Source organism: Schistocerca cancellata, chromosome 1 (assembly GCF_023864275.1).
Source record: "Schistocerca cancellata isolate TAMUIC-IGC-003103 chromosome 1, iqSchCanc2.1, whole genome shotgun sequence".
NCBI classification, from domain to species: domain Eukaryota; kingdom Metazoa; phylum Arthropoda; class Insecta; order Orthoptera; family Acrididae; genus Schistocerca; species Schistocerca cancellata.
This window is the reverse complement of record NC_064626.1, coordinates 312858347-313002525: the sequence shown is the minus strand read 5'-3', so window position 1 is coordinate 313002525 and position 144179 is coordinate 312858347. Positions and strand designations below refer to the sequence as shown.

General features: G+C 43.0%; 1 protein-coding gene and 1 non-coding gene across 2 annotated transcripts; one reads left to right on the top strand and one right to left on the bottom strand.

Moving 5' to 3' along the window:
- Positions 1–36290: 36290 nt before the first annotated feature.
- LOC126172867 (lysosomal-associated transmembrane protein 4B-like) lies at positions 36291–122546 on the top strand. The gene is made up of 7 exons (XM_049920912.1): positions 36291–36412; positions 59367–59454; positions 67563–67602; positions 81892–81930; positions 114698–114783; positions 116871–117024; positions 121503–122546. Exons 2-7 carry the CDS (start codon positions 59377–59379, stop codon positions 121586–121588), a joined length of 483 nt encoding a protein of 160 aa, XP_049776869.1. The 5' UTR covers positions 36291–36412; positions 59367–59376; the 3' UTR covers positions 121589–122546.
- Trnat-ugu (transfer RNA threonine (anticodon UGU)) lies at positions 117179–117253 on the bottom strand. The gene has a single exon. It is a non-coding gene; the product is annotated as a tRNA-Thr (tRNA).
- Positions 122547–144179: the final 21633 nt, after the last annotated feature.

The following is a 144179-nucleotide window of genomic DNA, read 5'->3' as shown; positions in this document are numbered from 1 at the left end:
CGTTGCTATGTACGTTTATATTTGTAGAAACATTTAGAAACGAAAAAAATTGTTTATATCATCATATAGAAGCATCTGTGTGTGAGCTTGAACTAAATAATGGTACGTTTATAATTGTAACTTTGTATAGGTCCAAACTGGGAAATTTTCAGCTATTTTTCAAAAACATGGTTTCTTTGTGTTATCAGAGGGAAGCAAATTGACTGTGGGGATTGCAATATAGATTTTCTGAAAGAGTCTAATACAGAGCTTGACCTTGAAATATTACTTGGCTCTTTCAGTTTCACACCAGTCTCCTACTCAGATGGTGCAGGGATATAGCACACTGATAGGTAATGTTTTTACAGGCCAATATAAATTTAATCAAATAAGAACTTTCAAATAATGGAAAATCCAGGATGGAAGGTGATTATGAGAAGGAAAGTTGCTACTCACCATGTAGCAGAGGTGCTGAGTCGCGGATAGGCACAACATAAAGACTCTCAGAATTAAAGCTTTCGGCCATTAACGATGTCAACGACACACACACACACACACACACACACACACACACACACACACACGTAAACGCAACTCACGTGTGTAAGTTTAAATCCAGTCTTACGTTCTTCATTGTTTTGTTGTCTAAGAAGTACGTGAGATTAAATCATTTTATGACATCGTGAAATACAACGGAATTATAATGATTTCGTATCTTATTAAAAATATGAATTTCTTACGACTGACACGAATTAGCACTTTCCACAGACGTGCTATCTTTAAGATGTTAGTGACAAATTTCGTTCTCTAATTCATCAAGACATGAACCAGTTAATGGAACGACGTCAGAATATGAGCCCAACAGCCAAAAAATCGGGAAACTAACAAAAGAAACATGATATCACTTTCCGGATAAAGTTTTGGGAATTGTATAAAGTGAGCCGCTTCCGTACATTGATGACTCGTGGGACAGGAAAAAAGATCCCTCCTCATACGGTAGGCGGTTTATCGATGAAATTGGAAAACCGATGTGTTCATTAAAAGTCATTCCGCCGAAGAATACGCCGTTATGTAAACCCTGCGACGTATACTGTTACTGACAGATGAATAATTACATACAGCGATTACAGAACTTCCGTACTCTCATAGCGCAGATAAATAAGGAAGTAAGTAGTAGCGATGCAGTAGATTACAGATCTTGGTTCATAATAATTTACAGCCTCCAGCGTTACAGAAAACTCTTCGATATTTGTGGTTTACCGCGAAATTATCTCCAGATCGTAGGTGTGATGTGGTATATGTGCCTTGGCACATCACTTGTGGCGCCCCCAATTTTTATCCTTTGAATGTTTTGTGAATAGACTAGTTCTTCTGAAGGATGAAAGCCAAAGCAAAAATTGTTATACGGGTACTAGAATTATATTTCTCAATTCCAGTTACTCTTAAGATTTGTCATGACACACAGTATTCCTAATAAGACTTGAAATGTTTATTTCTTTTGTCAATAATTCCATTGTACTTTACGGTATCACAAATACTGATGTGACGTAGTTCCGCGGCAACAAAAGGAAAACAACACTTAAGATTGGATTTGGACAGTGAGCGCGTAATTTCGATATTGTGCTCTTAGCCGCTGCGCGAGTGTACTGACGTAGCTTCAAAAGTTTGACCATCACTTTCTCAAAAATTGAGTGTTGGTACCTACGCTGAAATAGGTATCCCTTTATTTTCGCCCTTCTTTCACCATACCAACCTTCGACAGCATCAGAGAGCGATTCTGCGCCATCTCCGCTATCTATTTCTTCAGCCATAGTCTAGTTTCTCGCTATAGCATCCCAATTTATACAATTTTCATAAACCTCATGAGCCATAACATTCTCGTCCTTCGCTATTTCGTCAGTCGAAAACATTGACTCTCATCTTTATTAGTAATTCAGTCATCAGATCTGCCGGTCGTAGTTCCTGATTACCCGTTTCTTCGGATTCCGGCGTAGCATCACTATCACGTTCACGATCCGTGGTTCATTCTCTGGCAGTCTTCACCGTAACCTGCATTTATTCAAAAACGTAACATCACGATATTTAATGTAGCTCTTTATTGCCCAATTCTTACTGCTATAACAGTACTAGATACGATTTAATCAGTTAAGAAGAAAGAACAATCTAGCTGCTCTTCTTCCTTTTGTGTTAGCGCCTGATTTCACTTGCAAGTGACTAAGTTCTTAATCGCTCCACGATAATTACTATGTTGCGAACGTGACGGCTGCTGACTGCACTTTGATCTTTTCTAAGTTGTCAAAAGCTGGCACAAGAAGAGTACCTAAATTACATGAAATATTTATCTTTTCTTTTTGTTGCTCCAGGAACGATCATTTCTCCACCTCTCTGTGTATCCATGGTAACTTGCTCCCTTTCGGACTACAGAAGCCTCTTACGCGAATTAGACCCAGATTTACACATCTTGCAAAGCTCACGCTCATTAACCAAACGGCGACCATTCTTATACAATGTTGGCCATGTGAGATGACGTCGAATTTTAGTCAAGGTCTACCCACTAAGGAATAGTGAAAATACTGGAAGTTGCAGAGAACGAGTTCAACGGGTAAACAAATTTTAGGTCCATCAGTTCTACCGACTTTGTATCAATATACCCTTTCGTAATACATAACGAGGAATCAGTTCGCCTCCTACATATCGCTTCCTAACTGGGCCGAAATGGTGATCTTGATCCTGCTTAAGCCTGAGACTTGTTGAGCTGGGGTACCTCAGTCGAAACATCACATATAGACAGACTTTCCAGCAAATCATTGACCACCAATTCCCGATTCCCCTCATCAAAAAGCGACTAAGCGCATCGGCCACCTTACTGTCGGTGCCGCTAATATGACGAAATTTAAACTGGAACAGCTCACTTGACTATCCTGCCGTTATCCTGTGGGGTCCCAAGACCCAGTTCAGTGCCTGATTGTCACTTTCATACTCAAGCTCTCTGTGCTCGAAATAAAATCTGAATTTATCGGCATCGAAGAAGACAGCCAAGGCCTCACACAAACAGGATACTTAAGCTCAGGACCAGCCAACCTCCTGAAGGCAAAAGCTAAAGGGCGCCTCTAATCAGAATGTTCCTGGAGAAGAACAGCTGCAATGCCAGCATTGGACGCATCGGTTTGAACTCTTCTGGAAATCCGGAATGGCAAGTAAAGGAGGAAAAGGAAAATCAACGAGAGCAGTCTTTAAGGGTTCAAAAGCGGCTAGCCGACTGTGCTGTGGCCCCAGCCAGACAAAACTTCCCTTAAAGGTCCCGAGTTCGAGTCTCGGTCGGGCACACAGTTTTAATCTGCCAGGAAGTTTCATATCAGCGCACACTCTGCTGCAGAGTGAAAATCTCATTCTGGAAACATCCCCCAGGCTATGGCTAAGCCATGTCTCCACAGTATCCTTTCCTTCAGGAGTGCTAGTTCTGCAAAGTTCGCAGGAGAGCTTCTGTAAAGTTTGGAAGGTAGGACACGAGGTACTGGCAGAAGTAAAGCTGTGAGTACCGGGCGTGAGTCGTACTTCGGTAGCTCAGATGGTAGAGCACGTGCCCGCAGAAGGCAAAGGTCCCGAGTTCGAGTCTCGGTCGGGCACACAGTTTTAATCTGCCAGGAAGTTTCAAAACTTCCCTTTTCTCTCGGAGGTTGAGGGGAGCAGCAAGGTCAGCGAAGTGAGGAACGAATTTTCTAAAATAAGGGGGTCGTGCCAACAAACCCGGCAGTGCGTTGTGTGAAGCAGTCGCCCTTCGTTTCTGCCGGTGGCGCCGCTGTGGCAATCGCAGCTTTGGTGTCTCCATCTGGTGAGAAAGGGGAAAGGTTGCCTGTTCACGTGCATTTAAGGGGCGCTATCAGCTCGGAAGGTGGTCAGTCGGAGTGAGGCTGGGTCAGTCTCGCGTCTCCAGTTGCTGGTCTGTCTCTCGTTTTCATTTGTGCGGCAGTTAGTGTCTTTCGTCCGGAGTGCTAGTATGGCTGTCGTTTGGATCAAACTTTAAAGCCAGAAACTTACTTGCCACCCGCCAGTAGCAGGACTCAGCTAGTGGTCGCCCGCTCGGGGCTGTGTTCAAGAATCTCAGTCTGCGCGTTAGGCCGCCAGTCTGCTCGAGTTGCTTGGGCAACGGTTATTGGCGGTGGGATCGGTCGGTTGGTCGGTCGCACACTGACACACAAGATGACTGGTCCGTCTTGAGCGTCGGCGCATGTGAGGTGCCCACGTGAGTCCAGTGGGCCGCGCCGTATAGCGAGGGGTAGTGGCTTCGCGGTTGACACGAGGGCAACACAAGTCAACCCACGACATCGGGCTGGCCGGGGCGAGCTGCGACGCCGTGAGACGGGAAATCGGCGCGCCTTCCTGCGTCCGTTGAAGCGGCTGGCAGCGTACGGTTCGGGAGAGCGTTGGGGGTGCTGCGCCAGGTCGTCGCCAGAAATCGCAGTTTATTAGAAGTTAAGTGATTGGAGATATGTTGTTTCATTTACCTGTTAAATTCTACTTGTTTTCTTGGTGAGGTCACCAGCCGCTTTGTTTTGGGGTCATCCCACCATTCTTCCCCTTTTGCCCACCCGCGGGAAGGTAGTTATTTATGAATTGGGTGGTCCGTTTTCCCTTGTGGAGTTGGGGCGGGTTAGAACAATCTGCGGTTCGGGTTGTTCGGTAATCCCTCTGTCAATCTGCCGTACGTTAATAGCTGCCTCAGTCATGTTTGTCGGATTCGGTGTTAACGAATTTATTGCTTAAGGTGTTTTTATCTTGCCTATCATCTTGCGAGGTGGTATATGTGTAATGTAGAGCATGTTGGTACATTTTATGTAAAACTGCATTTCATCGATTCTATATAAATGGTTATTTTAGTAAATAAAGTTTCCACCCTTCCACCGTAAGAGTTCTTTTAAAAACAAGTTGCACTTTCGGTGGCAAATAATTTTTAATGTGAGTGTGTTGTACCATTTCCATCCCTCTTACGGGGTGCATAGTTTATGTGCTTGTGTGAGTTGTTAAAAATTTTAATTTAAAGTAATCTGGTGTGTTGCAGATTTGCACCAATGTAGTCTTTCGGAGGTTGTTGTCAGCGGTCGTGACTACGGCCGTGTTAAAAGGGAGTGGCAAGGTTCTCAGCCCGAAAGCAAATACTGTCAAAAAAAAAAATGTCATTTCTGCCTCTGAATAAATTGTAACTTGATATTTACAGGATGCTTTCTGATTATAATTTTAAATCTGTTTTTTTAATGGCTTTTAGGAATAAAATTTCTATTTATTGATTTTTTTTAAATTTGTTTCATCAGTTACCATTGGCAACTACTTCCACGCTCACATAGTGTGATTAAATATGTTAATGTTCTTGATGAATCGCGAGTAAGTAAGGTAAATTCTTAAGAAAAGATTTTGAAAGTAAATCCACGGTTCAGTCCTTGTTTATTCCAAAGGACACAAATGTTTTCAAGCCAGAAGTGCGCTCTTGATCTATTAAAATAGCGTCCCTGGGAACAAGATGGAGATCAGGCAAGGGCACTGACACCATAACTACCTTTTCATTGAGAGCTCTATAATCAACAACGGGTCCGTCTTCACCTCCTGTCGTTTGTGCACTAAAAATATAAGTGGAGCGTTGGGGGAAGTGGATGGTCTGACAGCCTTGTTGCGCAATGTATCATCGATCTTCTTCCTCAGTATCTTCATTTTCGAAGACCAAAGACGGTAAGGGGCAGGACGCAACGGAATGATGTCTGAGACGAAACTTATTGGATTTTATCAGTCACCTCCAGACGCTCCGTAAGCACATCAAGAAATTAATCCAAGACACTTCTTAATTGGGTAGCTCGCTTATGATCAAAATGACTTATCTGAAAATGTGATATTTCTGTACTTGAGGAATAGACGTTACTCTGAAATTTGCATGCAAGAACAGAGTGCTGGGTAACAAGACGGACAGAATTTAAAATGAAAGTTATTGCTGGCAAAATTTAAAACTAAATCGGTCAGTTGAATAAATTTACATTCCGATAGTAAGGTGACTGACATTCCTTACAACAAATAATCGAAACTGCCAAGAAAAATCACAACTTGACGAACTCCCCTGCAACTCTCGAACCATAGCCATCGCTTGGCCATTTGCCACATTGCATCTCTGGGGTGCATTTACACCAATTTTGGAAAAAGATACCACTCGTAATCAAGCAATGAGACCGAACTACCCGAACCCAACAGTGCGCAAACGGGTTCGCTATTAAAACGCACAGAGACATAAGGGAGGTGGGAACTACCGACACCAAAAGTACGAGCACAGCGGGCAGGATGTTTACCAAGAGAAACTCCGGCCCATACCCGACGGCGTTAACTGTTAGACCTGGGCCTCTGCCTAACGAGACACGCACCAGCGATTTTGGGCACCAAAATGAAAATAACTTCTTTCAGTTGGTAACTCACGAGACAAACGACAACCACCACTTCGAGCAACCACGGAGGGACTGAGAACCCTTATTTTGCTTGCAATGGTCGTCAGCAAACATGAAGCCCTCACTAGGGGCCAGTACCTGATTTAACTGCGAAAAGGTTGCTGGCTGGCCAGTGTGGCCGTGCGAATTTAGGCGCTTCAGTCTGGAACCGCGTGACCGCTACGGTCGCAGGTTCGAATCCTACCTCGGGCATGGATGTGTGTGATGTCCTTAGGTTAGTTAGGTTTAAGTAGTTCTAAGTTCTAGGGGACTGACGACCTCAGAGGTTAAGTGCCATAGTGCTCAGAGCCATTTGAACTAAAGGTTGCTGGTTTCTTATCGAATAGGAAACGCAACCTATCCTCCAGCCTCATGCCTTCCAAAATATTAGAGACGCTATCCTGTTCTCTAACATTCAGATCTAAGGCGGCAGCAGCATGCGAACACACACACACACCCTATTGAATCGCCGTCTTATTAGGACCATGACCTTGCCAATAATAAAGGCGCTGAAGTCTTTGCGAATACTCGTCGGTAGCTCTGTTATTCAAGCCCTAAGTAGACACAAGGAGTCCCGATTTACAAGGACAGGAAGTTATTCAACAAAGCTCTAGAAAAAGGATACAGCAAGGAAAGAATAACAGTGTACGAAACTTGTAATGGGTCAGCATGACGCTCGAAACCCAGAAGTAACCACAGCGTGTTGCGTTCCTGACTGATTTCATCGATCATCAACTAAGAAATACCACCAAGTAAACACATAACGGGATTCGGCAACTTAGAAAAGGAATCAGACAACGAACACACAAAGCCTGAGCTTGGCTACACCTCACCCCTCTTACTTGACTAACACTTTGATTACCGTCTTTCATATTAACACTTTCACTGTGTAAAAGGTAATAACTGGCACTTTATCCTAGCAATTAAGTGATCAACACTTTTCTCTTGTTGGACGGATAGCTCACGGCAGTTTAAGTCCAAAAGACGATACTTCAATGAAATAAATGTGCTTGAACTCTAAGAATTTGCTTCTGAGTCTGTTGACTGCCACGCACGGAAGAACTGAACACTGCCATACAACTCATCTACGGTTACAGAAGCAGCTGCAATGGCCAGATCTACCTCGTCAGCAGTATTAAGCATAACGTGGAGAGGGCTGTCCAACACCATGCATAGCCTGGCTGCCAAATCCGGAACGACGCCTTCAGCAGGCATGTTTGTATCTCTCAACTCAAATTGGAGATCTGTCCTGAGGTAGGCTAATCCTAAACACAATCATGAATCCGTCGCTATATGGGTCGTAAACAATTTGAACTATTTTTTAGGACAATTTGCCTCCAAAATTTTTTGAACACTAACAGAAAAAGCTATGGCTTCTACAAGAGGGAAGACAATCACTTTCCCCCACCCCCTCCCCCTTCACTAGAGAAGAAAGGAAAAGTGCGCTCTGCTACCATTGAATGTAAAAACATAGGATGGACAGAGGATAGGAGACATAGAAGGGTGAACCCAGGCTGAGCACGTTTTCTTAAGATATTATAAATATATTTCAAAATGTTCCAGTAATCAGAATGATAATTAAAAGCATGAGCTTCTCTTGCATCTAATGTATAATAAAGAACAGCAAGTTTCCCTTACATAAGCAGACAACAGAATCATCAATTTTAACAACAAACTTCACTTACACAAGCAAATTCAAAACTGAGAAACAATAACTGGAATAACTACTGCTTATCACAGCAAGCAGGCTGAAGCCACCCTTATCCCGCATGGGCCACTCTTAATACTCATTAGACAAGATAACGTCACACAAAATTTTAAATGGCCATAAAGCTCGTAAATAAAGCCCACTCAAGTCTGACAGTGCCAACGGCCTTGCTGCTGTGGTCACACCGGTTCCCGCCAGATCACCGAAGTTAAGCGCTGTCTGAGTGGGCTAGCACTTGGAAGGGTAACCATCCAGTCTGCCGAGCGCTGTTGGTAAGCGGGGTGCACTCAGCTCTTGTGAGGCAAACTGAGGAGCTACTTGATTGGGAAGTAGCGGCTCCGATCTCGGAAACTGACATACGGCCGGGAGAGCGGTGTGCTGACCACTTGCCCGTCCATACCCGCATCCAGTGACGCCTGTGGGTTGAGGATGACGCGGCGGCCGTCGGTACCGTTGGGCCTTCATGTCGTTTTCTGGAGAAGTTCAAGTTTAACAGTGGAATTAACTAGAGGTTCCTAAATTAAACTGCACAACAACCAAGAACAAGAATTAATCCTCCGAGAAAGAATAAATTTTAAACTTCAAGTCTAGTAAACTTCCAATGAGTTACAAGAAGTGTGCACGCAACTCAGGTCAAGCTAACTATCAGGAGCAGTGAATTATAATGGAACTTAAAGGTTCAAAAAGTTGTTGTTGTTGTTGTGGTCTTCAGTCCTGAGACTGGTTTGATGCAGCTCTCCATGCTACTCTATCCTGTGCAAGCTTCTTCATCTCCCAGTATCTACTGCAACCTACATCCTTCTGAATCTGCTTAGTGTATTCATCTCTTGGTCTCCCTCTACGATTTTTACCCTCCACACTGCCCTCCAATGCTAAATTTGTGATCCCTTGATGCCTCAAAACATGTCCTACCAACCGATCCCTTCTTCTAGTCAAGTTGTGCCACAAACTTCTCTTCTCCCCAATCCTATTCAATACCTCCTCATTAGTTACGTGATCTACCCACCTTATCTTCAGCATTCTTCTGTAGCACCACATTTCGAAAGCTTCTATTCTATTCTTGTCCAAACTAGTTATCGTCCATGTTTCACTTCCATACATGGCTACACTCCATACAAATACTTTCAGAAACGACTTCCTGACACTTAAATCTATACTCGATGTTACCAAATTCCTCTTCTTGAGAAACGCTTTCCTTGCCATTGCCAGTCTACATTTTATATCCTCTCTACTTCGACCATCATCGGTTATTTTACTCCTTTACTACTTTAAGTGTCTCATTTCCCAATCTAAATCCCTCAGCATCGCCCGACTTAATTTGACTACATTCCATTATCCTCGTTTTGCTTTTGTTGATGTTCATCTTATATCCTCCTTTCAAGACACTGTCCATTCCGTTCAACTGCTCTTCCAAGTCCTTTGCTGTCTCTGACAGAATCACAATGTCATCGGCGAACCTCAAAGTTTTTACTTCTTCTCCATGAATTTTAATACCTACTCCGAATTTTTCTTTTGTTTCCTTTACTGCTTGCTCAATATACAGATTGAATAACATCGGGGAGAGGATACAACCCTGTCTTACTCCTTTCCCAACCACTGCTTCCCTTTCATGCCCCTCGACTCTTATAACTGCCACCTGGTTTCTGTACAAACTGTTTATCCTCGTTTTGCTTTTGTTGATGTTCATCTTATATCCTCCTTTCAAGACACTGTCCATTCCGTTCAACTGCTCTTCCAAGTCCTTTGCTGTCTCTGACAGAATCACAATGTCATCGGCGAACCTCAAAGTTTTTACTTCTTCTCCATGAATTTTAATACCTACTCCGAATTTTTCTTTTGTTTCCTTTACTGCTTGCTCAATATACAGATTGAATAACATCGGGGAGAGGATACAACCCTGTCTTACTCCTTTCCCAACCACTGCTTCCCTTTCATGCCCCTCGACTCTTATAACTGCCACCTGGTTTCTGTACAAACTGTAAATAGCCTTTCGCTCCCTGTATTTTACCCCTGCCACCTTCAGAATTTGAAAGAGAGTATTCCAGTTAACATTGTCAAAAGCTTTCTCTAAGTCTACAAATGCTAGAAACGTAGGTTTGCCTTTTCTTAATCTTTCTTCTAAGATAAGTCGTAAGGTCAGTATTGCCTCACGTGTTCCAACATTTCTATGGAATCCAAACTGATCTTCCCCGAGGTCGGCTTCTACCAGTTTTTCCATTCGTCTGTAAAGAATTCGCGTTAGTATTTTGCAGCTGTGACTTATTAAACTTTTAGTTCGGTAATTTTCACGTCTGTTAACACCTGCTTTCTTTGGGATTGGAATTATTATATTCTTCTTGAAGTCTGTGGGTATTTCGCCTGTCTCATACATCGTGCTCACCAGATGGTAGAGTTTTGTCATGACTGGCTCTCCCGAGGCCATCAGTAGTTCAAATGGAATGTTGTCTACTCCCGGGGCCTTGTTTCGACTCAGGTCTTTCAGTGCTCTGTCAAACTTTTCACGCAGTATCTTATCTCCCATTTCGTCTTCATCTACATCCTCTTCCAGTTCCATAATATTGTCCTCAAGTACATCGCCCTTGTATAGACCCTCTATATACTCCTTCCACCTTTCTGCCTTCCCTTCTTTGCTTAGAACGGGGTTGCCATCTGAGCTCTTGATATTCATACAAGTGGTTCTCTTCTCTCCAAAGGTGTCTATAATTTTCCTGTAGGCAGTATCTATCTTACCCCTAGTGAGACAAGCCTCTACATCCTTACATTTGTCCTCTAGCCATCCCTGCTTAGCCATTTTGCACTTCCTGTCGATATCATTTTTGAGACGTTTGTATTCCTTTTTGCCTGCTTCATTTACTGCATTTTTATATTTTCTCCTTTCATCAATTAAATTCAATATTTCTTCTGTTATCCAAGGATTTCTATTAGCCCTCGTATTTTTACCTACTTGATCCTCTGCTGCCTTCACTACTTCATCCCTCAGAGCTACCCATTCTTCTTCTACTGTATTTCTTTCCCCCATTCCTGTCAATTGTTCCCTTATGCTCTCCCTGAAACTCTGTACAACCTCTGGTTCTTTCAGTTTATCCAGGTCCCATCTCCTTAAATTCCCACCTTTTTGCAGTTTCTTCAGTTTCAATCTGCAGTCCATAACCAATAGATTGTGGTCAGAATCCACATCTGCCCCAGGAAATGTCTTACAATTTAAAACCTGGTTCCTAAATCTCTGTCTTACCATTATATAATCTATCTGATACCTTTTAGTATCTCCAGGATTCTTCCAGGTATACAATCTTCAAAAAGTTATGTAGAGTAAAATTTCGTAACCTCAAGTACAGAAAATAAATTCTTAGCTTCGATACGCTGGATCACGAGGGAGGAAAACTCCGAAAAGGCAGTTACTTACAACCACGCCTCAAAAAAACATCTGGAAAACTTAACTTGTTTAACAGCTGCATCGGGAATCAAAAGTCCACTCTGGGTACATGTCAAAGGTCGAAATACAGGAGTACGACACGCGGGCAGGCGGCGCGTCATTTGCGTCAGGGCTCGGAAGCCAAGGCTGTCAACAAATAGCACACACGTTACGACACAAGTCAAGAGCTCCGGCAATAATGTGTTCAGGTATTTCAAGACTTAATGAAACCCTTAAGGTAACGTGACGGTCGCGAAGCAGTTACTTAACTCTAAGTTAAGGCTTAAAACTTGTAAGCAGAAAACTGCTGATATAAAATGATAAGACACTTGTAACAACCAACAGCAGGTTTACCTACAGACGTTGAATGCTCTTTCGAATCTACAGAATAATAGATATATGTTTGCCTGCCAGGCACGGAGTGTAGGCTTAACATTCGCAGATATGGTTAAGATTACAAACGCTCAAGATTTAAATTCATCTACAATAAATTTAAAATAACATTAGCTTAAAACACCAAAATCTGATAAAACATTGCTCAAAACTTACAACAGATAAGGAACGACTTTCAGCTAAGGAAAAATAAATGGAAACACCAGTGCATATTAAGTACTGCTGGCAGAATCGTGGCAGAACTGTTCGCAGAAAAATTTACCCGTTGGGCCAGTTGCCCATCTAAGTAAACATTCACACAACTCGATTCTAACTTTGAGGTGCTAGCAGTACACTTCTTGTACCCACATAAACGGAAATGACTAAGCAAATTAGCAAAGTTACACTCTCGGTTTCAAATAGGTTACAGTAATTGCAAGAAAACCTCACCTTTCAAAGTCCATTGGCGATGTTCACTGAGGGAATAAACGCAATACGCCCCATAACTTCTTTAATACTCCATACACCAGGATTCGAAACACAATTCCGGTTGCCAACATCTAAACTGCACACAGAGAGAACATTCCAGAAGAGAAATTGCCGAAGCACTCTCTCTCCAAAACACAGAAATAAGCGACGATGGATGCTATCATGCATACGGCTCCGAATACAGTAAGAGATCCCAACTTCCTGCCACCTCGAACCAACACAACTCGCCAACCGCGGCACGGGCCCATTCTTTTCGTCACTGGCAAACAACGACAAAACGGAGCGGAATCAGTGCGGCACTAGCGCCTCCTACCGGGACGCCAGACAATCAAAGGATCCAAAGATAAGCAACGCCGCCAAGGCCCAGCATCTCCCCCCCCCCCTTTTCCTTCCACACCTCAGAACCTTGTGCTGACGTTTACCTTCCACCCTGGTAAAACCCATTTCGATGGTTGCCGAGTGTGGTTGTGCTCCACTAGGGTGGGTCAGTGTTAACATCATTCACAATTGTCTTGTAGTGCTAGTGTTAAATGTTTTTGTTTGTATGTTAAGTGCTTCGATTGGGTCTAGCCACTATGTTGCAAAGGTGCAGACACTGGAATTGGTCTCATGCAAGTGCGTAGATGCCTCAGGCTGAATTATTAAAAAAAAGAGCAGTTAACTTGTGAGCTGCAAGTAAGAGCACAGCCGCCTGATGGCACGGTGGCAGAGCTCACCGGGTGGTTAGGATATGGTTTGGACAGACCGTTGCAGTTAGCTTTGGAGCGTCGGTGGCGCCAGTCTCCATCGATTCTCATCACGATCGTCTAAGTCGATTTTCGATGCCTGCTTGGCTTCGTATCTTTGGCGGATGGCTGTTTAACTGCGGTGCGTGCGCTCTCTGGGTCTTCAGTTCGGGTATCAGTTGTGTCAGCGACAGTCATGTGTGGCGTTGTGCCTGTATGCTGCGTGGCGAGTGGCCGAGTCCGTTCGACGAAGGAGCGTGGGCCGCTACTGCGGCGTGTTTATCAGTTGTAATGCAGATCCGCTGCCGACGGTGATTGGGGTTTCTTAGATATGTGAAGGACTGATTTCCTTCGTGTCTCTTGCATGTGATTCAAAGTCAATGAAATGGAATCACCCAAGTGTTCATTTGTGGGTTCTGTTCATGATAATTGAATACCCCTGTGCACTGAAAACTATCTTAGGTGTTTCAGTTACCTTTGATCTTGCTGCCTGATACGTTGACAGCATGTAAGGGAGTGCTAGTGACGCACAACCAACAGACATGAAACTGTGTTTAATGGATGCCAAGTAGTGCGTAAGATTGTGCCTGGCGTTCAGAAGTGGGCCGAAACATTTTCCCTAATTATTTTTCTATTTTATTATTTTATTTTTTGTTTTAGAGGTTGTCTAATCAATTCTTAAGAGCCACTGTCACGTATGTTTAAGTCTGCTTAAGGTTCATTTGTGCCACGTAGAATTAAAGGTTTATTGATAACTGGTTGGGTTAATATCCTTGTGTTTCTGATGCGTCAGAATGTTGTCTGCCGATGATGTGTTTATGTTTCAGATAACTGATAATTGGCGGTGGTCGACGCGAGCAAGTTCCGATCGGAGTATCACGGTGGAAGAGAGAAAATTAAGGACCTGCATCGATGTCTATGGTTATGTTGTCAACGTGTGGCAATTCCGTCTTGCCGGTGGAGCGTTGTGGTTTTCTGTAAGCTTACTTGTAGATCAAAGTTGAGTATATTTTTATTTCACCTACTGGTCTGTGCATTTCCTGTATCTGTGAGAACCTTTCGGTTTGCTAACGTCCATCACAAATTTATCGTAAACTTGAGGCTGTCCCGTGTTAAGGCGATTTCATATGTTATATCCTGTTAATTTGTCAGAAATTTTAAGACCGATTTTGGAAAGATCTGAGTTTATTTTACTTAAGTGGATTAATGTTCTTAAATGGGTCCTTACATGAAGACCAGTTTCTATGTTAGCTGAAGCATGTTTGAGATTTGATTAATTGTGGTTTTATGAATATTGTTTCAATTACTGAAAGTTGACTAAGGAAATTTTTAAAGATGTACATTTGTTGGACTTAATGCCCCACCTTATTTGTGGAAGTAGTTTTAGAGTTTTGGTGTGAATTATATGAAAAACAGTTTCAATGTAAGTTATGAAACTTGTGAGGTTTAGTTATGGCAGTTATATTTTATTAATAATGGTTTTATGAATATTGTTTTATTTAATGAAAGTTGGTTAAGCAAATTTTGAAACTTTCTATAATCGTTGCTACTGTTAGTTTGGTAAGAGTAATATGTTTGTAACATAAAAGTGTGGCAACTGCAAACTGGCTATGTGTTTAATTTCGATGTGTCGAAAAATTCCCACATATCACTGACGAAGTAAATCCTGCCTGTCTTATTGTTTTGTGCTGCGTAATACGACTGAAATTTCACGAAATAGTCACCTGTTTTGAACTCAGATGAACAGGATCAAAACGCAGATTAATCATTTGATAAATAATTTCCCAGGATTTGAAACAGTTAGGAGGATGGTTTTCTTTTACAAAAACTCGTGAATCAGGCCATGGAGTTACAATTAGATCTTCATGCTGTGGCAGGAGGAAGACATTGAGGTTGAACAATGTGAGCCCAGTCCACTATTAGGTTCTGTTAGTCCTTCCTTTAGACACGGTGGAGGGGACCTTGTATCTGAACCTTTTGCTAAATTTCCTACTCCCGTTATGTGCCTGTTACAGGGTTTGAAGATGCTACATGTTGAAGATTTAACGCGAACAGTACAGGTTCTGTGACTGCTATTTCTGTTGAAAAACAGTGGAAGTGCTGTGGTTGGTACTTCGGTAAGAAAAACAGGTTGAAGCTTTGGGAATGACCCACCTTGTGATTTTGCGATCACATATCCTCTGCCCAGGGAGCGGTTAGCATCTGATATTGTGGAAATCTTGCGTAGACAAGGAAACCTGCAAGATTTAAGAAAAGGCATCATTAGGAATAAAGTTTATCCTCAAACTAAAAAAGAGTTGGTTAATACATATTTTCTTCGTGTTCATGGCCAAAATGAAACTCTCCACGAACATATTGATGCAACACTGACTGCTATTAGTGCCTTAGAGATAGGTGTGAGAACATCTTGGAAGGCATTAAACCAGACGATAAGTGTGGAATGTGAGGGAAGACGCGACTACTTCAGTCACACGTAAGACCATAGAGTTTTTCTACAGCTCGGGACTAGACACTACCATCAGAAGGCTTTACCCCATGGCACCGGCGCCTCCACGACTATATGGTCACCCGGAGATCCATACGGCGAACGTGCCACTACGTCCGATACTGAACACCATAAACTCACCAACATACGGGATAGCCAAACATCTAGCACAACTACTAAAACCACTTGTGGATCACTGCACATACCACATCAGGAACTCGACAGAATTTGTCAAGGTATTCGAAGAGCTGTGCTAGATGAGAAGGACTTACAAGTCAGCTTTGATGTTATGTCCCTTTTGACCCAAGTGCCGCTGGACGATTCCTTAGCGCTTCTCGAGGGCCACTTCAATGAAGACACAATCAGACTCTTTCGTCATGTGCTACTTGTCTATTTCAAATGCGGTGGGAAATTCTGTGAACAACTAGACAGGGTTGCCATGGGCTTCCCCTAAGACCCAGGTATTGCCAGCCTTTACATGGGGCACTTTGAAGATGTAGCCCTGGATACCACACGCCTAAAACAAAAGGGGTTCTACGCTGACGACACTTTTGTGAAGTGACCACATGGCAAGGAAAACCTGCAGGAGTATCCACATCATCTCAATGACATACATGAAAACATCAATTTCACCATGGAAGTAGAAGAAAACTGATGCCTACCCTTCCTAGATGTTCTAATAAGAGAAATCCAGACGGTACGTTGGGACACTCAGTCTACAGGGAAAAAAGACGCACACGGACCTTTATCTTAGTGCTCAGAGTTGCCACCATCCAGCACAATGCAACTCGGTACTAATCACGTTGGTATATAGAGCCAGGTCCATCTCCGACGGGGGAAGTTTGCCACGGAAGTTGCAGCATCTGTGGGAAACTTTCCGAAAAAACGGTTACAACGAGACGCAGATAAGACACACGTGACGGACAGACACGACGCGGGAGGAGTAGCCAGAAGAAGACGAAGCAATTCGTGTGACATTCCTGCCCTACGCTGGCCTGCAAGCAGCCAAAACCGCAAGAATAATGAAAGTGCACGATATAAAAGCCATCTCCCACAAAAAGCGAAAAGTAAAGGAATACTTGGCTCTACCATAGACCCTTAAGGATTACAGACGCCCAGCATTTTCAGTATCGAGTGCGAATGTGGAAGGCAGTACATCGGACAAATACCACGCTCTATATCACAGTGCTATATGGAGCACATCTAAAACGTGCGCTTAGGACAAGTAAGCAAGTCCGCGGTAGCAGAGCATAGCGTTAACGAGGATCAAACCTTCAGCTTTGAAGTAACGAAGAAGATCTGCAGTGCCAAGCGATTCTGGGACTGCATTTTCAAGGAGGAAGTGGAAATACATCTCCGCAAAAAATCTGATCAATCGGGATAGCGAATTTCAGCTTAGCACAGTGTGGGCTTCCGCAGTTGAGAAGATACTTCAGGAACGCTCCGTTCTGAAGGTGGTGGCGTCCGCGGTCAAATGGACAGCAACCAGGACTCGACGCCCGCACCAGAGCCGCGCCATGATCCCCCACCACCGGCCATGCCGCTCGGCACCCGTTTCCGGCTGCGCGTCATTGGCCCGTCTGCAGAAGAGGACAGCGGTCAAGTAACTATATAGATATGTGCAGCACAGCATATCGATTGGAACCCAACTCCCCTGGCGCAGAACCGCCAAGTACCTTGGACTCCCGTCTTACGTGGAAACCCCACATAGACGAGGTCCACAGGAAGGTCTGCGCCAGAATGTCCATCCTATACCCTATCCTGAACACAACCAGCTCCCTTCCTTGCCCAGTAGCAGTAAATGTATACCAGGCCCTGATCCGGCCGGTAATGGAGTATGCGTGCCCTGTCTGGGGATACGCGGCAAAGCAGCACCTGGATGAACTCCAGAGGCTGCAGAACCGCGCCCTCAGAAGGGCACTGCATCTACCTCTTGGATTCCCCACAGACGACCTGCACGCCTCAGCCGAAATCCCACTCCTGAGAGAGCGTTTCCAGGATCTGGCAAGGGCCTTCTATGAAGGTTCCTCCAGATCCGGAAACGCACTCATCCACTCCCTAGGTCGGTATGACATGTCCCGCGATAAGCACAAGCGCCCTATGACGATATTCGACGATTGTCGAAGAGAAAATCCCAATACCCAATCCCTAATCCAGTTCCTTCCCATATAACACCAATCACCTAGCCTACGTCAGGCAAGTACCAGACACATTCACAACAATTCATCACATATCACAGACACCAAAAATATATAGAAAAATCACACACACATGTACACAGGGGAGTAAAAGCCGAAAGGCTACAAACTCCCCCTCACACTTCCCCGAAGAGGGGAAAGTAATAGATGAGAGCAGCAGCAGCATATCGATACTCGCTGAGTGGCACTAAAGAGTGGAGCATCTATTCCGCTTACTCGCTTACGTTCAGCCATAGGCCCCCACTTGTATGGGCGACAAAACAGGAGTCTCTGCCAGCTTTGCTTTTATTAAAGTATTGGCGGGTACTCACATTGAGGTCTCGCAGCATAGCAAACCGGCACTTGGAAAGTTTTGCATTGCGTCATCCGACAGCAGAATTGTCGTGTCTTCTCGTCGAGTTGGGATGTCGAGCTTGGATGGTGCATTGGGTCGCAGCGGTCTCATTCAGCCGACGACACGAGGCGCGTTCTCTTGTTGCCGTGGGCTGCGCCGCCTGCCTTTTCGAGCATCTCGGCTGCCGCAGAGCCAGCCTCTGCCCCCCCCCCCTCCCCAAGAATAGGGAAAAATTTCTGCCACCATCGTGCTATTAGGGCCAGCAAATCAACTGAGAAACCCAACGGTGCCATACAACTTAAGGCTGTAACTGACAGTCCCTTGGCAGCAACCCCCCTTTCCGCCTGGGACATTGCGACGTCTACACAAAATGCAAATAAACACAAAACATAGATAAATAAATACATTTTCAGTATTTGCGATCCGCTCCCTCCCTCCACTCTCCTGAGTCCGCTCCTGCTTGCCAGTGCTCAAAACCGACTCGCCCAATACATCCTCGACCTAAATGATGGAAAGCAGAAGTCCCATCAACCAACTAAAATCCTCCCCAAGCCCGCAACTGCTACCCAACTCCCCACCCGATCCCAATTCCTCAAATCCCCCCCCCCTCCCCCACTGAAGTGCACTTCCACGAAGCAGCGGCGTGCAAAGAAGGACGGAAAGGACAGATATAAGAAGAACAGGAATCCCACCCCTCAAACCAAGTTGGCCCTGAGGAGCTGAGGGTTTCTGAGCCACCGACAGCACCTGTCGTCGCCCTGGAAGGGAACCAGGAAACCGTTGCCCTGCAAGGGAACCATGAAACAGGGAGGATTTGGAGGGCATTGTGCTGGTGAGGAAAACCTTTCGCCAGCCGAGAGTTCCACCTGCTCGGGGAGTGGAACCCACCCCAAACAGCTTTGAGGCTGTGGCCGATGCGTCAGACGAACAAAATGAAACAACAGCACAGAATCACACATCACACCACCACCCACCAATCGTCGCAGAGTTTCCCTGCAACTACAAGGAACTCCACGACATGATCAAAACACAACTCAACGGGGACAATTTCAAAGCAGAACCAACAGGAGGGACAAAATAAAGATCACACTACACAACACAGAAGACTACAACACCGTAGAAAAGGCCTCACAGACAAAAGTATACCACACTACACATTCCCCACCACCAAGACAAGAAACAAAAACATCGTCATTAGGGACGTCCCCAGATGGCTCTCCGCTGAGGCAGTCAAGACAGACCTGACTACCCAGGGATTTGTTATGAAAACTGTCGAGTAGATGGGCAACAATGTGGCAAGGAGTAAGTGGCCATTATTTCAAGTCACTCTACCGGACATACCACACAACAGGAGCGAAATCAAAGCAGTCCTCAACACAACCAGCTCCCTTCCCTGCTCTGTAGGAGTAAATGTCTATTAGCCCCTTATATGGCCAGTAAATGATTATGCGTGTCCTGTCTGGGGATATGTGGCGAAGTAGCATCTGGACAAACACCAGAGGCAGCAGAACCGCGTCCTTAGGAGGGCACTGCATCTACCCATGCGATTCCCCACCGACGATCTGCACGTCGCTGCCGAAATCCCCCTCCTCAAAGATTCGAAAATCTGGCAAGGGCCTTCTATGAGAGTTCCTCCAGATCTGAAAATAACCTTATCCACTCCTTAGATTGATATGACATGTCCCGTAATAAGCACAAACGCCCTATGACGATCTTCGACGACTAAGTCGAAGAGAAAAATCCCAAACTCTCCAAGTCCTAATACCAATCCTTAATCTTTAAAATGCCCAACATCTCGCCAACTTCAGGCAAGTACAAGACACCAGCAGAACACCACCAAATTCACAGACAGCCAAAAAAATCAAAGATAATCACACACACACAACACACATTGTAGAGTAAAAGCCAACAGGCTATAAACTCCTCCTTACACTTCCCCCAGAAGGAGAAAGTAAAAGGTGTGTATGTGTGCGTGTGTGTGTGTGTGTGTGTGTGTGTGTGTGTGAGAGAGAGAGAGAGAGAGAGAGAGAGAGAGAGAGTATCGACACCTCGCTTGAGGATGATATGTACGGGACTCATAGAAACGACGCCACCACTCTTCTCATCACCTGAGAAGAGGTCATCACAGGTCACGTCTAATGCCCTGTGACAAGCCAACCACCTTTTCCGAATTGGACAGACATTGGACTGGACATCGATTATGTGCATTTTGCTAAAGAACGACAGGAAGGCGTAATCGGTATTGAGGCCGCCGGCATACCCGCCTCCTGAAGAAATAGGAGTGTTAAAATGAAAAGCTGTTTCCGTTGCGGAGGTCCAGATCATTTGGTGAAGCGATGCTAGTGGCACGTAAGTCAAGACCCAACACCTGACGCCAGAGGGAAGTAGGTGTTTCGAGGATTAACCTGCCTATTATAGTTTTTAAGCCCATCAGGGCATCCGTTTAGTCGTTTTTGCCTTTTTCTTGTGCCGAACTCAACCATGAGCAGGTGTGCACCATGATCGATTCCGGGAGCAGTCTTTCATTGATGGTTATAACTGGTACCTTCAGAATCGCAGTATTTGCAAAACTTGCCGCCTTGCAACCAGTCCAGCAGGGATATCATACTGCCAATGGGCAACTTTTGCCTCTTGTTGGTGTTTGCAAGGCGAGCATTTCTATACAGGTTTTTTTTTTTTTTTTTTTGGCCTTTCAGCTTTGTGGTCACTAGGCAATAACGCACGACACCTAATTCTGAATTATTTGAAGAGAGAGTTTTCATTTGTGTTTTTTCAACAGCACCAATTTCAGTTGTGTCAATGCATGTCGCTAACGGAGGTTAACGCGGTCATGAGCCGAGATTTTTTAAATTTCAAGTAGACCATCTTGAGGATGCTCTGGCTTAGGTCTTGCAACGGATTCTTGGTAAATTCCCCTATGCCTCGCCCGACCTTTTTGGTACCGAAGATTATCGGATATGAAATGGAAAGGTTGTCCTTGAGTCAGTCCCTACACCTGACTTGCAACACTGGTATACATGGCTTTGTGGTACTCGCTTCTCTTTTGTGTTGGACCTTAATGACGTCTGCTATCACATCCATTGACCCAGGAATCCAAACAGATTAAGAAATTTTGCATGGACTGGAATTTAACCGCGTTTTTTCGGCCTCTAAACTGGTCCAGTGGTCCTATGTATACTGCTGGATAATGTCTTTGGAGATTTAGAGTTGAAATCTGTCTATCATGGTCGTCTACAACGCCACTTTCGAACAACACTTACATCATCTTGGGGAGGTTTGCCACTTTGGCGATGCCAGGCTTACCGTTAAAACGTCAAAGATTAATTGAGCTAAAGAGCAACCTTCCTTCCGTGGACATCTCGCCTTGGCTGGGGGAATCCTTATAGATCTAGACAATAGCAGGGTTCTACAGAACTTTCCTCCACATAAGGTCATGTAGGGAGTAGCCTGATTCATATGAATGGTGAATTTTTTTTTTAGGAAATTCGTTCTCAAATTTTACCAGTTTGCGGCTCCTTTGGATCAGCCACGTAGGAAGGGTCAGGCATTTGAATGTGGAGAATCGCAGCAATCGGCATTTGAGTAGCTTTGGCAAACTCTACGGTCCTTGGGTTACGTGACTTCGATCAACCTTTAGTTACCCAGGTCAATGCCTCAAATTCCGTAATTGCTGCTATTCTTCTTCAGGAAGACCAAGGAATTGCGCCGAACCACTCCTTATGCTTCGACATCTCTTTCAGCCGCAGAGCAGAAATACTCTGTATATGAGCGCGAGGCCCTGGCGGTAATGTCTGCGCATGAAAAATTTAAATTTTATCTCGAGCACCGTGAGTTTTGTCTCGAAACACACAATGAGGCCTCGAACTGCGTGTTGGGTAGGACCAGGAAAACTGACCGAATTGCCTGATGGGCAGTACACATTTAAGCACACCATTTTGCGGTGAGGTATATCATGGAATCGGAAAACATAGTAGCAGACGCACTGAGTCGAATGTTTGAACAAGAAGGTACCAGTTATGACAAGGAACAGAGAGTTTATGAACCAGGTCTGGTCGCCGGAATTTAACAGACGTCGCCGATTTGTTTGGAGACTTGAAGCAGAGGGAAAACCAGGACTGTATTCTGAGTGAGATTAAGCAGGACATTTTCAGTGGGAGGGCTCCTCCCAGATCTATCTTACAAGGACGCGTATTGTGTTATCAGGGAATGAGCGATAGTGAAGCCAAAATTTGTGTTCCTGGAGACTTAGTGATGGATATTTATCATTACTTTCACAACAGGTGGAATCGAGTACACCCTAAGTGAAGTTAGAGAATTTCTCGGTTCGCCTACATTTTTTTTCTTTTTTTTTTTTTTTTGTCATCAGTCTTCAGACTGGTTTGACGCGACGCGCCACGAAATCCTCTCCTGTGCCAGCCTCTTCATATCAGATTACCACTTGAGGCCCACGTTCTCAGTTATATGCTGGCTGTGTTCCAGTCTCTGTCTTCCTCTACAGTTTTTGCATTCTGCAGCTCCCTCTAGTTCCGTGCAAGTCATTCCCTGACGTCTAAGCAGATGTTCTATCATTCTGTACCTTCTCTTGTAATAGTTTCCCACATATTCCTTTACTCTCCAATTATGCGCAGAACATCCTCACTCCTTAATTTATCGGCCCACCTAATTTTCAACATTCGTATGTAGCACACATCTCAAATGCTTCGATTCTCTTCTATCCAGGTTTTCCTACAGTCCATGTTTCACTAACATCCAATGCTGTGCTCCAAATGTACACTACTGGCCATTAAAATTGCTACTCCACGAAGATGACGTGCTACAGATGCGAAATTTAAGCGACAGGAAGATGATATGCAAATGATTAGCTTTTCAGAGCATTCACACAAGGTTGGCGCCGGTGGTGACATGAGGAACGTTTCCGACCGATTTGTCATACACAAACAGCAGTTGAACGGCATTGCCTGGTGGAACGTTGTTGTGATGCCTCGTGTAAGGAGGAGAAATGCGTACCATCACGTTTCAGACTTTGATAAAGGTCAGATTGTAGCCTATCGCGATTGCGGTTTATCGTATCGCGACATTGCTGCTTGCGTTGGTCGAGATCCAATGACTGTTAGCAGAATATGGAATCGGTGGGTTCAGGAGGGTAATACGGAAAGCCGTGCTGGATCCCAACGGCCTCGTATCACTAGCAGTCGAGATGACAGGCATCTTATCCGCATGGCTGTAACGGATCGTGCAGCCATGTCTCGAGCGCTGAGTCAACAGATGGGTACGTTTGCAAGACAACAACCATCTGCACGAACAGTTCGACGACGTTTGCAGCAGCATGGACTATCAGCTTGGAGACCATGGCTGCAGTTACCCTTGGCGCTGCATCACATATAGGAGCGCCTGCGATGGTGTACTCAACGACGAACCTGGGTGCACGAATGGCAAGACGTCATTTTTTTTTTTTTTCGGATGAATCCAGGTTGTGTTTACAGCATCATGATAATCGCATCCGTGTTTGACGACATCGCAGTGAACGCACATTCGTCATCGCCATACTGGTGTATCACCCTGCGTGATGGTATGGGGTGCCATTGGTTGCACGTCTCGGTCACCTCTTGTTCGCATTGACGGTTCTTTGAACAGTGGACGTTACATTTCAGATGTGTTACGACCCGTGGCTCTACCCTTCATTCGACCCCTGCGAAACCCTACATTTCAGCAGGATATCGCACGACCCCATGTTGCAGGTACTTTATGGACTTTTCTGTTCGCCTGCTGCTCTGGTCAGCGCATTCTCCATATCTCTCACCAATTGAAAACGTCTGGTCAATGGTGGCCGAGCAACTGGCTCGTCACAATACGCCAGTCACTACTCTTGAAGAACTGTGGTATGGTGTTGAAGTTGCATGGGCAGCTGTACCTGTACACGCCATCCAAGCTCTGTTTGACTCAATACCCAGGCGTATCAAGGCCGTTATTACGGCCAGAGGTGGTTTTTCTGGATACTGATTTCTCAGGATCTATGCACCCAAATTGCGTGAAAATGTAATAACGTGTCAGTTCTAGTATAACATATTTGTCGAATGAATACACGTTTATCATCTGCATTTCTTCTTGGTATAGCAAATTTAATGGCCAGTAGTGTACATTATCAGAAATTTCTTTCTCAAATTAAGACCTGTTTGACACTAGTAGACTTCTCTTGGCCAGAACTGCCCTTTTTGGCTGTGTTAGCCTGCTTTTGATGTTCTCCTTTCTCCGTCGGTCATGGGTTATTTTGCTGCCTAGGTAGCAGAACTCCGTAACTTCATCTAATTCGTGACCATCAATCCGGATGTTAAGTTTCTGTCCTCATTTCTGCTACTACTCAATATTTTCGTCTTGTTCGAATTACTCTCAACTCATATTCCGTACTCATTACATTGTTCCTTTTACGCAGAAATCACGTAATACTTCTTCATTTTCACTCAGGATAGCAATGTCATCACCAAATCGTGTCACTGATATCCTTTCACATTGAATTTAAATTCAACACCTGAACCTTTCTTTTAGGTCCATAATTGCTTCTTCGATGTACAGATTGAACACTTGGGGCGAAGGACTACATCCCTGTCTCACACCTTTTTTATTCCGAGCACATCTTGTCGTAGGCTCTTGTACATATTTCATATTACCCATCTCTCCCTATAGTTCACCCTTATTTTTCAGGAATTTCAGCATCTTGCACCATTTTACATTGTCAAATACTTTTGCCAGGTTAAGACATGCTATGAATGTGTCTTGATTTTTCTTCCATTATTAAGCGCAACGTCACACTTGCCTCTCTCCTGCTTCCACCTTTTCTAAAGCCAAACTGATCGTCGTCTAACACGTCTTCAATTTGCTTTTCCATTCTTCCGTATATTATCCTTGTCAGCAACTTGGATGCATGAGCTGTTAAGCTGATTGTGCAATAATTCTTGCACTTGTCAGCCCTTGCAGTCTCCGGAATCGTGTGGATGATATTTTTCCGAAAGTTATGTTATGTTGCGCACTCACACATTCTACATGCTAATGTGAATAGTCATTTTGTTGCGACTTCCCCCAATGATTTTAGAAATTCCGATGGAATGTTATCTGCCATTTCTGCGTTACTTGATCTTAAGTCCTTTTTTAAATTCCGATTCTAATACTGGATACCTGATCTCTTCTAAATCGACTCCTGTTACTTATACTGTCAATCTTCCCCCTCATAGCGGCCTTCAGTGTACTCTTTTCACATATCCGCTCTCTCCTCTGCATTCAATAGTGGAATTCCCGTTGCTGTATTAATGTTACCGCCCTTCCTTTTAATTTTAGAGAAGGTTGTTTTGACTTTCCTATTACCAAATAAGTCCTTACGATAATCACTTATTTTTCAATTTCTTCCCTTTTCTCTTGCAGCCATTTCCTCTTAGCTTCCCTGCATTTTCTGTTTATTTCGCTCCTCAACTACTTACATTTCTGTATTTCCGAATTTCTCTCAACATTTTTGCACTTCCTTCTTTCATCGATCAACTGAAGTATTTCTCCTGCCACCTATGGTTTCTTCGCAGTTACCTTCTTTTCTACCTACGTTTATCTTTCCCTGCGTCTGTGATTGCCCTGTTTAGAGATGTCCATTGGTCTTCAACTGTACCGCCTACTGAGCTATTCCTTTATTCTGTATTTATAGCCTTAGAGAACTTCACGCGTGTCTCGTCCTCCATTAGTATTTCTTTATCCTACTTCTTTACGTATTATCACTTCCTGACTAATCTCTTGAATTTCAGTCCACTCTTCATCACTTCTCCGTCATGATGTGTCCAGTGTCTTAGTTCTGAATCTCTGTCTGACCATGATGCAACCTGATTTAAGACTTCCCGTTTCACCTGGCCGTTTCCAAGTATACCTCATCCTCTTGTGAATCTTGAGCAAAGTATTCGCTATTACTAGCTGAGATTTATTACAGAGCTCAGTCTTACTCGCTCTCTTTCTTTGCCGCAAGTCTAGTTCTCCTGTAACCTTTTCTTCTATAATCTTTTCTTCTACTGCCTCCCCCACAACTGTTTTCCAGTCCCCCGTGACTATTAACTTTCGTCTCCCTTTACATACTGTATTATCCTTTCAATATCCCCATATACTTCCTCTATCTCTTCATCTTCAGCTTGCAGCGTGGGCCTGAATATCTGAACTATCGTTGCCGGTATTGGTCTGCTGTTGATTCAGATAAGAACAACCCTATCACTGAACTGTCACAGTAACACATTCTCTGCCCTACCTTCCTATAGATACGAATTCTACTCCAGTTATACTATTTTCTGCTGCTGTTGATATTGCCCTATATTCATCGTACCGGAAATCCTTGTCTTTTTTCCATTAAACTTCATTGACCACTACTACATCTAGATTGAGTCTTTGAAATTGCTTTTTTCTGACTGTCTAGCTTCCTTATAACGTTCAAACTTCAGACATTCCACGCCACAGCTCATAGAACATTATCCTTTCGTTGTTTATTGAGTCTTTTTCTTATGGTCACATCCCCCTAGGCACTCTCTCCCAGAGATCCTAATTGGTGTCTACTCTGGAATCTTTTGCCAATATATAAATCATTATGACACTTTTTAAATTAGAGGCCACGTGTCCTTTGAATACAGGTTATGTGTCTTTAATGCAGTGGTTCCCCTTGGCTTCTGCATCCTCATGCTGATGAGCATTGCTGATTCATACGCCTTTAGGAGCATTTTGCATCCAGGGATAAGAGAGTGCCCTGAACCCCTGTAGGATGTTTTGGCTGCTAATCAAAGACGCTACCCCATTATTTGGTTCGTTATTGTTCGTTGCATTTGTTTGGGGATGGCGTCCTATGACACCCATTGAAGTTTATCGCTGATCCATTCACTCAGTTGTTTTATTAGAGTGAGCAGCTAACCCTTTGACTGGATACGCTAAGCTACCATACTGGGGCACCCCTGGACCAAGGGTCTACCATATACAAGGGTAGACATTTGTTGGGGGGGGGGGGGGGGAGGGACCGGTGTGTCATGGATATAAAGTGGCTAAGCCCAATTTCAATGCTCGCAGTGGGTTTTTTGCAATCACCTAGGGTCGATTTCCCAATAGGCATTTTACTGACTATGTCTGCCCCTTGACATCCACTCGTGTTGGGTACTGCTACACCTTGGTTGCCATTGATGGATTCCCCCAGTTCATCTGATTGACACTGTGAGATAACGGACGAGTTGTGGCGCCCTGAAAATATTCTAAGTTTAGAGTTGGTGTCCAGCACTGGGGCCGCTCGGCAAGCCACGGCTCGTGCCGCACAACAGCCGGACCACGTGGTCCTTTGCCCACGTGGCTGAGAATTCCATGGTGACGCTGTGTCGATGAAGGAGACATGCAGGGAGTGCCAAAGATGGTTGACTTTGTGAAACCTTGATGGCAGACACTTCACAGTTCGTATAGAAACTAATAGTAGCCAGATGAATCATGATACCTTAAAAACAAACATGTACATACCACTATTTGCATGACGATTCTGATGGTGTAATCAGATTTTCAATGTCTTTATTAGTTTAAAGTTCAGTATCTGACAATAAATTATACAAGTAACACCCAGCAACGAATTTCCAAAATCTAAACAGTTCATCGGATTTTGTAGATCGACATGTCTTTAGAAAGCTATTGGCGTAAACCTAAATTGGTATAAATTACAAACGTGCAACTTGAATAGTACATGAGTTATTGGAGGTCAAAGTGGCCCATTATTATCGATCGCGTCAGGCCATAAGTACTCCACAGTTACATGAAAAAACGGTAGCAGCATGCTTATAAATATGTTTATTCCTCTATGTCTCTGTTTATATCCGATATATTCATGAAGAAATTGGTCAATTACTTACTGTGTTTTAGAAAGCACAGAAACATTAGGCTACTGGCTTACTGCTGTGCTATTCCTTTGATATATGTTTATTTAATTTGTTTATGTATTTAATAATGTGTGTTAGAGCGTGTTTATGGTCAAGCAGTAGGAATATTTATTTAATTTCAAGTTCTTTAAATGTAAATCCAGTATTTCGAATGTGTTTCAAAATGTTTGTGAGTGTGCGTTGGCTTGGAGACATGACAGGAGTGCTATCGCCAATCATAGCGTTCGTTATAAGGGTGGCGACTACCAAAGTGAATGGAGGGGGAATTGTGAACAGGACGGGTACGGGAGAGGACGTGGGAGAGTACTGGACAGTAAGGCGCGACGGACGCAGAATGGTTGGAAAGACTTGGAGAGTGGAGCAGTTTGCGTGTGGTCTTGGGAGATAGAAATATTTCGTAGTGCCGATTTGTGCACTAGTGAGACTTCCGTGGCTTCTGCAGTGAAGACGTAGTATGCGTTTAGAAGTGAATATCTCGCGAGCTATGTTGTTGTTCATAACTAATTACGTGAAGTAGGGATCAATTGTTTCCCTGTTATTCGACTTATATTTTATTTAATTGATGGACCATCGACACCAATAAGTGTTTTACAGTAATAAAGAGCATTCTTAAAGATACTTCTGCTATCGTACCCCTCATTTAAAGCCGTTAATATAGTACCTGCAGATTGTATTTAATTGCAATCTTTCATTTGTAAATTACTATGTTGCATTAAAAATTCGCAATTGCCGAGTAATTGGAACCTTCGACCATTCGATTCATGTGTCTATTCGTATTGTATACTTTAGATTCAGCAGTATTTGGCTTGTAATGCAGCAACTACGTATCCCAGCCCCTGGACAACGAAACCAGCCAAAACTTATAATATTTCCACTTTGATTCTGAGGGTACGTAGTTGAGGGCCACACATCGCACCTCATCATTCATTTATCATTTTTAAAGCCCGTAAGTGGGGGCTCGTCAGGGATTTGGGTCCTGCGAAGTGGTAATGCCTTTGCTCTCTGTTATTCAGCGTACTTTGCGAAGTGTAAAAACCTTTGCAAAACCAACAGAGATATGTGTAGAGTGAACCTCTCACAAAAGACAGCGTGAGATCTTTTTTTTGCGCTAGTAGGTTTCTGGAAACAGTGAAATTACGCAGTAATTTTCACAACTAACACATGCTATTGGTAGAGGTCCTAATCTATCACGTTAAAAGCAATTTGGGTGGGGTCTCAGAGTTTAATTAAGTAGAGTGCAGGGAGCACTAGCGGTTAGCGCGTTTAACGGACAGCGGCATTAGAGACGGTTGGAACACGCGGTAACCGGCAGCAGCTACAACTACATCAGGCAACTTCTCCAGTGGCGAACGCCGATCAGCGGCTGTACGATGGCAGGGTCTTCGAGTACTCCTGGGCAGTCTTCGCTGTCGACTTCCACTACAACCGACGGCATCACCATGGCAGAAGGAACCATCTCAGATCAGATAAGTGCCTGCGAAAATAGTGAGATAGTGTTTGACTCTGAAGTTCAAGCTCCAATTATAGATCTCGCGAATATAAAACAGTCACCTAGTATGTATAATTCTAAAACGGAAGTGATCCAGTTAATCCGAAATCAGAGCGCGAAAGCGTAACTAGTAGGAATTCAGGCAATGGAAATGAATGTGGAGGGGAGATATGATGTATCAGCTAATGCAAATGATCCAGGGATTGGGAAATAATATGAATGCAGTGGTAAATAATATCAGTACAGTTCGAACACATATGGGTACAATGCGAACTGAAATAGGTTCCGCTGTAAAAGAGGAAGTTGAAACAATTATGGGTAACCTTGAAAAAGCAATTGATGATAAATTAAAATGTGTCTGAGTGGATATGGGGAAAATTACACAAGAAGTTGTAATAGTGAAATCTAAAATCGAATCAGTGGAAAAAGATCTTTGGGAAAAATGGATAAGATGCAGGAGGAACTTGGGAGGGGGGGGGGGGGCAGGTAAGCGACTGTATAAAAGCGCAAGATGCTCATAAAAGCGAAATACATTTAGCAGGTAGTGACATTGCCAATCGCGTAGGTGAGGGAGAGAGAGAAAGGGGCAAAATTAAAGATAAAATGGAGTCCAGTATCACTAGTGAAAATTAATTTAAAAAACAAATTGTAAAGAATTATATATATATATATATATAACGCGCGAGGCTGTCCCTCGACCCATTCCAGAACGGATAACAGAAGAAGTAATTAACAAAAGACTAGACACCCTTTCTGTGTCTCACCAGCGATCACACACGACCGTGCACAAGATAACTTGCATTGCCTTTCATGCTTTATTAAACAGGGTTCTCTGATTAAAAAAGTAGATTTACATGCTATGGCTAAAAATGTGCCTTTAAAAATATAACAGATAAAAAGTGATTTAAATTCGTTAGCCTTCCAACTGGCCTCGCCGGTTATAAATATCCCTTGGGCAAATACCGAATCTGTGAAATGTTATACAGATGACGGAAGATATCACCCAGTAAATTTCTTGGCTGCGTGCAGGGACGCTTTTGTTCACGGCATGTGGGACGAAGCGGAAATAAAATACGTTAAACGGCATTTGGAAGGAGACACACGGTCTTGGGCAAATGTTAAATGCAGTTCGTGCGAATTGTACGAAGAGTTCGAGAAGTATTTATTGAATAAATTTTGGAGCGAGGCAAAACAGACGCGGATCCAAAATGAATTCTTAAACGGGCCGAGTTACAGGTACGGTAATAGGACGATGAGAGATTTTTGCAAGCGCGAACTTGGCAAGCTCATGCATGTGAAACATCCGTTGGGGGTTTTAACGGAAATCACCACGCTAGGGGGCGGTTACCAGAAAATTTACACTGGGATCTTGTCCATGGTCCATGTGATTCCGTGGTCGAATTTCTAGAATTTGTAGAAAAATTACAGAGGGCTTTGAAGTTCAAACCTCAGAGAAAACCGGGTGGTACTTATCAAAATGGGTATCCAAATAATCATCACCAGGATAATAATCGTGAGAGAAATCAAAGGAATTCTCGGGGAGATAGTAGCTGGAATGAGCAGAATGGTCGGAGATCGAACAGGAGTGATAACTTCCGTGAACGGGATCCAAGTTTCCTTTAATGTTTGGTCACCGTCTTAAATCAACTTTAGCCATCTTTTAGTCTGTTAATGACATCCTTCCTAAAAAGGTGACACCTGGCCTGATTCGGGAGAACTGGAGGAGATCAGGCGCGTCTTTGAAACCACAGATACCGAGAGTTTAAAGCTAAGCTGGGGATGAAGTCTTCGTCCATGTGCTGGGCAGGCTCGGCAAGGCTCTTCTTATAAATTAGTTCCTCGTTTTGTTGGGCCTTACAAGTCGAAACCGGTAAGGTGACCATAGTACATGTTTCCCAAGTGAAGCCTATGGCTAAGTCTCTCCTTCCCGGCGCTCAGTGCGAGGGGGTACTTCCCTTCAGCAAGGATATCTTTGAGAGAATTTCGAGAGGTCGAGTAGAGAAACTAGCCACGAGAGGTCGGCGTTGCAGTGCCAGTGTGAAGATGTGTGTGGACGGCGGTTGCGAGAGGAGATTTTGGAGGTGCTGGGGGTCAGGGTGGGGTTGTGAAGACCGGCCAGCAGTCAGACAGCTGCTGCTGTCTTGGTCGGCTACAACTGCCTTTCACTGAGGTGATACGTGGAGCTCTGAAGTGGTGACCTCAAGTTTATTGATACCACAGTGTACGTTGTCTGATGGGACCGATTCCGGCGATTGAAAATGGTGAGCCTTGCTGCGCTTCAGACAAATCTGAAGGTAACGAATGTTTGTAAAGTGGCGCGTTGGATTGCAAGATGCAACGATTCTCATGAATCGGGCTTAATGCTTGGAACTGTGTACGCTGGCTAAAAGTGTCACAGTGTAGTAGCCTCAAGTAGACATTTGCATGCGACTTTGTGGTACAGTTCGTTCAGCTCAATTACGTGGGCTAGTCTGTTAGTATTCACAACTGTAAACGCTCCTTTGCCCAGTCATGGTTGCTATAATTACATACATTTATTCTTATTAGCCTGATTGGCTGTAACTTGGTACATTCAGGTTTCATTCTTGTCAGATGACGGAGTTTAGCGTCATGTCAGTGCTGATACGCCAAATGTCCCTTTAAACAATATCATCCTTCGGTGTGGCCAACTATTACTCCATAGTAATGTTTAAACTTAGTCTGTTTTAATGCACTACTCCCTGAGTCCTGTAAATGGTTGCCTTTCCCTCCATGTTGATGGGCCTATCAGTTGATGGAGGAAGGGAACAGCCCAATGCAGTAATCGTATTTGTATATTACTGTGACAAATGACAATGGGTTGGTGCCTTGGCCTTGGATTTTTATGGACTAAGTTATGTACATAAGAGATGCGTTGAAGTTATTCTGTTTAAAAGTTTCTGTTAAATTGTCCCGATTAATTTGCTTACCACTTGGTAACTGGCTGCATTTAAGTGTGTGGCTAGCAGTATTTCCTTACATTCTGTGCGAGTGCACGAAATTCATTTAATCAAGTCTTAATCTCTGTGAATTATTACTAGGCAGTTATTGAATGTTGGTTTTTACGCTTTCATCCAGTCGTGTATCTTGAGAAATGATTGTTTCTGAAATGAAGTGACAACGGTCTTGTTTGTGTTGGTATTCTTGATGTTATAAATTTAATCTGTCATTTTCTACACGTCAGTATTTGTTAGTCTTTATTTTTTGTACGAATTCAGGTCGTTGTTAGTAGTTCAAAATGCTGATTGCCTTAGTAACTGCTAGATATGTAAAGCAAACGTCTTACTTAAATACAATTATTCTGAACATTTTCTTCGGATTTTTTAAAGCTATTCATGATATAGGATGTTTAAGAAAATTTTATCTTCTTTAAGGGTATCATTACTTTTACCTTGTTCTATAATAAGAGATTGTTATTTTACATATATTCGAGATTGTTGAAACTGAGCGAGATCTGAAATTTTTTTTTTCCTTCTTAAGATTTCAGCAGCATAATTACATGCAATTAGTTAAGGTTGCTATCTCAAATTAAGCTTGCAAACTATTAAATAAATTTCTCATTAAAAGATTTTAACTGTGAAAGGTGTTACTGTTACGTTACCCTTGGGTTTCCCTTCCACACCAGACCTCTTGTGCCTGCCTTTACCTCCCCTTCTGGTAAAACCCATTGCAGTTTCTATAAAGTGTATTCAGTAAACTTTATTTCCGACAAAGCGTCAAATGGCTCTGAGCACTATGGCGCTTAACATCTGACGTCATCAGTCCCCTAGAACTTAGAACTACTTAAACCTAACTAACCTAAGGATATCACACACATCCATGCCCGAGGCAAGATTCGAACCTGCGACCGTAGTGGTTGCGCGGTTCCAGACTGAAGTGCCTAGAACCGCTCGGCCACATCTGTCGGCAGTAAATTCTATCATCACCACAACGTAATACCCCCAGCTGTCCTTCACTAATAGAGTTAACCATAACCGAAAGGCTATATTGATTACCCAGACTAAATGGGACCGCTCTTTGTCCTGGCTGTTCTTAGCTTTCAACACAGCTAATCACGAAGTTCATAGGATAACTAAAAATTATTTTCTTATTCCTTCAGTTCACGACTCCAATCTCTGGTATCAATGATTTGTTAGCACAAAAGGTTACATCTGAGGCTATTCAGGACAACTGAAGGAGGGCCAAGTTAAACATAGAGCATGGCCATCGGAGAAAAGCATTGCAGTACAATCGATGTTGGTATCCCATAAATTGGGGATTCTGTGTTCTTTACTAATTTTGGGGGTCGTTCCCAGTCTGATAAAAAGTTGTTTAAGAAATTATGGCTCCATTTTGTAGGAATCTGCAGATGTTCACATTGTCACTCTCCTGGTCGAGATTCTTTCTACTGGGCAGAGTTACCAAGTACATTTGAAGCAGGTCATGGTGGTGGACCTAATTAAAAATAGTCGCTATTGTACTGTATGCCTCGGCCATGGACGTACTTGAGCTGAGCCATGCTGCGAGAATCAGTAGGTCCTGATATGCTCTTTGCTTCCACAGACGCCGTTTCAGCGAACGTACACTGCCAGGAAGTAGGTGGGCTCTAGAGGGGCTAGAAGAGCTCTAATAGTTGGCAAACACACAGTGGAGCGAAGCAGTTGCTGACAGCACCCACTTGGATGAAGGGAAGAGTCTACCACCACCCAGGGCCATTCTACCGAACAGAGTCCAAGATTCGCTATTGAATAGGGGTGGGCATGCTACCCAGGTGCAACGTGTGGGCAGGGCCAGGACAAACAGCATGGGGCCAAGCAGATAGAATTAGCTGTCGGTCTTGAGCAACCAATGCAGGAAGCTTTTCTAGTCAAAGCACAGGTGTCCTCAGCCTGGTCTGTAGCATGGCTGGAAGACTAGCATTTGGAAGACATTACGCCAACTGCTTTCCATCTGGCCAGACATCTACAGGAGGCTGTGCGAAGAATTTCTTAAATTATGATTGTACTGTTACAGTGCAACCCTTTAATTGGGTTAGATGAGTGCATTATTAACAGTTATTGACGTTGTCTTTTATATATTGTTGACACAGGCAATCATATGGTATAATCGCAAGTGGCCTTTGGCAAGACTGAAAATTTGAATGTGCAAGAGAAACACATAGCACCATGATACTGTTCAATCTCCTGTTCTGGGTGTTTACTAGAGTATTTGTTACTATTCCTTTACTTAGTAATGAAATTTTGGGAGTCATTTAACTTGTGCCATTATTTGAAAATTTTTTGATGATCAAGATTACATTGTACGAGATTAATAATATGCTCCTCTGCTAATGCTCAGCTTGTTAGTGAGCATAATTCCTTATATTAAAAGTTTATCCTATATTTGTAATTGTTGCTGATTTTCTAGTCAGTCATTCTCAAATTTTGGAGGTGTTAATAAAATGAATGCACTATAGTACGGTATCTTAAAGGGAGAGTTTGTAAATCTTATTATTTTAAAGAAAGTTCGTTTTTCTTAAACTGTTCGCAGGGCGGGTCGATCCGTGTTTTTTTACATGTTTTGTGATCTACTTTTAAAATACTGGTATATTTGTGTCTGTACTGGGGGCACATTCAGACAAGTGGACAGTGTCAGCACTGGGTAGAATTGTGGTGAAATTTGGTGCGTATATGACATCACTGACCAACCGAACAGCTCACATGAGCTTCTCAAGTATGTCCTGTTTTTCATATGTGTCTGAAGCGCCGACGAGCCAGAGGTGGAACCGTAGAGAGCCACACTTTTGTAACATTACAAGGGAAGATTTAAGCATATTTTAGCCAAACATCAGTTTTATGCTGTACAATGGAAGATTATTACAGAATTCCGAAAAAGATGTCCTTTAATTTTATTGCGCAGAGTATTTATATCATTTGCATGTGCCAACGAGAATATGTCTGTTAACGACCTGTTATGTTATGTTAACCGGGGACCTAGAAACGACGGAGAGGCTTCGGCCCCGCCGCAGGCGCAGTGGTCCACAACCCCACGACCACTACCGCAGTCCACTTTTCCCCTCCGCCGCCCCACACCGAACCCAGGGTTATTGTGTGGTTCGGCCCCCTGGTGGAACCCCCAGGGAACGTCTCACACCACACGAGTGTAACCCCTATGTTTGTGTGGTAGAGTAATGGAGGCGTACGCGTACGTAGATAACTTGTTTGCGCAGCAATCGCCGACATAGTGTAGCTGAGGCAGAATAAGGGGAACCAGCCCGCATTTGCCGAGGCAGACGGAAAACCGCCTAAAAACCATCCACAGACTGGCCGGCTCACCAGACCTCGACACAAATCCGCCGGGCGGATTCGTGCCGGGGTCCGTCGCTCCTTCCCGCCCGGAAAGCCGTGCGTTAGACCGCACGGCTAACCGGGCGGGCTAACAACCTGTTAGTAGTTTGCAGTCTCCTCCTGTTCTCGTCATTAATCAATATATCCGAATTGGCAGTCGAAATCTGTGCAGTAAGAGGAGAAGAACCAGACGCCATCACGGTCCAGAGAGCAATAGACTATTAGGTGGGATCCTAATCTAGTGGAAGGGAGGACGGTGACCGGCAGAACTCTCTTACTTCTTTCATTTCAACCCCTCTGAAGCGAAGGACAATCGAGGTGCAAAGCGACGCACGCAGCGGTTCGCGCCGTGTTCACGGTGCCCCGGCTGATCTGCTTCTGCGCCCATGTGAACGCCGGGTGCCTCCCCAGTCGGTTGACCCGTCTGAGTTGGGAGCTGCTGGCAGCGGCCCGCAGTCCAGCACGAGCCGCCGAGCCGAGCCGACCACGCAGCGTCTCGCAGCTCCGCGCCACTTGTTGACAAGTGAGTAAGCGGCCGCTTTTCCGGTGCTGCTGTTACGCTACCACGCAGCGGTCGCCTCATCAAGGCCGTGTCCAGCGTTGGTGGGGCTCAAGCGAGTGGTAGCGGGGTTAGCTAGGTTCTCCGAAGATGGCAACAGGACGAAGGCATCGTCTCGTACAGGAGCATACCTCACTACGTGGCAAGGGGAAAACATTTCCTTTAGAAATGTCTCTGACAGTGTCTTATGACCTGCAGTCCTAATAATATTCCGTTCTAATCGAAAAGAAGAGAACCAGTTTCGGTATCGGTTCGGGAACCATCACTACATTTTTATGACCCATGTACGTGCACTAAAATGGCCTATGATGCAGGTAGAGTTTAACATTCGTACGCCGCTCCGTCTGTCTTGGTTTCGAATGTGCTGTACTCCACTATACAGGCTGGTTCTAATTAAACTTTCGCTACAGCAGCCAGTGTAAACGCGAAACTACGTACTATGACGATACTCAACTGTATTGGTATTATGTTCAGACGGTGCACTAGAATTTGCGTTGTTAGCAGTGTTAGTGTCCTGATTTGCCGTCAGGCGCCGCTTCTGGTATGACGATGTTAGAGAGCCTGTATAGGGTGAGAGTGGCCATAGGTGAAGTTGCCCGTGATTGGTTGATTAGTTTTGGCAGAAAAATGGCGTGAAACGTCTCTCGCGCTTCCTATGTTCGACGTGCATTTATGTTGAATTCAAGTTCAAAGGACTTTTGGAAACGATAAAGGTATTTGAATTATTGAGAGACTTGTTATGCGTTGTGCATGCATGTACGATTTAATGGTATATCGTTTTTAGAACGTAATTAGCGTTCGATCTTAAATACGAGTTCAAATAATGAAGCGTTTTGTGATGAAGTCGGTAGGCCTACATGTTTGAAGTAAACACGTTACTAATTGTACAGTATTGTTTTTGACATATGTAGTTCGTTCTGCAGACGTTCGTAAACGATGCCAGGTTGTGCTGCATTTGGTTGTTCCAATAGAGGCGAAGGTGGATTTCGCATGTTAGCATTTCCACGCAATGAAGAAAGACGAAAGCAGTGGGCAGTCGCAGTCAACAGGGCTGACATAAATCAAACAGTAGCCTTGTGGAAACCAACCAAGTACTCTTATCTATGCGAAGTAGGTCGTTTTTGCTTTTTACTACATATATAACAACTTGCAATATACATAGTTAAATTTGAAAACAGACCTGTAAATTGGCTGTGTGAAAATTAATATAACACATTATTCTTAAAAACAAAGGCAATTAACGAATGATTGCACCATATTGTCTTGTGCTTTTGATTCGGGGAGTGTTTAGTCCACTACTGGCCATTCAAAAGTCCCGCTCGCAGTTTGGCAGAAAAATGGCCGCCGTATCGTCCGGTTGGCCACTCTCTCCCTATACAGGCTCTCTAGAGACGATGTAAGACTGTGAAACACAAGCGTCAGTGTACATTGCATTTGCAAGCAGCCAGCATGGGACTGTACAGGATGAGCTTTGAAAGCTGTTTCCTTTTCCAAAACAACAGTTGTAGTATATACGATTTCAGCCTTTCTCGAAGTATTCCACTGATGAATTCTTCTCGGGTTATCAGCCGAGTGGTGGCGTCGTCTTGTCGCAACGTTTCAACGAATTTCGTACCCATCATCTTCGCCAGAAGTTGTAGTGGTGCCGCTCTTGGCGAGTATCGATGCATTAAACCAGTGCGGAGAGATTCTCTTCCTGCCCTGGGGTTGGACAACATAATTCGGAAGTTCGAAATAAATGGAGATTTGGAAATTGCTTCTGGGAGAGGCTGACGGTCAGTTGCCCCAAAAATTATTGAAGAAGATAATGTTGCGATGTCTGAGAATGCTGGACGCAATGTGCGATCTTCTCGCAGTGTACGAACTGTGTAAAGTCAGCTGAATATTCCACGGTTCGACTTTCGAAAAGTGCTGCGAACAGTAATATTGTGAAATGGTATCTCTAGTACTATTCCAGGCTGTCGTGGATGCAGATAGTCGTCACATCGAGCAACGTCTCTAATTTCTAAGGTAAACATGGTACGCTATTAACAAATGTTACCCTCTCATGTGAATATTAAAACGTCTTTCTTTGAATGGTTTATTGATCACTTCTCTTCCCCATGTGTCTACAAATGATTCCATAAAGTTCCGTTGTCCTACAGTTACTCGTTTCTCGTGGGGGCCCTCTCAAGTACCAAAATTTTAGTAATAACCTCCGTATAGATGCGTGTGATTTCTCAAGTACATCTGACGATGAAACGTGTATACCGAAATCGAAAGAGTATATTTCATGAATAACGTACAGTCTGAGGTAATCGCAAAATACAATACGTTGCGGCTGTTTGTTACTAAGGTGTCAATTATACCAAAGTAAAGAAAGCCTTCGTGATCCTGAAGTTGATAAACTGTTATAAAAATTTGGTTTTATTATGTTATGTCCAACATACCGTAGAATAATGTAAGTCATGTGTCAGTTTGGCCGGCAGAATAATTTTGCTGACCCATTAATTTAACTAAGTCACAGTATAGGGAGCACATTGTGCTCATGTGAGAGCGATCTAGACGGTTGTAAAACAATAAACTGGTTGCCAAGATCGCAGGAATTCTTTTTATTCCATGATTACCGGTTTCGGCAAAACTAAAGCTGCCATCATCTGATCATAGGACACACGCAGGTTACGTCAAGGCAAACAATAGTGATATCACCATAGTTTGCTTCGATGTTGTAACCATAGTTTGCCTTGGTGTTGTAACCTGTATGTGTCCTAAGATCCGATGATGGCGGCTTTAGTTTCGCCAAAACCGGTAATAATAGAATAAAAAGAATTCCTGCGATCTTGGCTCCCAGTTTATTGTTTTATAAGTCACGCTGTGTGTGTGTGTGTGTGTGTGTGAGAGAGAGAGAGAGAGAGAGAGAGAGAGAGAGAGAGAGAGAGACAGAGAGTGGATCTAGAAAATAAAAGGCAGATTAGGGATTAGTGTCCTGACGATGACGAAGTCATTAGAGACGAAAAACAAGCAGGACGGCAGTCTTGTGAGGGTTTACCACTGCGCCACATTGCTCTGTTCTCAAGTTTGAGTGACTCACGTAAATTCAGCGCCATTAAAAGCTTGCTAACCGGCCCTGAAGAAAACTTCTGCAAGGACTATCGAAACGTTGGTAGTATAGTTATGTTTAGACGCGGCGTAATACATAAAATAATTTTATTCAGATAAAATTCTGTGTTTACACGATTTATCGCCAACTGAAACGCATCTTAAGTTTCTAAGCTTATTTATAGTAATGTGTTCGTGAGGATCAACAGCTGAAATAATTCAGGAACATAATGACTGATGTTAAAAACAGTCACTGTCGGAACATTTTGACACATTTATTAATATGATCGGATTCCAGATTTTCAATCTCGATGAGATGTTCCCATTGCTACAATAAATGAAAGATCCAGTAAGTACATATAGTACTAAACCTGCAAACTGCCAATCACAAGACGTAGAAGCTCACGTGCTTCGTTATGCTGGATAGCGAAAAATTAGGCAAAGTGACACAGTGGAGCTTCACGTGCCGTTTTTGTGTTTTTGTATATTTTGTGCTGTTGTTTTTGTTCATTTGTGTATTACATCACACTGAACTACGATGTAATATGCAGTGTATGTGTGAAAGCCTGGTCCGATACAAAGGAGAGCCTGGTTGGCCCTAATCAGATCTAGTTAAATAAATAATAGAAAGGATGAGAAAATTCCAGTGGCATCGAAGTCATTAGACGCGTGTGCTGTATCTACGAATCAAGAAAAAATCGAGGATAAGTAAGGATGATAAATTAGTATGGTCTGCTCAGTACTAGCCCAATGCCTTCGCCATTGCTTCGATTCAGTTAAAACTACGCTCGGCAAGCATACTGCGCCCCTTGTTCCAAGGTACTACACCGTCGTGAACAGTTCATACTGGTGTGTAATAACCCGTCACGGACTTGAATAGGAGTACTACATGTGCCGGTACTGAATGGTCGTTCTGAGTCCATACGAAGACGGAACTAAATAATTTAGAAATGATTATTTTGTAATGTGTGTGATTTCAAAACGCAATTGAAGTTATGACATTTAAACGTCGATAATGTTTCGGAATGGTCAAGTAGCCACAAGGCAACATTTGAAGTTAACGAATCACCTTGCGGTAGACTGCCACTTTTTTCGGTTTAGCTTCGTTGTTGTAGTAATGTTCTTAAGATAAAGAAAGATCAGTTTAAGAGTAATAAAAGTGATGCATGTCTTCAAGGTCAAGCTTCCGATCAGGCCACAAAATATACATCAGATAGCAAAGCCGGCCGGAGTGGCCGAGTGGTTCTAGGCGCTTCAGTCTGGAACCGCGCGACCGCTACGTTCGCAGGTTCGAATCCTGCCGGCATGGATGTTTGTGATGTCCTTAGGTTAGTTATGTTTAGGTAGTTCTAAGTTCTAGGCGACTGATTACCTCAGCTGTTAAGTCTCATAGTGCTCAGATCCATTTTTTTCAGATAGCAAAACTTTGCTTAGTTTTTCGATTGCAGTTTTAGCTGAGACCTTCAAGAAGAATCCCCCTCTGTTCCAATCAGTTGCAATCAACTTTTCGTAGCGCACTTCTATTCTGTTTCAAGTTTTGTTTCGATCTCGTTTCTTTCACGTCAGTATACATTGCACTAAACCTGTCAGATTTAACAAACATTGTGTGTGTATACTATAATGAAGATCTGTTTCAAGATGAATTTAACTTGCGAGAAAGAGTTAATATATATCGAAACGTTATTAATTTACAATGTTAATAATTCAAATGAATAAGATGTCGTTTATCAGAAGCAGAAGAATGAGGGAGAGGGATGATTTTAGAAACTGAACGTATATTAATCACAAAGATCTCCAATCATCACAGCAGAATTTTAATACTTTACATTCTTAGCTCAAACGGCTGTGAGCACTATGGGACTCTTCTGAGGTCATTAGTCCCCTAGAACTTAGAACTAATTAAATCTAACTAACCTAAAGACATCACACACATTCATGCCCGAGGCAGGATTCGAACCTGCGACCGTAGCGGTCTCGCGGTTCCAGACTGTAGCGCCTAGAACCGCACGGCCACTCCGGGCGGCTACATTCTTGATAATAAAAGGTTTTCAGTATCTGACCATTATTAAATCTCCATCCATTCATTACTTTTTTTATTGTAATCTTTTATGGATCGTTGCTAACACATTTATATTAGAAACGATTGGCTACTTAATGAACAGTTTCGTACATGCGCGCCGGGAATGCGGCAGTAATGGTAGTCAAGAGGAGGGAGGCAGAGTGATGCGTTAAGTGGCTCTACGTCAAGTACCAGAATAACGTAAATAAAGTCATCTGGACAGTGAAGCTCCGGCAGTCAAACCAGCAACACAGCAGACCTCACTACACACTGCCTCGAAATAAAAGGGAACGCCGTGGGAAATCTTATATTTAGCTTATACTTCTCTCCTCTTCCGCAACACTCATTTTCGTACACTCCTTCGCAAAAGTGACTTAATAAATTTTACATGATGTGCCTTTCTCCTGAAAGAGATAAACACATGGAGCTCTTTCACTGTACATTTGTGAATCGACCGTGCTTTGTTCAAATGGCTCTGAGCACTATCGGACTTAACTTCTGAGGTCATCAGTGCCCTAGAACGTAAAACTACGTAAACCTAACTAAGGACATCACACACATCCATGCCCGAGGCAGGATTCGAACCTGCGACCGTAGCGGTCGCGCGGTTCCACACTGTACCGCCTAGAGCCGCTCGGCCACTCCCGCCGGCCGTCCTTTGTAATGTTTGTCGTGAAACGAAGCTACGAAGCACGATTTGAAAATTAACATTCGCCAACCTTGTGAAAACAGTGAACGGATACAAGCTGAGGGCAATCTACCTCAATTTTTTGTGAACGGTCGTAATTCGCAAGTTAATGGTGGCTTAACATTTCATCTTCTGTATGCTATCCCTTTACACAGAAAGAGAGAATTGTCTGTTTCAAACACCATTTCTGTGCCCCGTTCATAGAGGATTCCTGTACATTTGTTTCTACAGGCACTCACTCCTCAACGATACTACGCACCATGCGAAATTTTTGTTAACTTAATGTTGCCGGAAATGCATGGCTCGCTAGTTTCTCTTTATGTTGCCTTTGTGCTGGCCGGTGTGGCCGTGCGGTTCTAGGCGCTTCAGTCTGGAACCGCGTGGTTCGATCCTGCCTCGGGCATGGATGTGTGTGATGTCCTTAGGTTGGTTAGGTTTAAGTAGTTCTATGTTCTAGGGGACTGATGACCATAGATGTTAAGTCCCATAGTGCTGAGAGCCATTTGAACCATTTTTGTTGCCTTTGACAGTGTCTCTTTATTTCCGATACTTTGCATTAAATTGAGCTATGAACTATTTACGCGGAAGCTAATCTCAGCTTCACACATAGAGGAAATTATTGGGAGGAGCAGGCGATAACGTAAGCTTTGGTTGGATGTGCGGAAAGAGGACAAAGGGAGGAAGCCTTCGGCAGGAGCGGAGGGGACCACAGTAGCCTGTGCTGGCAGTGGCAGCACCCAGTGTACGTTTGTGTTTCTGTATGCTTTGTGTCAGGAGCCAGTTCGTAACCTTGCCCTTTAGAACAAGTGACCCATCTATGTTGGCGATAACAGTTTAGTAACGCCTGTGCTCTCAGACTTCATTTCTAGAGACTACTTACTGCCTCTCGTCATAACAAGTTAATACAAATCCTTCCTTCATTCTAGTGTTCTTCATGTATTTTACCAATGCTATTGCTTTCCCTATTTAAAAAAGCTAAAGATCTGTTTCCTTCTCAATCAAGGTGAAACAACTATGTTGCCAATGAGGTCAACACGTATGAGCTATTGACAGGGCGAAAGAAAGCGTATGCAAACAACCTGTTTCGTGCTACCAGTACCTTCTTCTGGTTCTTCATGTAATAAACAACTCATTTCAGATATGGAGATTCAGTGGATTTTTTTTTTGTGGTAAAAACGCAGCAAAAATTATGGTTTAACATTCCGTCGACCATGAGATCATCACAGACGGAGAATATGTTCATACTAGAGAAGAGTGAAAAAGGAAATCAGTCATTTTTTCTATTGAATTTTTCTAGCTATCGCGTAATGCTGTGAATTTGTAGTATTTTCCCTCTACTCCGTAAGTTCTATATAAAATTTTCGATAACAATACGTAAAAGGAAAAATACTTACAGATATGAGTGTGTAATGTGAAGTGAATATAAACGAATCGTTGCATATCAATTCTGATTGAAAGTACAAGTGATTGATGAAATATGAAACCAAATCACCATGGGCCGTGTAATCATCACAGAGTGTTTTCCATTTGCTGTTATATTATTTAAGTAGCTGTTACCCGCTACATCACTTGCGTACCAGTAGTTTTGTTACGATGAGCGGTGGTGTGTAAGCTAGTAATTCTATGAGATGTCTGCGTATATAGAGACACGTACGTATAAAAATGTACGCAGTACCGGGATGTAGGTACATAGTGAATGAATCTTACTTTGCTGCATGTCGCATCTGAAAGCATGCATTATATTTCATAATTATATTTTAAAAAAGTCTCGATTCTTTACATTCGCTCTGAAGTAGAGTTTTTAGGGGTTCTGGCTCACCACTACTGGATCTGAGATAATGCCACCGGAGCGATAGATACCATCCACTACTTCCTTCTATTTTAATACCTTATGGTGACTCTATGACGATTAATTAATGATTAACATAGTGTGTTCATAGATCATAATCATAATCAAATGCAGCTTCACCGAAAGCCGCTCACGTTCTGCACGTAAAGATACGACTCTCCGTGTGTCGTACTGCCTTTAAATGTCGCCCTCGTTGTGGGTCTTCGAGCGTGTTGCAAGCAGTGGGAGGCGCGTGAGCTCAGCGTCTGGAATGAGGCTCGCTCGGGACTGTTCTAGAGCCTCTGTATCTCTTAAGGCTACCCGACGTTCTGCATCCAATTTCCGGCGGACACGAGATTGCTCTGACGTTTGTTGGATTCAAGTAACTTTGGCGACCTTAGCTGTCTTAAATCTATGTGCTAAATCAGGCTTACGTTTGCGAGGCGTATAGTAATAGTTTTCAGTGTGGCTCTCCGCTTACTGTCTGATTTTATTGTTGAATCTCCACCAAAGCTCTCTAGCTATGCCAGCTGGTGTAGGAACTTAATATCAGAAACCAAGCCCACAATAACATTGGATATACAATGTCGGGGAATAATCTACAGACACTAAGAGTCACCGACCATCGTAACAGCGTCAACTGTCTGCCACGCTCGTATGTCGTATGTAAAGTGTTAACAATACTCATAAAGGTACAACTTCCTAAAATAGCCTATGATCTTCCTCAGGGTTCAAGCTGTTCAAATTCAAATGGCTGTGAGCACTATGAGACTTAACTTCTGAGGCCATCAGTCCCCCAAAACTTAGAACTACTTAAACCTAACTAACTTAAGGACATCACACACATCCATGCCCGAGGCAGGATTAGAACCTGCGACCATTGCGGTCGCGCGGTTCCAGACTGTAGCGTCTAGAACCGCTCGGCCACTCCGGCCGGCAAAGCTGTCTCCATACCAAATACCATCGAAATCGGTAAAGCGATAGACTCATGACATATAACAGAGTGAGCTAGTTTCGCAAATTAGTAAAACTGGAATTAGTATGGAAATACTGATTAAACACGTTGAGAATTGAATAAGCATTGTATTAATTACGTTGAGTCATATCAGTCAATAAAAGCATTTTCTCAATATGATAAATTCAAAAGTGGAAGAATAAATACCTTTTTCAAAGGGTAAATACTTTTTCCTTAATTTGCTTAATATTCTTCAAATCAATAAACATCTTGTATTATACAATTTACAAAGTAACCTATCTTCTTCATCAGAGATCAACCTTCCTCATGCCAAACTTCATTGATATCGGTTCTGTGGTTCAGTGGTGAAAAAATAACCGACATTACTTTCGCATTTATATTATTAGTATGGAAGTATGGATTGGTATCAACTAAACACGTTGAAGATTATGTACACATTCTATTCTAGCTGTTACCCACGGCGTAGTTTGCTTATCAGTAAAATGAAACTAAATGCGTATATCACTGTATTGCCCGGGAGGCCTTGATTCAGAAGTTCCAGAGTTTATTACAAGTCTTCTTATTTGACAGCACTCCGGTGACTTACACGTCCATTACGACGAAATGATGATGAAGACAAAGCACATATCCAAAGCGAGAGAAACAAAAAACCAATTCCGACCTCGGTGGGAACTGAATCCGGGAATACGTGGTGACGGCCGCTGTGACCGAGTGGTTCTAGGCGCTTCAGTTCAGACCCGCGCTGCTGCTACGATCGCAGGTTCGAATCCTGTCTCGGGCATGGATGTGTGACGTCCTCAGGTTAGTTAGGTTTAATCAGTTCTAAGTCTAGGGGACTGATGACCTCCCATTGTGCTTAGAGCCATTTGAACCATTTTTTAATCCGTGGTCGTGAAACAGCAACGCTAACTGCGTGATCACGTGCTTTTCACGCACATTCGACGCATGAAAGAAATTTTAAGGGAATATGGCGCTCAGTGCCTAAAAAGTGACTGTCTGTGAATAATAGCAAAAGGGAAGTATGGATTACACACGTAGAGTATTATATAAACATTGTATTCATTACGCTGTGTCGTGTTGAAACAATAAAAGCATTTTCACAAGTATGATAAAGTTCAGAAGGCAAAGAGCAAATAACTTTTTCAAAGAGTAATTATTGTTGCAAGTTTGACATTATACTCTTTAAATCAAAAAATATGTCAAACTGCACACTTTCTAAAGTATATCCTCGGCAGCCAAGCTATCCCCATGCCAAATTTTATCAAAATCGATTTAGCGGTTTAGTCGTGAAAGCATAACAGAATTACTTTCGCATTTATCGTATTAGTAGTAGAAGTAGTTGGTTTGTTCTCTTACTAACGCCGGTGTGCACGGCATCGTCTAGTTAGACACTTTAGAAGCAGATCAGGTGATTATGTAGGATCCAGTACTTTGAAGAGAATCTAGAAGCAAGTAAAATGTATGTTACAAATACTGGTCGATACACTACAAAATCAATAGGCATTAAAAAGTGGGAGAGAGGAACAAAGTGTTCGGAAAACAGCTACCAGGAGAATTACTATGACCGCGGTGAGGTGTTGCCTGCCACGAATCAGAAAAATGGGAACAGCATGTTAGCTAACCGAAACAACAAGAAAAAAGCTATACAGTTAATGCTAAATACGACATTATTGCACGTTAATACGATAACAAGTCCTACACGCTGCAGAATACCTTGCTATTAAAAGAAAAAGTCTGATCAAGAAATTATAAATATGAGAAAGACATGTTTCGACGAAAGAGTTCTAGGCATAATGAAAAAACAAATAGACTAATGAATTTCTAAGAAAATAAAACCATGAACTTAATACACATGAAGAAAATAGTACATAAACCATTGATAGGAGTGTGAATTTTTTTATGGCCACAATGCACGTGTGAGTCCTAAAAGGTTAAGCAATCAACTCTTCCGTTCGTTTCTCAACAAGACAAGCAGAGAGAGATAGAGCAGATTAATTGTAAAAAGGAGAAAGATCACTGGAGGATATCCATAAACACATTCCGCTCAAGAAGAAACTCCAAAGACATATTGGTTTCCAGTAAATTCCAAAACTAAAAACTGACAAAACATGGACTAAATCGAGGAAAGAAAAGCCAGGGCAATGTATGCGGGAATAATGAGTTAATGTTAACACCCAGGCGCAATAAAAGGGGAAGCGAGAGGTAGGCGGTTGGTTGGGGCTGTTTCGCGGTCCGGGCGGCTTCCCCCGTGGGAGGTTAGAGTCCGCCCTTGGGCATGGGTGTGTCTGTTTGTTCGTAACATAAGTTAGTTTAAGTTGGTTTAAGTAGTGTGTAAGTCTAGGGACCGATGACGTCAGCAATTTGGTCTCTTAGGAACACACACACACGCACGCATGCGCGTGCGCGCTACCCTTTCTCCTCCGTAGCTTTAAGCTTCTGCTTAAAATTCAGAATAAATAAATCTGCCATATTATTCCTTAATAGTAAAATATTGACAGAATTAACAGTACTCTATGTAGAGAGTGATAAATGTTCTGTCGATCATCTTATACACTCCTGGAAATTGAAATAAGAACACCGTGAATTCATTGTCCCAGGAAGGGGAAACTTTATTGACACATTCCTGGGGTCAGATACATCACATGATCACACTGACAGAACCACAGGCACATAGACACAGGCAACAGAGCATGCACAATGTCGGCACTAGTACAGTGTATATCCACCTTTCGCAGCAATGCAGGCTGCTATTCTCCCATGGAGACGATCGTAGAGATGCTGCATGTAGTCCTGTGGAACGGCTTGCCATGGCATTTCCACCTGGCGCCTCAGTTGGACCAGCGTTCGTGCTGGACGTCCAGACCGCGTGAGACGACGCTTCATCCAGTCCCAAACATGCTCAATGGGGGACAGATCCGGAGATCTTGCTGGCCAGGGTAGTTGACTTACACCTTCTAGAGCACGTTGGGTGGCACGGGATACATGCGGACGTGCATTGTCCTGTTGGAACAGCAAGTTCCCTTGCCGGTCTAGGAATGGTAGAACGATGGGTTCGATGACGGTTTGGATGTACCGTGCACTATTCAGTGTCCCCTCGACGATCACCAGTGGTGTACGGCCAGTGTAGGAGATCGCTCCCCACACCATGATGCCCGGTGTTGGCCCTGTGTGCCTCGGTCGTATGCAGTCCTGATTGTGGCGCTCACCTGCACGGCGCCAAACACGCATACGACCATCATTGGCACCAAGGCAGAAGCGACTCTCATCGCTGAAGACGACACGTCTCCATTCGTCCTTCCATTCATGCCTGTCGCGACACCACTGGAGGCGGGCTGCACGATGTTGGGGCGTGAGCGGAAGATGGCTTAACGGTGTGCGGGACCGTAGCCCAGCTTCATGGAGACGGTTGCGAATGGTCCTCGCCGATACCCCAGGAGCAACAGTGTCCCTAATTTGCTGGGAAGTGGCGGTGCGGTCCCCTACGGCACTGCGTAGGATCCTACGGTCTTGGCGTGCATCCGTGCGTCGCTGCGGTCCGGTCCCATGTCGACGGGCACGTGCACCTTCCGCCGACCACTGGCGACAACATCGATGTACTGTGGAGACCTCACGCCCCACGTGTTGAGCAATTCGGCGGTACGTCCACCCGGCCTCCCGCATGCCCACTATCCGCCCTCGCTCAAACTCCGTCAACTGCACATACGGTTCACGTCCACACTGTCGCGGCATGCTACCAGTGTTGAAGACTGCGATGGAGCTCCGTATGCCACGGCAAACTGGCTGACACTGACGGCGGCGGTGCACAAATGCTGCGCAGCTAGCGCCATTCGACGGCCAACACCGCGGTTCCTGGTGTGTCCGCTGTGCCGTGCGTGTGATCATTGCTTGTACAGCCGTCTCGCACTGTCCGGAGCAAGTATGGTGGGTCTGACACACCGGTGTCAATGTGTTCTTTTTTCCATTTCCAGGAGTGTATTTCATGAGGAGGAGCAGAGGAGAGCTGTGCTTACATTTTTAATGTGCCCTCCTAAAAGTGCTGGTTTGATCCTTTCGGCTTCCTGCAACTTCTGACGAAATCAGTGGAAAAGAAAATCGCGCTGGTCGATATTCTCTCGGCTTGCTGTCCCTGTGTCACAGTGAACTACTCAGTGGCTTCCGGATGGATTCGGGACCGCTGTGGGTCGCTGATGCTCGGATCTTATTGCTAGCGTATTGTTCCTCTAAATAACAGCGAATTTGTACTTGTTACAGTCGAGGTATTATTGCAGGCACCGGCTACTCTGTAGAAATACTGTCGGCAGGAAATCGTGACGTCCACGTCCGGATGATGCTTATTTATGCTGGTGTATGTGCCTCACTATATGGTACATGTTCAGGACCAGCTCAAAACCAAAATCATACTGTGAAACGCTAATGTGCAGGCTGTGTAATATCTTGTTGCTAAAATGTTTGACATAATTGTGTCGGCAATAAACCTCTGTGTAAGTTTACTGTTTTGGATGTTTATACTCTAAAAGCCGGGCGGTCGATAGAAAGTAATCTCAAATCAAATTTTATCTCAAAATAGCATCAAGTAGAAGTACCCTTCGCCATAATCATACAAAACAGATGTTCGGTAGTAATTTTAGGCTTGATTTTCTTCATCGAGATATGTGGTGATATTTCTGATAAGTAAAACATTAAGAGAAATGATACTGTCGATCATACCATACCGACCTTGGGTATAAGGATATTTACATAACAGTAACGCTTCTCGTTCATCGTTTTTCATTTATCGTTCTCTGTGGCCATCCATCTGGTATGATGATCTGCGGCAGGGCGTCTTAATGAGACCATCTCCCCGTCACTTTTTTTAGCTGCATCTTGAACGGAGAAACGAATAAGTGACATTTTACAAGTTTTTGCCCATAATATGCTTTTTTCGTGACAAATCCATCATGTCTGTACTTATATACGGGGTGTAACGAGTATAAGTGCTGATACTTTTATATATAGTCCGCAGCTTGTTGTCTCGCGGTAGCGTTCTCGCTTCCCGAACACGGGGTCTTGGGTTCGATTCCTGGCGGGTCAGTGATTTTCACCTGGCTCGAGATGACTGGGTGTTGTTGTGTCATCTTCATCATCATCATTCATCCCCATTACGGTCGGAGGAAGGCAATGGAAAACAACCTCCGCTAGGACCTAGCCTAGTAGGGTGTTGCGGATAACCCTGGTCGTCCCCTACCCTCTGTCACGAGTATGGAACATCATCATCACCACCTTAATATGTTTAGTTTTTCTTCCAACAAAGACGTTACGTAATTTACTACCTGATGTTTTCTCCACAGTCGTAACTGCATTACTAACTGGACTACATCTGTTAGTTCAGGATAGTTGTTTTGCGTCCAGGTAAGCATTAATGGCATGCTCTTGCCAGATGTACTTGGGGCTACTAATCATAAAAAAAATCTTGCCCCTAATAGCTACACTTCTGAGTCTTCAAAAGACGTAAATACTGGTGACACGTTGTTTAGTACACTGTCCTGAGTTACCAATAAAATATCTGCACATATACCCCTGCATTTCAACCAGTTCTAAACAGTACCTGATCCACTATTCTCCAGTGCATGTGTCTTACATAGCACTAAAGATATTCGAAATAATAGACGCAACATATATGTTTAAGGTAAGGACGACGAATCGACCCCTTCAGTGCAGATGCAAATTACGCTTGAGCTCTTAAAGGAGTCAGCGTTATCCCACGTGTAATGAGGATACCGGGAAAGGGCACTACATCGGTAGTGTGTGGATATGTTGAGAATTTGAGACTGACAAGAGGCGTGCTAGTGTGGTTCATGCAGTTGCGATGACCACTGGGTCCGGATGGCGCAGTGATCAGCACATCTGTCCTCTTAGCGGGAGACCTACGTTCTCAAATCCGGCTTCGGCACCAATTTCAGTTCGAAATAGCCCACGGGTGAACTTCAGACGCCAGTCTCTGACGGGCACAATATTTCGGCAAACGACCACGTTGACTTCATCAGGTGTACTGATTAACTGACAGATGGGGAGCTGGCGCCAGGTTTTTATCTCCTCCCCCTCTCCCTCCCGATTGGCCGCCCTATCGGCCATCAGCGCCCAACATCCCTACCCCCCTTTCTCCCACCGGCGCAGTGTTCCTTCAAAAAACTAAACGTTCAAACGTTTGTAAAATCTTATGGGACTTAACTGCTAAGGTCATCAGTTCCTAAGCTTACACACTATTTAACCTAAAGTATCCTACGGACAAACACACACACCCATGCCCGAGGGAGGATTCGAACCTCCGCCGGGACCAGCCGCACAGTTTATGACTGCAGCGCCTGAGACCGAGTGTTACTTCCTAGGTTCTCCAAAGAAAGCTTGCTGGCGGTACTTCTCCTGTTCCCCCACGTGTCCCCAACGTCAGTTGGACACTGACATCCGGCTGTTCGCCCGAGAAATATTTCCACATGAAGTACGCTGGAATAAGCTAAGGATCTCCCCATTGATTTAAATCAATGGCTAGTAGTAGCTAATGCCAGTCATTTCTTTGTGTCTTAGCTAACGATTTTTCTGTCTCGTTCCTGTAAGAAACAAGGATATTATGAAAGTCTTCTTTCCATGCACTTCCCGCCTCAAAGCTGTACATCACTCAACATATGGAAGGCAGGCAGACTGGTTGATTTAAGAAGATTACGATTGTACTAAAAGAAATTCTTGGATTCTCTTGTTGATCTGTGTCCAGTCTCACTGGTAAATGCCCCAAGGTACATCACTTCTGTGATACGATCGAAGGATTGTCTCCTTGTTGTACAAGTAGGTGCGCGATCTCTGTTAAGGCTCATAAAGTCTGCTTTGTGTCCTATACGAAAGTGGCAGTCAAGTGTGCTACAACCCCCATGCTTTCGCTTAATCCTATCAGTTCTTCCCTGAATCTAGATGGTGAGGCCAGTGAATAATGCACGTTAATTACATTGGTTTTTAGGAATTGAAGTCCGTTCGACTTCGTAAATATTTCCTCTGATGTGACTAGGAAAAACACTAGCCACAAATCATCTCCTTGCTCAAACGCGTTCTTATGCCGAGGGTACCAGCAATTTTGTTCTCGCTTCTGGCGAAACTATATTATTTTGCACCTCTCTATCAAGTTTATAATATATTTCAACAGGTCCATAGAATTTAGTGCTGACCATTTTGTCACCTTTCTTATCAATCGAGCAGATGATCCCCGGTTCCAATAAGAATTATTTCGTCAAATTGTGCTTTTCCCCTGAAAAATGCGTTCGCCGCCGTCAGTTCTCTTCTTCTTTTGTTCTTTTTGTTGACGTTTCAACGTAATCTTCTCTAAATATCTTGGGACCGTATTGCACCTCTTAATGACGGTGTTCTCTACACCCGTTATTGAGTCGTTTTCTTCCATTTATATTTTGAGTTCTCTCCGCATCCTGTTCCCGTAGTATGTTAAAGTCCTTCACATGTTACACACAGTGTGATACTACTTTTCTATATTGCTTCTAACTCAGTCGTTTTTTACACCTTTGAGTAGAAAATCTCCTTTTCCATACTCTCTAGTATGTACTGTGTTCATATCTTGTTTTTATTTCGATTTCGACTTCATCTGTCTAGCTAATCGTCTTACCATCTAGTGTTTAGTTATTCTACGTCCGTATTGGTGTTCCGTTCAATATTAGTGTTACTAACGATCATTCCTTTCTCTGTACATTACCCGATAAATCTGTGGCCACTGCCATTTTTTCGTCCCGGGAAAACTGTTTCTTCCATCGGTTTAATGCCATATAGTCACTCTTTCAACCTTGATGCTCACTTTAATTTTGAGGGCTTCACCATCGCCTTTAGTTCCACATAGAAGTCATACTTTTCTTCTGGAAGACTTCCTTCGATAATCACATGACCATTCAAGACAGTCACTATGCTTTCCATCGTACATATGATTAATACCAATTATTGTGAGGTATTAAAGCCGTACTGCACCACGCAGCGAAACCAATGACAGCTCCCATAAAGTCCTGCCGAGTTTTAAACTACAATGTCGCCTGTTTCATCCTAGCAAAGTTACTGCAAAACGACAAGATACAATGTATACCTTTCGAATTCATAAACAAAATTGACTGCATCCCCAGGTTTGTAAACAAAATTGACTGCATCCCCAGGTTTGTAATAACTGCTAATTTCCATGGTCCAAAACGCACACGTACCTCTGGCACACGTCGCGTATTTTATACACCGTCAAGCTGTGCTGCACGAAGTCTGCCGTACAGGTTATCGCCGATCATTGGCCGTATGCGGGTAGTCCCTTCAAACCCGACCACTAACAGTTATTTGATAAAAGGACTGATAACGAAGTACCATGTTTTATTCTCGCGGTTTCCAGTCACTTACTGCGAGAGCTAGCGTGTAAACAAAGAGACATATTAGCTCATTACCAATTCTGTCAATAAAATTGCTAGTGGCTGGATTTAAACTGGCAACCCGCAGCACGCGAGACAGCCACGCCAGCTACTACGCTCCTCTGCCTCTGCACAGCTCCTGCCACTACACCGTAATGCAGAACGTTACAAGCGGTTTTTTACCGCTACTGAATATTTCTGCTTCAAGATGAATTGCTTTAACACTGTCAAGTATTTTAGCCTCCGTCTTTCTACTTGTTGGTCATCGGGGATGACTCGTTTGACTCTTACCACCATGGCTGGCATTCCACTGTGGATATTTGCGCGTACATTGTCGTTAATTACCAGGATCCTCCCGAGAAGAAATGATGTAGTTGCTGCTTCTGCTAAAAAGGGAACGTGTTACCAGGAATTCCTAATCCTAAGAATTCTTAAAATACTTTAATTTCATGTTCCCAGCTTACAGTTTTACGTAAGTAATCAACATACTTGCCCTCTCTCACTGATTTACTGAACTAGTGATATGTTTACGTGTCCGACACGCTTTTTGATTGTATCTCTAAAGGGCGAAAATAGGCTAAGGAGAAAGAAAAAAAAAACAAATTCACACCTCCATTGTGTCCAATGATTTTCGTACTCGGAGAAAACTTTAGCAATGCTGTTTACCTTCCATTTTGTGTATCGAAACTTCCCAATTGCTAGTCTGAAAAATTGAGTGAGCACATCTCCACATTGAGCAAGATGTCGTGCTCAGGAATATGGTAAGATGTTAGTATTACAGGCTCTGAGCACTATGGGACTTAACTGCTGAGGTCATCAGTCCCCTAGAACTTAGAACTACTTAAACCTAACTAACCTAAGGACATCACACACATCCATGCCCGAGGCAGGATTCGAACCTGCGACCGTAGCGGTCTCGCAGTTCCAGACTGTAGCGCCTAGAACCGCACGGCCATGACGGCCGGCTTAATATCACTGGTTGCATAGGTTTGGGAGTAAGTCTTTCAAAAAAAAAAAAAAAAAAAAAAAAAAGAAAAAAAAAAAATTTGAAAAGCGTTACGTGAAATTATACATATTTTACTGTTGTTATAATTAATATTTACTTGTGTTTCATTTTTTACCGAACCGCTTGCAATGTGTTTTCTAAGCAATCCTTCACTGTACAAAATGCATTGCTTAACGAGTACTTCCTAACTTTCTTTTTAAATAAGTTCCTGTTAGTAATCTTTATAATCTCCTTGGGCAGTTTATTGTACACTTTTATTCCGTGGCAAAAAATATTGTTTAGAATTCTATGTTTGTTATTTTCTAATAAATATAAGTTCAGTCTAGCTCTCATTCCATGGTCATGGATAAAGCTCTTTGCGCGTATCAGCCTTATTTGTTATGAGCGCAACTTATTGATGAATATACCTTCATTGTACAGTTACAGTTGCAGTGTTTTGAACAGATGTTTACAGTCAGCTCATGGTTGTTCTTATGATCCTTTGTATGAGAACAGTGTTAAACCTGGGGTACATTTGGCATGGTTATGTCTACGCATTTCATTATCGTGCTTACATTATTACATTGTAGTTTTTGAATAATTCTTTAATTATTTGAAAGCATTTACATAGATTAAGAACACCACTGGACTCACTACCACACATTGTAGCATCCTTTTCTTTGAATTCTCCGAACGCAATTTATTTCTACTCTGTGACACACCTCAAGGTAGCCCAATCTATAAAGATATTGTTCATGCAGTCGGAAATACTGGCAACGTTTCAGAAAACAGAAAGCCAAACAGAGAATCAGTTAACAAATATTACTCAGAATAATGGATCTGTGTCGTATTGTATGGCAGTTTATAAACGATACTCGTTCGTAAGAGGGGTTGCAAGTTTATACACTTAACAATCAAAATAGGTTTAGCTATTCAAGAAATTATGTGGCATTTGACTGCAAGAAAATTATTGTTGACACTAACATGCTCAGTTTCTCTCTGTGTCACTACTAAGGCGAATATAAACAACGGATTCAATAATCTGACCAAAAGTGTCTGGAGATCTATTGCCATGCGGTGTATCCACCGTTCGCCTTTATGGGAGATTGAATTTTCTGGGAATCCTTTCACTGAGGGGTTCGGATGTCCGTGGAGGAATGGCAGCTCATCCTTCTCAAGAGCCTAAATCGGAGAAGGCAGTGATGTAAGACGCTCTGTCTGGAGTGAATGTGTTCCACTGAGTTCGGGTTGGGACTCAGGGAAGCCCAGTCTATTTTACAAATGTAATTTTGCACAGATCATTGTCTCACATATGCTGCTTAATGACAGGCTACATTGTAATGCTGGCATAATCGTCGTCTCCGAGCGTTTCCTCTACCGTCCACTGTACACTATGCTATAAAATGTGTTCATATCCTTGGGCATTTAACGTTTTCTGAAACGAAATAATGGGAGCAAGCGGTAGACCACGAAAAATTGACACATACTGTAACATCACGTTCTCCATACTTCACTGCTGGCACTACAGGAATAGCATTCGTTATGAATAGTACTGTAGACAGAGACTTAATTACAGTGAACAATATCAGAATCGATAGCAAACCAACACTGACAACAAAAGTTCGGGTATACATGCCGACGACTCCGGAAGGAGAAGATAAACTATATGAGGACACTGAAACCGTAATCCAGATTGTAGAGGGAGATGAAAATCTAAGAGTCATGGGGGCTGAAAAGCAGTATAGGGGAGGCAGCAGAAGAAAAGGTTACAGGAGAATATGGAATTGGGACAAGGAATGGGAGAGGAGAATAATTGAGCTCTGTGATAAATTTCGGCTAGTAATAGGGAATACTCTGTACAAAAATCACAAGAGGGGGTGGTATACTTGGGAAAAGCTGGGTGATACGGGAAGATTTCTATTAGATTACATAATGGTCAGACAGAGACTCAGAAATCTGATACTGGATTTTAAGGTGTACAGAGGAGCAGAAATAGATTGAGATGATAATGTAGTACTGATAAAGAGTAGGCAAAGAAGTGGGATGCGGAAATGCTAAGGAATGACGAGTTACCCTTGAAGTTCTCTAAGGCTGTTGATACAGCAGTAAAGAATGGTTCAGTAATCAGTACAGCTGAAGAGGAATGGACATCTCTAAAAAGGGATATTACAGAATTTGGGAAACAAAACATAGATACAAAGAAGATAACTGCGAAGAAACCATCAGAAATAGAATAAATATTACGATTGATCGATGAAAGAAGGAAGAACAAAAATTCTGAAATATAGAAATACACGTCACTTAGGGCATGAATAACGTGAAGAAATCGAAAAAGAAACGATTGTCAGAAGGACTGACTCAGCATACAGAAAAGTAAAATAAATAAATAAATAAAATAAAAGCAAGGAAGTTATCATTTAGAGTGCAGTCTGAATTACAGTGTTGAACTGCAGAGGAGAGAGCGGATAGGTCGAAAGGGTACAATGATGGCCTCTGAGAGGAGGAAAGACTTGTCTGATGATGTAACACTCCATTGGAATTAACGGTCAGTATCAGTGAAATTCTCCGAAAGCCATGTAATTAAGATGTTATTTTGACGACAACCAATCAACTAGTGAAGCACTTGTGAAAACGGTCTGAATTCACGAAATCCGGGGATATATGACACTGTATGGCATTATCTTTTATTTTGAGAGATGCATGTGGTGCCTGACGATGGCATAGTGGAATGCCTAAACTGGTTGTCGTAAAAATAAAATAGTATAGTATCTTATTTACACGGCGGTTGGAGAATTTCATTGATACTGACAATTACTCAACCAGTTGATTTCCCTTGTCCATGAAGGACCAACAGGGACTCCATCGGAATCTCTAAAATCATTGAGGGAAATTTCAACAAAACGATTATTCACGCTGCTGTGTAGAATGTATGAGATTGGGAATATGACACTGGGCTTTCAGAAAAACATCATCCACAAAATTTCGAAGATGTAAAGAGCCGACAAGTGCGAGAAGAGAATAACCGCACATTCAGGTTAACAATGATGCATCCAAGTTGCTGACTAGAATAATATACAGGAGAATGGAAAGCAAAACTGAAGATCTGTTAAATGGCGGTCCGATTGGGTTTAAGAAAGGTAAAAGAACAAGAGAGGCCGTTCTGACGTTGCGGTTGAAAATGAAAGCAAGATGGAAGAAAAATTAAGACACGTCTATAGGATTTGTCCACCTGGGAAAAGCGTTAGGCAATGCAAAATAGTGCAAGATGTTCGATATCCTGAGGAAAATAGGGGTAATCTATAGGGAATGACAGGAAATACAGCCGGCCGGGGTGGCCGAGCGGTTGTAGGTGCTACAGTCTGGAACCGCGCGGCCGCTACGGTCGCAGGTTCGAATCCTGCCTCGGGCATGGATGTGTTTGATGTCCTTAGGTTAGTTAGGTTTAAGTAGTTCTAAGTTCTAGGGGACTGATGACCTCAGAAAATAAGTCCCATAGTGCTCAGAGCCATTTGAACCAGGAAATACTCATTATGTACAAAAACCGAGAGGGAACAGTAAGAATGGAACACCAAGAAGGATATGGACGGATTACAAAGAATGTAAGACAGGGATGTAGTGTTTCACCTCTGCTGAAGAAACAGTGAGGGAAGTAAAAGAAAGTTTCAAGAGGTGCATTAAAATTCTAGGTGAAAGTGTATCAGTTTTAAGATTCGTTGGTGCTATTGCTATCCTTAGTGAAAATGAAGAACAATTGTACTACCTGCTGAATGGAATGAAAAGTTTGATGCGTACATAATATGGATTGAGAGTAAATCGAAGAAAAGCGCAAGTAATGAGAAGTAGCAGAAATGGGAACAGCGAGAAACTTAACATCATGATTGGTGTTCATGAATTAGATAAAGTTAAAGAATCCCGCTACCTGGGCAGCAAAGTAACCCAAGATGGGCAGATAAAGGAGGATATAAAAATCTCACTAGCAGTGGCATAAAGTACTTTCTGGGCCAAGAGAGGTCTATTACTTTCAAACATTGGTCTTAATTTGAGGAAGAAATTAGGATAATGTACCTTTGGATCACAGCTTTGTAAGGCAATCAGACATGGACTATGAGAAAACCGAACAGAAGAAAACAGAACCATATGAGGTGTGGTGCTATGGCAAGTAACGTTCTCCAACATTCACAAAACACGAACCCTTTCACGGGATGATCAGAGGATGTTGCGTGATTCATCACATTAAATCAGTTGTTTCCAGTCATCCACCGTCCAGTGGTGTATCTCTCTATACACCATCTCAAACATTGCTTGGCACTGACTACAGAAGTGTGTGCTTGCGAGGAGCTGCTCCACCATTATATCCCATGCTAATTATAACTCTCTATGCACAGCAATTCTGCTATGTGGACTGCTAGAACACTTTGGAATCCACGAGTGAATCTTTCCAACGATGTCACGCGATTTTTTACAATCACCCACCGCATTTGCTCGACTGTTTCTGTCCGTCTAATAAGGTCTCATCCGTCTTGCTTCAGTTGTAGCTGTTACTTCATGTTTCTATTTCACACTCAGCTTTAGGAATTTGAAATGTCCCTAATGGATTTCTTGCTCAGGTGATATTCAGTGACTAGCTCACTACTGAAGCCACTGAATTCTCCTGATAGATCCAGTTTTTTGTTACTCCTTCTCTACTGAAAACACAGTAGTTGCCACCTCCTTTTATACCGTCGGGTCTACTTTCTGGGACGACCAGTGGTCAAATCCGAATTGAATGGGAAACAGTGCCAAGAAATATTGTTTCACATTCTAATCAAATTATTACTGAGTATATGTTCTTCATTCTATTGCAAGAGATGATAAGAGAAAAGCAGAGTTGATCAGCTGGGGCGTTTTATGTTTCAGACGGGACACGATGCTGCCTCAGCTGAACCACTGCTGCTGCGGCTGCTCCCTGCAGACGGGATCCATCCTGATCGGCGCCTACCAGCTGGTGAGCGGCGGGCCACCCAGTGGCCGTGCACAGCCCCAGAAGCTGACCATACAACAAAGCTCTGGAGGGTCACTGCTACACTGCTGGTGTCGTTGGGTTGCAGTTCACTCACAGAAAAGTGTCTGATGCTCTGTGTAGTACAAAGAGATATTAATTTTTAATTTCCCTCTAACGTGAATTGATTTTGATGCAAGGAATCTCAATACTTTCCAGAAACAACCCTTATTTGAGTAACGTTTTTCCTGACGACTACTTTTAAAAAATACACTCCTGGAAATTGAAATAAGAACACCGTGAATTCATTGTCCCAGGAAGAGGAAACTTTATTGACACATTCCTGGGGTCAGATACATCACATGATCACACTGACAGAACCACAGGCACATAGACACAGGCAACAGAGCATGCACAATGTCGGCACTAGTACAGTGTATATCCACCTTTCGCAGCAATGCAGGCTGCTATTCTCCCATGGAGGCGATCGTAAGGATGCTGGATGTAGTCCTGTGGAACGGCTTGCCATGCCATTTCCACCTGGCGCCTCAGTTGGACCAGCGTTCGTGCTGGACGTGCAGACCGCGTGAGACGACGCTTCATCCAGTCCCAAACATGCTCAATGGGGGACGGATCCGGAGATCTTGCTGGCCAGGGTAGTTGACTTACACCTTCTAGAGCACGTTGGGTGGCACGGGATACATGCGGACGTGCATTGTCCTGTTGGAACAGCAAGTTCCCTTGCCGGTCTAGGAATGGTAGAACGATGGGTTCGATGACGGTTTGGATGTACCGTGCACTATTCAGTGTCCCCTCGACGATCACCAGTGGTGTACGGCCAGTGTAGGAGATAGCTCCCCACACCATGATGCCGGGTGTTGGCCCTGTGTGCCTCGGTCGTATGCAGTCCTGATTGTGGCGCTCACCTGCACGGCGCCAAACACGCATACGACCATCATTGGCACCAAGGCAGAAGCGACTCTCATCGCTGAAGACGACACGTCTCCATTCGTCCCTCCATTCACGCCTGTCGCGACACCACTGGAGGCGGGCTGCACAATGTTGGGGCGTGAGCGGAAGACGGCCTAACGGTGTGCGGGACCGTAGCCCAGCTTCATGGAGACGGTTGCGAATGGTCCTCGCCGATACCCCAGGAACAACAGTGTCCTTAATTTGCTGGGAAGTGGCGGTGCGGTCCCCTACGGCACTGCGTACGATCCTACGGTCTTGGCGTGCATCCGTGCGTCGCTGCGGTCCGGTCCCAGGTCGACGGGCACGTGCACCTTCCGCCGACCACTGGCGACAACATCGATGTACTGTGGAGACCTCACGCCCCACGTGTTGAGCAATTCGGCGGTACGTCCACCCGGCCTCCCGCATGCCCACTATACGCCCTCGCTCAAAGTCCGTCAACTGCACATACGGTTCACGTCCACGCTTCGCGGCATACTACCAGTGTTAAAGACTGCGATGGAGCTCCGTATGCCACGGCAAACTGGCTGACACAGACGGCGGCGGTGCACAAATGCTGCGCAGCTAGCGCCATTCGACGGCCAACACCGCGGTTCCTGGTGTGTCCGCTGTGCCGTGCGTGTGATCATTGCTTGTACAGCCCTCTCGCAGTGTCTCGAGCAAGTATGGTGGGTCTGACACACCGGTGTCAATGTGTTCTTTCTTCCATTTCCAGGAGTGTAGTTTTCAGTTTTCACCTCCCTAACAAGTATAAACGTTTTGAGAACTGCTTAGTTTCTAGAACTGCAATGAAACAAGATCTCTTACTATGGACATGAAGCTTTTACAGAGGCTTTCATAGGTTGAATTTCAATGAATTTGCCTGAAAGTCAGTGTACATTCGATAAATACCATCAAGGTCGTACTCGCCTATTAATAGTAATGCAGAAATGAACCTGCAAGCTCCTGCCCAAAAACTAAGACGAAATAATACCAGCATGCTTTCCTGTTACAGATATACAGTATATTGTGATTATTACTTCCTCCTCAAGAAAGAATTCATGTGATTTCAGATCTTATCTTTTTAGACATTTACTGCGAACTTCCGATAAGAAGAAATATTCAGTTAGAAGTTACAGATGAGCAAGTCGTGCAGTAAGATGCTGGTGTGACTGTGGCTAACGGAACAGGTTTGTTAACGCCAGGGAAAAAGCCAAGGAATGTTATGAAAGGTTGAGGGTAGGATACGACATCATTCATCCAGTTGAGCGAAAGTAGAGAAAAGTATACTTATTCTTTGATGTGGTACCACATCACCTTAACGTTCATTCACGTAAAAATGTTTTTCACAAAGAGCATCTCTTCTTCACCAAATTCATCCTAACTTTCGAGCTGCAGGGGTCCTGCACTCATCAGAAAAGTGAAGTACTTTAGCATCCTCTATTCCTTTAAGCTTTTGAAATTTAAATCAGCATTACATCGTATACTATATTATAACGCACTCAAAATATCCACTTGTGTCTGCATCGTCTTAAGGTCTTATACTTTTGCCTAACCACGACTGTGGGTAGCTTCTGTGTCCCCATGTCTGTCTTTTATAACTAAATTCCTTCCCAGTTCACAGAAAGTATCTACTAACCACCATGGAGATTGTAAAGGTAAAAGTATAGCAACAACAGACTGCACAAAAGACACAAGCATCAGTAAGAGGAAACGTGGAAACGCACATCTCTTAGATATTTCTGCGGTACTGTATGTCTGGTTATTCAGATATTGATGCTTGATTCTTCTTTCTCTATACATCCAACGAATTCTCATTTTGTATCCAATGCCACAGATTTTCTTGTATCCATCACGCTTCACATTTCGTTAGTTCTTAATTTATTCTTCATATATCATTCCTGCTTTTCCTTCATCAGTTTAAGACGTAGTCGTGTATTCCGTCAGAATAGCAATTGCTGTCGGTTTGGTTACAATTCAGAGAAGAACAGCTCCACAACATACAGGCAAGGAAGATGATTTGAGCACAAGCTCCGATTGAGCAAGAGTAGAGACGCAAGTCCATCGCGTTCATTTCGAGGAATCCATCATAGCATATCGATTCAGAGGAACTACGTATAACCCGAATGTTGACTGTCGCTCATGGATTTGAACCATGCTCCGTAGGAATCTAAGCTCGGTGATTTAACACTGTGCCATTCCACTCAGTTGTTGATACTATTCCAGTACTCACTCGTGTAATTAAGGAAAAATGATAGTTAAGAGCGATTCACACTGACAGATTGAAACTCTGAGGCTGAATTCCCACACGCAGATCGAAACTCTGAGATTGAGAAGATTTCAGTTAAGACACTGTCTAACAGATCAGGAGTTTATTTGTTGTAAATGGTCATGGAAGCTAACATATAAGGTGTTTCTAAATTACCATTACACATTTTGATGTCATCTATTTATAACCAACTGTCTCATGTCCGGAAACGAACCGTTCACTGTTGTGAGTGAACACTCGGGTTACTTTGTGGAAAATTTGTTGACGGTCACAGGAAACCAATTGGATTTCCTAAACATTCCTAGTATTTCCTTCTGCTGCATTGTTTCTTCTGCGACCTCATTCAGTTTCTCATTTGCGAAACCCCAGTGGAGTTAGAAGAAACTTTGGTGCCGCATATAACGACAGTGGCAGATTTTGAAGCAAAACCTCTATGCAGATAGTTTCTTCGTATCAAAATAGCTGTCTTCGCATCGAGACGTCGACGCAATGTGGCAAGAGTTGTACTTAGCATCATATGCTATAGGTGTGGTGTTGTCGTTCTTGTTATCTTATTGAAACGGTCGTTTGAATTCTTACCAAAAATGTTAGAAATTCACACCTAGCCGAAGTCCTCTAAGTGTGCGATGGAAAATTGGGTACATATTGCATACTACGTTGTATGTTCCTTCACTACGATGCCGTTACCTGTTACACCATTCGTTGTTAAAAACTTGATATTATAAGTAAAAGCAAAATGAAGCTAGAAGAAATAACCCGTAGAAAGACTGGAAACTCCATTCGACAAAAATTGTTATTCATCAGTATACTGGAGCCAAATTCACGATCCTGTCTTTCACAATGAATGATAAACACTCTGACTGTAAATATTGTAACTTTGTAATCCAAAAAACATATTACAGGTTCTGCGTCACCTATTGCAAGCCCATGTTGCATGCACTCCTAGGTCGTATACTAGCTGAATATATACGTGCACTTCAGCAGAGTGCCTTTCATGACCCAATTCCATGGGAGTTGCGAAGTTATATAGTTACGCTAGTGTAGTTTTACGTACCTTATTCGTACTGTTATCGGGCCATGTTCTGACTTTCCACTGACGTCACATAGTCGCCTCTGCACTGAAACATGTTCCGCATATGTTATACTCCATCGTGCAATACGCTGACGCTATAGCCTTTCCTTGACTTGTACATCATCATTAAAATCATTATATAAAGTAATGTGACAAACTATAATACTTTGGACTAACCGTTGGCAGTAAACCAACAAGGAAATTGCACCTGTTAAAGATACAATAAAAATTCCGCAATAGACAAAACTACTAACTTGTCCAACAGTAGTGAATGATCCCCATAGATTTTCTAGTAAGACATCTTACCCAGTGGTCAGAGTGAAAGCTAGACTAATGCTCGTTCGTACAGAGTAAGTCTCAATCAATGAAGTCTTTAGGTTGCTGAATTATGAAATGAATTAAGCTGAAGCTCTGGAAAGTTATCTCTCTGACTGTCATTTGATTAAATTCAAAATAAAAATGCTCATATTAACACAACATATAAAATATTAAAATTAAAAAAGTCACTGATAATCATATGGTTGTAACGGAACCAGACTGAAAAATTGGATCGGTAGCACTAAATACGTTAGAGACACAATTAAGAAACCATTGAACATTTATTTAAGGCTTAAATAACAGAAAAGTATATATTAAAAATCGTAATCGCGAGGGAAATCTTGATGTTCGTTGTATAACAATAACCACTTCATAAGCCGTAATTCAACACATGGAAACAGTATAGCACAAGTAAAATGAGAAGGATTTGTCAGATTACATGCACACGTGCATTCGTATCAACAGTTCACACGCAGTAAAAAGAGAAACCATGCCGATCGTTCCGTACACCATACTTACGCAGGGTGGGCCAGAGTGTGACGAGCTTTACAGGTCAACCGCGTGGTTAGTAGCTCGCATAGAAATTCTGAAGTACAGGAAATACGTAAACATTTAGAACAAATACAAAGTGGCACAGGATTTGAAATTCAGGTCGAACAACGAACTTAAATATATGATTATGTTGGACTTAAGGCTAACCACGTGGTGTGAACATACGTGGTCTAATTCAAATACAAACACAATGTGGAACACCTAATCCACGAAAGATATTCGAATAAAATAAAATTACACCTACACAGAAGGTTATTATAAGAAGTCAGAGTAAGAGAAGATGAAGGTTCAGTATATCACACGAGAAGCACTTGGTTGCTATCGCCGTCACAGAAAATGTGAAACTCACGAAATGAAACCAAACTCAAACACGTAAACAGATTTCTATCACGAACATACGGAAAACACACAACAGGTTCACACATAAGACTCTCAAACTAACTGAAATGAGAGATATGCTGGTCAAAGCAATCTCCCATCGCTAAGCTGCGATAAGGCAAAGAATCGAGTTAATTAAATATTAATAAGCAGGATAGCACTCCCTAACTGAACTAAATTCTAAGGTGTGATTCACCGTGGCTACGTCTGACGGAAATATGTTAGCTTCTCAAACTTAACCAAGTCTTACAAATTTGTAACTTACCTTACTAGAAATGACCTGAGGAGGCACCCTCACTTACCGAAGTCCCAAAGTACAGTGCTGCACACACATTTCAGGACCGAGGTGCACAGGTGGCAAAGAAAGTACGTCCTAGCTACCTATAACAGCCTGTAAAATGGCTGCTGACTAGTTTCCACTAATGTCTCTTTGACGCAGCAGAGCTCTACTTAAACTCTAACAAAAGTTGTCCAAACTGCCATTACCACTCAGGGAACCCCTACCTGTGAACCAAAGTATATGGCAGTATCACGAACTGATACCTATACTCTTTCTCTAGCTGTTGAGATAAGGATCACAAAACGTAACACACGAATATAGCATGGATACATAATAAACATGTTTGTAGGAGTTCATGTATAAAAAAAAATGTTCAAATGTGTGTGAAATCGTATGGGACTTAACTGCTAAGGTCATCAGCCTCTAAGCTTACACACTACTGAACCTATCCGACGGACAAATACACACACCCATGCCCGAGGGAGGACTCGAACCTCCGCCGGGATCAGCCGCACAGTCCATGACTGCAGCGCCTGAGACCGCTCGGCTAATCCCGCGCGGCAGTTCATGTATACCTAACATACCTATAGATGTGTGAGACGTAAAATATAAGTAGAGAAATAACAAAGTATGAATATTAAAGTGCCACTGTGCCTGTTTAATGAAACACTTTGCTGTTCATCCTTGTCCCCAGATTCAAAAGCACAAATGCATAGACAAAGAAATTGCTAAGGCATACAAAAAATCCCAAATAAGGTCAACGAAGCCATATAGAGGCTTTTCAGAAGGACTGCATCCCTCCACAATAATCCACACATATAAAGTCTTAATCTGACCAATACTCCCTTTCGTAATAAAACGTACTTTGCATATTTCCACTCAATAATGTCTTATGGAAGAGTTTTCTTGGGTAACTCACCATTTAGACATAAAGTATTGATTGCACAAAAGAGAGCAGTGAGAATAATTAGTGGTGTTCACTATAGGACGTCATGTAAGCACCTTTTCAAGCAGTTAGGTATTGTTACTGCACCATCAGAGTACATACATTCTCTAATGAAATTCGTACAAATAATCCATCTCAATTCGCGAAGAACAGTGACATTCATACGTACAACGCTAGAGGGAAAAATGACCTTTCCTATCCGTTATTGAAGCTGTAAGTTGCTCAAAAAGGAGTACATTATTCAGCAACAAAAATATTTGATCATTTGCCCAACAACATAAAGTGTCTGGCAGGTAGCAGATAAAGTTTTAAATCTAGCTTAAAATCATTTATTTTGGACAACTCCTTCTCTCTATTGTACCTCTTAATGTAGTTGCATGTGTAGAACTAAACATTTCAGTAATATTAATGTTAACACTATTCATGTGTCTATATATATAATGTAATCTGACTTTTTCCACATCATATAGATAAAATAATCTGGAAAATGATCTACGGAACATGACAAAACTAAAACTAAACTAAACTACGTCAATGTCACACGGGCTACCGTTCCACTAAACTTTTGACATACGTAGCAACAAAAACATCACTTGCAGTGTGTGTCAGATTTATTTAATTGCAGCCGGATTTTGTGATAAAGGCCACCTTTTTTAACCCACTCTACGGCACAGTGTGATCGGGCTTCAATGGACAACATCACTGTACTTCTAGTAAAAGGAGCAGAAACAATCAGCGTCCACGGAACTTGTTGCGTGTCGTGCAAGTTTTTGCAGCACGTCATCTCAGCTATTAATAGAAAATAGCGCTTACCTGAAGATGGTGTGTGTTGTATCACCGAGGTGCATTTAAACAAAAATAAAAAATGTGTCTTTTAAGACAACAATATTTGACATGAAATTTACAATGTAAACCCTACCGTGTCAATAATTTTGAGAAAATGTAGATATCTTGCATTTTAAATTGTTTCAGAATATTTTGCTTGTTGCAATTTCTATTAATGCTGCTCGTGGCCGGCGAGAGAATGAAGTGACAACAAAAAGTAGCTTCAATGTTCAGGTCAGCTAGACTGCAGTTTATAAGGATTACGACGCGCTCACTCAGCATAATCAAACAATAGAACTGTTTCCGTTTAAAGTCTTAAGATATGAGAGTGTAGTTATCATATCTTTTCCTCTTCCAAAAGTTGTAATGTGTCTAGAACGAAAAATTTAATTTTTATTGACATGCAAAAACATTTTGTTACTCCCACTGTTCTCCGCTCAGTGCAAAGTGCAGTTTTATTTTCATTCTCTTTTTTATTGTCTCAGTATGTACAAAATGGCAAACATCTTTTATTTATTTTCAGGTACGAGGCTTATTCGAGATGATAAGTGAACTCCTTGTAGGTAAGCATATTTATTTACTTTTACGTGCAAGCAGGTTCTCGAATCTATATTTGTACAAACAATAAATCTGTAAAATTGTCTGTCTGTTTATCTGTTTGAACACCCTTCACCAAAACTAGTGGACGGATTTTCGTGGGATTTTGAACGGTAACTTGAGCATACCTTGAGAAAACAATGGGCCTTACTTAATCAAAAACAGATTTCAGAAAAAGAACACAGTGATTTAAGTTTCACCTAAAACAGTTGTATTTGTTTCTCTGCCTGAAAACGCTAATCTACGAAACCACTTGAAAATTTTCATGGGGTTTTTATAGATAATTTGAGCATAATTTAGGGGCACGGAACAGGCTTTACTTCATAGCCACCCCTCTTTCAGGGGGTTTTCAGACGTAACTTGAGCCTTTCTTTGCGCACCGTATAGACTTCGTTTCTTCAAAATCAGATCACAGGAAGAAAGAGACTTCGTAATTGAAAATTTTATCCACAATAATATCGTATATGCCAGTCTTTAACTATTTATCAAAATGCTTCTATTGATTGATATGAGCTACATGACAGGAGTCAACGTTATGATTACAATGCATATACAACGTTCTATGTGTTTAATCAATGCTTCCACGTTATTTTTTGCATAATGTTCACATTGTATAATGTATGACTACCTCAATACCATGCTACGTAGATGCGCACTCCTGCCCACACTTGTCTGTATGCACTACTCGGCAGCAATGCTGCACAAGCCAACGCACTGTGTGTTGAGACAGCTAGGCAGGGGGAGATCGGGATGCACATAATGAGCTATGCTTACCCAAAATGGCAGACATGCGGGGGCAGCTGACGTTGCTGCACGTATAGTAGTTTACTTACTCACCATCACCCATCATAGCAACATTACTGATATGTAAAAACTGCCATGAAAAACAGCTGAGTTTAAATAATTCTGTACGTTACAGTGATTCTTTCTAGCTTCGTAAGAGACGTTTTACTTCGTAACGAAACAGACTCTAAGAGAAAAAAATATGCACCATCAAGGATTTATCCGAATGGGATGGATACCAGTAGATGTGGTGCACATGTACAAAAAAAAAAAAATTATAACTGCCGAAAAGCTGGATGAGCTATTCATATTCAAAAGAGAGAACTTCACAAAGTCAACAACTTATTGCTCCACCTCTGACCATTATGCCAGCAGTTATTCGGCGTGTCATTGATTGATAGAGTTGTTGCTTGTCCTCCTGGTGTATATCGTGCAAAATTATGGCCAGTTGATGAACTAAGTGGTCAAAATCAAGAGTTAGTGGGAGGGCCCTTTCCCTATCTCTGTAAACTTTCTGAACTGGGAAGACATCTTGAGACCAAAATGACGAAGATAGGGTTTGGCAAGCACGAAGACAAGCAATAGAAACTGTCGTCGTATATGGGCAGGCATTATCGTGCTGAAATGTAAGCCCAGGATGGTGTAATGTAATAAAATAAAAATTATTTGTGACTCTCTTCCTTTGCTATCAGTGTAATGTAATGGAATGAATATGAGCCGTGACTTATATAAAAAAGAAACACACATTAATGCAATGGCTCAGCACAAAAGATAAATAACTAATGTAGGAATATTATTAACAGTGTAATACGTCGTTTAATATAGCCCGACGTGTATAAGCACTCAGTAAACTAGGTCCGTTCTCAGGGTAGTTACGTAATCGTCGATAATTAATTGTCCTTTTCTTATTTACCCGACACTGCAGGTATTATTTCAGGCTCGTGAGAAGTCGTGTGATTGTTGCTCCAGAGAATATTTGTCAAGTCTGTTCAATGTACACTACTGCAATAAGTAACTTAACATCATGGTTTCGTCTCGATTCCACAATATAACAAGAGTAGCATTTACAAATGAAATCCTATAATGGAACTGGCTTCCTGTGACCAGACCTTTTCTGCCTGGGATGTTATCTCGTTATATAAAGAAAATCTGTAAGTAAAATTGTTAAATTATTGGTAACTGCCTCCGGTCTCGTGGGATCTGAAATAAAGTTAATTGTCCTAACCGACGGTATGTCTCGTAGATGAGCTAAAAGAAAAATGTTAAAGAGTTTTCTAAGATGGCGCCTAAAAATGAAAATTCTTTGTTAAGGCCCATATCTACTTAAGACAATCCAGGTATCAGATTACCAATTGATTGTCCACAAACACAAATTCTTTTGACAAAATAACCATCACATTTTTCGGGTTTTAAGTACAACTTACATTATCAACTGGTACAGCAAGATGAGCTTTACACAAGAACGTCCTCTTAGGTCCGAAACCAAGCAGGTATGTGAAAGACAAAGGAAAGATAGTTCATGGATATAAGCGCAAGAGTCCATAGAATAACATGTCCATTGTAGTTCTATTTCTTCTTCTTTGGCGTACTTGTCGATTATTTATAAAATTTATCGTAATATTTAGTTCACATTTTTTAAACTCGAGTCCACCCAGGAGAAACAGTACAGTGAATTAGCTTGAATGGCAACAAAGCTGGGCGTAGAATGTCGTCGATGTACCTCTGTGCACGATCCTTGAAAAGGAATGGCACTCCAGACCAACACTCCTGGTTTTTGGGCCGTTTGGCAGGCAAGGGTGAGACTCGTATCCCACCACTGTCCTGGGCAACTCCAGACACGTCTTCTCTCCGGATTCTTGTCTTCAGTGATGAGTCCCAGTTCGAACTGAACCCTGATGATCAGCGAAGATGTATGTGGAAGCGCCCAAAAGAGCGATGTGCTACCAACGTGATTATCGCCCACCATACTGCCCAACAGTGGTGATAGATGTGTGTGTGTGTGTGTGTGTGTGTGTGTGTGTGTGTGATACTTCACAGCGGTACGTCGACGATATTCTACGTCCAGATTAGTTGCCCTTCAAGGCAAGCCATCTTGGGCCACCATTTCAACAAGACAATGCTTGCTCGCGCTTGGCGAGAGGTTATGCTCCTTGTCTTTGTGCTTGCCAAACGCTGTTTTGCCTTTCCAGCGTTAGGGGCAGGGCCCTCCAACCAGCTCAGGAGTTGGATGATCTAATGCGCCAACTGGATAGAATGCATTTTTTAAAAAGTATACTACTGGGTGGTAGAGCTATGATAGTAGGACTATCCATGCATACCATTTTGTCACTGTTTTCTAGGACCGTTGTGTTAAGCATTCCACATACAAACTTTGTCTTTTGCCTTAATCACAGACTGCTTTAATCAGACTGAACTAATTATCCAGATATTGTTACTATGAATAGGTCAGTTCGTGTTTCAAGAGTTATAGTACATCTACAGGTATAAAGCTCTTTCTTAGAAAGCTACGTGGAAGCTTAACAGAACTTCATATTTCACGAGCCAAAACTGCGTCAAGTATAAGCGGATGACATCAGCGTACTGAGGAACGACGAGAACAGTTCCTGGAAGTATAACTGGTGCGTTGATACAGAGGGTAGACAAAAATATGGAAACACCAAAAACACAACATTAGGGATATTTTAGAACCGTGAGTGTATATTGAATGTAAGTAAATTATACAGAAGTGCAACCAGTCACTTTTTTGAATAGTTATGTTTTATTCCATGAACCGGTTTTCGAACCTTTTCAGGTTCATCTTCACATGGTTTCAGGAAGTTACATCATTACTGGTAGCATAATCCTGGGTGCTGGCTCTATGGCAGAAAGATGGGTCAGACTTTAATGTATCACCATGACTATAGCTTACCTGTCGATATGGATGTAAATTTAGTTTTTACTTACTGCGACAGTATAGGCGGCTTTTTTCGGTTAATGTCCATCTGTCTGCCTCCATTTTCATGTCTAGTAGTTATATCAGTACACACACTTCCACACAAACTATATTAATTTACTGTTTGACGGCAAGACTTTTCCAGCATCCAGCATGCGCTTTACAACTGTTGCTTGTGACAAGGATCTTGACAGAAAGACATGGCATAGGCCTACTTTGTACAGAGATGTAATTTGTTGCTCTTCACATGTATTAAAGTCGATATAAGGGCAAGTAATTTAATTAGAATGGCGATAACATGAGAGCATAATATAAATTAAATAAATAAATTACTACAAGAACAAACTTCAGATGATCTGATATCTTATTTCTAATTGTATATTACATGCCGTTTATAGCATTTTTTCTTTTTTTCATGTTTGGCATTAACATGAATACAGAGTTATTGTATCTGCAGTGAGATGCAGCTGTCTGTATGACTAGGACCTTTGTATTTAAATTAATAACAAATCTTCAGATGAACTGTTGACTTATTTCTGTTGCTAAGTTAACATGATCTGGGATATTATCAAGAGTAGATTCTGTTTATTTTAGTTAAATGTATATGTATAAAAGTAATAGTGATTGTAATGGACTAAAGCTGTTTGTATGGCTGTACACTTTATATTTAAAAAATCATGAACAAAAGTTCTTTAACTGTTGACTTATTTTTATGCTTACATTAGAATGATCTGGAATATTGGTAAAGGCAGCTTTAATTTTTTCCAACTAGAATTAATATGTATAAAAGTACTGATTTATGTTGGCAGTAGAGGGCTGACACTCAAAATGGTTTTCAGTCGTCTCAGAATGGACACAAACGGCTCCTGTAAGGTTTTCAAGGGAATCATTCTTCCAGAAAAACAGAGGTCAGTTCAGGTAACGATGACGGAGTTGGATAGCGATCACGCATTCTTCTCTCCAACGCAAACGACGAAGTCTGAGTAGTACTGAGATGTTCTTTCTTTGGTAGCCCAGAAGAATGCGACAGTTCATTCTCTTGTTGGATGATGCGAGATGTGTTTTAAGACACAGCTGCACCTTTGGGTAATAAACGTGGTACCATGAAATGGACGTGAGTAGAAAACATCTTCACATAGTCCTCGATAGTAATGCGACCTTACAGCGTAGTCATGTTTCCATGGAATACCTAATCAGCACTATGAATCCATGATTCATTTTTTGGGTATAAACTCGACCTGAAGTTGGCAACAGTGTGCAGTAAGACTCAATCGACTCAATGATGTGTTTCTACTGCTCGCTAGTCTAGCTACGGTACACTTCTGTAGGAATATTTAGCGGCATATGTGAATACTGTCTGCGAAATTTGTTCAGAATACAGTCAGAAACACACAACCTCATACACGATGCTGCAGTTTTCACGTATCTCGTTGTTTATGACGTCTTATCTCCTGAACTGTAATAGGTAGGTGGTTCTTACCCCAACAGCGATTGTTGTCTGACAGTGAGGTATAAGTGTACCAAATTTGGTTGCAATCGGTCCAGTAGTTGAGGTGTTGAAAGTCATGTGATACACCCTAATGTCATGTCGGACCTCCTTTTGCCCGGTGTAGCGCAGCGATTAACGTGGCTTGGGCTTAATAATTTGCTGGAAGTCCCCTGCATAAATACTGAACTATGCTGCCTCTACAGCCTTCCATAATTAGGGGAAGTATTGCTCAAGCAGGACTTCGTGCGTGAACTGACCTCTCGATTATGTCCCGTAAATGTTGTATGGGACTTACGTCGAGCAATTTCGGTGACCAAATCATTCGGTCGAACTGTCCAGAATGTTCTTCAATCCAATCGCGAACAATTGTGGCCGAGCGGTTCTAGGCACTTCAGTCTGGAACCGAGCGACCGTTACGGTCTCAGGTTCGAATCCTGCCTCGGGCATGGGTGTGTGTAATGTCCTTAGGTTGGTTAGGTTTAAGTAGTTCTAAGTTCTAGGGGACTGATGACCATAGATGTTAAGCCCCATAGTGCTCAGAGCCATTTGAACCATTTTTGATTCAGTTGAACTGGAGGACCCAGTCCATTCCATAAACGCAGGGCACACCATTATGTAATCACCACCGGCTTGCAGAGTACCGTGTTGACTATCATCAGCTCTTACCAACTGAAATCAGGACTCACCTGATCAGGCCAAGGCTTTCCAGTCGTCTGTGGTGCAACCAGTATGGCCAACTCAGGGATGTCGCTTCCCCCTGCGGGTCTGGGGATTAGAATAGGCCCGAGGTATTCCTGCCTGTCGTAAGAGGCGACTAAAAGGAGTTTCAGCTGTTTCGGCCTTCCATGTGTTGGTCCCCCTTGGGGTTTGACCTCCTTTTTTCTAAATTTCTACAGAAGTACGAGCCTTTTGGGGAAGGACACCTTACGTGGTGTACCACTGGTCCTCAGTGCACTCAGACCTTGGCACTCAGCATTGCACCGGCGTTGTAACCATACCCACTATTACTCAAATTGGGCCTAAACGCCTTTTGGGTTGTCCCAGTTACGCCCATAGTGCGTCTCCATCTGCACCAGCGATCATGATGGACTTTCCATGGCACCAGAAATCCAGCACGGTAGCCAGCCCGTTGTGGTGGGGTCGTCATGTACCCTCTAGGTTGTAGCCCCCTGACAACACAGGGATCGTACTGCCGATACCTGCGCTGCACCCTCCCCACGTCGGCCAAGGAGTAGGTGCCCGTCTCCTTGGGGCATCAGGACTCCCGGCAATGGTCATCCTGCCAGGTGGCCCTTGCTGCGGCTGGGTGGCGCCCGTGGGGAGAGCCCCTGGTCGGAGTGGGTGGTATCGGGGCGGACGTTTCGCACATGAAACGTCACCACGTATCGGGTCGCTCTGCGGCCGAGTCTTTCAAAAGAAAAGGTACCGTTTCTAGTTCTGGTTCTCCTGCCCCTTCCCCCTTGGCCACTCCATGGGAGGAGGGACAGGCCCGCCGGCTTGGAGCGAAGTACTTCCCCCGCTATTTGGTCTGTTCTCGAACCGATGGGGGGACATTCGCCACCTCCAAGCCCATGTTCTTTGTTCAGCACATTGAAGACATCTTCGGGGAAATCGAGGCTCTCAGCAAGATGCGTTCAGGGTCCGTACTTATCAAGACCACGTCCGCCACACAGTCGGCGGCGCTCCAGGCGTGCGACCGCCTAGGGGACATCCCAGTCTTCATTGTCCCACATCTGGCACTCAATAGGACGCAGGGGGTTATTTTTCATCGTGACCTCCTGCTACAATCTGATGAGGAGCTCAGGGCCAACCTGGAGCGCCGAGGCGTGCATTTCGTCCGGCGAGTCCAGCGCGGCCCCAAAGACCGTCGCATCGACACTGGGGCCTTTATCCTCGCCTTCGAGGGGGACGTTCTCCCGGAGAAGGTAAAGGTAATGTGCTACCGGTGTGATGTGCGACCCTACGTTCCGCCTCCTATGCGCTGTTTTAGGTGTTTGCGCTTTGGGCACATGTTGTCACGGTGTGAGGCTGAGCCCCTCTGTGGCGATTGTGGGCGTCCTCTTCGTGAGGAACATACATGCACCCCACCACCTCGGTGCGTTAATTGTCCTGGCATCCACTCGCCTAGATCCTCAGACTGCCCCGCATATCAGAAGGAGAAGAAGATACAAGAAATCAAAACTTTGGATCGGCTGTCTTATTCTGAGGCCAGGAAGAAGTATGACCGCCTCCATCCCGTGCCATTGACCACTTCATTTGCCTCAGTTGTGTCCACTCCTTCCGCGGTATCCTCACCCCTCTCCTGTCCCCCCTCCGCCTCCTCCGCCCATCAGGGGGCTCTGCCTCCGCCTCCCAAATCCTCCCCTTCCAAATCCTCCTCCCCCGTGGCCCCCACCCCCTCTGCCCTAGGGGCCACCCTTCCTCCTCCTTCTCCCCACACGCCACCTGAGAAGCGATCCTCTTCTCAGGCGTCCATCGGGGAAACATTCCGGACCCCGGCTTCCGAGGTCCAGCATTCCAAAACGGACCCCGCGCGTGAGGACCTTCTTCGGGTCCAGCCCACCATCCCTGTGCCTCCTCGGCCTTCCAAGAAGGCCTCCAAGAAGAAGTCTCTATCCCCCTCTCCACCCCGGCGCGTTTCGACTGACGCTCCATCCGTGAGTCGCCGCTCCCGGCCGTCCTCAGTTTCGCCAGGACGCTCTGCTGCCAGGCGCTCAGCTGGCCTTTCGTCGGCAAATGATGCTGCCCCTCCTACACAACCAGGGACAGCGGCCGCAGCTGGCGACCAGTCGATGGAACCGGATCCGCCTCCCGTCGGTTGTAGCGTTGTTCCCTCGCAACCTGGCCCTCCGCGGCCGTCGAGGTGACCTGCTCTTCCCCCGTCTCGTTCCCCCAACCTTTTGACTAGCGATGGCGTTGTTTCATTGGAACATAAGAGGTATTCGATCTCATCGGGAGGAATTACAACTGCTCCTCCACCTGCACTGTCCGCTCGTCCTTGGACTCCAGGAAACCAAGTTGCGCCCGACTGACCGTATTGCCTTTACCCACTATACCTCGGAGCGGTATGACCTTACCCCTGTGGACGGTGTCCCAGCTCATGGTGGGGTCATGTTGCTCATTCGGGACGACGTCTATTACCATCCCATCCCATTGACCACCCCACTCCAAGCAATAGCTGTCCGCATTACTCTTTCTGCTTTTACTTTTTCAGTTTGTACCATCTACACTCCACCGTCGTCTGCTGTTAGTCGGGCTGACATGATGCACCTGATCGTTCAGCTTCCCCCGCCGTTTTTATTGTTTGGCGACTTCAATGCCCATCATCCCCTTTGGGGCTCTCCTGCATCCTGTCCAAGAGGCTCACTCTTGGCAGATGTCTTCAACCATCTCAATCTTGTCTGCCTCAATACCAGCGCCCCGACTTTCCTCTCGGACTCCACTCATACCTACTCCCACTTGGACCTCTCGATATGTTCTACCACTCTTGCCCATCGGTTCGAGTGGTATGTCCTTTCTGACACCTATTCGAGCGACCACTTCCCCTGTGTCGTTCGTCTCCTGCACCACACCCCATCCCCACGTCCCTCGAGCTGGAACATACTGAAAGCTGACTGGGGACTTTACTCATCCCTGGCGACTTTTCCGGACCACGATTTTCCCAGTTGTGACAGTCAGGTCGAATACCTCACGGCTGTTATCATCCATGCTGCCGAACGTTCCATTCCACGTACTACTTCTTCACGTCGCGTTTCCGTCCCCTGGTGGAACGAGGCTTGTAGGGACGCTATCCGTGCTCGACGACGTGCTTTACGCACCTTTCGCCGCCATCCTACGTTGGCGAATTGTATTGAATACAAACGACTCCGAGCGCACTGCCGTAGAGTCATCAAAGACAGCAAAAAAGCTTGTTGGGCCTCTTTCACCGGCTCCTTTAACAGTTTTACTCCCTCTTCCGTCGTTTGGGGTAGCCTGCGCCGGCTGTCGGGCATTAAGGCCCACTCCTCGGTACCTGGCCTGACCTCAGGTAATGCGGTCCTTGTTGATCCGGTGGCTGTCTCCAACGCCTTTGGCCGCTTTTTCGAGGAGGTTTCAAGCTCCGCCCATTACCATCCTGCCTTCCTTCCCAGGAAAGAGGCAGAAGAGGCTCGGCGACCTTCCTTCCACTCGCTGAATCTGGAAACCTATAATGCCCCCTTTACTATGCGGGAACTCGAACGTGCGCTTGCACTGTCCCGGTCCTCTGCTCCGGGGCCGGATGCCATTCACGTTCAGATGCTGGCACACCTTTCTCCGGCGGGCAAAAGCTTCCTTCTCCGTACCTACAATCGCGTCTGGACCGAAGGTCAAGTCCCCATGCGTTGGCGTGACGCCGTTGTTGTTCCTATACCCAAACCCGGGAAGGATAGACACCTTCCTTCTAGTTACCGCCCCATTTCTCTTACAAGCTGTGTCTGTAAGGTGATGGAGCGCATGGTTAATGCTCGGTTAGTGTGGATTCTTGAATCTCGACGGCTACTTACTAATGTCCAATGCGGCTTTCGTCGCCGCCGCTCCGCTGTTGACCACCTCGTGACCTTGTCGACATTCATTATGAACAACTTTTTGCGAAGGCGCCAAACGGTAGCCGTGTTCTTCGACTTGGAGAAGGCTTATGACACCTGTTGGAGAGGAGGTATCCTCCGCACTATGCACAGGTGGGGCCTACGCGGTCGCCTGCCCCTTTTTATTGATTCCTTTTTAACGGATCGAAAGTTTAGGGTACGTGTGGGCTCCGTATTGTCCGACGTCTTCCTCCAGGAGAACGGAGTGCCTCAGGGCTCCGTCTTGAGCGTAGCCCTTTTTGCCATCGCGATCAATCCCATTATGGATTGCATTCCACCTAATGTCTCAGGCTCTCTCTTTGTCGATGACTTCGCGATCTACTGCAGTGCCCAGAGAACATGCCTCCTGGTGCGCTGCCTTCAGCGTTGTCTAGACAGCCTCTACTCATGGAGCGTGGCAAATGGCTTCCGGTTCTCTGAAGAAAAGACGGTTTGTATCAACTTTTGGCGATATAAAGCGTTCCTTCCGCCATCCTTACATCTCGGTCCCGTTGTTCTCCCATTCGTGGACACAACTAAGTTTCTAGGGCTCACGTTGGACAGGAAACTGTGTTGGTCTCCACACGTCTCTTATTTGGCGGCCCGTTGTACACGTTCCCTTAATGTCCTCAGAGTTCTTAGCGGTACATCTTGGGGAGCGGATCGCACTGTCCTGCTTCGCTTGTATCGGTCCATAGTCCGATCGAAGCTCGATTATGGGAGCTTCGTCTACTCGTCCGCTCGGCCGTCCCTCTTACGCCGGCTCAACTCCATCCACCATCGGGGGATACGTCTTGCGACCGGAGCCTTCTACACTAGTCCTGTCGAGAGTCTTTATGCTGAAGCTGCCGAGCTACCGTTGACCTACCGGCGCGACGTACTGCTGTGTCGGTATGCCTGCCGGCTGTCGTCTATGCCCGACCACCCCTCTTACAAGTCCTTCTTCGCCGATTCTCTCGACCGTCAGTACGGGTTGTATGTGTCTGCCCTGCTGCCCCCCGGAGTCCGCTTCCGTCGCCTGCTTCGACAATTGGATTTTGCCCTCCCTACCACCTTCAGAGAGGGTGAGAGCCCGACACCACCTTGGCTCCAGGCTCCGGTTCATATTTATCTCGACCTCAGCTCACTCCCGAAGGATGGTACACTGGCTGCAATGTATTGCTCACGGTTTGCCGAACTTCGTGCTCGACTTGCCAGTCACACCATTATTTACACCGATGGCTCCAAAACTGACGATGGTGTCGGCTGTGCCTTTGTCGTCGGGGCCGCCACATTTAAATACCGGCTCCTCGACCAATGTTCCAGCTTTACGGCCGAGCTTTTTGCTCTCCATCAGGCCGTTCAGTATGCCCGCCGCCACCACCATTCATCATATGTACTCTGCTCTGACTCACTCAGTGCTCTTCAGAGCCTTGGAGCTCCCTATCCGGTCCATCCCTTGATTCAACGGATACAGCAGTCCCTCCATTATTTCGCTGATAACGGTGGTTCTGTCAGCTTTCTGTGGGTTCCCGGACATGTGGGAGTGCCTGGGAATGAGGCTGCAGATGCTGCGGCCAAGGCTGCAGTCCTCCTGCCTCGGCCAGCCTCCCATTGTGTCCCGTCATCCGACGTTCGTGGGGATGTCTGTAAGAGGCTTGTGTCGTTGTGGTGGGATGCTTGGTCATCCCTCCAAGGAAACAAGCTCCGGGCAGTGAAACCGCTACCAACTGCTTGGACAACATCCTCCCGACACTCTCGGCGCGAGGAGGTCCTTCTGACCAGGTTGCGGATTGGGCATTGCCGGTTTAGCCACCGCTACCTGCTCTCCGGTGACCCAGCCCCGCAGTGCCCTTGTGGTCAGGTATTAACAGTGCGCCATGTTTTATTGTCGTGTCCCCGTTTTAGTCAATTTCGTGTTGTCCTGTCCCTGCCATCTACTTTACCGGATGTTTTAGCTGATGACGCTCGAGCAGCTGCTCGTATTCTGCGTTTTATAACTTTAACTGGCTTGTCCAAAGACATTTAATCTTTTTACTTATTTTGTCTGCATCTTTGTCAGGTCCTTCTTGTGTCCCCTCCATCCCCTTGAGTTTTACCAGATTCCATGTGCTTTAATAACAGTGACTGGGCGCTAATGACCTCAGCAGTTGCGCGCCCTTAAACCCAACCAAAAAAAAAAAAAAAAAAAAATCAGGGATGTCGCTGCAGGCGATGCCGCGCTACTAGCAACGGCCCTCGCGTCGGTCGTCTGATGTCATTTTGCAATCACGCCAGATTTTGCCGCACTGTCCTAACGTATGCTTTCGTCGTACATCGCACTTTGATTTCTGCGGTTATTGTATGCAGTGTTGCTTTCCTGTTATCACTCCCACCTCTGCGGAAACCCCCCTGCTCTCAGCCGTTAAGTACATTGTCAGCGGTGAGAAGTAATGTCTGAAATTTGGTGTTCTCGGCACTCTCTTGACAATGTGTATACCGGAAGATGGAATTCCCTAATGATTTTCGAAATGGTACGTCCCGTGCGTCCATCTCCAACTACCATTCCGCGGTCAAAGTCCTTTAATTCCCGTCGTGCTGCTTCAATCACGTCGGATTCCTTTTCGTATGGATCACAGGCCTGCAGATGCACTGCCCCTTTATACCTTGTGTACGTGATGCTACCGCCAAATGCACATGCGCATATCGCTATCTCACGACTTCTGTCACCTGAGTGTACATCCAATATTATGATGGTTCAAATGGCTCTGAACACTATGGGACTTAACTTCTGAGGTCATCAGTCCCCTAGAACGTAGAACTACTTAAACCTAACTAACCTCCACATCCATGCCCGAGGCAGGATTCGAACCTGCGACCGTAGCGGTCGCGCAATTCCAGACTGTAGCGCCTAGAACCGCTCGGCCACCCCGGCCGGCGAATTTCATGATGTATATGGATTTCAGATATCTGAATAAAAATCTCAAAATTCGGAATTTAATCCGCAAACTGTTTCCGGGTATTTTTCGGTCGCTTTTCTCTTCTCTAACCTCTTGCAAATTAGTTACGTTCGTGAAAATTCACATCGTAGTCGAGACTCCACGTCAAACACTAAGCCCCCAGGAACTTCCTGGGTACGTCAGTTCAAAGCTAGACAGAGGATAAGGGTATACCACCTCAAATACGATCATATCCAGTTGAGAACTGTGGCCTGCATGCCAAACTTCGGGTTGGAGACAGATTCACTTAAGGTCAAGTTCGATTCTGAACGCTGTATCAGGTGTGCTGTTATCTAAAATGTTTCCACAAAAGACAAAAGGCCTTCATTTACTTTGCCAATGAAAACACCGATTTCCTAGCTCCAAACGGAAAACAAACCACAGCCATTGGCCTGGCATACACCAAGTCCACACAGGACCAGAAGAGAACCAAAACGTGTACTGCGACACTGTGAAGATTCTTCTTACTACCCCGAAAAGTAATGACGCGATTGCACCACACTTAGCGGCGTCACGCATCCTTTGAAATCGATGGCTTCTGAGAAACTTAAGGATCCAGAAAACTATGTGCTTTCGAAAGATCATTCCGTCACCGAACACCACACCTTTGCAGCAGAACGCAGAAAACGTCTATCATAACAGATTTGACGTTAAGAACACTTCAGAGTTACGCACTTCCTGTAAATTAACATCGTACACTTCATGACATTTCCACTTCACAAAAATGTTTTTAACAGTGAACCTGAACACATTTAACTCCTGATTATTCTTCGTGACATAATGCCTGATGTTTTGCATCCCTGCAGTCGCGTGCAATTTCATAAAGACAGCCTTTTTATCACACAGTTACAACTGATAATAATGTAAAACTATTAATAATTATAGTCCTGGTGAACATATGCGATGGCAGGCTCTAGTAGCCATCTTCAGAATTGAAGATGGCTCCTGGAGTCCCAAACCTGTTCACTTGCTTCTGTGGTAGCAATAAATAGTTTCACTTACCTCTGTCTGTTGATTCGTTCTGACAGAAAATGAAGTTTTAACCCTGACACAATCCACCGTCTCTCTTGTTAGCCTTTGAGGCGCACAGCCAGCCCTCAGGCAGTTAACATCCAGTGGATTCGCAGACAACCCTAGTTCAATGCCCTCCCCAACACCAACATTAATTCACACCTCACCCCAGCGTAATTTTCCCCTTCTTAATTCGTCAGCTTTGACCGTAATGGGGAGAGCTTGCTTATGCGTGAGTTGAAGTTTGTGTTAGGGAGACACTGGACTAGGGTAGTCCAGGCAGAAGTGTTAGTCACAATGCCACCATGAAATTGTGAATAGCACATCCAGTGGCTTGTCCAAGCACTTCATGGTACTTAGCGTATAGTTGACCTGCGAATGTTCATTCAAGCATAATGATAGGCTGAAAAGTATCCCCCCACAGACACTTTAATTTGAAGCAGCTACGTGCGATGTCTCACATTTTAGAGTGACAGTTAACTAACGACTTTTTTTTTCAGGTATCGCAGGAGGTCGTCACGGGTACGGGTGGGAATACCGTAAGTAGTCCATATTTTAGAGATTAAATGCTTCCGTATTGATTCACTTGGGCACTTGTATTATTTTGTATTAAATTTGTTCCCCTGTTTGTAAGGAATTTGACTGCATTGGAGTTGTAATCTGTAAGTACTATGACAAAGTGCATTGGATTCGTGAAACTCTGAAGACTGATGTGGGTGACTTTCTCTTTCCTGTGCAATTAAGTATTGCTGGATAATTTGGAGACATTTTTCTGTGGACAAATCGTGACAAATCGCGTTACCCATTACTGAGGGTGATACATTCACACACGACATACAGATTTTAGTCTGAAACACTCAGGGAAAGCTATCTCTCTTCATCGGCAAACACCTTTGATACTCATCCACAATACCGTTTAATGCCTAAATTACATAAACACATCCTTATTGAATATACACAAGAACGTTATTATCAACACATTTACTCCACCCTACCGCATCTGACAGATTCTGGTCTCAACATACGGCGAGAATCTCCACCCCGAAAATTCGAAGGTTGTTCGGGCATATGTTCTGACAATTTCGGCTTAACGAACTCTTGTCTCCGGCGACTCGTCAAAGAGTATTAATGTAATTACACTCCTGGAAATTGAAATAAGAACACCGTGAATTCATTGTCCCAGGAAGGGGAAACTTTATTGACACATTCCTGGGGTCAGATACATCACATGATCACACTGACAGAACCACAGGCACATAGACACAGGCAACAGAGCATGCACAATGTCGGCACTAGTACAGTGTATATCCACCTTTCGCAGCAATGCAGGCTGCTATTCTCCCATGGAGACGATCGTAGAGATGCTGGATGTAGTCCTGTGGAACGGCTTGCCATGCCATTTCCACCTGGCGCCTCAGTTGGACCAGCGTTCGTGCTGGACGTGCAGACCGCGTGAGACGACGCTTCATCCAGTCCCAAACATGCTCAATGGGGGACAGATCCGGAGATCTTGCTGGCCAGGGTAGTTGACTTACACCTTCTAGAGCACGTTGGGTGGCACGGGATACATGCGGACGTGCATTGTCCTGTTGGAACAGCAAGTTCCCTTGCCGGTCTAGGAATGGTAGAACGATGGGTTCGATGACGGTTTGGATGTACCGTGCACTATTCAGTGTCCCCTCGACGATCACCAGTGGTGTACGGCCAGTGTAGGAGATCGCTCCCCACACCAAGATGCCGGGTGTTGGCCCTGTGTGCCTCGGTCGTATGCAGTCCTGATTGTGGCGCTCACCTGCACGGCGCCAAACACGCATACGATCATCATTGGCACCAAGGCAGAAGCGACTCTCATCGCTGAAGACGACACGTCTCCATTCGTCCCTCCATTCACGCCTGTCGCGACACCACTGGAGGCGGGCTGCACGATGTTGGGGCGTGAGCGGAAGACGGCCTAACGGTGTGCGGGACCGTAGCCCAGCTTCATGGAGACGGTTGCGAATGGTCCTCGCCGATACCCCAGGAACAACAGTGTCCCTAATTTGCTGGGAAGTGGCGGTGCGGTCCCCTACGGCACTGCGTAGGATCCTACGGTCTTGGCATGCATCCGTGCGTCGCTGCTGTCCGGTCCCAGGTCGACGGGCACGTGCACCTTCCGCCGACCACTGGCGACAACATCGATGTACTGTGGAGACCTTACGTCCCACGTGTTGAGCAATTCGGCGGTACGTCCACCCGGCCTCCCGCATGCCCACTATACGCCCTCGCTCAAAGTCCGTCAACTGCACATACGGTTCACGTCCACGCTGTCGCGGCATGCTACCAGTGTTAAAGACTGCGATGGAGCTCCGTATGCCACGGCAAACTGGCTGACACTGACGGCGGCGGTGCACAAATGCTGCGCAGCTAGCGCCATTCGACGGCCAACACCGCGGTTCCTGGTGTGTCCGCTGTGCCGTGCGTGTGATCATTGCTTGTACAGCCCTCTCGCAGTGTCCGGAGCAAGTATGGTGGGTCTGACACACCGGTGTCAATGTGTTCTTTTTTCCATTTCCAGGAGTGTAGATACGAAGTGTTGAGAGTTTTCGACATAAGCAAAACGGGCCGTATCTCAGCACGCACTTGTTTGTGGACAAATACACTGAAGAGCCAAAGAAACTGGTACACCTGCCTAATATCGTGTAGGGCCCCGCCAGCACGGAGGTGCCGCAACGCGGCGTGGCATGTACTCGACTAATGTCTGGCTTAGTACTTGTGGGAATACGTGCCAGAAGCCTGCAGAGCTGTCCATTAACCTGTAAGGGTTCGAGGGGATGGAGATTTCTCCTGAACAGCACGTTGCAAGGCATCTCAGATATGCTCAATAATGTTCTTGTCTGGGGAGTTTGGTGGCCAGTGAAAGTGTTTAAACTCAGATGAGTATTCCTGAAGGCACTCTGCAGCAGTTCTGGACATGTGGGGTGTCGTATTGTCCTGCTGGATTTGCACAATGGACATGAATAGATGCAGGTGATCAGGCAGGATGCTTACGTACGTGTAACTTGTCAGAGCCGTATCTAGATGTATGAGGCGTCCCGTATCACTCCAACTGCACACGCCCCACACCATTACAGCGCCTCCACCAGCTTTAACAGTCACCTGCTGACGTGCAGGGTCCATGGATTCATGAGGTTGTCTCCATACTCGTACACGTCCATTCGCTCGATACAATCTGACCAGACAACATGTTTCCAGTCATCAACAGTCCAATGTCGGTGTTGACTGGCCCAGGCGCGATGCAACTATTTGTGTCTTGCAGTCATAAAGGGTACACGAGTGGGCCTTCGACTCCGAAAGCCCATATCGATGATGTTTCATTGAATGGTTCCCACGCTGACACTTGTTGATGGCGCAGCATTGAAATCTGCAGCAGTTTGTGGAAGGGTTGCACTTCTGTCACGTTGAACGATTCTCTGCAGTCGTCGTTGGATCTTTTTCCAGCCGCAGACATGTCGGAGATTTGATGTTTTGGTTGATTCCTAATATTCACGGTACAGTCGTGAAATGATCGTACGAGAAAATCTCCCCTTCATCGCTACCTCGATGATGCTGCGTCCCACCCTAGTGCTCCGACTACAACAACACGTTTAGAGTCACTTAAATCTTGGTAACCTGCTATTGTAGCGGCAAGTAACCGGTCTAACAACTGCGCCAGACACTTGTTACATGGGCGTTGCCGACCGCAGCGTCGTATTCTTCCTGTTTATACGTCTGTATTTGAATAAGCATGCTTACACGTTTCTTATAGGCCTTTTTTATAGTTCTGAGTAGCAATTACTACTATATGGGGCAGTAATTCTTAAACAATCAATATTCCCAGTCCACTTCAAGGTGTTTGGCGGAGAGTACTTGTGGTACCATTACCTCATTCCTCCTTCGCTATAGCATTCGCAAATGGCGCATAGGATGGATGGTTGTTGGTAAACAGTCGTATTATCCTTAATATTTAGGATAGTCTCGTTGAGGTTATTTCACGAGATGTTTGCGGGAAGCAGTAATATGTTACGCAATTCTTCCTGGAACATACTTTCTCTCCGGTTCAAATGGTTCAGATGGCTCTGAGCCCTATGGGGCTTAACATCCGAGGTCATCTGTCCCCTAGAGGTATAACTACTTAAATCTAACTAACCTAAGGACAGCACACACATCCATGCCCGAGGCATGATTTTAACCTGCGACCGTAGCAGCAACGCGGTTCCGGACAGAAGCGCCTAGAACCGCTCGGCCACAACGGCCGGCTTCTCTCCTGTAGTGCCTGCCAGTGGAGTTTGTTGTCCATCTTCGTAATGCGTTCCCTCCTAATAAACTATCCTGTGGCAAAACCAGCTTTTCTTAGTTGAGTCTTCTCCAACCCTTTCATAAAACTAACATCGAAAGTGTCCCAGACAGAGATGCAAGACTCCAGATCCGATCGAATAAATGTTTTGTAAACCACTTCTATCGTGTATGACTTGCATTTTCTTAAGATTCTTCCTGTGACTCTGAGCTGGGCATCTGTTTTTCGTACATTTTGTTTTAATGTATTCCCCATGGTTGCTCTCAGGCATACGGTACTTGCTGTTTCCAGTGGGGTGTCACAAATAGTGAAATCGAATAGTTTTGGATGTCCTCTTCTATTTATGCGCAATATGTTACGTTCATTAAACATTATTTTCGATTGCTAGTGACCACGTTCCGGGTGGACTACCAATTCGATTTACGGCTTGGGCCCCTTACCTAGCTTGCATTTACCGCGAATTGCACGGCCAGTGCAAAGTCCCAAGGGACTGGAGAAAAGTGCAGGTGACTCCTGTGTATAAGAAGGCCAAAAGGACAGACTCGAAGAATTACAGACCAAAATCCGTGATGTCTGTTTCCTACAGAATCCTTGAACACGTTCTCAGTTCTAATATAATAAATTTTCGTGAGACCAAGAATCTTATTTCCACGAATGAGCGTAGTTTAAGAAGTTATCGCTCATGCGACACTCAACTTTCCCTTTTCTCACATGATATAATGCGAACTGTGGATGAAGGGCAACAGGCTGATTCCATATTTCTATATTTTAGGAAAACTTTTTACATGTGCCCAATTGCAGCCTGTTAAGGAAGGTACTAGTGTAAGGAACATGTTCACAGAAATGTCAGCGGATCCAAGACTTCTTAAGTTACAGAATCCAGTATGTTTTCCACGACGGCGAGTGTTCATCAAAGTTTTCGTCAGGAGGGCCCCAGGCCAGTGAGATAGGAACGCTATTGTGCTCTTTATAGTTAAATAATTTGGCAGACAGGATCGGCAGGGTGTTTGCTGAGGTGTGGTGTCTGAGTTGAGTGACTGCAAGAAGATACAAGATGACTTACACAAAATTTCTAGTTGATGCATGAATGGCAGCTAGCTCAAAATGCAATAAATGAGTCCGCAGCTCGTGGTCGTGCGGTAGCGTTCTCGCTTCCCACGCCCGGGTTCCCGGGTTCGATTCCCGGCGGGGTCAGGGATTTTCTCTGCCTCGTGATGACTGGGTGTTGTGTGATGTCCTTAGGTTAGTTAGGTTTAAGTAGTTCTAAGTTCTAAGGGACTGATGACCATAGATGTTAAGTCCCATAGTGCTCAGAGCCATTTTTTTTTTTGCAATAAATGAAAGTTAATGCGGATGAAGAGGAGAATAAAACCACAATGTACGGACACAACATTAATAGTGTCCTGCTCGGCACAGTCAAGTCGTTTAAATATCTGGGTATAAGTTTGCACTGCGATATGGGATGGAACGAGCATGTGATGGTTGTGGTAGGGAAGGCGAACGCCGCGCGGGATTAGCCGAGCGGTCTGAGGTGCTGCAGTCATGGACTGTGCCGCTGATGCCGGCGTAGGTTCGAGTCCTCCTTCGGGAATGGGTGTGTGTTTGTCCTTAGGATAATTTAGGTTAAGTAGCGTGTAAGCTTAGGGACTGATGACCTTAGCAGTCAAGTACCATAAGATTTCACACACATTTGAACATTTTGAAGGTGAACGGTCGATTTCGGTTTAATGGAAGAATCTTTAGGAAAGTTTGGTTGATCTTTAAAGGAGCCCGCATATAGCACGCTAGTGCGGCTTATTCTTGAGTACTACTCGAGTGTTTGAGAACCGTGCCATGTCGGATTAAACATCGAAGCAATTCAGAGGCGGGCAGCTAGATTTGTTAATGGTCGGTTCGAACAGCATGCAAGTGTTACGGGCAGTCTTCGGGAACTGGAAAGAAGGCGACACTCTTTTCGAGGAAAACTATGCAGAAAATTCAGAGAACCTGCGTTTGAAGCGTATAGACTGTCTTTTTCCCTCGCTCTATTTGCGAGTGAATCAGGAAAGGAGATGACTAGCAGTGGTACGCGTGGCGTTCAATAACTATTACAAAACACCTGTTTTTACTCAACCAATCTCTGTTCAAAATACGCGGAATTTGTTGTAGGGCGAAGTGGAATATTTCCGCTTCAGCCACTATAGTTTCAAGAAATTCCTATAGGTTGCGGTGCTATACGTAGCCTTCAAAATGGCGTCTATAATCAAGCTGGCTCCAAGCAGACAGCTGTCACACAGTTAAAATGGGTTCAAATGGCTCTGAGCACTATGGGACTTAAGGTCATCAGTCCCCTAGAACTTAGAACTACTTAAACCTAACTAACCTAAGGACATCACACACAGCCATGCCAGAGGCAGGATTCAAACCTGCGACCGTAGCGGTCGCGCGGTTCCAGACTTTAGCGCCTAGAACCGCTCGGCCACCTCGGCCAGCGGCACAGAGTTACTTTTGATGGAAAACCAGAGCGTCATAAATATTCATAGATGCTTGTAGAATGTCTACGGAAATCTGGCAGTGAACAAAAGCGAGGTGTGTCTTTGCGTAAGGCGGATGTCATCTTCGCAGTCTTCGCAACAAGGTTACGAGAACCAGTCCGATCTTTCGCGTGCCGTGCGGCCTCATACAGGTGTGACTTCTCATTGTTCGGAATGTGGACACTCTCTTTCCAGGTCATCGACGGATCACAGTCAATCAATTCCCTTGCTTTTCACCTAGATGTCTCTGTGGTAGCCCTGTCACACTCGCCATTAATTGGGATAATCAAAGGAGTGTGCCGGCGACGATACCCAGCGGGCCGCCTAACAGAACACCGTAAAGAGCAACGAAGGACCGTCTGTGCGTAATTGCTTGCGCTTAACGAAGCTGATCGCGACAATTTTTTATCGAACATCGTCACAGGCGATGAAACATGCGTTCATGACTTCGAACTGAAGAAAACGGTAATCGATGGAGCGGCACCACACCGCCTCTCGTGCGAAGAAGAAGTTCAAACCACACTCTGCAGGAAGTAGCGGTGTGTGGTGGAGAGTTTATTAATGTAGCAAGACGTTAGCTCCGGCGTGCATGTAGAATGGTACGAAGCAGGTCCTCCCAGTAATGAGGCGTAAGGCCGTCGCACTGAAAGGAGAGTACGATGAAAAATATGGTTTTGTAGCTATTAGAGTGGGGAATAATATGGTGTATTTGAATCCTTAATAAAATGAACTTCCTTTCAGAAAAAAATGTGTTGCATTACTTACTGAACGCCTTCGTAGAAGCCAAGAGGGGGCCTACGTGGGTCTCGCTTCTCGCGCTTCCCTACTGGCTAGCCAGTGGCAAGGGTACGTTAGTGCATTCAGCAGAGAGCTGAAAGCATACCCGGTCAGCAGCCTTTTACTGGAATGGACTCCTTCTGTACTGAAGTACAGGCTGGCTTTGCACATAGGCCTTGCAAGAACTCATTCTGGGGAGCTGCGTCTGTAGCTTACTTGCAGCTACACATATGAAAGTAAATTTTAAATTTTCAGTTCAAAGTATCGATGAATTATCAAGACTTACTAGGCACCCCGTTGGTTAGCCTCCAAGATAAACCAGAAGGTCACTTATTTAGGATGTAAAAAGACTAGGTATACAAACATATCTGAGATGGATTTCTTTTTATGGGGGGGGGGGGGGGGGGGCCGTGATTAAGTCTTTGGTATACAAGACAGTAACAGATACTCCAGAAGAGCTAGTTGCCCATTGGCTGAAACTGCAGCGATGGAGCATGTTAGCACGCAGATGCCAGTTGCGCATTAATGTAAACGGAAGACATTTTCAGCAACATCTCTAAAACAATATTCATCCCACCGGACTCTGAGGACCATCTCTGGAAATAGCTAGCGTCAAAATCTTCATGATCGTCTAGCCAGGAAAAAGTGCCTCTGTGACAGTTTTGCGATATTAAAAAGTGTTCTTTTCATCTCGTCTAAAATTTTGTATCCATCATTCTTTACACAGGTATAAGTGCAGACGTTTCTACTGGTGACTCAAGACTATGTACTGAACAAAATTGCATGAGTATTTGTGTCATTGGCAGACTAGTAATTATTGGGATTACGAGTACACTACTGGCCATTAAAATTGCTACACCACGAAGATGACGTGCCACAGACGCGAAATTTAACCGACAGGAAGAAGATGCTGTGATATGCAAATGATTAGCTTTCCAGATTATTCACACAAGGTTGGCGCCGGTAGCGACACTTACAACGTGCTGACATGAGGAAAGTTTCCATCCGATTTCTCATACACAAACAGCAGTTCACCGTCGTTGCCTGGTGTAACGATGTAGTGATGCCTCGTGTAAGGTGGAGAAATGCGTACCATCTCGTTTCCGATATCGATAAAGGTCGGATTGTAGCCTATCGCGATTGTGGTTTATCGAATCGCGACATTGCTGCTCGATTTGGTCGAGATCCAATGACTGTTAGCAGAATATGGAATCGGTGGATTCAGGAGGGTAATACTGAACGCCGTGCTGGATCCCAACGGTCTCGTATCACTAGCAGTCGAGATGACCTCATGGCTGTAACAGATCGTCCAGCCACGTCACGATCCCTGAGTCATGAGATCGGGACGTTTGTAAGACAACAACCCTCTGCACGAACAGTTCGACGACGTTTGCAGCAGCATGGACTATCAGCTCGGAGACAATGGCTGCGGTTACCATTCATGCTGCGTCACAGACAGCAGCGCCTGCAATGGTGCACTCAACGACGAACCTGGGTGCGCGAATGGCAAAACGTCATTTTTTCAGATGAATCCAGGTTCTGTTTACAGCATCGTGATGGTCGCATCCGTGGTTGGCGTCATCGCGGTGATCCTACATTGGAAGCGTGTATTCGTCATCGCCATACTGGCGTATCACCCGGCGTGATGGTATGGGGTGCCATTGGTTACACGTCTCGGTCACCTCTTGTTCGCACCGACGGCACTTCGAACAGTGAACGCTACATTTCATGTGTGTTACGAACCGTTTCTCTACCCTTCATTCGATCTCTGCGAAACCCTACATTTCAGCAGGATAATGCACGACCGCATGTTGCAGGTCCTCTACGGGCCTTTCTGTATACAGAAAATGTTCGACTGCTACCCTGGCCAGCACATTCTCCAGATCTCTCATCAATTGGAAACGTCTGGTCAATGGTGGCACAGCAACTGGCTCTTCACAATACGCCAGTCTGTACTCTTGATGAACTGTGGTACCATGTTGAAAATGCATGGGCAGCTGTACCTGTACACGCAATCCAAGCTCTGTTTGACTCAATGCCCAGGCGTATCAAGGCCGTTATTACGGCCAGAGTTGGTTGTTCTGGGTACTGATTTCTCAGGATCTATGCACCCAAATTGCGTGAAAATGTAATCACATGTCAGTTACAGTATAATATATTTGTCCAATGAATACACGTTTATCATCTGCATTTCTTCTTGATGTAGCAATTTTAATGGCCAGCAGTGTAGTATGCTTTTAGTTTGGGTAGTACCTCCAAGTACATGTGGCAAGGGCAAGCCATTAGTGCATATTTTCCCCTGGATGGCTGCTCACTTTGTGAAGTCGGGACATATGGACGCAAAATGGTTAGCGTATACTGGCACGCGTAGCCCACGTAGTGGTGCAATTATGACCAAGCAGAAAACATGTGGTAGAAAATTATGTGGCATATTTGCGGGAAGACTTTGACTCAAAGAAAAAACAAACAATACCATAATGTGTGCGTATGTCTTAAGGTAACACATAAAAAAATATCTGCACTTATACCCGTTACATGTTACACACTATATAGTAAAGAATGTATCACACATTCCTGGAATAGACTGAAATTAGTTTTACATTTATTCCGTTAACAATGACGTGTTGAGTTCTGTCTGCAAGGAAGTCTTGAAACCAGTCGCAGATCTGGTCCGACGGAAAGCTCGTATTTACTTTCATTAAACGGTTGCATGGGACAGTGTCAGATCCCTTCCTGAGGTAGGGGAACACGGCATCAACCTGAGCGCCGTTGTCTACCGCGCTGTGAATCTCACGGACGGACTGCGAGGCTTTCGCAAGATCTCTTGTTTGGCGAATTCATGTCCATTTCCAGTTGAAGATATTTTCGTTCTCCAAAAATATCACAATACGCTGGCGTAATAAGTGTTCCACAAATCTGTAACAAATTGACGTCAGCTATACGGGCCTACAATTATTTGCATTACTACCGTTCTGGAAAACGTGAATAACCTGCACATTTCTGTAGTCACTGGTAACTCCTAATTATTCCCACTATACATTACAGCTAGAAGTGGAGCAAGCTCTCCCACATAATCTCTGTATAATCTCACAGGTTTCTGATCTAGTCCATACGTCCTTCAATTATCAAGCGACTGTTGTTGATTTTCTATTCCGCGATCAGTTTTCTAAGCATTTGCCACATCGGCGTTCATGCGGTAATTGAAAGGAAGAACCTATTACATCTTACGGTGTGAAACAGTGTCGGAAGAAGGGTTTCATTACCTCGGCCTTACCGTTCTCATACTTTTTTTTCGTTTCGGTACTGATATGGTCACTGAGCGACTTAACACCTGATTTAGATACGCTTATTGACTTATTGGTAATTTCTTAGAATTATAATCAGATCTGCTGGGAAAATTTTAATTTAAAATTCATTGTGTCCTTCTCTCATAACTCTCCTTACGTTCATTTTCGCTTCGTTCAACTTTTGTTTGAAGCTAAGCTGTGACTTCACTTAAATCTGTGATGAAACTCTCTTTGCTTTCGTAGCAACTTTCTAACATCGTTCATTAAGGCACGGTAGATCTTTCTAGTTCCTTAAAACCTTGTTTAGGAGATATTGAACTATGCTTCATGTCTTCGTTCACATCATTGAATGTTTGATGGCACTCCGAAATTTGAATCACATCAACCTTGCTACTCAAAATATTTGCCTACCTTTTTTAACGTTCCTTGAAACACCTTATACGCGGAGGTGTTTTCACTCAGGGCTGTACATTAGATAGTACATTAGTTTAGCACTCTATTTTAACAAGGACGCCAGTCGTGGTGTTGTGAGAGGTATCCAGCTGATTGTTACTGTAGATACGTATATACGCGAGAGCGTTATCGCCTTCCATATTCACAACACTGAACATTATGGGGCTGCCGATTGAACGGACGAACCGTATGTGGATGATTTCTTGTGTTTAAGTGAAACGCTTAAGAAATGAAGAGATTGCATACATTTTTTTTCCAAATTTGGTGTCCACACAGAAACGTTTATGTCGTTTATCGAGAACAGTAAACTTGTCTTCGTAGACTAGACTTAAAAAAGTAGCAAATTTATCTACCTTGTTTGTTTTTCTCTTTAGCATCACATTGCACCATACGCTCCGCGCAATAAAACACTACTAGCCCAACTATCTATGCATTTTCTTTCATAAATGTAACTCAGTCTGCGAGACAACTCTGCTGTATTTTCAATTTATTTTCAATAATTGGGTTTCCATATTTCAGCAGAAACTCTTGTAGACCGTCTATTGATTTTTTCTAAGTCCTTCATTTCCAAGGAAGTGTAGCTAACTGCCCCGTATTGCTTACAGCAATTTCCAGGACACTCAGAAACAATTAGATAACTGGTTTCAGTTGTTGAACAACCATGTTCAGACATAGCCAAATAAAGAGCAATGGTTATCAATAACGAAAAATGTAATATAATTATTATTTTTAAACATTTAGCAGTTAGGACAGTGTATCACAGTTCCTAACACGACCGTATCACAAAGCACATAGTGAGGTACAGCCAGTAAGGATGCATTGGAAACGGGAAATTATCAGGGTGCTCAAAATGTGCCCAATGTACTTTGTCACTAACAAGAGTTTCCCAATTCAGAAAATGGAGTTACGCAATTACAATATAAGTACAGTAACAGAAAGTGTATTTAACATTCAGATTAAATGATACGGAATAATGAAAGGTAGCAGTTTTTTTTTAAATTGAATAACAACAACCTATTGCAAAATTTCATGAAGAATTGCTTATAACAACGTATATTAAGGGATGTAATGGTTAACAGTATCAAGAAGAATGTAGGAAGGAAAATCATGCATGAGACCCTAGGACATGGAAACAGAAATGCTCTTTAGATGAGGGAGTGATAAAATGTGACTATAGCCCCTGTTAAGAACCCGGAAGTGGAACTGGCTAAGGACGTATGTGTTCGGAAATTACACAACGTAATAACAAATTTGTTATAATGTGTATAATAAAGAAAGGTACACAGAAGAAAGAAAGGTAAATTTGTAGTGATTAGAGACTGCGTGTGTCCTTAGCTAACTAAACAAGAGTTACAGACAAAGTTAATGAAATGAAACACTTGAGAAGACTGATGGTCAATTAATACAGTTTTAATCTATGTCGGATATTTTTCCTGTTGACTGAATCCTTCACTTCATAGAAGAGAATGTTTTAAACTACGTAAGTAAGGCATTGTATATGCTTCAAATTGCCTCCAAAAACTTCATTTAACTGTGCAGGAAAGTCAGAAAAAGTCTGAAAAGCTCGTAATCGCGTTGCACGGTAGGGTTTACTAAGAAATAATTGTTAAGAAAAACAAAACGGTATGTTGCGCCGTTCCGAGTTAATTAGCACTGAAATTAGCCAATCAAGTCTTTGCGCGCACAGATTCAAGCGGCCAGCCAGACACAATTAATGTCAGTTGTTCACATAGCACTGATTGTAGCGAAGGAGACAGTTCAGCCTCTGGCCAGGGTTCGTTCCTTACTATCGTCTCATGTCCAGTTTTTGTATCAGTCTCTTGTTCGGTTTTAGGAAACCAAATGAAGAAAATGTTTGTCGGCACCCCTTCTGGCGAGCTGCATGAACTTGAACGCGTAACGCCGTGACTGGCTAACTTCAACTCTAATTAACTCGGAAACGGCGCTTAGAATCAATTTTTTTCGTAGCAATTATTTCCCAGCGCAGCCTACCCCGCAGCAACGTTGCAAGGCTTTCCAGACTGTTTATGACCACCCTGTATAAGTAACGTAAATTTTCACTGTGCCCACCTGCGACTCGATGCGTCACTTGCAGAGTAGATTCATAACGAGCCTTCGTCAGATTGAGCATGATGCACAATGTTTTCCTCCCATACACTCGCGAAAGGAAAAATAATTATGAATTGTTAGATGCTATGTACAACGCTAAATGTCCTTCGCTGCGTAGAGGGTGTGTATTTGATGTAGGCAAGTGATTCTCTGATGGAGGAAAGCAGTAGGTGCAGAAGATGAAGGGAGCAACTGGCGACAAATAAATTATCGACTTTTAAGTTGGACAGTTGTAGATAGGAGGGCTGGAAGAGGCGGGCGGTTGTAGCTATTGGTGAACCCAGGCCAGGTCGGCCTTGTGACGGTCTGCCGACGATAGCGTTTTGCCCGTTAGTAGGACTCAGCTGCGGCCTTGCTAGTGGCGCATCGTTCTGTGTCGGTGCGGCTTCACGTGAGGGGACGAATCGGCTTGCGACAACGGTGGTAGTCGGCAGTGGCCCAGGGACCCTTAGCTGGAAGGAGGTGGCTGGCGCAATCGTTCCCCACTATCTCGAAGCTGGGAGGACTCCAGATCGAACCCCGGCCCTTCCAAGACCGCAGAAGAACGTAAGCGGCCTCGTGGTGGCAGCCGACCCACAGCGGACACCCATTCGAAGCCCCGCTGTCGCAACATGCACAGCGTGGACGGACAAAAAGCGTTTGTATACGACGAGGTACGTCTTATTGCGGCTGAGGTGACGTACGCGTCCTGCCATGTACTGTCAAACCGTCTCGAGACGCTGTTTATGGCACCACTGCTCAGTAGTTGCAGAACCAGTGGCATGTTGCAAATGCTGAGCTGGCGGGTTTCGGGAAGCGCCTGGATTTCGCCACTTGGCCCGGGCTTCACCCCATGCCACTCCAACTCTCCCCTCCCGGAATAACTTGGCCCACCAAAAAAAGAGTAGATTTTAAATGTAACACCACTTCTGTTTCAGCCAGACTATCTAATTGATAGTCTGGCTGAAACAGAAGTGGTGTTACACTTAAGATCTACTCTTTTTACCTCTTTATATTTACTCTATCTACACCATTCCGCGCTCATGGGACGCTGTCACAGAGTCCTTGATTCTTGACTTCTATACACTTCAATTGTCCAAGATTCGGTCGTTTCCTCACATGTGCCAACACTGTCGACGAACGGGTCAAAGGATGGAAAGGGTTCGATTTGGGCCAGCCTATACTCTTGGTAGGAACAAATAATGTCTGCTATCACCAAAATGGAGAATGCAGCTAACATGGTAATTCTTACTGCGATCAGCCAGTGCTGACGTTCAGAATGGTATTTCTTCGTGTGACCAAGCAGATGTTCCAACGATACGTGGCCATTCTGAACGGACTGAATCTCGTCCAGGGAGACTATAAGAGTCCAGACTGTGCCCAAGGGAAAGCGGAAACCTCCCAGTTTGATCGTATGCACCTTCTCAACCTGGCACCACATACCCTTTATTTCGTTAAGGAAAGTTCTTAAGAAGATTACATCTTGGTTTACACATATCAAAACGGGATAGCTTCTTTTGCATCAACGACCTCATTTAGAGATAAGGCTGCACTTTCGTGTGACTTTGAATTATGAGCTGCTACTATGTACAGTAGTAAAGCATCCCAGTAACAATGGTGACTATTTACATAATAATTTTCCTTATTGTTCGGTGCATCTGTCCTGTCTTCCCATTGGCTTGCGGATGTAGTGCATTAGTCCACAACTTCTTACTTCGGAGAGTCAACACAATTAATTAATCTGTTCCAACTTAATATCAGTGCCCTGATCTATTATTATAACCTATGACAACCAAAACCTTAATTAGTAGAAGTTAACCATTGCCCGAGCAATTTTGCTTTTTAATTTAACACTTAGACGCATACAAATAAACAATGAACAGTGGCGTACGAAAAAGTGTGCTGTGTAAAACGTAAAATTTGCATCGTTCGGCAAGGCAGCGAAAAATTAGACCACAATTATCAGTGTCTATTGAAGAAGGAAACCAAAGACTTGCTAGCGGACAGCGTTTACTGATCTAGGCAAAAACCCAAGCGGAAATTACCGTAAGTAAAAATCAACAAATTACCATGAACTGTTTTTCGGTCTTAAAAACAAATCAATTTGCAAGTATCTTAATTACAGACCGCTGATGATGCTTAACTCAAATAAAGCGAAATGCTTCTGGTGAGAAAAACAAGCATGTTCTTGTAACGATTGAACAAAAATACCCTCAGGAATTGTTAGGTAGCTACGGATAATATGGCTACACAAGTGAAGTAATTGCTTAAGCGTTAGTCACCAATAATTTTCTGCAATCGATTATTCTGCAGCTAATCAGACTCCATGTCCTGACAACATAGAATCACGAGCCTGCCTCAACACTATATCATGTAAACTTGCCAGCATGAGCATTAGCGACCACACCTTGTTTGTTTGTATAATACTCCATCGTCACCACTTAGCTGAGCTTCCAACGTGAATTATTAACGATCTTGGTCTTCAGCGTCAACCTTTCACCACTTGTCTGCAGATATACCAACACATTCCACAACGTGTGCTGAGACGTTTGTGTTAACATATTTCCCTGGACAAAGTATGACTTCAAAATCGCCCTAAACGTTAAAGCCTATAGAATCAATGTGCTAGATGGCTCCTTATGGCCTAGAAACCACTTCATTGCTCCAAGATCTGTTATAACTTTAATATGCCGATCTTACAAGCATCAAAGGAAATAAGTGATTCTACAGATCAAACTGAGCATCTCTTTTTCGGTAATTAGTAAATTTTCTCTGCCTTTTTTAACAGTCAAGGAGCATAAACTATTGGGTGCTCTGCATCATCAATCTGCTGACTCAAAAAACCCTCCACAGCATCACTGCTCACACCGCAAGATAATATAAACTGCTACGATAATCTGAGCAAGCAGGGATGAGACCAATGGTCAATAAATCCTTTAACTGCACAAAAACCTCTTCGAATTCTGGCGTCTATTGCAACTTCACCTGTTTCTTCAATAAATATATCAGAGCTTCCTATTTCTGTAAATTTTGGGACAAATTTCCCATAGTAATTAGCTATCCCAAATTAGGACTGCTGCTATTTCTCTGTTTTCCCTGTCATGAATCCTTGCACAGATTATATTAGCTGCGGGTTGCTTCGCATTCCGTCTTGGTCAATAATATGGCAAAATAGCGAGTTTGATTTTGTACTAATTACTCTTTGTCAAATTCAATATCAGTCGTGCCATTTGTAACTGACTAAAGTTGTCATGTTATCCTGCCATGTGCTTCTAGAAGTCCTTAGAGAAGGCAATAGTATTGTCCAGATACATCATGATTTGTCAACTCCATCCCGTAGATATTGAAATGTCACCAGCGAATTGTTAAATTCTAATGGCATTCACCGGTACTGAAAACGACCATACTGATCCATAAGCGCAGTCTTGTGTCTATTCTCTGCAGCTATCTGTAACTAATGGAGATCAGAGCCCACACAGAGGCATACCGACAGTCCTTTCTGTGGTGTCACCGCCAGACACCACACTTGCTAGGTGGTAGCTTTTAAATCGGCCGCGGTCCGCTAGTATACGACGGACCCGCGTGTCGCCACTGTCAGTGATGGCAGACCGAGCGCCGCCACACGGCAGGTCTAGTGAGACGTACTAGCACTCGCCCCAGTTGTACAGCGGACTTAGCCTGAGATGGTTCACTGAGAATTACGCTCTCATTTGCCGAGACGATAGTTAGCATAGCCTTCAGCTACGTCATTTGCTACGACCTAGCAAGGCACCATTACCATTTTATATTGAGATTCAAATTATGTATCATCAAGAGAGATGTTCTACAATTGTGGATTAAAGTTAAGTATTCTATCAACTACGTACTTTATTTGCTACTATTAATTCCCTTAACAGTTCCAGACCTCACGCCAGTCAGCGTGTAATTAAACGCGTGCAATTCGGCCTACTATAGCAACACAGTGTTGGCTCTTCTGCCAACACTCCACTTTCCATGAACAATATGAGACTGGAATAGAAGGGAGAACCGATAGAGGCACTCAGGGTACCCTCCGCCACACACCGTCAGGTGGCTCGCGGAGTATGGATGTAGATGTACTTCACACATCCATTGTCATAAAGTAGAGGAACTGCATCCGTAACTGTCCTTTTATAAATCTGTAGACCTTACTTTCGTCTGAGCTCACCGGCACAATTCCTATCGCTGCTGCCCAAGGACTAATGTCGTGGCGCTGCTGGTTGTAGATGATGATAAATTTGATAAGGTTTTCTGTACACTAGTGATTCATTTCCATTGGGAACCCTATACTATATCAGCGGCGTAGCTGTCAATGGCCCGAGAGGATTAAACAACGCTGCGAAATACTGTAGTAATCCTTCCGTTTCCTCACTATCATGTCCTTCTAAACACATAAACACACTCACCTACAATGTAGCTAAATCGATAGATTGTTCCGATTTCGAATATTCATCCCCGAAATCTCTGTCTAATTCTTCCTCCTCCAAACTTCCACGTTAGCTATCAGTGCACCCCTTGATAGCTACATTTCTTATTTATTTATAATTGAGTCATCAGTCGCCCGACTGGTTTGATTTGGCTGCCACGAATTTCTCTCTTGTGCTAACCTCTTCATCTCCGAGTAGAAATTCCACTCCAGGTCCTCAATTGTTTCTTGGCTGTATTTCAGTCACCGTCTTCTGCTACAGTTTTAACCCTCAACACCTCCATCTAGTACCACGGAGGTTATTTCCTGATAAATCGCATAATCCTGTCCCTACTCATCGTTAGTATTTTCCGTATCTTTCTTTCTTCGTCAATCCTGCAGAGTACCTCCTCATTCCTTTTCTTACCAGCGCTCTGTAGCAACACATCTCAGATACTTCGATTCCCTTCTGTTCCAGTTTTTCAAATGTCTGCAGTTCACTAACATACACTTCTGTGCTCCGAACATACATTTGAAGATTTTCTTTCTGTAATGAAGTTGCATTTTTGTGTTTTGTCTGCTTTTTATGTCCGTCTTCTTTCACCAGTCATTGGTTATTTTGCTTCCAAGGTATCAGAATTTCTTTGTTGACTTTGTGATGTGTGCGATGACCTTAGGGTTAGTTAGGTTAGTAGTTCTAAGTCTAGGGGGCTAATGACCCCAAATGTTAAGTCCTATAATGCTTAGAGCCATTGGAACCATTTAGTTGTTTAATACTTTAACTGAAACTGACGGAATCCCGCAGAAGCTGCTGAAAGTGTTGCAGAGTTTTTTCTAGGCACTTTAAGATAACTGCAAATTCCATTAGATTCATTAATACCAACTTCAGAGGGCGTCATCAACGCGGCCAGCAGTCGACCTATATGTTTCACCAAATTAAAGAACATCTAGGGGAAAATGTAGAAGGAATTGGATGCCCTGCCCATATTCCACAATACTATGTCAACCGCTGCTGGACTCTTAACTATCGACAGTGAAATGATCATCAGGAAAAAATTTCGTTATTTTTCAATACGCACGGTAAGGAGAAAGAAGCTGACAGAGTTCTGCTTATCCGTTGCGGCAATAGTCAGTCTCTTCTATCTCACAGAAAAACAAGATGGCCGTCGTTAATGCCCGCAGTTGAGAGAAATCTTAAGCTGTGGATTTCAATGAAACAATTTTTTTGAGGCCGAAGACAGGCCACCTAAAATAATTTCACATTTTTTTCAGTAGTCCGATCACTGAAATTTATTTCACGTTTCTGCAGTCAAACTCGACACTGTTTGAAAGAAAAGTGTGGAGGAAAATAAACTCTCGATATCTGGAATAAGAAATATATTAATCGACACTCGAAGATGCCCGAATGAAAGAAAAACTGCCAATTTTATTGCCATTCAAACCAATATGAATAAAAAACAAATTAAAGAATAAGAACTGTAACCAAGAAATATTTTTTTTTAGTTCGAAATTTGAGGTAGAAACAATGGCTTTTTATACCATAGCATGTGCTTACTTATGGAAGTGAGGTATTTCTTCTAATAAATATCAAGTTCAAATGGTTCAAATGGGTCTGAGCACTGTGGGATTTAACTTCTGAGGTAATCAGTCCCCTAGAATTTAGAACTACTTAAACCTAACTAACCTAAGGACAGCACACACATCCATGCCCGAGGAAGGATTCGAACCTGCGACCGTAGCGGTCGCGCGGTTCCAGACTGTAGCGCCTAAAACCTCTTGGCCACTCTGGCCGTCAAATATCAAGTATTTCATTGGATGGCGCTGTCTGAAACCCCAGATTGGATGATTATTGGAAACACTATTATATGCCTGTCTAAACATGGTGTGAAAATTTCTGGCGACAATTGTTTTCAGGAGTATAGGTATGTGAAGAGCGTTTTAGTAGCTAAGAGTGACTCGAAAGAATGGAAGTCCAAACACACCGTGGAAGAAAGGTGGATTTATTTTCGTAAGGAAACCGAAAATCATGAAAGCAAATGACGACTGTTAAAATTGTGCGAGTATTTGTTTTCTTTTCCCGGACACAATGTAACTGTGGAAGGAATGTTTTTACTAATGAAAGAAATCAGCTGATGCCATGGACTGTGGAATCAATCTTACAGTGCCAGTTTAACTCCAAGCTGACTTGCTATGAGTTTTATAAATACCTAAAAGGGAAAAAAGACTTGCTGAAAAGGGTTAAATCATCCTAAAAGTGTCGTGTACCAACTTCTTCGGTCGCAACAAGTTCTTTGTAATTGTGTTCCAAATAAAACACCCCTATCTCATGGAGTCCCGACGATGTCCCAACTGGATAGGACAACCATGAGTAGGGCTGAAATATTGCATCCTTCTCTTAGATCCTTTTTAATTCGAGCACTTCGATCTCGGTCTCCCAGTCTCATCGCTCTCTCTTTGTTCTTCTACATATTGCAAATCTTTTCCCACAGCTCAGAATGTCAAACGTTTTGCACCATTTTACATTGTCGAACAATTTTTCTAGGTCGACAAATCCTATGAGTGTGACTTCATTTTTCTCCTATCTTGCTTCCATTATCAAGCGCAACTGCTTCGCTGGTGTCTTTACCTTTCCAACAGCCAAACTGAATTTCGTCTAACAGATCCTCATTTTTCTTTTAAATTCTTAGGCTTATAGTGAATTTAAATTTTCCTCACTGGTGGCACTATCCAATTTCTGTCAAACTCTTGTACATACAGTAAACTACAGCAATAAAACACTGTGAGTTATCCAGTTCTTCGTTTTCCATCAAAGACTTATCCACATACAAGTTGTTACGAATATAAATGTAGATATTTCTACTGATAACTGAGGACAGTGTACTAAATAATATTACATCAGTATTTACTTTATTTTAAGACTAATAATAATACCTAATGCAGGTTGAAAAACTGGTTTCGACAGCATAAAAATGGAAAATTCTTGCCAGATCAGAATATCTCATGATGTATGCAATATTGTAAGCAAAAATTTACCTAATTTACAAAGTACAGTTGTTTGTGAACAAAAAATTGATTAAAATCATTAACGTAAAGCACAAAGAAAAGACGCATTAACAACGAAACGCGATAAATGGAATGCCTTCGTTGCTAGCAAACGGGAGTATCCAACGAAAACTTCACAGTTTTTTGAGGAAAACAACACTTTCGCGCTACATGAGGACCCCACTCTAGTTTTGCAAAGAAACATTGAATCCGCTGTTAATGGCGCCAATTTCCTACTCAGGCAGTTTCATAAAATTCGGTTGGTTGGCATGAACCCAAAACCACCAAAGTTACGTTCTCAGCTTAAAGTCCACACAGTTTACCCAGTTCCAGACAATATGAAGAGTGATTACCATGGCGCTGCAAAGTTTCTTAATGACAAGTTAAAAATATTATGTATTTCGAATTAATTATTAACTTTCCGTCAAAATTTCGTTAGTAAAGTAAAAGACATTGTGATCAAAACACCAAACTGATGTCATTCGATATTAAAATTTTTACACCAAAGTATCTGCGCAAGCAACTTTAGATATTACAGAAAAAATTACATCTTCGTAAAAAAAATTCCTGATAAGCAGATTTCTGACTACATGAATTTCATTCAAAATGTAGTCAAATGTAACTGTTTCGACTTCAGTGAGTAGTTGCATCAGAATACAACCGTCTTGCAATGAGTGTGGTACTCTTGCAGACATATTCATAAATTACTTAGAAGAAAAGTATTTAAAAAATTTCACTCGCTAGTTTAGGTGTTGTTTCATATTCCAGATATGTAGGCGAAATTTTGAGTATTCACAGAGTGGCTAATAACGGCACCGACCACCTCCTCAAAATCTTTTTCGGACTTTAAAAGCAAATCGCTTTCACATGTGAGCTCAAAAATTAAATTCGTTACTTAAATTACTTGGACCTAAAATTAAGAATAGTTGATTACAATATTTCTTTCAATATTTTTGGCAAAAGAACCTACAGTGATCGTGTGGTACCGTTCTGTTCACCACAGCTTCATGTTCACAAAAAAATCTTTTTTTTCTATTTTTCCATCCATAGAGCGGTTTCTACTCCTTTATCTGATGAAAACCTTAAAGCTCAGATTAATTTTGTTAATATTTTTGCAGTCAGTTATGGATATGAACCAACCATTTTGGCTAACATTTTCAAAAATAAAACCGATGATAGAATCACCACTCATGGCAGTTTTCCCAGTAACGAACGCAATGAAAGGAAAAAAAAAAAATTCTGTACAATCTTTAGGACCTGTATCTTCTGGGATTCAGCGTCTCCTTCAAAACAAAAACGACTTCAATGTAAAATTTTTTGCTAACAGTACTTTGAAACATAATCTTATCCATAATTCATAAAACCAGGTGCAGTCTCCCTGGCAAAACTCAGGTGTCTATAAAATCAGCTGTGATACGTGCCCAGCCTATTAGATAGGGCCAACAAGACGAGCAATTCCTGTGAGATATAAAAAAACATCTCTTAGGAGAAAAGGTAAAAATATGTGTAGCTCGTTTTTTACTGATCATTTATTAACTACAGGCTACAAGTCTAAACAATTCCATGACGTCAGTATCATGTGCACGTGCTTGAGACTTGACATCCTTGAAGAATTATAAATTTTCAAATACCTTTCTCTTAATGACGGTTTCATTCTGAGTGAATATTGCGTAATAAAAATTTCTTCAGTGGTATAAAGCCCTTACTTAGAAACGCATAAAACTAACTCCTCTTTTCCTCAGATTAGATTGTAAAATATCGTCCTCGTCTCTCCTTTTTGTTTTTACATTGGGTACGTTTTCATACAAAATGAAGAGACTAATTACTATTGCTTTGTAGTGTATAAATTTCAGTTTGAATAATCCTGGCTCTTGACTTGTGAGATGATCGCTTATAGGGTGTTTAAAAAAAAAAAAAAAAAAAAAAAAGATGTAAGTACCTGATTTCCTCGATTCTTAATAGATGGTGCGACTTGTTTCTTGTCCAGGTTGCGTGAGTCTCTTAGTCTGATGACACCTACAGCGCATTTATCCTCTTACAGCTCTTAGCGGCGAGTAGTGCGCTACGCTGTGTAGCGATAATATTGGCCAGCTAGAAAACAGCTCTCTTATGTTTCCTGCACTTCATGAGTCAATTTCTACTCATTTTGGGTCGATAAAAACGAATATGACAATGAAACATTTTCCTTAGCTCTAGTTTATATGATACACACTAGATGGAATTATTTAATATTAACGGATTAAAAGAAAAAGAGGCGTGTCAATTCAATCGGTGAGTTCAGAAACCACTTCAGTCACAAACTGCAAATTCTTCAGGAGAGAGAGAAGAAACGTCATAACCTCTCCAAATTATCAAATATTTCAACTTTTTTCCCTCTGTCATAACGTTCATTTATGTTGCTGTCATGCAAAACTTCCCTAATTTCGACATAAATTAGGCTCAGGAAAATTTTAAATTTGATCCGAACTTACGCTGTTTCTGCACTCAGCTGTTTTTACTGACAGCTGAAAACTGGAAAAAGGTAATCATTCGTTTAAAGTTTATATTTTTTCATATTATATCAAAAATGAAATAACGGTATTGTAAAGTTATCAGAAAACAGGAATATAACAAAGTAATACGCTCTTAAAATAGATAATTCTCGACCACTGTATCATTGTCATGTGCAGTGGTTGGCCTGGTAAACAGTTCATCATAAAAACTTTGGAGTTTTCAGGAATATGAATTATCATATTCTTGACGTCTTGATGTTGATTGGACCTTTCCCTGAGAGGTAGGCTGCAATACTTGAAGGAAAATCTATATCTACGTTCCGGGAAGCAGGTTTCAGCAGCTGAGAGCTGTGCTATTGTAATCCATCTATGGAACCCTGTATATCGAGTGAGAGCAAACTTTTGGCACACTCCTCCCTCGACACTCTCTGCTAGTGGGTTTTTTGTGCAATATTCCTTCCACCATCTATCAAAATCTTTTACGTCAGTAGTGAGTAGCTTGGCGATGTGAAGGTTGTTACTGGACTGAGCACACAAATCTTCATATTCATCAGGTGTATATATCCGATCATTTTTAAATATCATCCTCTTAATAGTACCAAAATCTCGATCGTTTGAAAGATATGAATGCCCTCGACCAGAAAGCAGTGAAACATTTGTTCAAAACGTCCTGTATCTGCAGGAGCAAGGCAGAATCTTATCATGATGTGATTCCGATTCTGTCCGCAGGTGCCATCGGAAAAGAAATACAGATTCTAATATTTTATGGAATATTAATGTCAATGTATTTCAATAGCTTCCTGTATATCTCATTGGCTCCTTTGTAGGCTACTCCTTCGTGGTACAGGAATATTTCCGATTTCGTAGAAAAAGACGCCCTGTATCTACTGATCTACTCAACAGACTAATGTGGTTCTTGCACTCAACACGCGTCTTGCCTTTCTAAGCATCTTTTCATCGAAAACGAATTTCTGCATTTTTGTGACTAAGGTGGTTTCTGTACTCATCCATTTAATTACACATGCTAACAACATAGAAAGTATATTTGAATTTTTTGAATGGTAGTTACATTTTAAGAGTTCTAAATTGCTGGAAGAATACCTCGCAAACGGTTGGGTCTGAAGAGTATCATGTGGTGGCTGCAAGAGATTGTCGTCTTTTAGCTTGCCTCTTGTAACTGAGTTCCGGAACATACCTACAAGAAGACCAACAGTAATCCGCAAGTTTTGCTTCATTCCAATAGCCCTAACATCAGTGTTCCATAACAGAAATGTCCTGATGGGATATTTCTCCATGTTCATGGCTGATAGCTCTATAACTAGGAGGGGGAAAGTCTAGGTTAGGGTGGAGAAAATGGATTTTAAGGGACTTGTAGCATCCAAGGTTGTGGTACTTTTGCAGGAGCACTGTCAGCAGCTGAGTGTAGTTAGCATCTCTTTTGTTGCCTAAGAATCCACTCCCTTGAAGGCTTCCCAAGCTTTCTTTCCTTCCCGCTTCAAAACTTGGTCAAATGCAGGATCCTTTACAAGTCCTCGAATTTGTGGCCCGATAAATATACTTTCCTTAACTTTTGCATTACCTAATGTCGGAAATTTCTCTCTTACATACTTAAAGGCCTGTCCTTTTTGGTTCCTACCTTAGACAAAATTTTTCATTAAACGCAGCTTGGTATGCAGGGATAGAAGAAGAACACCTTTTGGGTCTACGAGAGGCTGGGCAACGACATTTTTCTCCCTAACGCTAAGATTTCTTGCAGGTCAGTCTGCTATAATATAATGCGTTTCCCTGCCCGTACTGTCTCACGCACATAAGAAGCAGCAATACTTTGTGTACCCCAGATGCATTTCTAAGAGTATGGCGATGACTTTTAGATCACTAGAAATTTTCCATTTGTGTTCATGATATTTGACTAAGTCCAAGAGGGCTGTCATATTTGCATATGTCTTCTTCATGTGAACTGCATGACCAACAGGAATAGAAGGAAGACGGTTGCGATTGTGAAGTAACACAGCTTTCAAACTCAGATTGAGTCTACGAATAGTCTCCACTGAGTTGGATCATGGCTCAAAATCGAAGATTTCATCAAGCCATTAATGACACAGCAAGCAACAAGATTGTTTCTCTTCTCCAAAAAGGGAAGCAGGTTTCTGTGTACTGTGAGACTGTGACATCAGTTTCGAAAAGATTCCATTTCTGTAGTCAAGACACAAGAATTCTTGCCTCTCCTTTGACAGGTCAAGGTCTCTAACGAGATCATTAAATTCCGCGATACTCAGTATGTGCGGTTTATCATTTTTTCCCTCAAAATCAGGGTCACAGAATGTGGAAGGTTTGTTTGGTTCTTCTTCTTCTTGTTCCACACAGTCTTCATTTTCTACTGCAAACACACAATTTTCGGGTGGATCAGGAATTGGTAAACTATCTGAATGCGGAATGGATCGATTGGCAGATTGACGGTTCGGGTACTGGCCTGTTATTCATTTCTTCATAGAAAATCCTGCCTTTATCGTGGATTCAAGCAGAAATAGCTGTCATCGCTATGATTTTTAGGCTCCCGCCACACCACAGGCACAGCAAAAGCCATAGATCGTTTCTTCTTTTTCAGCCATTCTCGCAGTGTGACTGAACGTGCGATACTACATATACATGGCGGCCGAGACTTATCTTGTTCCTGTACTTTCATACCGAAATAATGCTGATGGGCAGTCTTTACAAGAGGCGTCAGACTGCTAGAGATGGGCAAACTGAAACACGTAAATGTTTCGAAACAAATGAAACAGTACAATGTAATGTTTCGATACCGTGTTTCGAAACAGTGAAACAGTTTGTGTTTTGTAATCTAATAAAACTACACATTTTATCATCTTGAATGTCTACTGTATAAGTATGTCCATATAAACACAAATGAGGTGCGAGAGCGCTAATCATATCGCAGAAAGTATGAAACTATCACTTTGGCGTCTTGGCAGTTTCGTATTTCCTGCAGCAAATGCGGTGCTTTTGTATCATGTGACTTTCATACTTTTCAATTGGCTGAGGAAAGCCTTAGCTGAAGACAGAAGAACCACCACGAACTGAATTGGATGTGGGAGCAAACTGCAGAAACGACAGATATGCTACTGGGATTCCCACATTCCATTAGTATGGCTAATATACTCATCCCGCTAATTTCCATGCACACAAAGGGAATCATTGTGGATAACAGACACAGTGACTATAGACTCACAAATAACGCCAAATAATTCGAATAAATAACAAAGTATTACAGAAAAAAATTTTGTGTTTCAAGGTGTTTCGAACCGTTACTATAAATTTACGATGCTTCCCGTTCACCATTACACTATTAGTGATATGTCAAACAGATTGGTGGCAATTATACCTACATCAAATTTTTGTACATGTCAAACAACTGTCACTCTACGCCTTTTTTTATTTAAAATGTGTAGTCTTACTTTCGTTTCTTAATATGATTACTGTACATGAACAGTGAAGCGTACGTTATAAAAAAAGTGTAATTTAACTGGATGATTTTCACGTATTTATTATTTTGAATGTGAATAGTATGCGTTGTTTTATTGTTTGGTTAGTGTTTATAAAGCAGATGTAACGCCATTTCGGAATAGGACAGTCAGCTAGAAACGAAGCTTTATTTTCGGATTTCTTAAGCTTCATGCTATTGCTTGTCAAAAGATTTCGACACTCTTGAAAGTGTTTCATGAAGTGGTATGTTGTGTTTCAGTACCTGTGCCGAGCCCGAATCTCGTCCGACACAGAGCGGAATGAAACATCACTGTTTCGATACAATTAGTCCGTTCCAGGCGCAGGTTGACTGAAACAGTCTTATTTTGAAACAACGATACAGTTTCTGTGTCTGGCTCGAGATCCGAGACAGGGGCGGAATGAAACACCACTGTTTCGAAACAGTGAACCATAGCCGTTCCGAAACACTGAAACAGTTCCAGGTATCGATACACTGTATCGAAACATAGAAACAGTGGCCAAGTCTACAGACTGCGCTTCTGTGAGAAAAATGTTATATCATCAGAAATGTAACAAAAATTATTTGCCCATTTTCGTGGCATTTTTGCGACTTTTACACTACAAAACATCTCTCAAACCAAAAATTCTGCTTTAATCACAGCAGAAACTATATGAAACTCACAGCCACAGCAATAATATCTGTGTTTATGACTTAGAAACGGCTTAAGAGCATTTGCGTTTTGTTATTCGACATGCGTGCCAACTCCTAAAACAAAATTTCCTTCAATCTGAACATTTTGACTATAAAAATGAAAAGTCACTATATCTCCATAGCAAGAGCTAATCTATTACTTTTATGGTGATATTTTTTATCCAGCCGATGGAAATACACGCGAATTAACTATTTTTGAGCCCGAAACATTTTCATTGTTGGCCAGTGTAACTTTACTACCAATGAACAGTTTTACGTCATTTAAAAAATATTTTTTACAAAGAAGGCATTTTCCTCGTAAATCTCTTCGACTGTTACAACATGAGATCATAGTATTCCCACTAATCTCTTAGGTATAATAACCATCTATTCCAAGTTTTCTCTTTGTTAATGTTTTGTAATCTTTTTATGTATTTGTCTGGATTTTCTGATGAAGACACCCATAATCTGTGTTGAAAACAGGTTAACATAAAATCTTGTTGCAACTGGTTGGTTGTATTATACGAGGGTTGACCAAAAGCTAATGCATTGCCTTTTTTTTCAACAGTTCTTTATCGAACATAATGAAAACTATACACGCGAAAGAATGGTATTCTATCTTGACAACCTGTTTTTCCTCGTAATCTCCATCCCGTTCTATGGCCGTCCTCCAGCACGAAACAATGGCGTCGTTATCAATCCCTGTCCTGGTGGCTAAGCCAGCGCTTCACTGTGTAAACTTCCTTTGTTGATTGGCAGATGCAGCGCCAACTGCCGAGGCGAAATGCGCCTGTCCTCGCGAATGACATCAGCTCGCTGCAACATGTCAGCGGTAACAGCCGTGGATGGTCTCCCCAAACGCTGCAAATCGTGGACCTCCGCCGAAGCGCCTTCTGATTACCTCACCCTCCGTGCCCAGCGATTAGCTGAACTTCTGTCCACAGCAGATGCTCCATAGAGTCCACAAAAGCTTTTGTGAATGTTTCCCACAATTTATTTCTGTGCAGTGAGAAATTCAATGGTGGCACGTTGCTTGTAACGTACATCTCCTACAGACACCGTTTTTAAACTATCCTGCAGCTATACTATCTGTCGGAAGTAACGGAAACTTGGCGCGCTCTCTCAGGAGACTTCAAATAATACATACGTAGCGTTTCACATTCGTAGCATTGTTTTCGGCTGAGAAAAAAAACCTGAGAAAAAAATATGGTGCATTACTTTCCGGGCAACCTTCGTACAAATCTAATTATAGCTATTACGAGTAGCATGTTTTTGGGCTGATTCGTACTCCAAGTATGCTTGGCACAAGCAAGCTATTAATTTTAATTTTCACCTGGACAGCAGCTGTGGTGTGGACACAATAGATGGAAAAGGAAGACTTTATACTGAAAGGTGTAGATCACTTTACGGCACAGTTACTACTGTTCCAAAAACACCAGGAAGTAAATTACGTGATTTGTTTGCGGGAAGATTGCTAGACGCAGAGAGAAACCAACTCACACACTGAAGTTGGTACACATTAAAGTACAAATAATCACAATAGCTCTACCCTAGCGTCCTGCTTAATTTAATAACTGTCGTGTCTCATGAATTGAGTCTAAGATACCTTGTCTTCAGCGTAGTTGACTTCCCCAGTGGCCGGCCGTTGTGGCCGAGTGGTTCTAGGCGCTTCAGTCTCGAACCGTGCTGCTGCTAGGTTCGAACCCTATCTCGGGAATGGATGTGTGTGATATTGTTGGGTTAGTTAGGTTTAAGTAGTTCTAATCTAGGGGACTTATGACCTCAGATGTTAAGTCCGATAGTGTCCAGAGTCATTTGAACCATTTTGGTGAACTTGCTCAATGTCTGACGTGTGCCTTGCTACCGGTCTGTCCTCTTGGCAGTAAAATCGAGACGGAGCGATGCTTCATCCAGCTCCACAACGCGGTGTTGTAGATCTACTTTGGTTTCAGTAAATCTAGCACAAGTGCGACTTTGTAGCTGACACCCATACTGGGGAGAACTTCCACGCAAGCCTAGAAGCCTTCCCCCCACCCCCACCCCCAATATGAGACCCAACACTGTCGAACCGAGCAATGGATTCCACCCCAACCTACACTACTTAGCCTACAACGAAGTGGGTTCAAATTTCTTCTCCCAAATATGGATACCTGCGATACTGTCTAGCAAAAATTTGCATTCTCTTTCTGCCACATAACCAGCTAAACATAGTCTACCACCGATTCTGCGTGGGAATGCTTCGTGCTGCTCACTGAGAACGCTATACAATCGCTGCACCGTTCCACCTTTTATTTAACGCTGTGGTGCGAGATACCCCTTCTCAACCCACCCTCATGTTAGCGTATACGTGTGCTGGAAGCTCGTTCAGGGTGTCCAGCCTTTATATTTCTTACATTGCGACTTACTACATTTTCGTTGTATGTGGACTGGCTGGCCACATCAACAGTAGTCTCAGTGTTAAAAACTACTTTCCTCTCTCTAGACTTGATGAGAGCATAAATCTCGGCCATAGGTCCCGCAGCTATTTCAGCCCCGTTTACAATTTATACAAACTCAATGCGCACTTTACGTGACATCACAGCAGGAAAAGCCAACAAAAATACATCCAGAACCCTTTTTTTTGCCTCCTGTAAAATAGCCCTATTGACGTCATCTGCTTCTAGTGTCTACCTTCCTTATTCGATCCACAAGACTATCCACCGACTCTCCTGTTTCTGACTCACCTCACTGACTGGTGACTTGTTACTAGTAATGTCTAGTTGCGCTGTTTCTTCTACAATGCTCCACTACTTTTGCCGGAAACTACTGGAAGGGCTGAACATCTTGCAACTCCTCTACATCTACATATACATAGATACTCTGCAAATCACATTTAAGTGCCTGGCAGAGGGTTCATCGAACACATCACATAGATGCTGGTGCTACCTGCTAATTTCAGTCGACCCATACTTAACAACTGCTGCTCATTCCTCTTCTGTAATTTTGCAGATGCATGTAAAATATCAAACAGAATATCCTCTTCAGATTTCCTCCAGAATGGACTCAATCATGAGGCAGTTTTTGCATCTAGGATAGATGAGAAAACGTAACGAACTGACTGTTCCCTTCTTGCCTCCCAGGCCTGTTTACCACCTTACGTAAACCCATATCAGTCCACACTTGAGCTAACTCATCTAGCAAGCGATAAAATGTTTCCTGAGTTGACGGTTTTTCAGTTACTGTCATTTTCCTCAAATATCGTTATCAAAATCCTACAGTATACCTTAGAAATGAAAGAAAAATGACCATACTCGACTACACAAAAAAAAAATCAAAGTCGGTACTTGGTTGTACATTTTTGTCGACCGAAACAGCTGCACTGCCATTGTCGCCATCGTCATACCAACCTCCAACCATCCTCTGACACCACTTGTAAACTGGTGTCTATTGGGTGTGGGTGATTAGTTCTCTGGTGTAGGAGGAGAGTAGGTACAGAAGAAGAGGGCACCAGTGGTGACAAATAATTTACTGACTTTTACGGCGCCCACAGGGGGCACCCAGGAGGCAACGTCTGATGCAGCAGTGAACAGAGGCTGCATCGTGCTGGCAACATTACATCGGTGTTAGCGCTTTGGCCAATACAGCTCGGCTATCACCTTCATAACGACGCATCGTTCTGCCTTGGTGTTGCGTCGGTTAATGGTGCTTCACCTCTCGTAGCTGCGATCGGAGCGAGAAGGCGTACAGCCCCAACGGGGCTGGGGTCTAACACGGTACAGTTGGCTGGAGGGCGATGACTCCTGATGTCGGCCCCAGTAGGTCAGAGCTATGAGGGCGTTACCTGGACCCCTGGCCACCCAGGCTGCGGCTGGATACCTGGCAGACAGTCGAATGTGGATGGCGGAAGAGCTCTGGTGGCCTCGCCCCGTGGCTGCCAGCAAACAGCGGACGCCGATTCGAAATCCAGTTGTTGCAACATGCCTAGCCTGGATGATGATCAGCTCGTGAACAGAACAAGACTGGTCTTGTTACGGGTGAGCTCACCTGCATGGCCCGCCAAGAACCACCGAAGCATCTCGAAACGCCAGTTTCGCCCCAGTGCCCTGTTCGCAGATGCAGAGGCGCTGACAAGGAGTAAGTGTTGAGCATACGTCCGTTGCCAACCGCCTGGATTTCAGCATCGGGGCCCGGCTTGAGTATACTCTGCTCCACTGGAAATGAGTTTAATTGATTATCACTTTTTGTGTCTCTGGAGATGGGTTGTAGTTCTAAAATACACTACTGGCCATTAAACTTGCTTCACCAAGAAGAAATGCAGATGATAAACGGGTATTCATTGGACAAATATATTATACTAGAACTGACATGTGATTACGTTTTCACGCAATTCGGGTGCATAGATCCTGAGAAATCAGTACCCAGAACAACCACCTCTGGCCGTAATAACCGCCTTGATGCGCCTGGCATTGAGTCAAATAGAGCTTGGATGGCGTGTACAAGAACAGCTGCCCTTGCAGCTTCAACATGATACCACAGTTCATCAAGAGTAGTGACTGGCGTATTGTGACGAGCCAGTTGCTCCGCCACCATTGACCAGACGTTTTCAATTGGTGAGAGATCTGGATAATATGCTGGCCAGGGCAGCAGTCGGACATTTTCTGTATCCAGAAGGGCCTGTACAAGACCTGCAACATGCGGTCGTGCATTATCCTGCTGAAATGTAGGGTTTCGCAGGGATCGAATGAAGGGTAGAGACACGGGTCGTAACACATCTGAAATGTAACGTCCAGTGTTCAAAGTGCCGTCAATGAGAACAAGGGGTGACCGAGACTTGTAACCAATGGCACCCCATACCCTCACGCCGGGTGATACGCCAGTATGGCGATGATGAATAAATGCTTCTAATGTGCGTTCACCGCGATGTCGCCATACACGGATGCGACCATCATGATGCTGTAAACAGAACCTGGATTCATCCGAAAAAACGACATTTTGCCATTCTTGCGCCCAGGTTCGTCGTTGAGTACACCATCGCAGGCGCTCCTGTCTGTGATGCAGCGTCAACGGTAACCGCAGCCTTGGTCTCCGAGCTGATAGTCCATGCTGCTGCAAATGTCGTCGAACGGTTCGTGCAGATGGTTGTTGTCTTGCAAACGTCCCCATCTGTTGACTCAGGGATCGAGACGTGGCTGCACGATCCGTTACAGCCATGCGGATAAGATGCCTGTCATCTCGACTGCAAGTGATAAGAGGCCGTCGCGATCCAGCACGGCATTCCGTTTTACCCTCCTGAATCCACCGATTCCATATTCTGCCAACAGTCATTGGATCTGGAGCAGTGCGAGCAGCAATGTCGCGATACGATAAACCGCAATCGCGATAGGCTAGAATCTGACCTTTATCAAAGTCGGAAACGTGATGGTACGCATTTCTCTTCCTTACACGAGACATCACAACAATGTTTCACCAGGCAACGCCGGTCAACTGCTGTTTGTGTATCAGAAATCGGTTGGAAACTTTCCTCCTGTCAGCACGTTGTCGGTGTCGCCATCGGCGCCAAACTTGTGTGAATGCTCTGAAAAGCTAATCATTGGTGTATCACAGCATCTTTTTCCTGTTGGTTAAATTTCGCATTTGCAGCACGTCATCTTCGTGGTGTAGTAATTTTAATGGCCAGTAGGGTAACAGAGTAATTTTTTTGTAATCCGCTATTGCAGCGTTCAGTGGGTATCGTAGGGTTTGTCTCACACTATACGCTATGTGTTTCAGTCTGGGACGGTTTCCCCTACATTGAGGCCATTCTTGGAATTCTCAAGATCATCGCCGCTCTAGTGCTCATCTTCGGAGCCAACAAGGTAAGCGTGATTAATGCTTTAAAATTAATTTTAGAAATTAGTTTTACAAATTTCTGTGAGTAATAATGATGCTAATAACAACAATAACAATATTATTTATTCATTCTTCGAAGGTTTTGTACAATGATAAGGGCTACTCACGTAGAAAGACGTGCAGGGTGTTTCGAATGCATAAATGTATTAAGCTGTAAAACAGACAACTAAGAAGCTTGGGGCACGTTATTACAGAACTCTCGAGTTTAAATTACAGGTGGTCGATAAGTCCTCCACCAGTGAAACGAACAATATCACATCAACACTCGATTTCTTTCCAAACTCGGGTAAACATGTCCATCGTCACTGATGTTATGGCAGTAGGGACAGAATTCTTCAACTCTTCTAGGTTCTCTGGAACTGTTGGTGCAGAAACGTTGTCCTTAATGAAACCCCACAGAAAGAAGCCACAGGGCGTCAAACGGAGTGACCATGGAGGCCGGCTGAGAAATGCTAAGTCGCCGGCAGCTTGACGACCAATCCAACGGCTAGGTACAGTTTCACTCAGATATTAACGCATTTAGCGACTCCAGTGAGGAGATGCCCCGTTCAGCCTCGGACAGAATAAGTAACATAGCAAGATACTGCTGAACGTTAACCTTATTGCCACAATAGAAAAATGGGCTGTAAACTGGGATGTCGGACACAACAGATTGACCAAGGGTGCGTCTCGTACATGTACAGTGTCTGCATGTGGGTCCTGCAGGCGCCAAATTCGAAATTCAGAATTTTTTTCTTGAACTTTCTCTCGCTATGGTGCAAAGTAGCTTCATCACTGAACACGATGTGTTGTGCGAAAATGTTATCATCGTCAATAGCATTCCGACGCTCGTCAGAAAGGGCCACACGTTTCCGTTTGTCTTCATGGCATAGAGCTTGTGACTCCTGTAACTTGTACTAACCAACCGACGACTAAAAACACGCCAGACTGTTGTTGTAACTCCCGATTGGTAAGACGAGATGATTTTGTAGGACTACGTTGGAAAGCGGTATGGATTCATGCGACACTTTCGAGGGCGGCCAGGACTCTTTCCTTTACAATCTGTAAACATGAATAAGTTAGAATTCAATATCCTTGGTGTAGCGACGGAGCTTAAAACACTTCAGAAAGGCAAATCTTCCGATAACAGATTACGTAACAGTCGGGTTCCTTTCAGAGTATGCTGATACAATAGCTCCATACTTAACAATCATAGACAATTGCTCGCTACGTAGAATGATGCGTACCCAGAGAATGGAAAATGCGCAGTTCACACCAGTACCCATGAAAGGACATGGAAGTAATTCAAAAATGGTTCAAATGGCTTTGAGCACTATGGGACTTAACTTCTGAGGTCATCAGTCCCCTAAAACTAAGAACTACTTAAACCTAACCAACCTAAGGACATCACACACATCCATGCCCGAGGCAGGATTCGAACCTGCGGCCGTAGCGGTGGCGCGGTTCCGGACTGAAGCGCCTAGAACCGCTCGGACACTCCGGCCGGGTCTTTCCTTTGCAAACTCATCCTATGTGTACATACTGTCGATAACATCTGAGAATGTTCCATCCAGTCGGAGGATCAATTTGGTACGTGAGCCTGGAACGTCTTTGCACTGTACTCTCGGAAATACACTTCGCAAACTTGAGAACATAAAATGATTTCTGCTGGGGAGTAGCCCTTTTGCAACATGTGCGGTAACGCGGAAACAGAAGACAGCCAGCGGCAATAAATATAAACTAGAAAAAAGTATTGACATTTGACGACGTACAAAGGTATGGAGGATGATTGATGACGGTGAATCCAAGGCGTTGGATTGTGCAGTAGTCACAGCCCTTACGTGTGGTATGGAATTGTGGAGAGGAGTGCGCCTCTCGAATCCGTGCTATCAGTTTTGTGAGCTGTTTGTGTGCACAAGAAATGCAGGTGAACATAGCATTTTGTCAGTACACAGTTGGACAACAGAGGAAGACATTGCCTGCGTATGTTAAGTTATTCAATACCCAAGAGTTGACAATTACTGCCATCCACACCAACACACAGCGCCTCGCTGACAGCTTTGGGGGTTTCCAGGAACGCCATCGGCTGATCTTCTGGTGTCTCATCATCAACGTGGCTCTCCTCATCATAGACGCCGCTCTGTTCCCGTTGACCATCGTCTTATTCTTTGTGTATGCGAATACCGTTGAGGCGGTCATCACTCTACTGCTTGGTCTCGGAGACTTCGGTAAGTAAAGCTCTTCTCCAGAAACATTATCTATTACCCGATATAGGAAAACGTATCTGTTTCCGTCTAATATACCCATAAATGAAGACTAACTGAAACCCTCAGCTGCCGACGGTATTGTTGGTATACCTCGATGTGGACAGCTGAAAATGTGTGCCCCGACCGGGACTCGAACCCGGGATCTGCTGCTTACATGGCAGACGCTCTATCCATCTGAGCCACCGAGGGCACAAATGAATGACCAAGCCAAAGCGTGCGCGAGTAATGAGTGGATGGGAAAATGTCTATAAAGTACATTACATATGTAGAATTGTGGACAAATGGGAATGTGACTCTCACGGGAAGCGTGCAAGGGATAAGTGCCTGCAATCGCGCTATTCATTTGTGTCCTCGGTGGGTCAGATGGATAGAGCGTCTGCCATGTAAGCAGGAGATCCCGGGTCCGAGTCCCGGTCGGGGCACACATTTTCAGCTGTCCACATCGAGGAATACCAACAACACCTGTCGGTAGCTGAGGGTTTTAGTTAGTCATCATTTATTCCAGGGAAAAGCTGCACGGTCATCTACAGTATCTGTTCATTCGAGAACAGGCACTGTCTTCATATATATAATTTACCCATATTCCAATATCTGACAGTTTCTCACTTTGATTCATGCTCAAGTATTCTCTAACAAGTCGCCGTTGTCTGTGAGCTTAAAGCGTTCAGTAACACGATTACTGATGGCCTAATACTTCATTCACTGTAACGGACTGGATTACCTGAGCAATGTTTTCCGTTTGTGCTCTTATTTACATGTGACTCAAATTCGATATTCGATGTATCTCCCTCCCCCCCCCCTCCCTCTCTCAATATGTTTGTCTGTACGTCCACATATGGGGATTCGTCACTGATTGCGTACTACACAATACAGTATGTGATTTAAGTCCGGTACGCCATAAACATTTTATGACATTTTTAGTTAATTTATGAATTCCTTCCAATGAACTGAATAAAAACTTAATACGTTGGCTTATATGTCCTTCCATCACAGATTACGTTGAGTACAATACGTGAGTTAAGTCTGGTACAATAGCAAATGACGTAATGTAGACTACCTCTTCCACGTTGCTATCGACTGTTCTGCAATGTTAGGCGTAGGAATATCTTCAGCATTACGTAACAGCTATTTATAGTTTTCAGTCTCGAGTACTCTTACTTACAGTTGTTATTATGTGACATTTGATGGTGTAGCGTTTAGACAGGATTCTGTCCACACGTATTGCTTAATTATGGCGTGTGACCATATTTGTGTAAGACAAATCCATTATATACACATTGTAAAACGTAATGCACTTATTTTATGCCACGCATGCAAGTAGAACTGTGATACTTTAATGTTGTTATGTGTATGTAATCTGTTAATGTTTTAAACTACATCATTATGTATGCAGACAATGTTATTCTCTTCCATGTTGGTATGTCACGATTTCACGTGCTTGAAAATGACGCAAAGTCGAAATTAGCTAACCGCACAAACTATGTGCATAAAGAATGTTAATATACAAGATATAGCGATCCATATTTCTATTTGATAAATTTATATGATTTGTGAATTGGACCATGCTACAATACTGCTGTCACCATCTTACCTCCTAGGGAAGGTTAGGGGTTACGCTAAGAGAAAAAGGGCCCAGTGAATCGTAACGTGCCTTCTCCTCTACCAACAACAGAGCCTATGCAATAATTAAACTTCATATCTTTACACCTTGCAAGACGTCAGTTTCTCTCTTTGTCACTGATAAAATGGATTGACAAAGGATACTATGGTTTTACGTTTCTCGAAGAGTGCAGCTAAGCGTTATTCTGCACTAGCAGTAAGTTGCCAATATTTCAGTAGGCTGGCGTTTTTCCACTAATTGGTTACTGCTGTAAGTTTTAACTGACACAGTTCCCTCATACATAACTGCATCATCTGCGAAAAGCTCAAGATACCAACTGACGCTATCTGCTAATTTTCTAATGTTGAACATGAGCAGCAGCGGCCCTAATGCTCTGTTCTAGGCATACCGGATGTTTTATTTATTGATTTTATTTCAGATGGCTTTAAGGTCTCATTTTACAAAGTGTAATGAACTTAAGAAACCCTTTATAAGACTGACAGTTCCTAGTACTTATATAATTATTGATAACTTCATGTCCAATCCGGCTAAGAAAAGGGCATATGTTCATGGGAAATTTTCTTTTTGAAAATCACGAATACTATCACTCCCCAAGCCATATAGCTCACGCTCTCTATCGATTTTGGGTAATTTGCAAGAATGATTGCCTATCGAACGCGTGGGCTCCTAACGATATGTATCGAACGTGCGACTCGATGTAGACCATACGATTCTGGTGGCGCGAATTATGGTAAACGTGTAGTGTGTTGCAAGGGGGACATACTTTATCGTTTCCGGTGTGAATAGCAATAAGCGAAAGCGTTGCAGTTTCGAGTGCCGAGAGCCGCACATGACGAAATCTAGCTCCTCGTTTATATAGCGTGGAAAGTTGTATCTCTTCAGATATCTATATTTATACAACTTGAGGTTGCCTGGAAAAATTGACCCTACTGATACTCTCCTGCTATCTCTCGACTGACATAGCAAGAGCGTACCCGGGTTATGGGAAAAAGAATTGCTGCTGGCAGCTTACACAACACTAGCAGTAGTGCACGAATAAGATGTGGCTGACGAGAGAAGTAAGTCAAGGTACTACTCGTACTTTCATTTGTTATTAACTGTAACTTAATAAACGTTCGTCTTTTGTCGTTGCTCTAGTCAGTATCCAAACTCGCGCCACCAGAGTCGTGTGGTCGACATCGCGCCGCACGTTAGATATACATCGTTAGGAGCTCACGCGTTCGATAGGCAATCATTCTTGGAAATTACTCGATTTTGGAACGGCTGGTACCAAGTGTTTACAAAAGGCTACAAAATACCGACCAGAGCTGCATTCATCGATGAGGTAGATGAGCAAGGTCGATTCTCCATGAAGCTGTTTGAAAATCACGGACGTCATTCGTGCTGAAGATACGTAAGATGTCATGTTGCAAAAGGAATATCCTCACAGTCTTCTGGTACCACATTTTGCAGGAAATCAAAATACCGTATTCCATCAAGAGCGTTATCTAATACAACTGGAGAGAAGAGTTGGCCATCAATAATACCGCACTACACTTTCACTGAGAAACGTCTTTGAAAATCTATTTCCACAGTAGAGTGCAGATTTTCGTCTGCCCAAAAGTGAAAGCTGCGCGCTATCACCCTTCGAAGTAAATACCTTTCCTCCTGACTCACCCTGAGAAACGTCCCCTTAGAAAAATTATAAATGAATTATTGTCATGATAAATCTCTTACATTATATTATTTTCAAACATCTGAGCAAAACTGAACGTACTCAGACATTACTCTCTTTACTTATTCTGATCAACACTAAACTGACACACAATATTTTTAAAGCAACGCAATCTGACTTTCAATAATCCCTACAAAAGAATGGCCCTGACTAACATTAACCTATACGTTTCACAAATCACTTACCTCACAAAAATCTTTGTTACTCGAACTACTGCAATACAGCGAGCGCCACTACTGCCAGCTTAATAGTGATCAAAATCCATAATATATATATATCAGTTCATGACATCCAGTCTTACAAATGTACTGTATCTGATGGACACAAGTCCACTTAATCCGCTCTCAAAACTCCGCCATTTCTCTCCCCACATCCACCACTGCTGGAGGCTCACCTCCAACTGCGCAACGCTACGCGCTGTTCACATCTAACTGCCCACTACAATAGAGAATTTTTCAACAATGCAAACGAGACAGACTGCACACAGCACAGCTAGTGATTTTCATACAGAGCGCTACTTGGCGTTACCAATATAAAAACCTAAACAGCCTACTTACACCTGTAATTTGGACGAGGTTGAGCTTCGTAAGTCATCCACGGATCCCGTTGGTTTACTAATTTGACAATCACGCAATTAATGTGGAACAGGACTTTGAATATCAGTTGACTGGTACCACGTTTCCCCGATAAATACGAAATTGGCACTGTTGTGACAAATATCCTACGACGTTATCCTGTTAATAACTACGGTTTGTTTTTATTCTTGCAGAATGTTTCTTTCCTTACAAGACCGAGTAATCTAGGCAACGTCTATTCAAATGAATGATCTGATGATGATGTTGTTCTCGATATGAACCTTGAAGTTCGGTGTTTGCCGTTCGGGCTGAGTAGGGGGGGGGGGGGGGGAGGGGGCGGGGAGGGGGGGGCACCCGGTTTTGCTTGTATAGTTGAAATCGCCGCTGTTAGACCACCTAAGACGTCAGTGTCTGTAGATGACTTCTCATCCAGGTCCTGTGCTGTGTTCTGGCTGTCGGCAAATTTTTGTGTTCACCACAGCCTCTGGTCTGAAACAAAGGTTGCAGTGCGTTTGTGTCGGTGTTGCAGGTCTGGAACTGTACTTTCTGTGGGTGGTATTCAGCTACTACCGCATCATAGAGGAGCGAGCGCCGGCCGTCGTGGCCTCCGTGTAACACGGGACAGCTGCCAGCCGTGCTACGGTGGTACGGCGGGCACGTCTACATCGGGGCGACGGAGCACCAGAAGCGCCAAATCGCCAGCCGGAGTCGTGCGTCCTGGAGGGAGAAGTTGCTGTCGGCGTAACGCAGCAGTGATACCCCCGTCACACACATGACAAAGTCAACCGTTATTCCACTCGTATTAGTTTGCTAGGCGAAATCATGTGCAGCACGAATTTCATGTTAGTCAAATGACTACTAATATTATGTTCCTGATCCATCCACTATCACCCACTGATCCAAACACTAACATTATTCATACTTGTATGAGTCACTTTCAAACACTATATTACAATAACGCGAAGCATTATGGTCAGGTAGAAAGTTTGTTAAACTCATTATATAATTGAAACATTTTTTGCAAAATTTACTTCCAGTCATAGGCGTCCGCATGACGGGGAGGAGCAGAGGTAATCCGGAGTACAGAGTCTTTGCTCATTACATACACTGTAGATAAGCATCAATTCTATGAGATGTAACAAGACTTCGGTATCAACTGTAAAATTTAGTTCTTGTGGCAGGAAAAGTATCGAAACTGACCACCCCATTTATATCAAATACGAAAATTTATAACTGCCTTCCTCCTCCCTTCCACAAATAAATTTAGGCGAACACCCATGGGCCCAATTATAATACGTACTATATTTTATATTTATGTGACATTATTCCCAGTGATAAAAGTAGCTTGTTTCCAAATATTTTCCTGCTCAATTAAGTGTTCTGTATTGTAGATAATATTATTATGTAAATAAATTCCAATTAACTGAATCAATGACACCATTATGTCAAATGTCACTTTGGGGTGTCTAACTTACCTCTGTAATACCTGGTCTCCTGCAATGTGAACAAACGTCTTCATTGTACAGATCATTCTTTAATGACAGCAGAATAAAACATTGTTGATCCCTTACAATTTCTCCAACACTTGATTATTTTCTGAATTATTACTGAATAAGATTCGATAGGAAAGTTGAGGTACACAAATGTTAACTTTTTTCAAAAACCCAAAGGTTTATTCGACCACTGGAGTTCGTTATTAGAAACAGTTATACTTTAGGTGGTACGTCAGTGCCTTCCTAATGGGAAAATTCGAGAAATTAGTGTTAAAACAGACGCTTACCGACAGTTATTCTTCCAGTGCGTGTAGAACAGGGAAGGAGGGATCAGTTGGTCGTATCAGAACTACGCTCCGCCACACACTGTCAGGCGACTTGCGGAGTATTGATGCTTACGTAGATGTAATCAGAGAAGCGACAGCTCTAGCGAGTTTTTAACGTACAATCCCTATTACGGTGCAACGTGTCGTGTCTTACACTGCTAGAGACGAGAGGCTGTCTAACGTTTCTTTGTTGCGACTTGTAAAAAATCTCTTTTGCTTAGCATCCTCACTGCCTCACTGATAAACTAAAACCTCTGTTTTCCATATGAAGGTTAGCGAAGGTTTGTAGGCCACTTGTCGTACTTAGGGTTTTTTTTCTATAGTAAAACATACTCATGAGAGGACTGCTATAAACGAGGTCAGGTGGATGTTTACGCTATATCTCATTACTTCTTTCTGCATGTTCCTCAAACACATAGTGGAATAAAACATTTTACATTTTTGCCATATCCAGTCTACATTTTATATTCTCCCTACTTCGATCATCATCAGTTGTTTTGCTTCCCAAGTAGCAAAACTCATTTACTATTTTAAGCGCCTAATTTAATCTTCTGATTCCCTCGGCATCACCTGAATTAATTCGATTACATTCCATTATCCTCGGTTTGCTTTTGTTGATGTTCATCTTATATCCTCCTTTCAAGATATTGCCCATTCTGTTCAAATGTTCTTCCAAGTCCTTTGCTGTCTCTGACAGAATTACGATGCCTTCGGAAAACCTCAAAGTTTTTATTTCTTCTCCCTGGACATAAATTCCTATTCCATTTTTTTTTCTTTTGTTTTCTTTACTGCTTGCTCAATATACAGGCTGAATAACATCGGGGATAGACTGCGATCCTGTCTCATTCCCATCTCAACCATTGATTCCCATTCGTGCCCCTAGGCTCTTATAACTGCCATCTCGTTTCTGTAAAAATTGTAAATAACATTTCGCTACCTGTAATTTACCCGTAGAATTTCAAACAGAGCATTCCAGTCAACATTATCAAAATCTTTCTCTAAGTCTACAGATGCTATAAACATAGGTTTGTCTTTCCTTCACCTGTCTCCTATGAGAAATCGTAGGGTCAGTTTGCCTCGCGTGTTCCTACATTTCTCCGGAACCCAAAATGATCTTCTCCTAGTTCGGCCTCTACCAGTTTCTCTATTCTTTTGTAAAGTATTCGTGTTAGTATTTTGGAACCGTCACTTATTAAACTGATAGTACAGTAATTTTCACACCTGTCAGCACCTGCTTTCTTTGAAATTGGGAATATTATGTTCTTCTTGAAGTCTGAAGGTATTTCCCCTGTCTCATACATATTGCTCACCAGATGAAAGAGCTCTGTCATCCGCTGGTCCTCCAAGGCTGACGAAATGTTGTCTACTCCTCGAGCATTGTTACCACTGTAGTCTTTTAATGATTTGTCAGAGTCTTCATGCAGTATCATATCTCCCTTCTCATCTTCCTCTATGTCCTCTTCCCTTTCCATAATATTGCCCTCAAGTACTTCTCCCTTGTACAGACCATCTATCTACTCCTTCCACTTTTCTGCTTTCTCTTCTTTACTTAGGACTGATTTTCCATCTGAGTTCTTGATATTCAAACTGGTGGTTGTCTTTCCTCCAAAGGTCTCATTAATTTTCCTGTAGGCGGTATCTATGTTACCGCTTGTGATATATGCTTCTACATCCTTACATTTGTCCTCTAACTGTTCCTGCTTATCCATTTTGCACTTCCTGTCAATCTCCTTTTTCAAATGTGTGTATTCCCTTTCGCCTGCTTCGTTAATTGTTTAAACTCGTGTTGTGGCTGTTTCCTTATTCAGAATAATTAACCATCTTAGAGGGAGTACACCCGACTAATCTGCGGACAGTAAAATTACCTGAACGGAATGTACGATCCAGAGTAACCCACAAACTAAATTTTTCCACATGATGCATCGTATACGAAGCATTTATCTTCAACTGAAATTAACTATAGTATGTGCTCGAAAACAATGATGGTTCTGATACATTACGGTCATGGATTTTTTTGTTTCAACTTTTGAGTAAATCAAATGCAAAAGCCAAGAAAATGGAAAGTAAGCATGAGTAATAATCTTGTAATCATAGTATTTAGTGATTTTTTAATTTTTCACATCACGAAAGGGCAAAGAAATAGCTTAAAGTTTTAGATTTACATGATGTAGAAATAACATTCTCTCTTTGTAATAATGTAGCATCAGAACAGTCAAATATAAATAATATTTAGTGCGAAACACATAAAGGAAATAGCAGTAGAAGTACTGACAAACTTTTACGCGTGACAGTTCTAATATTTTCAAAAGCATGAGTGAAGTCGACTTTGGAATAATTTATAGGTTTACAGCCGTGTGTACTAAACGGTCTGTTGCATTTCCTAAATGATAAAAGTGAATAAAACAGAAATAATAGTAAGTACGCGAAATTCACATTTAGTGACAAAGAAACGTAACTCATACTTTTTTATTATTGTCATTCACAAATCAACAATACAAATATAAATTCCGGGGCCAACCTGACTGAATCATAGGCTAAGTGATTATGCACATATTGGTGGTGGTGGTGCTGGTGGTGCATTGGAGAGGAATTAACCACCTTATCTTGCTACCTGATAGAGTCGGTGAACGCGGATGGCTCTTTTGATGTCAGTATGAGACGTCAACGCCCACTGAACCTTATTTGTCACGTGGTATATTGCTGACAGCTGGCAGCTGTCATCTTCGTGTTTTGCGTGTTTTCTGGGTAGCTTAACTCTTTCCTTATTCCGATCTGCCCGCCGATTGACATAGTGTTATTGTCCACGTGCGTGGCGTCTACTGTCTGTAGTGATGAATTGCAGGGAAGTGTGAATTTTCTATTTAGGATCTGAGAGCACACGAAAATAATGCAGGCATTATGATTAAAAGATTCAAGCATCGAACCACATGAAAGACTATCAGCCGCACAGTGAAAAATGGGGATGTAGCAAAACCCAAATCGACGTTGCAACAAATGTAAGGATTCAACTCAGAATCTAAAAACTGAGTCGACATTATGCTGATATGCTTGGTATAGCACAGGCTAACGGATGAGAGGACTGGTAAGACTCTGGCCCATAAACAGCAACAACACTGCATAAACCATCTTTATTCAACAATAAAAAATTTCTTTATCAAGGCGTTACTCATACTAGCCCGTGGAAATAGTACTAAATTACAACAGGTCCACACCATTGCAATTTAAGTCCATCAGAGATTAGCATAGACAGACACTCGTTAAGACGCGACGTGTGTCACCTTAAATAAAACAAGCATTCACTCCAACAGAATTAAAATGTACAATTTTGCAAATCGTGACCTATCTCATCTTGGAGAAACACAAGACGGCCTAGACCGAATCAAGAATATAATATAGCTAAACGTGACGTATGTCGCCTTTAATAAACCAGGAATTTATTCATCCAGAACTAAAACATATAATATAAATAAATGTGACCTATGGCAACTTTAAGAAAACAAGAATTTAGTTAAACAGGATACAAAGATAAAATAAAGCTTACCGTGACGTGTACATTTTACTTGAACACAATCAAAAGATGTAATACAACTTGTACGTGACATAGATCACTTTTATTTTTTTTAAAAAAGAAAAGTTTACTTCAGAGAATCCGAAGATATGATATAGCTTACAAGTGACGTACGCAATCCCAGGATTTAGCAAAAACAACACCTTTAATTAAAACCACCTCAAATTGTACACTAGCTGGATGCTAGGTGCAGTACCCGTAAACAGAAGCGAATATCCCTTTGTGTAAACAATCTATACCCATGTCAGTGTGCAAAACCATATGCCCACCGGTCAGGCTTGAATAGGATGTAATAAGAAACTTGTAACTGCCAAGGCTCGCTATGAAACACGCTGTCCAGGCCAAGGACGTCTCGCCTGTACTCCTGCCCGTCCACGTGCGGACACACAGCAGGGGCCAGTATTTCGCCGCGTCGTTGCTGCTCGCTCAGCCGAGACCTATGGAGCCGACATCCACCATGTTGTTCCTGCCCGGCCAACTAATGGTGCTGGCCAATAGTACAGCGCCAGCAAACCAAGCGTGGTTACACTATATAATCACGTGACTGTTGACAGAACACTGGCGGGAGATCAAGGCAAAATTATAACTCCCCATTTCTGTTCTGTATTTGTCAATGGATTTCCTGCTAACATCATTACGTTAAATGTGGCTGGTTAAAATACAAGTATTGGTGATGAGTTATTGTTTCAACAGCGTGCCTATTCTGTTTTACAGTAGTTACTCCTTGATTAACTTTGCGAACTGCTGAAGCACATACGGTGTTCCATTACGCCCACGTGTTATGTACAGTGTATAATGTAAATACTGCTTATGAGTAGAGACTTGGTCTGAAAAAACGTTTCTTATAGTTGTCCAAATAATACTTAGACTTAATGACAACATAATCGACGTAAACAAAGAAACCTGTAATGTAAATACACTCGTCGTCATCGCATTTAACCTATCAATAGTTCCCTCCACACGCGAAATATAACACATATTTAGTGGGAAGTTCTTTTCTGGTTTGAATAGTTTGCTACTAGAGAATATCAGCTGCCATAGAAATTCTAAGTCACTGCTTCGCATTTTGAAAGCTGTGAATACGACTCGAGAAACTACAACAAAATTCCAACTATCACTCTTGCTCAACTCTTACTGGAGCAGACCAGAGAGCAAGCAGAATGCTAAACACTGAAGTGATCATTTGTCAGTTGCTGAAGGCAATCATTAAGCAAACTAGTAATACCACGTCGTGAATGACAAAGGGACGAGAATAACAATTATATTGCCACGTAGAGGAAGGTATAATTAGATGAATGACGAACACTAACTTCACTTAACGAAGGTTTATTCAGCGCTTCCACATACAAGAGCATGGAGCAAACTGCCTCCGGCCAGAACACATACACTATATATACACCAACAGAACATTTCTGTGCAATGATTCTTGACGTCTGTGGATACTTCTAGAATCTACTGGAACAGAAAACAGAAAATAAAACTGTACAGACCAGGTGAGTTCTGAACTCACGATCCTCCATGCAACATTCTACTATCATAATCAGCACACCATGGTGCTTCTCGGATTCTGTTGCGACTATATAACAATTTTTTGTTACAACTTTATTTTCAACAAAATTTAGTATAACAATGAACTCAGCACTGATCAAATATTTCGTACGGAGACAACAAAAACTGACCACAAATTAATTAATGACTATTAAATAATATTGTTTCATATCAGCGCACATTCCGCTGCAGAGTGAAAATCTCATTCTGGAAATATTGTTTTTGTAAGTTAGCTCCGTACACATCATTTCTGGAAAGCTTCTGTCACCCATTTTCCCAAATGGTGATTTTGTATCTTGAAATATTCAAATAAAATTGATTTTATAGTACGACGACTTCCTGTTGATTCAATGTTCATTATATCTTCATCGATAGATGTGCATATACTGCTACGAAATTCTAAAACAGCTCATGACAAGAGCACTAGCATCACATTTCTTTGCCAGCTTACCCTTGCCTTACTGCAAGCGGTACGGTGTCATCAGTCTTGACTGGTTAATCGGGTCGCCACAAAATTCCACTGTGCCAACCTCTACGGCTCAGAGTAGTTCGTGCAACCTAAGTTCTCAATTATTTGCTGAATGTCTTCCAATCTGTCTTCATCTTCAGTTTTTGCCATTTGTCACCGTTTTCCACACATTCCTTCGATTCTGCACACGACATCCTCATTTCTTACCTTATCAATCCACCTACTTTTCAACATTCGCCTGTAGCACCACACTTTAAACGTCCGATTCTCTTGTGTTCAGGTTTACCACAGTTAATTTCACTTCCATACAGTGCTGTGCTCCCGACAAAAACTCTCAGAAATTTTTCCTCAAATTAAAGTCTATCTTTGGTACTAGTAGACTTCTCTTGGACAGGAATGCCCTTTTATGCCAGTGACAGTCTGCTTTTAATGTCCTCCTTGCTCCGTCCATCATTGGTTATATTGCTGCCTAGGTAGCGTAATTCCTTAGTGACCATGAATCCTGGTAAGTCTCTCGCTGCTCTCATTTCCACTACTTCTCGTTACTTCTTTCTTAGATTTACTCTGTCCATATTCTGTACCCTTTAGCTTGTTCATTCCATTCAGCATTTTACGTAATTCTTTTTCAACTTCACTCAGGATAGCAATGTCATCAGTGAATCTTATCATTGCTTATCAATATTCTTTATTTCCATCACCGCTCTTTCGATGTATTGATCAGACAGTAGAACGGGAAAGACTAAATCCCTTTCTTACACGCTTTTTAATCGGAACGCTTCGTTCTTGGTAGTCACACGTATTCCCTTTTGGCTCTTGTACACATCTCTCCGTGTAGTTTACCCCTATTTTTCTCAGAATTTCGAACATCTTCCATTTTACATTATCGATCGTTTTTTCCAGATCGATAAATGCTAAGAATGTCTCTTGATTTTTCTTTAGTCTTGCTTCCATTATCAGCTGCAACATCATAGTTACTTCTCTGGTTCCCTTACCTTTCCTGGTCATGTAACATATTGTAATTTAATTTTCTCTCCTACTCTTCTGTATATTATTCTTGTCAGCAACTTGGGTGCATGAGCTGTTGATTGTGCAATAATTCTCGCACTTGTCCACTGTTGCTCTATTATGCATTTTGTGGATGATATCTTCCCGAAAGTCAGATGGTTTGTCGCCAGACTCATACATTCCACGCCCTAACGTGCATAGTCGTTTTGTTGCCACTTCCCCCAATATTTTAGGAAATTTTGATAGAATGTTGTCTCTCTCTTCTGCCTTATTTGATCCTAAGTCCTCCAAAGCTCTCTTAAATTCTTATTCTAGTACTGGATCCCCCGTCTCTACTAAATCCATTCCTGTTTCTTCTTCTATCACATCAAATCTTCCCCTTCATAGACGCCTTCAGTGTAGTGTTTCCACCTATCCGCCGTCTCCTCTGCATTTAACAGTGGAATTCCAGTTGCTCTCTTAATGTCACGACCCGTGCTTTTAATTTCACCGAAAATTATTTTGACTTTCCTGTATGCTGAGTCAGACCTTGCGACACTCATTTCCTATTCGACTTCTTCTCATTTGTAATGCAGCCACTTCCTCTTAGCTTCCCTGCACTTCCTAGTTATTACATTCGTCATTGAGTTGTTTTTGTGTATTCCTGAATTTCCCTGAACGTTTTTGTAATTACTTCTTTCATCCATCAAGTTGCCGATGGTTTCTTCGCAATTACCTTCTTTGTACCTGTGTTTCTCTGTCGAACTTCTGTGAACGCCTTATTTAGAGATGTCAATTGGTCTTCAACTGTACTGCCTACTGAGCTATTATTTAATGCTGTATTTATAGGGTTAAACAACTTCAAGCGTATCTCGCCATCCCTTAGTACTTCTTTATTCTATTTCCTTGCGCGCATTAATTCTTCGTGACTAATGTCGTAAACTTCAGCCTACTCTTCGTCACTACTATGTTCTGATCTGAGTCTATATCTGCTCCTGGGTACGCCTAACAATCCAGTATCTGATTTTTAAATTTCTGTCTGATCATGAAGTAATCTAACTAAAATCTTCCCATATTACCCGGTCTTTCCCAGTATACCTCCTCCACTAGTCATTGTTACATCAAGTATTCGCTCTTCCTAGCGGAAATTTATTACGATCTCAATTAGTCATTCTTCTCTTATTCCTTGTCGCAAGCCCATGCTCTCTTTTAACCTTAACTCCTTCCCCTACAACTGTATTCTAGTCCACCCATGACTGTTAGATTTTCGTCTCCCTTTATGTTCTGTATTGCACTTGCAGTATCCACACATACTTTCTCTCTCTCTCTCATCTTTAGCTTGCGACGTCGGCATGTACACCTGAACTATCGTTGTCGCCGTTAATTTGCTGTCGATTCTGATAAGAACAATCCTATCACTGAGCTGTGGACTTTAACACCTTTTGCCCTACCTTCCTATTCACAACGAATCCCATTCCCATTATACCATTTTCTACTGCTGTTGATATTACCTGTACTCATCTGACCAGAAATCCTTACCGTCTATCCATTTCACTTCACTGAATCCTACCTCATCTAGATTGAGTCTCTGCATTTCCCTTTTCAGATTTTCTAGCCTCTCTACCACATTCAAGCTATTCAAGCTTCGGACATTCCACGCCGAAAATCGTAGAACTTTAACCTTCCGTTGATTATTCAATCTTTTTCTCAGTCACCTCCCCCTTGGTGCTCCCCTCCTGGAGATCCAAATGAGGGACTATTCCGGGATCGTGACACCTTTTCAGTTACAGGCCACATGTTCTGTGGATACACGGTATGTGACCTTAATGCATTGGTTTCCATTGCCTCCTGCATCCTCATACCGTTGTTCTTGCTGATTCTTCCTCCTTTAGAGGCTATTTCGCACCACAAGTGGAAGGGAGTGCAATCGCTTATTCGCGTTATTTAATCCGCCTTATGTAAGTTGTGTTAACTTGCCATGAATTTCCTGTTCTGTCATGGCTACCGAGTAAGTTTGGTCTTTCTGGTTCGTCGCCATGAAAACAACCTCAAACAGTTACTATGGATTTGTATGTTATTGATATTTTAATTATATCTTGTTAAATAAAGGATTACGAACTACTGTGAAGAAACAAATGGCTTTCTGTAAACTCGGCCTGCACTTTCCTCCCACCTCTTATCTTATCCTAGTGCGTCCATTGAGATTTCAGCTATGTTCACAACAACATTTGTTATACATTTTGACAGTTTTTCAATGCAGATAAGAGGTATGCTGTAACAGCATGAGACACTGTTTCAACACCTGGAATTTCAGCATCAAAATTTATACACGAAACAAATGGATATGTCTGTATTATACCCAATGCTAAAGATACATTCACTGAAGATGCTAAAGACACACTCTTCAGTGTCGAAACAAATTCCAAATTCTGAACCTCTTAGTGGCTGATGAATGAGTAATGTTTTGTAAGCAGCTTTGAACTTAGTAACAGTAGGCTTACTGTTATCACCACTACTCCTGAATTAACTGAAAAACGGATCAACGTGGTGTTTTTTCTCTTGTATGTCAGTGCGAATTCCAGTTTTGCTGTTGGACTGTTATCAGGGAATCATATAATCTCCTTAAACTCTGCCTCGACATAATCAATAAAATCAGTCTTTCGGTTTGTATTCAAAACGGAGGGTCCATTTGCGCCCATGCTCAATTCCTTTTCAGCTTCATCCTGTATTCATAACATATGGTTAGCTGTTTGCAATAACAGAAGTGCTTCATCTCCTTTGACAACAGGTTCCTACTATTGAAACAATCAATAACACTACCCATAAAACTTAACGTAAGTATAGTCTCTGAAGTCCTCTAACTGGAAAGTTTTGTCAAGGAATTAGAGCATTCGCTACACTGTTACTCAATGTCTGTGGAGCAATTGACATTCATTTTATGACAGTACAATGTTTCATCCTTAGTTCTGTGGTAAGATGAAGTGTCCTCATCTTTTGTAGGGCACGCAATTTCAGTACATAATCTCATTTAACAAGATGTCTGTTGCCATAAAAAATTGTGCCCTTACCAACTAAGGTATTACTTACTAACTTTAACGTGTGACATAGATTAAGAAAAATACTCACATTAGCATTACACAATAGGTGTTTAAAAAAAGATTTCATGTTAGACACTGAAAAAGAAGCACCTAGTTTTCCTACCATTACAGTAATCCATCAAAAGTTACTGATTTCACCTCAACACCAACATCGAAAGTAAACTTTAAAGCCTCATTTTATAGAGTAGACTTTTCACGAGCACTTACTCCATTTACTACAAAGTAAGCAACTGTATGTTTCCAAGAACTGTTAACAGTAGTTGCCACATATATCAGTGCTTCGTTTGGGACAGGAAGGATTCATAGTACAGTTCTGCATCATAATCAACAAACTTATTTTCGCGAAATTCTGTCAGTTTCATTATAGCAACTACTGTTTCTGGATTCTCATCGACAACACTGTACCAGCTTCTCAGTGTCCGTGACTGGTAGAGGCTTACTGAAATTTCTCCTTACGTAACTATAGGCCTTGCTGCCATAGGAATTGAGTCAAAGCAGAGGTCTGAAGAGCTGCTGGGTACTTTCCTCTTGTTTCACCTGAGCTGGCATGCCTTAGTAACTCTGAGGAATCTGGTGGCACCACGTGGAAGCAATATGACCCTCTCAGAAAAGAACTGTAAGAGTAAGGCAACATGTTCAACAAACATTCTTTCAAACCCCTCTTTTAAAAGCTGTCAAACCTTTCACTTCCCTGTATGTATATACATGAAACTTGTACATATATGGTATTAGAAAGATTTTTAGACACAAATACAAACCATAATATACAGGAGCATGATACAAGGCAAAAAGTCAGTAAGGACATCAGCTTTTAGGACTTCTACTAAAAATACTGCAATACTGATTTCTAACAGTCCTCCAATAGGCGTACAGTATCCAACAATCTGGATAGATTTCTTCAGAAGAACGAGATAAAAATCACTTTGTCATGTGTGTCTAAACCTGAAAGTTGTCATTCACGCATGTTCTGTACATGCCACCACGGAGGAGGCCCTAAATTGATATGGAATGAGAATAGAACCAAAAATAATTAAGAGACGATTTGTGCGCAGCGCTTATGACCATCTGTACTAGAGTTAAGAGAGTTAAGCTGTCAAGAGAGCCTCCACTTAGACAAAAGTTACTGCTTTCTCATTTGTATTGAATAGATGATGCTTGTCTTCTACAGTTAGCTTCGTATTTACATGAACATGCTTATATTTGAAAAAACAATGCCTACATCTGTTGTAACAGAGCTTTGCTCAAAATGTAATGTGCTACTTGTCATGTAGCTAACACAGCTACAATATTATATTCTAGTTAATCAGATAATTTATAAAAAGAATGGTAGTTTGGTATGTTTTCAATCTCACATAACAAACTACAAACACTGGGAGTACATAATATCTTCCCTGAAATAAATCACCCATGAATTCACTTATAACAATATTCTTCCGAAGATCGGTTATTAATAAATCAATGCTCAAATTTTTCTTCCTGTGAGCTGATCGCTGCAAGTTAATTTCCTGATTTTCTTCCTGAGGTGATTTTTCACAACACTTGCCACTTTTCTGGCTGTACTAGGAATAGCCAAATCATTTCCAATAAAACTACCGACTTACCTAAAACGTTAGCTTCTTCCAGCACTCGCTTCAAAATTTCGTCTAGTGGTTGTAAACTAAAAAGCACTTTACTGCACCACCGCTTCACTAAGCGAAAATTTACACGAAAGACAATTTCTGCTCTTAGTCTAAAGCCCACCATGACACTCAGTTGAAACACATAACACTGGTGCTTGAAACTATACTTTACTGGCGCTACACTTTTATAGTTACTGCTTAACACCCTCACAGTCATGCACTAATATATCGTAAATATCTAGACTTAAAGCAAAATTTGAGCATGTGAAGTTTCAACTAATAGTGATTTGTAGCTTAGCAGTGTACGAAGCTTGAGTTTCTTTGACTGATATTAGCTCGGCACCACTGTGTAGCCATTTCCGTCCAGTCTTTGCTCTGTGGAAATTTTCCAGAATGTGTCTGGAACGAGACAAATGTACGCAGTTGGCTTGAATTTTCTTCGTTTTAGCGGCTGTGCATGAAGATCTCTGCTTACTTCATCGTTAAGGAACTTACAGGGAAGAAAAACAGTATGATTGTGGTATAATCTTCCAACGAGTTTTTGAGACTGTGATTTACGTAAGTAACACTATAAACCGATAATTTGTGTAACAGCGACTTTCTGGGAACAAAAATATATCAGCTGTACTTTAGCAGTTTTCGAGAAGGGCAGCTATATTAAACACCTACTTGGGCATCATCATTTGTTGCAGGTAGTGGTTGACGTTTCACATGTGGCTAAACACTTCCTGTTTCCTTAAATAACGTAACTATCCGGCGAACCGTCCCGACGCTTGGATGATGTCGTCCAGGATGCCGAGCAGCATACATAGCACACGCCCGTTGGGCATTTTGATCACAACAGCCATACATCAACACGATGTCGACCTTTTCCGCAATTGGTAAACGGTCCATTTTAACACGGGTAATGTATCACGAAGCAAATACCGTCCGCACTGGCGAAATGTTACGTGATACCACGTACTTATACGTTTGTGACTATTACAGCGCCATCTATCACAAAGCGGAAAAAGTGGCCCAACTAAAACATTCATATTTCTTTACGTACTACACGAATATGTAATAAAAATGGGGCTTCCTATTTAAAAAAACACAGTTGATATCCGTTTGACCTATGGCAGCGCCATCTAGGGGCCAAACATAGCACCATCCGGTTTCCCCCTTCAAGTTAGACGAGTTTCGATCTTTGTAGTTTTTTCGTTTGACGCTTATTTCTTGAGATATTTGGCCCGGTCACGATCAATGGACCATCCTGTATATCTTGTATTAGGGGTTCAATAATACTCCCTCTTCAGTCTTTGCATCGCTGGTAGTGGGAATCTTCGTATTCGAGTGTGTGAAAGCTTCCCCTTACCTGTCCAGTGCTTTTAAAGATATCTTGGTTAACCCCATTTTAATATGCAGGGGTGGGAAACACACACCCTCAGGATTTACTGACTGCTCGTATGACTCATTTTACCTTGAATGTAGGTGTTTCGCGCAGATGACTGTTTGCTTACTTCACGTTCTTTCTTGTTGCTTCTATCCCAGCAGTACTTCGTGTAATCAGGTTGCGTACCAGTCAATAATCCTATTAGTGTCAGAAATGCACATAGTTTACAGTTATACATATCAGAGTGTCAGTAAATGAGAAATAGTTTCATCGACCTTTCTTGTTAAGAGTTATCCAATTGAAACTGCGGGTTATTTATTACCATTATGCCTTTACACTTGATTTCAAGGAACAGTAAGAAATTAGAATGAAACCTTTGATATCACTACAGTACACAGACTCGTTGGATTAAGAGACAAAGAATTCAAACTCACTCTGGAGTCTTCAACATAAAGTCTCTTTAATATTCTGGGCGAGTAAATTCAATCCTCGCAATCGCAAAGCTAGTAGTTTGACCTATTCAAGTCCATACAGAGGTCGGTACCTCAAGTTCTCCCTGCGTAATGCGATGAGGTGATGTTGACTCTGGTGGCAATTACTCCCGACCGACATATTCTGTGCCGCTTGCTGCTGTTTCGTTCACACTGCTGTCGGATAGCGTCTCTATATGTTGATCAATGGTTCAATTACTTGGTCGATGAAGAGGTGCAAAAGCATCATGAGGAACTGGCCGCATGGCTGAGTGCAGGTCTGGATGCTGAAGACAATGGTTTAATTTTGTAGAATTCACTTTCACTTTGGTCAAGCAAAAAGAGCAATCAGTGGCATGGTCCTTCTGTTAGCGCCAAATCTTCGGCCCCATAAATGGCACTGATGCTCGAGAACCCTGGAGCAACTTACCTAAGTCACTTGCGCAAATGGCACAATAAATATCCTCAACTCTGCAGCCAAAATACAACTCGTATGCCTTCTAACAGCCGGCCGTGGTGACCGTGCGGTTCTAGGCACTTCAGTCCGGAACCGCGTGACTGCTACGGTCGCAGGTTCGAATCCTGCCTCGGGCGTGGATGTGTGTGATGTCCTTAGGTTAGTTACGTTTAAGTAGTTCTAAGTTCTAGGTGACTGATGAGCTCAGATGTTGTCCCATAGTGCTCAGAGCCACTTGAACCATTTTTTTGCCTTCTAACAACAACAGTAAGATTATGCCTTCGACTTTTCACTGTAATATAACAAAATGTATTAGGATAATTTACACCATGTCTGGGAATTTTGTACACAAGTTTTTGACAGAATATACTCGTTTATCACAAACTGCACATAAGCACGACACAAAATACAGAAGTAACGGCCATTACAGCGTAGCGCCAATAATCTTCCTTCGAAATTGCATGAATACTCAGCTGGTGGCATCACTAGGCAAAATTGTTGTTTGTTCCTTAATCAATGCGACACCTCGCTAGATAGCCCGATACACTTACTACACACCACACGGTTATCAAAAAATGGTTCAAATGGCTCTGAGCACTATGCGACTTAACTTCTGAGGTCATCAGTCGCCTAGAACTTATAACTAATTAAACCTAACTAACCTAAGGACATCACACACATCCATGCCCGAGGCAGGATTCGAACCTGCGACCGTAGCAGTCCCGCGGTTCCGGACTGCAGCGCCAGAACCGCACGGCCACCGCGGCCGGCGATGAAGCCTACTATAATAAAAAATTCAGTGCTTATAGTGTTAGTATACAACTACTGTAATCACTGGAATACGATATGGCAAAGAGAATTATGAAGGCGGGATTCGAACGTGCGACCGTAGCGGTCGCTCGGCTCCAGACTGTAGCGCCTAGAACCGCACGGCCACTCCGGCCGGCACACGGTTATCTCTGGTAATTAATATAGATTATCCACATTAACATACTGACGCGTGACGATACCTGTATGCTCTCATTTCTATTAATAGCAGCATTCCGCTTAAATGAACACCTGCCGATCCAGCAACAACGCTTCCCGTCGGCTTAGTTGTTAAACTACTGCCTAAACTTTCTTTGATTTTTTTCAATAACGTGTAAGCCCATGCCACTGGTCCAAGCTTAGTCAACCCCCTGCATTATTTGAAGTTCTTATAGGCCGCATAAACAGAAAAAATAACAGCAAAATATACCAATTTGAATTTGTGAGTAAACTGCACAGAGATTTTACCACGACGTACCTATCGCTATCTCAGCCACGAATACGAAAATGTCTTCCCTATAAAACGAAAAATTCATTTTTTGCATAAATTTCAATTTTAAATCACGTAGTAAAGGTTTGTTTTATGTGACGGCAAAGAGATGTGCTTTACTAACGTCAGCGGAGATACAGAATGCCCACGCAGTTTTCCGCGAAATAGTATGCTCTCTGGCTTTGTTCTTGTTTACAATATCGCCTAGAGCTTTCACTCTTTTTCTCTTTTTTTTTGGAAACAAAAAAATGTAGGCATTTTCGCTAATTTTCTATACGGCTGACAAAAAATGTCAACTTCAATAAGGTTTTAGCAAATAAAATTAGTATTTCGTACCGTCTCTTATGGTTTCAGGGCTGTTAGCCGCCTACGTATCGGAACCATATTTGCAACTTCGTCGTTTTTGCTTTCTTAGTGCATTCTAACTGGATTTTCTCTTGTACCAACAATCAGCTCTACTCATGTGTAGCTTATTCAGTAAAGCAGAAAGTTTTATATTTGACAGTCTATTGTTCAGGAAGTGACGATGTTTGATGCGTTTCACTGAAGTATTGTCATGCCAAAGCCTCAACACTCTTTACGCTTCTAGACATATTCTCATTGAAATATGCAACTTCACACATGTTTGAATGCAGGATTTCTCAACAAACACGCCGAACAAATTTTGTCGGGATCACAGGCAAGTCACAAAACCATTGTCAATAATCTTTTCGTCAAGTTCTCTATCCCTGATCCGAAGACTAAAAATGTTTCTTAAAGACGGTTCTGTTAGTCGGATGATAACCCTGTAAGATTTCTCTAGATTTTTCCACTCGTTACGAATTACTCTAAATGAATATGCCGCTAGAAATATCGTTTGAGAAGGGCTACAACTCACTCCAGTTGCTGCGCAATACCGTGGTCTGTCCTACGTGTTTTGCATTCGACAGAATTTCTGTACAGATCTCCATTCAATCTCGTGCTTTCCGTGTTTCGAAACGAGGCGAGTGCGATTCTTCTGGGTTGCTCCCTCACTGCTCTGCACCATAACCTTTGTGAACAAGTGTTCCATCAAAGTTTTATCATGTTGAGACGGTACCATTCGACCGAGAACCAGTGAACAATCGTACTGTATATTACATTCACAAAACCTTAAACTGTTTTCATATATCTTTTTGGGTGTTAACTTATTTGACTTTCATCACGCAAGGAGTAGTACATTGCACTTACTTTCATCAGCAACTACCACACGTACTTTCAGTATATTCATAAAGTTGCTACTGTAGCCTTACAAAAAATTCGTTCGAATCTCTGTTTCATGGTGGCCTAAATACAGATCCACCATAGTACAACAAATTTCCGTTATTACAGACATAAGATAAGTTGTGTTAAGTAATAAAAGTTCGTTGATGAGCAATACGAATATTCTTTCTATCATAAGCAACCCACACGGTGTTGTTCACAAACTTCGTTGACGACGAATCACATCTGAAGCTTCTTGTGATGCGTGATAAGACTGTTTATGCAAGTTCAGCTTAAGTCCTACGTGACTTCGTAAGAAGTGTTGCTTTTCATTTGCTGCTAGAAACCACTTTTCTAATTTAACGATCCATTTTACGTTGTTACAGTAAAATGGAAAAGAGAACATTTTTGTGTAGGACAGGGCTTCCCAACGTGTGGTCCGCAGACCCCTTAGGGATCCACCGACTCTTTCTAGGAGGCCGCTGCCACCTTCCACCAAATCCTGTAAAATAATGAGTAAAATTAATGAATAAAAATGTGAAAATCAAATTCATCACTATATTTTTTTGTGTGAAGAACATGTGTACTTCTACTTCAGGTCGTATTCCTAAGCAGCCTTTGCGGTTCCTTAAGTGAGAACGCAAACATAGTTTAGTGCCGGAGAATGCGGCTTCTCTGGTCGACTGTTTCGCAACAATACGAGGGTCGTTTGTGCGCCGGCTCACGGCGCTAGACTCGCTGAAACCTTTTACGCATGCGCGGAGCGAGCTTTGTCGACCAATCACAGCGTTCGCTGGCACGTATGCGGCCCCAGGCATCATTAAATGTTAAATTTGCTCTGTCAGTGCACTACCTATTTCTAACATCGATCGGTGGCTGAAGTCAGGACCATTGAAGAAGGGTGCAGTTTCTCCATGGCCTTCACAACAAGGGAAGTTTCCAGTTGAAATGAATGAGGAGGGAGGACGACCAAAGAAAGAACAATCACAAGAAGCTCCACAGCCCGATTTATTATGTGAAAACGTTGCAAGTACCCCATTGGTTGCAATATCCTGCGGAAGTGGAATAACAAATAAGCGTAAGTACAACGAAAGCTATTTAGAAATGGGCTTTATGGAGGCAAAAGAGGGTAAAGCTCAGTGTGTAATTTGTGCGTGACTCCTTCCGAACAGTTCAATGGTTCCAGTTAAATTGCGCCGTCATTTTGTACTCATCCGGATTTCCAGGCTAAAGACATCGATTTTTTCAAAAGGAAGAGTGCTGAACTAGCTGCTTCTCAGTATTGCATGAAAATTCATGCAAAAACAATTACTGAAAATTCATTAAAAGCTTCTTCTTGGTTAGTTATCGAGTGGCAAAAACAGGCAAAGCTCATACCATTGCAGAAAATCTCATAAAGCTGTGTGCTAATGACATTGTTCCTCGCTTGCTAGACGAAAAGGCAGTAAAGCTTGTATCTTCGGTGCCCTTATCAAACAATACTGTCAAGAGATGCATTGTTGACATGTCAAATGATGTGAAAGACACTCTTGTTTCTCGCATCCAACACCAATTCATTTTCTCTGCAGATAGATGAATCCACTGGTGTTGCACAATTAGTAATTTTATGGGCTTTTGTCCGTTATGAACATTCTGGATGTTTTGAGGAGGACCTTTTATTTTGCAGACCACTACCTGCCAACACAACAGGTGCTGAAATATTCCATTTATTGGATGATTTTTTAAGGACTAACGAAGTTTCATGGTCTAATTGCAAAGATGTGTGCACGGATGGTGCAAAAGCTATGACGGGTCCTACAGTCGGAGCAATAACGAAAATAAAAGAAAACGCCAAGAACTGCAAAAAATGGTTCAAATGGCTCTGAGCACTATGGGACTCAACTTCTGAGGTCATTAGTCCCCTAGAACTTAGAACTAGTTAAACCTAACTAACCTAAGGACAGCACACACATCCATGCCCGAGGCAGGATTCGAACCTGCGACCGTAGCGGTCGTGCGGTTCCAGACTGCAGCACCTAGAACCGCATGGCCACTTCGGCCGGCCAAGAACTGCAGCAGTAGTCATTGTGTTCTCCACAGATACGCTTTAGCTACGAAACCAATGCCTGTTTCGTTCAAGAAAGTTTTAGACGAACCCATTCTAATCATTAACTACATAAAATCAAGGCTGTTGAAGTCAAGACTTTTCACAATACTGTGTGAAGATATGGGAATCCTTCATCGTTCCCTGCTTCTCCACACAGAAATGAGATGGCTCTCACGTGGGAATGGACGAATTAAGATTGGAAATCTTAGTTTTCCTTTTGGAGCATAACACCAAATTAGGAGACCATATTAATGACGAAAATTGGAAGTGTATACTTGCTTATTTGTCAGTTATTTTCTCCAAAATGAACGAAATGAGTATTTCACTCCAAGGGCAAAGTGAAACAATCAGTGGCTATAGACAACGTTCGAGCATTCAAGAGGAAAATCAGTTTTTGGGCAGAGAGTGTCGAGGAGGGGGAGGTCGAGTGTTTTCCTCTTCTCAAGGACAAAACATTGGCACTTGGGAAGAATTTGTTTCATCAAATCCTGGAACATCTCCGAAGCTTGATGTCATTGTTGGAGCATTATTTCCCAACAGCTGAAGATGAGAAGTTGCAGAAATACGAATTGGTGGTCAAGCCATTCACTGTATCCAAAAAGCCGAACGAAATGAATATGAGTTGTTGATAGAAATTGCCACAGACCCTAGCTTTAAATCAACTTTTGACATTGACGGTTACTCACACTTTTGGATCCGTTTGGATAAAAAGAAACACTACCCCTTTGCTGAAAAGGCAAAACGTGTACTTCTTCCGTTTGCCAAAACATACATATGTGAATCTGGATTCTCGATCTATGCTGGCCACAAAACTAAGTACCAAAGCTGTCTAGATGCGGAAGCAGATACCCGTCTCCAGTTGTCAAGAATTGAACCCAACTTATCCAAAATTGTGTCAGCGGAAGCACCCTCAACCATCACATTAGGATTCCATCATTATTCCTAGAGACTCGTCTGTAGTAAAGAAGAAAGCATTTTTCTTCATAGTTGCTCAGTGAACGTACCTGAACTGTAACTCTGTAGGAAATTTGTTTGGCTTCTATCATTTACCAAATAATTATTAATTGAATTCTGTTAGCATTGATATTTTTGTTACGAAAATTAAAATGATCTCTAAAGCTAATTTCTTTTCTTTATAATATATTCCATCTTCTCAGTTAAAAATATGGCCTGCCTATACCTCAATTACAATTACAATTACTTGCTATTACTCTGACACTATATGGTAGCAACTGGCTGCGAGCGTACACAAATGAGGACTTTCCACGTGTCACCTTGTAAAAGGTAAACTTGCTCTGCCAGAATTGTTTCCTTTGAGAAAAAAAGTCTTACTGTCTGTGAAATACTTTGTCTTCTTATATAGAAATAAGAGAATCTGTTTGTTTGTTTTCCTAATTTGTTTACAGTCGAGGCTGACTGCTTCGATATAGTGTCCAAGTAGTAGCTGAAGTTGTCAGCTGTGGCTAAACTGTGCTCACGCCGCCTGCCAGTTGCCTGCTACCAACTGGCAGCACACTGTTGCAACGCCGCCTGCTAGCTGCCGGCTATGGACTGACAGCTGCCGTTAAGTAGATACGCAAAGACGTAAAAATAACTAGACTTTCCGTGCTGTTTACATGGGCACGAAAATCAATTGTGGAACTGGAAAACGGCTTTATAAAAGCAGATTTCCAGAATCGGAGCTGGGACATCGGCTTACGAAATGGTTCAAATGGCTCTGAGCACTATGGGACTTAACTACTGAGGTCATCAGTCCCCTAGAACTTAGAACTACTTAAACCTAACTAACCTAAGGACATCACACACATCCATGCCCGAGGCAGGATTCGAACCTGCGACCGTAGCGGTCACACGGTTCCAAACTGACGCGCTTAGAACCGCACGGCCACACTGGCCAGCGGACATCGGCTTACGAAATACGGTTTTGGAAACGCATGTAAACAGGGTGAATGTATTCCTACACATTGCACAACAGATGCCACAACAGTCCTTTAAAGGCATTTCCTTGGCCTCTTTTCTTTCGTGTTTTTGTATCCCGAATCATGGGTCTGCCTCTTTTCTTCACAGCCGCGCGGAATGGCGCCATGTCATCGTGGATTGCGCGGACGCTCCCGTCGGAGGTTCGAGTAGTCCCTCGGGCATATGTGTGTGTGTGTGTGTGTGTGTGTGTGTGTGTGTGTGTGTGTTGTCCTTAGCGGAAGTTATACTTAGGTTAATAGTGTGTAAGACTAGGGACTGATGACCTTAGTAGTTAAGTCCCATAGACTTTACAGACATTTGAACATTTTTCTTCTGATTTCACGAAAACCACACCCACCCACACCCACACACACACACACACACACACACACACACACACACACACACACACTGTTAAGAAATATGCATGCTCCTTACACAACAGTAGCCAAACAGTGGAAGTGAACAGACCACAAGCGGCAGGTTGTCAACAGCGAATAGTTTGGACGTGACGTTGATTGCTCTTGGAGGAAGGCAGCTCCAACGTGTGAAATGTCAATTACCAAGTAATTTTAATCAGCCTATAGTGTGTTGAACAAAGGGAGTAAATCCATTAGTAAGTGCCTGGATACTGTGGGAATTCAAATTGTATCGTTAATTTCAAGCTGTTTTCATTCATCTCTAAACCAAAGACTATTGATACTTCGGGGGGGGGGGGGGGGGGGGGGGGTCATTGGGAACATGGCTTTTGCATTAAGAAGAAGCTTTCAGTGCACATGGGTTTCGCTCTGAAATTTAAAGTTACTGTGCTCTTGACTGACTGGGGATCCTGCCTCGGGCATGGATGTGTGTGATGTCCTTAGGTTAGTTAGGTTTAAGTAGTTCTAAGTTCTAGGGGACTGATGACCTTAGAAGTTAAGTCCCATAGTGCTCAGAGCCATATGAACCATTTGACTAGGGGTCCGCCATTGATTTTCGACTGAAGAAGGAGTCCGCTAGCTGAAAAGGTTGGGAAGCCCTGGTGTAGGACATCCGTAAACATGGCTTATGGTTGCTTGACACGTTTGAGTGAAGCCTGAAAAACACATTATTTTGACCTTGTCTTAGGCTTTCTATTTAATATTTATACTCTCGAACGAAATACCTTTTGCACAACGATCTTTGGTTCTTTCAAACTTTCGAGGTTTCATCTTCTTAATTTCTTACCTCTCTCCAATTTCTTCAGTTTTGATCTGCAGT

What these genes read in the sequence shown, in the direction of transcription:
- LOC126172867 (XM_049920912.1), top strand. Translation starts at nt 59,377, where the DNA reads ATGCTGCCTCAGCTGAACCACTGCTGCTGCGGCTGCTCCCTGCAGACG. An exon ending in TGATCGGCGCCTACCAGCTG is followed by an intron (nt 59,455 to 67,562) that starts GTGAGCGGCGGG and finishes ATTTATTTTCAG; the next exon opens with GTACGAGGCTTATTCGAGAT. An exon ending in GCTTGGTCTCGGAGACTTCG is followed by an intron (nt 117,025 to 121,502) that starts GTAAGTAAAGCT and finishes TCGGTGTTGCAG; the next exon opens with GTCTGGAACTGTACTTTCTG.